The 127,790-nt window shown below is 46.8% G+C and overlaps 2 protein-coding genes and 1 pseudogene across 2 annotated transcripts; all 3 read right to left on the bottom strand.

Moving 5' to 3' along the window:
- Nucleotides 1-57,335: 57,335 nt before the first annotated feature.
- Nucleotides 57,336-111,877, bottom strand: LOC142575362 (phospholipid-transporting ATPase ABCA3-like). Its single transcript, XM_075684684.1, has 23 exons — nt 111,806-111,877; nt 110,366-110,515; nt 107,243-107,633; nt 105,321-105,521; nt 102,099-102,277; nt 98,993-99,121; nt 97,386-97,503; nt 96,573-96,721; nt 95,958-96,113; nt 93,119-93,329; nt 92,110-92,362; nt 90,596-90,648; nt 87,813-88,023; nt 85,360-85,596; nt 81,625-81,778; nt 80,943-81,237; nt 77,971-78,096; nt 76,377-76,619; nt 73,055-73,536; nt 71,224-71,411; nt 69,859-70,032; nt 67,466-67,679; nt 57,336-57,593 (listed from the first exon to the last, which is right to left on the bottom strand). The coding sequence occupies exons 1-23, from the start codon at nt 111,839-111,841 to the stop codon at nt 57,375-57,377; spliced, it is 4,569 nt and encodes a 1,522-aa protein (XP_075540799.1). The 5' UTR covers nt 111,842-111,877; the 3' UTR covers nt 57,336-57,374.
- LOC142576772 (U2 spliceosomal RNA) lies at nt 103,865-104,033 on the bottom strand (annotated as a pseudogene).
- Nucleotides 111,878-112,924: 1,047 nt separating the features above from the next.
- Nucleotides 112,925-117,337, bottom strand: LOC142573922 (uncharacterized). Its single transcript, XM_075683124.1, has 2 exons — nt 116,767-117,337; nt 112,925-113,359 (listed from the first exon to the last, which is right to left on the bottom strand). The coding sequence occupies exons 1-2, from the start codon at nt 117,074-117,076 to the stop codon at nt 112,965-112,967; spliced, it is 705 nt and encodes a 234-aa protein (XP_075539239.1). The 5' UTR covers nt 117,077-117,337; the 3' UTR covers nt 112,925-112,964.
- Between the last annotated feature and the right edge of the window lie 10,453 nt (nt 117,338-127,790).

Genomic DNA, 127,790 nt, shown 5'->3' on the forward strand with positions numbered 1-127,790 from the left:
GATTACATGAATGACTAATAGACCTGCTCTTTCTGACCGAAATTGGTCAGGGTGGGACGAGCGGGTATCACCACACTCCAGGAATCAAGCCTTGCGCGTAAAAAAGCTCGTCTGTTGTTATGTTCACTATTAATCAACCTGATGTTTTCCCTCAATATAGGTGGTTGAAAGTATGCCCTGCGAACACAAATTGATGGTTCTAGGGTTACACCGCGAAAGAGGCAGAACGCAGGGCAAGCTTGATTGTACGGCGACGAGGACAAGCACCGGCTGTCGAGTGGTGTCGTTTATTTGTGAGTGCTTACTTACAATCCACAAAAGAAAAGAAGTGGTAACAAAATATGAGTAAAAGTGACCCAATCGCGTGCACGCATGCCCGCACTTCACAAGACCTTCAATTCTTTGCGCAGCTGGTCCTCCAGGTATTTGCCCTTTTGACTACAAGGACTCGTACACTACAAGGGGTGATACTTTTTTAAGATTGCTGCTGAGATGGATCACACGGAATGATAACTGACAGGAAAGTCACGAAACGAACCCGCACCTTGTACTACTTTTCTAACTATGTTAGTCGGTTCGAGATAGGCAGCATTTATACGGGATTACTGCCGCTTTGCTCCGATCGCAAGCGTTCCTTACTCCTGCCGTCTTGGCCAGCTACGCTGCAGACTCTCCTTTTCCCGCCTGCGCAACCGAAACGATGTGCACGCAGCGGCCCGCATTCGCTCAGTGCGCGCCTCGGCTCTCACGTTCCGTATGATGGCCGTATGTTATAGCCGAGCGTTGACAATTAGAGTTGTTTAATCATAGCCCTTTTAGCTGAACTCTTTTTGCACTGTAATCTTAGTATAACGAAACACGAACAATTAGCTCCATCCAACACAATAGCAAGCTAAAGGAGAACGTGTTATTGGGCTAGTTGGTGCTTGCTTAGAGGCATATTTATAGCTCAACGACAAAATTATAAAGAGAGCGTAACGAAGGACCTGTGACGAGTGTCTACGCGTCTCTTTGTAATTGTGTCGTTGTGCTACATTGTCGTTAAGCTTACAAGCTGCTTCAGTGTTTCGCTTCAATGAGACTTCTGTCGGCGTTTTTTTTTTCTTCTTTTCTTTCTTGTTATGGTGAGCAGTGCGCGCGTATACTTACCTATGCGACGTGAGCACCATGGTGTTCTTTGTGGTACTTTTAATTCGGTCGAATCCCCGGTGGATATGCGACCGGGCTAGCACGTCGACGCCGGCGTACGGTTCGTCCAAGAACACCACTTCGGGGAAGCCTATCATCGCCACGGCTGTGGACAGCTTACGCTTGTTACCGCCGCTACGACCGACGTTAACCGAAAAAGAGAAAACGACGGACCATGTTACGCACGTTGAGGGCATGCAGTGTTCTTCACACCGTTATCGCGAAGGAAAACACTGCAAAGGTTGATCAGCGCGTCTGTGTGTACAGAGTTCTCATGATAAGCTCGACGTCACTGGTTCGATTCCCGAGCGTAACAGCAGCGTTCGGGCGGGAGGTTTAGAAAACGATAAAACGCTCGTGTTTCTAGGTGTTATCATCGTCACCATCGTATTTTACGCCTTTATGTCTGCTGCAGAACGAATACCCGTCACAGCGGCATTGTTCCCCATTCTATAAGCCCTCGAATTCCCCACTCTAATCCCTCCACCTAATCCTGCAAGCACTGAGGTTACCGATACCATAGTCCAATATAAAATAGTCTGATAGTCCATTATCCGATACCCATAGTCTGATAATGTATAACTTATGTCTAACTGTAATGGTTAACTTTGAGAGCAAAACCCAGTTCACGCAGCTTGCCTCATAGGCAGGTAAATAAGGCAATAATTTCAACCATTTATAGAAAAGAAACTTACTAGCAGTATCTAGGCCAGATGAATGAACGGAATGAATCTCGTTGACAGTGATAATCAGCAGCATGTTCACGCCACCCAGCGCTCTATTTGCCCTCGACTACTTTGGCACTCCAGTAGACGTACTACCGGTTTCGCTACCGTTTGCTTTCGATTTCCACTGTGCTTAACATGACCTGCCCAACTAAACTTCTTTCTCATCATCTCAGCTGTAGAACGTCACCCGCTGCAGTGACTCAGTGGTTACGAGACTCTGTGGGTTCGATTGCTGTCCGTGGCGGTCGCTTTCTGGTGGGGCCGAATGGCAAAAACGCACGTGTATTTCAATTGAAGTGCACATCAAAGAACTCCACTTGGTAAGCATCATTCCGGAGCTCTCCGTTACAGCATCGGGACGCCAGAAGCCACAAGATTTAAAGATACAAAAAAAAAAAACACCCTTGAGAATTGTTCGCGCTTGAATTGGTTTCGATTGGAGATGAAGTACCGCGAGGTTTTTTTCATCAACCGGCCGGTTCTTATAGAAAGCGGAGTGTGGTGCTGTGGAACGCTTGTACCACTTTTAATGCGTAAGCATTCTTTGGCGAGTACCCCTGCAGAATCTGTCTGTCACGCGGAAAGTGTAATGTCTTGTATCTGCACAAGAATGCACAATTTGCGAAATTCAAACATTTCATCGTTATAATAGAACAAATGTAGATGATTGGTAGCTTTATAAGGGATAAAGAACAATTGAAAAAAATAACAAAATTGTTTAATGCGTACGCATTCTTTGGCGAGTACCCCGGCAATATTGTTAGCAAAATCGTGTCCTTAACGCGAAAAGCGTGGCACCTTACCCATAGGGATACATAGGGCTCCATAGAAAACGCATGGGAAAGCCTAGGGGGGCGAATTGAAAGCCTCATGTATAGGGTGGGCCAACAGAAATTTGGGGGTGGGCCAACTTGAATCAACCTGAGATTTAGGGGTGGCCCAACTTTTGGGCGTGGGCCAACTTAATTTTAGGGTAGGCCAACTTGAAATTTGGTGGTTGGCCAACTTAAAATTTGGGGGTGGGCTAACTGAAATTTGGGAAGCATTGGCGAAAGCTAAGCAACAGCCGAGTCAAAGAATGTTAGTAGTAGACAATTCTCAAAATTTCTTTATAATTTTCTTTACCGGTAGCTAACCCGCGACAGTGTGTTTCGAACCCACCATCTCCTGCCGCCAACGCTGACGCTCAAGCACGAGCACACATACGGCTGTGGTCCAACTGCGTTTGGCGCTGAGGCATGGCCACCAAACTCCCCCAAAATTCCACGTTACGCAGCTGTGTGCCATGAGAGAATCTTTACACACAAACACGTTCAAGCGTTGTAAGCGTGCGTCTGAAGGCTACGTCATAAGAAGCTTTCGTACGTCGAGTGTAGCCAGCGCCCGCTTTCGTTCAGCACGCGCATCTAAAGCTAGATTTACATGATGGACAGAGTTCCGCGGCAGAGCTGTCGCCAATGGTGCCGGTAGCGGCTCATTCTTGAGTGCAGCGTGATTCACGACGTGGCTGAGATGCCACTAGTACTTTAGGGCTGCATGCGCGACTCGGTGGCACTGAACAACGTCACGCTCGTACACGGAATTCGGTAGGTCATTGGAATCCTGATTAGGTCGTCTATGTACGAAGATTACCGAATGTATGGATCGCGGAGGAGGCAAGTCGTACCTGTAGTAGCTGCATGTCCTAGCTGCTTGCTCGCGGAGGTCTACGATGCTGATCATGTTCTCTACAACCGCGGCCAACTTATCCTCGGGCACTCCGCGGAGTCGACCGAACAGGTAGAGCGTCTCGTAAGCGTTGAGCTTTTCTAGCAGCGCTCCGGCCTGGGGACAGTATCCCAGCATCGACTGCCACTGCGTGAAGCAAAAGAGGGGGAGAGAGAAAATTTTTCAAATAGAACTTATCGCGAGGAATACACGTTGTAAGCAGGCATGTGTCGCTGCTTCTGACGCGAAGCTTTCGGTGTCTTCAATGAGCCGTATTCGCTCCTTAGCTGGAAGGCTTTATACAGGGGGGCCATGTTTAAGTTTTATGGAATTTTTAAAGATCACCTGTCGCCGATAGCAAGATTGTTCTCTCTTAGCTGGATTATTCGAAGAGACGGACTTTACTAGCACGAAAAATCGAAACATATTCAAATAATTATTAAGAATAACTTAATCGTCTTAATTATTTACATTACGGCACACATATATCTATTTACGAATCGTAGCAGGTGAGTTTGCAAAGCGTATCCACTTGGATTGAATTTGCACAATGACGGCAGTTTAGAGATATGCGCCATCAAACTCGCTGCAAAAGTGCACTGTTGTTCCACTTACTTTTTGAACAAAACGTTCTTTTATGCATTGAAGCACGAAATTAACTGGCACGTCCTTGTATTTCGTCTCACACTTTGGGAAATAATATCACGAAGCTGGTGCCATCTGGAAATTCACTTGAAGTGGATACGTCTTGTAAGCTCACCGGCTGCAATTCGTAAATTGCAATGTGTGTCGTAAATTAATTAATTAAAAAGGTAATTAGTTGAATAAGTGCTACAATTTTTCGTGCTAGTAATATCTGCCTTATTGATTAACCCAGCTCGGTCTGCCGCAGGTGATTTTAAATATTCTATAAAGCTTAAAAATGATGAGCCTGTGTATAAGATTGGGAAATGCCCTGTGTCTTTTTCATGCTCCACGACAATCAATTTAATGGTGTTGCAGCACATTTAGACACTTGGCCGCGGCGATGCGTTCGCTGAGTTCACGGAGTCGAATTCCGCGACGATATTCACTATTCGACGAAAAAAAAAAAAGCCCTGGAGGGCTTCTTTCTTTTTCTGGAAGTACATAACTTGTACTTCTAGAAAATAAGTTGGCTAAAAGTCGAAAGGGCAAAGTCTGTGCTGCGAATGCTCTGTCTTGTAAATTTTACGGAATAAATATTTCGTCGAAAACTGATAAGAGAGCTTCCACAACGACGTCTGTTTTGCAATAACATGTTGCAAGCAAAATGATAACTTGTTCTTTCGATTTTCTAATAGTGCGATGAATGTGGTGCCAAATTGCCAAACAACCTGTTTACATGTGACCATCTTCAGTATGTAAACAATGCTATCTGATTTCCAGTGTCCTTATAAATTTTGCGTGCCTACGTATACGCAGTGCTAGTACAATATCTCAGTGTATGTTTGTGAAACATACATTGTTTCTTTTTTCGACTTTCTGTGCAACAAGTTATGTGCACAGTGAACCTTCCTGTTTACTGCCCTTGAGTTGAAACAATTAGTGCTCCGGCCTATTTACGTAGTTTTAACTATCAGACGAAAGAAAGAACATTCCTCTTTATGGGGAATTCCCTCACCCCCGAAAGGTCGTACGAAAGCTCGAGTCACCGTAACAAACGTGCCACACGATTGTATGCGAACTTCACGCAGCTGTTGGCAAAGATTTGCAGCCATTCACACAAGAGTGCGAAGTAGGACGAATTGGTTGAGCAACATCTTGAAAAAATAAAGAAAGAAAGTAACAGCGTTAGCTACAAGACCAAAAGGCACCGCTCGCCTTTCTGTGGTAGTGTAGCTGGAGCTGTTTTCTTTCTTTTTATTTTTTTGAATGATACACACTTGCGCAACAGCCGAGACATGCCACTCGGTACAGGCACTACAGGCGCGCCAACTTTACAGTTGCGCCCCCCGCACCCGCTCTCGGCCGCACGGCGCTCGCTGCAATTTGCTGTGCTCCTTCGTTCATTCAAATGAACTCGACGCAAGCGGGACGAGCCAGCAGTCGAGCTGATCCAGCCCGAACCGACCGCGTTTACGCGCATCTTGCCAAGCTGCACGGTTGGGGGGAGCCAACCGGCCCCTCGCAGGCACGTCGACCGAACTCGACCTCGACGCTCCTCTCACCTCGACCCGATAGCATTTACATGAACACAACGATCGGTTTCGTCCCGGAAAGCCGACTCGATACTACATTTATCGACTCGACCCTTCTTTTATCGGGTTTCGTGTAAACTTGACTCGGGCTTGCGTTCCGTTTAACTTCACGCCGCGGGCATGCGACAATGTCTCGAAGCTTCACCTAACATTCGCCGCTGTAGATCTCATCACCTTGCGAGTGTCTCGGGACAGAACTGCGTCCTTAATGTAGGCGTCGCCGTAGGTCAGTCGGAGCAGGGCGACCAGCATTCGGAACGTGGTCGTCTTGCCGGCGCCGTTGACCCCTAGCAGACCGAAGCACTCGGCGGGCTTCAGGGCGAACGACAGGCCCCGCACCGCGTACGCGTTGCCGAACGCCTTGTGCAGCTCCTGCGCCACGAGTGCGTTGTCGCCTCCGAAGCGCTGCTGTCTGCATATGTCCGCGACCACGGCCCTCTCCGCGGCTACGTCGGCGTCCTCGGGCGTGGTCGACCGCGGAGGCGGCGTCGACGCCTCGCGACCGAGTCGGGACCAACCCGAGGCGCGGTACAGGAGGTAGGCGAACAGCGCGGCGCCCATGGCGAGCATGATGACGACGTCCCAAAGGATCCCGCACGACGAGAACGAGAGCGCGGCCGGCTCGCTCCAGACCTCGCCGGTCCGCCCTCTCAGTACTGCGACGGAGAAGCAGCGCGATTGTTGGGATGGTGTGGGTTTGTTTAATGCGGCAAAAAGAAAGTGCTGATGCTCATTTTCCAAGTATTTTTGAAGTAACGACGTGTGTCACAATGTTATATTTAACCTGATAGTCTGATTTCTGATTTGTCGTACTTTTTAATTGTTTATGGGCCTACTGGTGCGATCAAGATTTTGTAACTTTTAGTTTGTGAAAGGCTGCATAGTTACGTATTTTCTTGTTTTTTATTATTACTTTCTTTATTTATAAGTAAAATTATATGTGCCTCTTTCATTACCTTGTTGACCAAAACTGTAGTTGCCCATGGTGCTGAGCGTTGCCCATTTTGGTAGTTAAGGCGGGTTGTGGTACAATGTCAGGCATTTAGTTGCCTTTTTGTCACTCCTTCCCGCACAACAACCACCGTGTAAAAATAATTTGTATGTCTGAATGAGTGAATGAAAAAAAAATTACCGACGATTACGTTACTTCCTAATGCGAAATTTGAGCGCAGCAAATAAGCTGTTTCACCTTTTGGATAGATTGAGGCAAAGAAATCGAGCAACACATGTATGCGCTATCACATAATTTTTTTTTTATTTTTCACACGTATTCCTTTAACAAAGACTCCACTAACAGTTCTTGACAGTCATGAAGGAAGCTTTGTGGTCGGAGAAATAGACTGATATATGTTCGACTTGGTACACCAATGCTTGATTCTCAAAGACGAGATCTATACAAGTGCCTCGCGAGGTTGTCACAGCCGTGGGGGAAGCAGAGGCTAAGCGCCGCCGCCGAGAAGACCCTGCCGTTCGCGCCGCCGAAGCGGAGGCTCATCGCCGCCGTCGAGAGCAACCAGCAGTAAGCGAGGCTGAAGCAGAAGCTCATCGCCGCCGCCGAGAAGACCCTGCAGTTCGCGCCGCCGAAGCGGAGGCTCATCGCCGCCGTCGAGAGCAACCAGCAGTAAGCGGAAGCGGAGGGGGGCGGCGTGTACACCCAGCGGCAAACGATGGGGGCAGAAGCGCGCGCAGCAAGCGGACAACATTATAAAGGGAGGAGGGAAGAGATAGCAGCGACTGACTGATGCCGCTGACGGCGATAGTGAGTCAACCCCAGCTATCCGCCACACAAGAACAGGGGGGGGGGGACCCTTTCCTCCTCTTTCTGCATGGCGGCGACGGTGTTCTATGCAGTCACGTTATCTTGACTCTCTAGCGGCGTCAGCGGCATCCAGCGGTATCAGTCGGTCGCTGCTAGCGCTGGGGGGATGAAAGGGGGGCGGAGCTGGTTACGAGGCCGACGCCGACGACGACGCCGACGACGACGCGAAACCCAGGAACGGACGCCAAAGAGCTGCGCTCTAAAAGGAAAACTTGATTCCCGCCCGTAATAGAACGACACTTGACAGGTATGAAGTTTGGGACACTTGTAAGATGTTTTAGACGTTGCATAATAGATCTGATACTAAAGTTAATCTCTGGATGCCGGCTTGGCGTCCTGGACGTTATCCTGCCATCATGACACGTACCAAAATATGCTGACGTCTCGTAGCAACAGGGCTGGATGCGGGCGCGTTTAATTAATTTTTGTTGGCTGAGTGAGTACGTCATGACGCTTGCAACTCCTGGGTAACGAAACCGAAATTGTTTCGTAGAAATAACTGTTATGGTAAATTATTCAGGGCGCTCTGACGCTTGAGAGTATGCCTTGAAGGGACCAGAAGGCTCGGACCTTTAAAACACACACACACGTCAAGCACGCCTAACGTAAGCACTCCAAAAGGTGAATCAACACAATAAAAAAATTTCGGCAGAACTCCTCCCACCACGAATGTAGGCGTTAACACGATTAGCTTTGAAGCAATGTATCGAATCACCGTACTGCCACCGCCGAAACGCGCAATTTATGAAGCGTTTATGCGGCCCGACTCCCCCATCTCTCGCTGCCCTCTGGACACGATGCGCCATCTGGCGGCGCCGCCGCGAAGTCCGTGTGTATACTCAGACAATGTGAGAATGGCACGTACCCAGTGACACACACCCAGGAAACCAAGTTGTTCCGACGGTTGGTTTCGAACACGGTTTCCTCACCGTAGCAGCCCGATGCTCTACCCATAGACCATGGACTACCCGATGACCCAAGTTGGCCGGAAGACAGTTAGAGATAGATAGATAGATATATAGATAGATAGATAGATAGATAGATAGATGGATGGATGGATGTGCGGGAAGTATCTTAAAAATGCTAATCGCATTAATAAATCAATTTAACCCGGACCAACCAGTGAGCCTATCGGCCGTTAACTGCCTCAAAAATTTCCGCACGTAAATGACGACTCTCTACACGTGCTGTCGGAAGGGTCTGCGGCAAGGCTTTAGCATAGGAAGGACGCACGAATGACCGCAGCGCACTCACTGTCGCAGCAAAGCTTTATCGTGGCGCCGTAATTGTGCGCATTCTTGCAGAAATCGACGTGTTTCCCTTTCGGCGTCGTCATGCTCCGAAGGTAGTCGCACATGGCGGCCTCGTACTTCATGTTGATGGCCCGCACCGTCGCCGCCGGAAGTGCGAACGGCGGGAAGAACATGAAGGGCAATCGCATCTCCTCCCCGGAGGCATACGCCAGCTGGAAATATCCGATGATGACGCCGGGACCTGCGAAGGAAGCGAGGAAAAACGCGGAATGTGTGAGCTGAGCGAGTTGGTGCGGACAGATTGGCACAAGAGCGCGCGCGCCCGAAAAAGAAAAAGAAAAAAAAAAGAACGAAAAAAAATTATGCAGGTCCGACCCACATCTTGGATGAAGGCTCGCTTTTGGAGCAGTTAAGCAAATGCGGCGATTATCTCGGAGCTATTTGGCCGTTAGTACGATCGAAGTAGACGTGCGCTTGTGACCTAATGGTTAAGATATCGGTCCTCTGGGCTGCGAGACCGAGCTTTGACCTCGACATCGGGCAAGTAATTCAATTTTCGTTTACGTGTGAGCAATTCGTGGAGAAAGCAACAGCCACGTTGTAAGTGCCGGATGCAAAAGCGTTCTGCGGCGCGCGCGGCGTGGCTGGAGACTATCGTTCCTGAAGATTGTGGAGAGAGTTTCACCATTCCAGCAATGCCGCATTCTCTCTCTCTCTCTCACACACACACACACACACACATATATATATATATATATATACTCTTTTTTACTTTGACACTCCTAACGCATTTATATGATCCTTTACTTGTATTATGTTCTCGATAAAGAACAACAGGTAAGTGAAAATTAACCCGAAGCCCTTCGGCACGGCGTTCCTCTTGGAGGCGTTACACCCAAATTAGAAAAATGAAACTGCGAGGCATTTTTCGTAATTTAATGCGAAATCATTTTATGCTGCATTACGCGAACATCCTTCGCTGTAGTCGGCGGCGTGACCGAATGATAGTACCTAAAATGTCCAGCCCACAAACCGTAACGACGCGTCAGAAAACGCTCGCAATGACGTCCAATATCCCAGGGATGTTCCTGTAAATGAAGCACACGAATGGGTTTGAAAACAAAACTTGGTAAATTTCGGTCTGGGTGGGAATCGAGCCCGGGCCTTTGCGGTGCGAGACGAGCAGCTCCCCCAACGCCACGGCTGCTCCACGGTTCTGGATGACGAAAATTGTGCGTAGTGTCTGCGTCATTGCACACGTCACGTCGCAGTAACCTGCCCTCGTTGCCTGGGCCGAAAGGGTCGCTCCTCGTGAGGGGGCAGTTCTAGGATCCAGGCCTGCCAGATCTTACCTGAGCGGAATTTCAATTTTAAGTTGCTGCCACCAGCTGGCTTTCTGAACGTGTGGCCTATGCGTGCGTCGTTAGGAACGGGGTGGCGCAGCCAATGGCGAGGAAGTGGCGCCACGTCATGAGTGTATTAAGTAAGTGCATAGAATAAAAAGCATTAATACCCAATTCAACGTCGCTGAGCGGCCCTTCGAGTTACGAATTCCTCGCGGGCAAGCGAGCGCGTTCATACGCCCAACGCGATTTGATTCGGCCCTATCGCGAGGTGCAGTTAGAGAGCAGGCGAGAGCTTGCGCGGACAAGGAAGGTGTGAAAAAAAAATTCACCAAAGGGACTATAATGATTTCGCATTCCTACACGTAAGCAGCCTTAAGGGTGACTGCCGAATTCTTTTCTTGGTTACTTGCCTGCCACTGCGAATAGCCCGAGCATGATGGCGTACGCCGTGCTCCCGTCAGAAGAGTGCTCCGTGGTAAGGTAGGCGAAAAATATGCCGAGAGGAGCAAATGCCAGTGCGATGACGAGAAGCGATGCTGAAGAAAGAAAGAAAGAAAGAAAGAAAGAAAGAAAGAAAGAAAGAAAGAAAGAAAGAAAGCTACGTCAGTGTACTCGTCAACAAAGGGTCGTCTGCCGGGCTTCGTGCAGATCTCGAGCGCAATATCGTGAGCCAGAACAAACACCATGAACTGCACACAGGCTGTTGCAAGGGAGTTCGCATTTGGTATGCGACGAATAAGTGTGCAACCAGTAACCGACATTGAAGCCGGAGAGCTCATTTCGTAGCTGAATTGGTAAACCACTGCATGCGTAATGCGGGAGAGGGGAGTTCGCTGCCCACCCGCGGCAAGATGTCTTTCCGTTCACATTCATTTATTTGGCTTACTACTCGAATACCTTTACCTGATTAGTAAATTTCAATATAAACGTAACAGTTAACTTACCCTGTGCTTTTTCTGGCTTTGTTATCTGATGATTTGTTATGATGGTTGTGACTATAACCAAATATTGAGCCACTCGAACATCTTTGTTCTTCCGACTATAAATATACGTGCATTCGGCAGCAGTAGTGCATCAATTTGGACTTCATCGCCACGGACAGGGAAACTGCGGCTTCGTTGTGAGCATCAACTACCGCCTGGTTGTAAGTGAATGTGTATTAACACAACATGAGGAATAGAAATGAAGAAAATTGCTGTCGGCCGCACTGGGACTCTTCGATTTCTCGTCCCCGACTGCCCATGGAGGGCTGCCCTAGGTAGCGTCTTCAGCCAATGGAGCGTTGCGCACGCAGCGTCTCCGGCAGTCCTGAACAGTCCTGGACGACAAATAGAAGAGGCCCACAGTCTCTGACACTGACTATCAGCTCGAACGGCTGGCGTCTGAACGGTGGCCGACAGACAGGAAGGGGTTGTCGGATAAACCGGGAGAGGACAGCGGAAAGAATAGAGGAGGAGATAAAATGCTATTTACATTGTGTGTACAAGGTTCACAAGTGCGTGCAGCGGTGAATTTTGTATGCATAATGTATATATAGAAAGCTTTCACGGCAAAGTTTTTAAGGGCTAGTTCCCGCAGGATCGTATATGTGTGTCGACACAAAACTCGAGCCTTCTCCTCCGGCGTTCACGTCAGACGCCACCTAGCTGCGTTCGCGCCGTCGAGTACAAGCCGTGATTGATGCAGCCCTACTAGAATGAAACGTCATTACGTGCGGGCCGATCCCGAAGATAATCAATTCCGGGCCGACTCGCGGCAGAGGTGAAGCAGGCGTTAAGCATTCCCCATACCTGGGTCGATCCCGAAGATAGTGCGATTCCGGGCCGAACCGCAGCGAAGTTGAAGCAGGGTTAGGCATTCCCCATATGTGGCCGATACCGAAGATAGTGCAATGCCGGGCCGACCCGCGGCGAAGGTGAATACAAGTGTTATGCACTCCCCATACGTGGGTCGATACCGAAAATAGTGCAATGCCGGGCTGATCCGCGGCGCAGGTACAGTTCACCATTAAAGGGCCTCTCACCAGGTCTGGCCATTTTGAGCTGATAAGCGCAGAGCATACATTGCGCCATAACGATCGTGTCTGAAAAGTATTACGTCGCTACGCGCCGCAGAAAGATCTGAAATTTCAGACCGAACAGAATTTTCAAACCGAATGAAAAGAATTTCGCTTGCGTAGGCTAGATGGAGCGAATGGAGAGAGCGTCTTGCTTAGCAGTGGAGCCCGCCTACTGAAATCCTGGGTTCACGGCACTGAAATATTTCTATCTCGACTATTAATGAGCCGATTTGAAAAAAGTTCGTGGCAAAGCGCTCCCTAGAGGACACGTAACAACTTCCAGCGTATTACCGAAATTTGCTATGGGGCCTTAAGGGGCCCACATACACAGCTTCGGTGGTGATGCTTTTTCATAGAGTGGAAGGGCACTGGATTTTTTATTAGAGCCTTGGAGGTAGCTGTTTATATATGCACGGTCTAAACAAAACACCCTGTAGGATAGTGGGCCGTAAATGTGCAAAGTACCACGAAGAGCATTGCGGGCGCCTCCATGCGCTGATTTTTCCATTTATAATTGCTGAGTTTGAGCGGAATGTCTAGCTAGCGTAACAAGAGGGCGGTGCACAGGCCGCCCGCTTCGATCTGGATTCGGCCTTGTTACTTTGGTGCTCGTATGTTAATGAATACATAAACATGCTGCTCACGGTGTTAATTGGGCATAACTTACCCCGTGTATCCGATGGCAGGTCCAAAATGGCGGAGTATCCTAGGAAAATAGCCGCCATCGGGACTGCGTAAAAAGCCAAGTCGAAGACGAAATGGGCGAACAGGTAGAGGTAGCCCGAGACGCCCGTCATGAGCTGCAACTCGCGGGCTTCGCTGACCACCTCGAGCGAAGGCAGCACCACGAACGACGACACGATCAGCCCGAAGCTCACCGACCCTATGAAGGTCCAGTACGCCCACGTGTAGATCGTAAGCTCCGAGAGGCCGAACGAGGGATCCTGGTGGTAGTCATCATCCTGTACGGCGATGTGAAATTCTTGTAGAAGCCGCCGATATAACGACTGCCAAATACGACGCGACCTACTTTGAAATCCCCTGTAAATCTGCTGAGTTGCTGCCTGGGCACGGGAATTCAAGAAACTGAATGCGCACCGGTATTCACACACGGGTCTTGAGAGATACATGGATGCGTATAGGTAGAGCCCCATGCGCTGTCTCTTTGAATCGTAGTGACGAATGGCCCTTACTTTGCCATAAAGGCCGAACATATAGGAAGTAAAGGTCGTCAGAACTACTTTACTTCCCTTCGTGAACTAATAACTAAATTCTACTATACTTCGCCCTAATCCTCCCTTTTAATTTCGTTTATTATCTTCCTTGCTTATTAGGATTTCCTGCTTACTTTTAAAGTTCTAGAGTTTCTTTGATTTTCTTTACTTGGCGTTGGTGGTGGTAATGAATAATCAGCCTACTTAAGCCGAACAACGCCAGCGATCTCTTGTTAGAGAATATACCGACGATCTGTGGTTACCCCTGCTCTGTTGAACAGATTGAACATGGTTCTTTGAGAACTGACCCGGCTCATCGCATGAGTAGAAGTTTCCTAGTATCATCGCACCCATTAGTGGTGTGTCGCAGTCGAGAGCGTTCCCCTCCACTTGGCACCCAGTCTCTTAGTTTGAGTGATCATTGGGCACGTTGTACGCCTTGCAAGTTTAAACGCATTTCGTTAACCCAATTCGGAACCATGTGCTGCTCCACACCGAGGAAAAGTGAAACAACTTGTTTACCATTATTTCTGGCCAGGGAACGGTGACCTATGAGGAAGAAAGAAAACAATTATGGAACGTCGAGTAAACACATATTTTGTCAAGTGATTTATTAATTTAGTAACTGCTCTGCTGAATCATCTACAACTGAGAACTTGCTGCAGCGCATCAAAAAACGCAGCTGTAACCTACGAAAGCTACGACTTAAGTTTCCCGCGTTTATATAAGAAATTTCCACTATCGGACTCGGCGTCATAAAACTGACACTTTGGGTATTAGAGGGTTAGTAGTGAATAGTGCATCGCCTACAGGTATCATGTATAAACTATGTAATCCCTCATACCGCATTCCTATATATTTAGCCGGTTTCTTATGAATTATGTTGCTGAATTGAACTGAACTCTGGTGTTTTAAGTGCAAAACCACGATTTGATTACGAGGCACCCAGTGGGATTAATTTTGACCACCTGGGGTTCCTTAACGTGCCCCCAATGCACTGGACGCGGGAGTTCTTGCATCTCGTCCCCAGCAAAATGCGACCGCCGCGGCCGAGATTTGATCCCGCGACCTCGTGCTTAGCAGCGCAAAACTACATCCGCTAAGCTACAGCGGCTGGCTTATGTTGTCGCCGATGTCCTTGTAGCATCAGCTAAGTTGCACATAGCCTATAGCTGAAATAATACAATAATGTCCTCAGGCAGCCATTGTCGTCAGTTAGCTAGCGTGAGGTCTCAAATACCAAGGCCCTTTGTGTTATCGTACAGATTTTATTTTCTGGTTTCTCGTTTGGTGCCCTTCTAAATAACCGTGTCCTCTTTGTTTCGATCCCTTGCATCCAATTTACCGTCTGTTTCTTTTTGATGATTGATAATTACCTTGTACTTGGTTGCCAACTTTGTTGGCGTCTTCCTCCATTCCGTGTCCATGCGTTTGAAGTTCAGTTATTTGTGCACTTTAGCCAGCCATTTCTTTCCATCCGTGTTCCCGAGTCTGTGCTTCCCTGACTTCAGGAGAAGCCCGACCCATGTCACCCCGTACTGCCTCATTTGAGGTTTTGTCGTCGGCCCCCAATGCTAATCAGCCCACTGACATTTTTTTAAATTTTTTATTGCGACAGCGTGCCTTCTGACATAAAGAAATATTTAAACGTGTAGATACACGCCGGATTCCCGGAGGAAGTCCAGCAATGTCCGGTGGTGGGGCCCCAAGATCCAACTGTCTGCATCTGGCGGCCGACCTGGGGGTGGTCCACATCGAAGCAGGTGTTTCTGGCGGAGGGCATTTAGAGAGGGGCAAGTCCAGAGGAGGTGCCCAATGTCCACCTCGCAGACAGGAGCGGGACAGAAGGGGCAGAAATCGCTGATGGAGGCACGGTACTGTGCCAACCGCGATTAGGTTACCGCAGGGGTGAGGGTGACACGGAGGCATAACCTTCGTAGCAAGACCTCTTCCCAGCGCGCTAGGCCGCCAGGGAGGTCGGTGACACACGGTGGTAAAAGTGCTCGGGTGGCGCGCCGAAGGTGTTCTTTTTCTGTGAGGAGTCTTGTCTCCGGAGAGGTGGGGGCCAATTGAAGTGGACGAGAAGTTTTGTTATGACTTGCTGCATCCACTAAGGCTTGTGTGGGATGTGCATTGCGACGTATCCATTGTGCATGTACTGTAATGGGTAATTTCTCAACAGTGTCCTGAATCTCCTGTGCCAAAACGTCGAAATTCAGAACACGCCGCAGACAACGGATGGCAACTGAAGAATAAGTGAAGTTTTTGCTTAACTTCCAACACCGACAAGATCTGTTATTTTAAACACGGGATTGCATTTGCAAACGTTAACGCTATAGGACCATTACTCCTTTCCTAATTCCGCGCGCACCTCATCATTACTGTATCCCGAAAGTACTTTCACTATAGCCGAGTTTCGCATACCTTTCGTCGTTGATTCGTCAATTAGCTACGTGTGTTTAATCCTTTCTGTTGTCCACGTCTCTTCTGCGCATTTACACGTTCGAAATGCTCAGTCAATTCACCCATCTAGCTGTGCTGATAATCGGGGTGCAATTTTTTTAAGCGAATAGCTTTCTTTGCCTCTTTTGTCCGTTTATTTATCTTTTTTTTTGGCTGGTCGATGGTCGGTGGTCTTACTCGGCAAGCAAAATGTTTAGCCGTTCGTTCGTTCGTTCGTTCGTTCGTTCGTTCGTTCGTTCGTTCGTTCGTTCAGGCTATTCACTTGCATTGACAATAATCGTCGATGGTTTCTACCAGCTGCCCGAGGCTGGCCTACGGTAAATAAAAACCTTATTTAATATTTCCCAATTGCTTTTCTATTCCATTAACGCAAAGTGTCGACAACAGCAGATATTGACAACATTCTTGTTTCACTGCCCGTCGGGACGTTTCCAATAGTTCTGAGCATTTTCAGCCTTCCAGAACGGCTTACTCTGTTATTGCTACGCATTTCCGTGATCAGCTTTACGAAGTGGCATCCATGCCTCTTGCTTGATGATATCACATAGCAATTTCGCATATAGTCTAGAAACGCTATCGAAAATGGTCTACTCCGAGTCACTGAAACCTCTAGGTGCTGAGTTAACTCAATTAGTCCTCCAATCGTCGGCGTTGCCTGGTTGCATTATATCGTTCCACCAATATTCAGTTTTTCACCGAACGCTTTGACTGGTTGATTTTCATTATTTGCATTGTCATTCTAATATTACCGACGTTACGGTGACTATTCTGTAAAAACTAATCTTATCCCTAACCCCTTTCTCTTAGGCTAGATTCATACTGTTTTCACACCAACCATGCGGCGCTGACGTCACCTACAGCACACGTTACTATATACAATTCCAGCAAACACGTTTCATCTAATTCAATGGTGCAATGGGAATTAGTAGAAATCATTAGAATACAGTCATTTTTTCCCCTTCTGCGATAGCTATGGCGCAACCCAGAAACGTTTTTCAGGCGCTATGTTTGAAGAAAGTGTAACAAGATGGCAATACCAGCGCAGATGTTGCCACCGTCGGTGTCTGGTGTTCTGTGAACGGTAATACGACGACGACCAGGCTTAAAACGGAGACACAACAATTAAAATATATATGAGGAAACGTAAATAGAAAACACGATCCCGCACATTGTTCACTTTGCGGTATATGACTTGCATGCGGGCGCTAAGCACGCGTGCAAACACTCACGTATAGATCTTCATCTGTCAGCCTGTACAGCGAGATACCGGTGCGAAAGCGGCTGCTGGCTTGGCCCGTGTGTTGACGCAGGAGCACCGTGTCGATCATGTTGCGCAAGACGTTTTGCGCGACCACGCCCAACGGGTTGCTCCACAATTCGATTCTGCACCGACGAGCAAGAAAGCGCGCTGAGAACCAACACACTACAGAAGGACTCCAGTCGTCGGTCCCTAAGTTTACGCAGTAAGGCCGAGAGCTCCTTCATCCATTTGCTCGTTCTTTCACTGTTTACGTTATATAAGTGGTTCTTAAACATCAAACCGTCACAGACCCGCACACTCGCTCGACATGGTCCCTCGTTCAGGGATCCCTTTCCGGTGTACATTTCTTTTGCAAGCAACAAGCACAAAAATTTAATATACACAGTAGTTGGGGCCCTAAAAGCTAAATGTTTCACGAGGAGCTAAATCTACGAGGAGCGCGTCATAGTGTAAACTGATTAAGTATACTAGGCAATCTGCAGCTATTTCGGACTATACAGCCAATGGCGAACGCGATGTACCCAAAGTAGGTAATGAGTCAGATTCACATCCGGACCTACTGAAATACAAGCGAGGTTCCGAGTCCTCTCTCTTGCCCGCATTTCCTTTCTTTAACGCTGCGAGCCCGGTACTTCCAAGTTACGAACGGCTTGCGCGTTATCACCGTGACACAGCATTCTCGACAGGAAACTAGCGAGCGCCGAGTTTTCAAGAAAAAAAAAAAAACGCAAGCAAGGCAAATGACGATTATTGTTGTGGGATAAACATATTTTGCACCCAGAGGGTGCAAAATTTGTAAGGGTGCAGTGATATCCGGCATTTTCGTCTCTTTCCAACTTCGCTTTATTATGATCACCACAGGGCCCGCTCGACGTAATCCAAACGGTGGAAGGCACGCAATTTTTTTTCGATAGAGCATACAGTTGGGCAACATAAACGCTCGAAGCATGATAACCTTATCTGAGGCAAAAAATGCAAGCAAGGGGTATTATTCGATGTGCCCCTTTTTGAATTTCCTTCTACAGTATTACCATGGTTACTGCTGCCGGCTTTTCAATGACGCAGCCTTTACCCTTGCGAGCGGCGACCATAACTGAGCCGTCTGTTCCTGACGTGACGTGTCGTCTGCGGAAAAAGCGCCGCAGACAGTGACGGCGGTGCGTGTGCTGTGCGGTATGTATGAGAGGCATGCTGTGGATAAGACAGTTTTGCCATCTTTTGTGGCAGCAGAGGCATTTAGTGAACGAAGTTATGTTTCGTCTGGAGGGCTAAATCGGAAATTTCGGGCTCGTCGTGCACCTCGGACGAACGTAACCATAAGTGCAGGTAGAAGCCATTCCGCTTGGCGGCTTCCAGTGATGCAAACGTCACGAAAGAAATTCTTCCAAACTTGAAAGGACTAAAGGTACGGTATCTTTCTCGTTTTATAGCCGTCACTTAATCTGCACGAGAAAATTATTAGCCCGTAGCGGAATTAGGCGAAGAATAGAGCTATTTCGTTCTAAAGTCTAACCTGTTATAGCTGCGCTTTCTACGCAGCTGGCTGGATGAATGTTGCAGCTTAATGGTATATATAAGGACCTACGTGTGAAGCGACGTTTTATGTTTTGTCTCGTTCTAATGCTTGTTTACACGTCAGCTTGACGAGTGAGAAGCTCTGTGGACCACAGAAGAAATTAAGGTTTCGTGTTTTATATTGATTGCTATGACCGGATGCACAAAACAACTTTGGGCTATAGTTATATGGCGCTGAAACGTAGCAAATCGTGTGACCTCAGCTTTACGGATTCCGTTCTGCTACTGCACCTTTCGATTTTTTGCTTAGAAGTCATTCAAGTGCCTTTGCTTCATCCCACCAGCTTTGTGCAGAGTGGTGAAATCTGCAGGATGAGCTCGCGACGTTCATAAGCAGCAGGAATGAAGTCCCTGATTTTCTACGGGCTGGAAACAACGCCGCCGCGCGAGGTGGACGCCAGTTATGTATTGATACAAAGCTGTGAAGGCATTCTAGAGTTTCATCTTGTTGAAGACAAAAGCTGAAAAACACAAACCAACATATTGTTGCACGACACGTGCTCTGCGCGTCTCTATAAATTAAGCTCTCTTTTGTTCTTTTGCAATAGGGAAATGTCACAAATTTATTACAAAGATTCTTTAAAATTATTGTGAAGGCGTACACACGTTCAGTAAACGTTTCCTGTCGCACTTAATAAAACAAACTAGAAACTATTTGCTGTTTTACTTACTCGTTTCTGTATCCGAATGCTAGTACTGAGCGAAATCCGAAAGCTGAAATGAGACGTTACCTGAATGGTGCCAACAAACGATATGAATTTGGAGGCTGCTTCCGCATCTTCCTCCTTCCAAGATAAAACGGCGACACCCTATTGATATCGTGCGCCGTCATTGTTGCTTTAGCGGCGCCTCGAAACACCAGGTCACTCATACACTCTCAAAATATTACGTTTCACTTCGTGAAAGCGGGTGACGCGCAAGCGTATGTATGGTAAAGCGCACACGAAGCTACCGTTCTTCGGTACGCCTTGACTCCTAGATTCCGTCCGCATACCAGATCGTTCTCAGGATGGGGCTCGCGAGGCCGCGCCATATGCAGCAGCTGCCGGAGAGGAAAGCTCCGCCCTCCCCTCGCCCCGGTGCCTTGCGTGCGACGTAAGACGGTGCGCTTCCTCCCCACTTTCTTCCCTCGCGCGCGCGAGATTGAGCCGCCATCATCGGCTCACCGTCGCACGCTTTCACTCGCACATACAGCATAGCGAGGGGACGATGTCATCACGAGACGAACCCGGTACGTCCATAGCGCACACAGAACTTGTACCAACTGCCAGAGGAGGTCAGCCCAGCGCGCCTCCGCCTGCACTTTTCCTGCGCGACGCTTCGCAACGGAACACCTATAAAGCTTCGCCTCCTTTCTCCTTTCCCACTTCGTTCAACGCCATCTAGATTTTCCTCCAGGTGGCTCTAGCGCGCTTCTCCGTACTATGGTCCCCAGAGGGACCATATCCGTACATTCCCCGCATATGATTCCCCGGCACACGATTCTCTTCTCCACCTCCAGGCGCCTTCCTCATTCGGCGCTCGCTTTCCTCCCGGCGATAAACGATTTCACCGATTTCACAAACGTGACATGTACGCTTAGGCGTAAAAATTTGAGGAAACCAAATAAAACGTACTTCGTCCCGTTGAAAACGGTGCCGAAAGCATAGGTCCTTGCATACTCGAGGAAGTTGTCGTCGAGCATCGTCATGAGGGTCTCCGTGGCGTTCCTCAAGTTGTCGAATGGCACTTTTTTGCTCTCAAGGAGCACTTTGTATCCCAGAGAGGTGTCGGTTGTCTGGCTTGTCTGCAGAAAGGTCCTCAGTGGTGGTTCACGATCAGCGTCGACGTATGCGGCAACATCGAAATCGATGTATCTGTGTAGTCGCGGGATGCGCAGTGAGCCATGTTCACTCGATACAAAAAGATAAACCTGCTAAAGTTAAACACACGCGCGCGCACACACGCACGCACACATGCACACACCGTATGAACATACAAGAATCCCATGTATATACTCGCGTGTTCATACATATACACTGGATGCGGGGCTATGCGGCGTGCTTCTTTTTCTCTCAATAGGGTGTCCCATATTATATATGGGAATAAACCGGCTTTTACATGGGATTTCGATATGTTCATACGGTATCATTGGATATGGGACGTGTGGGTTTTATTGATGGGTCGATCAATTTATTCAACAAGGAAGCCTAATGAATCAACCGATTAGTTAATCAATGCAATGCTGCATAACATGTCTCGTGTACTGAAACTTTTAGTCTGGACGGTATAGCAATGGCTGAGCAGCAGTGATCTGAACACGAAGTCGTAGGTTCGACTCCTTGCTATGGTGCTCACATTCCGAGAAAGGCGGTATCTGGAAGCGCCAGAAGTATTCAGTGTTGTGTTCAGTTAGAAATCCGAACGCGCTCAGGATTAAGTCCACCGGTTATGTTAAGCTGTTATTATAAACTTTTTTCTTCTCCACTGCAAGGCGAACAGCTCGCTTTACGACTTAACGTCCATCTACACCCGTTTGCTCGTCCTTCATGGGGAGAAATGTTGGTAGTTATGAAACCTAGGCTATGAGTCTACCTATACTCTATTTACGTGCAAGTACACCAGTGAGGCCAAGGGCATCAGCATTGTGTGAGAGGGTTGGGGATACAAGGGTAAATAAAAGCATCAGTTATTTAGGGGTCATTACGGGATACTCATATCACTGATATGTCATCGTTATACAATACGCAACAGAAAATTGAGTCATCAATCTACAAATCTGTAGCCTACGTTGGCATAAATAATTAAACGTGAGCGTAATAAGTTTCTGAATACTGGTATGCAGGCGGAATGTCTTGGGAACTATGCTTGACGACGCTCAGCCCGACGAATGCGATGAGCACGGGAAGGACCCAGCCGGTGATGAAGAGGAAAGGCGATCGCCATAGGATCAGCAACCGCTTCTGCACCAGGGCCCGGAAGCGCTGGAAGCAGTTCGGTTGCCTCGCAACTGCCACGACAGGATCGGCCACTGCGCAGTCCGCACTGATCAGTGAGTGATGCGCTACGTTTGTCATAGAGTTCTAGCTTGTCGGTAAACGTCATAACGTTCGCGGACTGCCAGGTTACCGGAGAGTTGTGCGACAACAACGACGCCGGTAGCAACATCCTGCGATGCATAGTTTAACCAGAGGGCACGAAACGCTGATACAGCAGTGACCTACCGTATTCTCCCTAACTGCTAGTGTAAAGCGGTGGTAGCGAAGTAATCGTTAACGTACACTCCTTGAAAAAGTAGTTGAGGTGAGTGATCAAGAATGAAGACGCATTGTGACGTTTCAGAACCTGTACGGGGTCCGAAACATCTGTGTTTCTTCACGTTGGCTTGGCCAGTGACCGCCGCTACTGATCACGTTACTTGACGAGGCGAATTTTCGTAGAACTCTGGACTACACCTGCATTTCTTGGAGAATGCTTCTTCCAGCGGCAGTGCTGCTAACCTCTGAAGCCAGTTTTAAAGCGATGTCTTTAAGGGCGTCGTTACGCAGTGAGCACGGCGCCAACGACGCTGAGCGTGAGCGAAAACTCGCTGGCGATCCCAGCGTGCTGTGTGCCGCGTTTCTACCAATCAAAGAGCGGCACGCGCTCCGTGCTTTCTACCAATCATAGCGCGGCACCGCGGCATCCGCGACAGCAGCGGTGCCAGCCGGGCGGGCGGGAAAACAGTTGTTTTGAAACAGAATACAGTTGTTCACTTCGCCAATATACTTTTCGCAGAGATAAACTTGTTTGTAATGCAGACAGACTGCGAAAGTATAGTTTAAGTTTATTGCCAAGCTCTTTTTTATAAATTTAACCAATGAAGTCGTTGCGCTCAACCTTAACTGATGTTGCAGTGTAAGTTTTTGCAGGGCAAAAGTTTTTATTTCATTCACAAATTTTCCCTAGATAAAAAAGTATTTCCTAAACAAGTCCTTAAATTCCTAGATGTAGGGAGGTACCCCTAGCGTTAAGAGCACTGCTATAGGGTTGGCAGCACTGTTCAACGAGAACCCTGTTGAAACGCAGATGCCTCAGACCCAGTGTAGTTGGGTAAAGTGTCACGAGATGTCAATACGAGATTTTCTAATGCCATCTATCGCTTCGTTATCCCAGTAATTGTAATGGGTTAGGTCGCTTACGGACAATTTGTCCACATACTGTGTGCGCGCGTGCGTGCGTGTGTGCGCGCTGGCTCGTGTGTGTGAGAGAGAGTATGTGTGTGTATGTGGGTCAGTGCCGGCAACTTAGCGAAAAATCGCTAAATGTAGCGAGCTTTTAGTCACCTTAACTACAAGTTCGTCTTTCTGACCTATTTTAATGACGTGTACTGCAATAAGTTGTCCTGGTAAAGTTTCTCAACGTATATGACCAAGTTCAATGACTTCAAGGAGGATATTTTATTCATGGCACACATAGGCTCCTTCATTTGTCGCCAAAAACATACCTAATAGCCTTACGAGCTATCTGGGCGAAGCAAAGCTACTTTTCTAGGCAAAGTAAGATCATTATATTTGATACCACTGTAGAATACCGTGGTTATGATCATGGTTTGTTGTGAAAGTTATGCGACCTGTCCGAATAATCCGCTGAGAGAGACAGCATTGCGCTTTCTTGCACAGGCGATTAAATATATATTAGAAAAAAAAGAGAATGTAGTTGTATACAGTTATGCAGTTCGAGTTTCAAATTAACTACCAGGGGAAATACTGGCGCTGCTACCGCTCAAGCGCAAGAAATGACGCATTTTGTTTCGTATGGTGCTACTCCATGAGAAGAGAAAAAGACTAAGAGGACGTCACGCGACAATATAAAGAAAAAATACAAAAGAAAGGCTCATAAAATTTAAGCGCTCACCGCGTGAAAGGATAGCGGTAGTTTCTAGTCGCCGAGCGAGGAGAGAGTGTGGGGAAGAGAAGTGGAGAGCGGTTGGCATCGCCAACCGCGATGAGAGTATTACTAAAAGGTACCGGGAAAGAAACCACGAAAGTTACGGCACCCACGAAGAGCCTATTTGTCAAGAGCCGACGCACAGATGAGCCCTGAAGGATAAGAAGGGCGTCAGAGCAGATGAGGTTGGCTTGCCGAGGCCATCTAATCTGTTTCCTTACTCCATGGATGTTACGTAGTTGGAAACGGGGCATACCCTTCTGTGTGAGTTTCCTGAACGGCGCTGTACGACACAACGGATATTCCGTGGGTGCTGTATAGTAGACAGCGAGATCCTGTACAGTTCAGCATAAGGCTTACAAAGTGCAAAAGGAAACTCACCATCTTTTTGAGGAGGCTGGTCTTTCTTGGCGTCTCCAACCCATTCTGTGTATATTCTGGTGGAGAAAAGCCGACGAATAAAAAAAATTAGGACACAAAGGTTAGAACACTTTTGTTTCTTGTTTTTGCGTGCAGCATAAGCTGTCGTGCGGTAGCAGTAGAGAACCTAATGCCATTTGTTGATTCTAACCTAAACTAATGACGGCAATAGGTGGTGTCCAGATCCATGCTACAGCAACGGCTCTTTCTGAGTAACAGATCGAGATCTCGAAGGTTATGCTTTTGCTAGCTGCATGTGCCGGAAGCGATCGCGGGAGCCAGAAAAGCGGCATAGACGCCCTTATTTAGACACATCTTATTGCTTGCGGTGAGATCTCGGATGTCAAGCTTATGCAGTGTAGACTGATTACTAAGAGCGCTAACAAAGGTAAATGGGACACAGTCTCACTTGATGTATGCATCCTTCATCGTAGCCACCGTCACTCCGATACTCTTAATGCCGAGCGCCGGGCCTTTAGCTTCGAGCTCGTCGAACATGGCCACAAGGCCATCTCGCTCCATCGTGTTCAAAGCGAACACCGCTTCGTTGTCCTTGTCATCGTCCAGAGCGGCCAGCGGTGCTGCCTTCAGTATCGCAGATAGAACTGCCTCGCTCTTGAAGACGTTCGGGACCTTGGAGACGCGCAGCTTGTAGCCGACACCTGGGGTGTGAAGCGCGGCGTGGGCTCCTTTAGTGGATGACGGGCCAGAAACGAAGACGCTTCTTCTCGTCGTGACGCATAAAAAAGCACTGTTCGTGGGGCTCCGGCTCCGTCGCTTGGATGTCAATCTTTTTGTGACTGTGCAGGTGTGTGTGACTCTGCACACGTATCAGTGGGCCAAGTAGTTCGTACTAAGCGTGACATCGCTTTCATTTGCGAGTTAACCTTATACAGCGACAGGACGACTACTAAGCATGGCAGTAAAGCTCTGGTGCCAAGTTTTACGCGTTCAAACATGGTTACGGTCCTTAATTGAGATAATTAGTATTATGTGTACATAGTACCGTTTACTGACTACTGTAGCACGGATGATGTAGCCTCATATTGCCGTTGCAAACTGATGTCGACATCTTGTGACTAAAGTGCGCATAATTGTTAATTATTGTAATAAGCAAAGGCCCCCAGGGTCCCGCTTCTGGATCCACCAGCGACATCAACAACTAGTCCGACAGTCTATTCCTATGTTTTGCGGTGCTATCTCGACTACGCAACTTTACAGCGAAGCTGTATACGTCTACCCCCCCCCCCCCCCCCAATGTATTTGTCGTGTCTGTGGGCAAAATTAATCTCCTTCGTGGGCCGATCCCGGAGGTAGTGCAGTACCGGACCGACCAACGGCGGAGCTGAAGCAGGCTACAAGCACTCCGCCCCTAATAATAATAGTAAATAATAATAATAATGCACGAAATAAATAAATCAAGATTTTCATGTGTTTTTCGTTTGTGCGTCCACAATAAAGAAAGTGAGTGTTAGTTCATTCAGGAGATAATGAAACACCGGGCCGACCTCCGCCGGAGCTGAAGCTGGCTACAAGCACTCTGCCTCTAATAATAATAATAAATAATAATACATTAATAAATCAATATCGATTGCTTCAAGTCTGCAGGTATACTGATATTGTTTGTGAGCAGCACGTGCACTCACGACGAGGAGGCCTTGCCACATACGCAAACGACAAAATGAATGTAAACTATGCGCCCTTGACTCGCAAGGGGACAATGGCACCGACTGTGGGGATCTCCGTGTCGTATCAACAAAAGACGGAATTGTGATATCCACTGTGTAAATATCTTCAGGCACAACTAAGCGTGATACCGAGAAGTTCATGACCACACACTTTGCATGGGTTAGCCGTAATGACACTACCCCTGTCATCATCCCTGAAGACTTCAACATGGACATTTCAAAACAGGACAAGAAATGGTTCACTCAGCTTATGCTACAAGAGTTTAGCGTGAAGTGCCACGCCAGTCCAAGTCCCTGAACTACTCAACAACGGTCGTGTACATATTTAACTTTGGCCAAGGTCCTGTCTAAGGTAGTAACCGAACCAATCAGTGTATATCACAATATTCACAAAGCTATCTTCACTACCATTAGCAAATCATAAACAAAAAATACACCTACGCATGTCTAAACCTGTGCGATGTGCTACAGCGTCGCTGTTCATCTACCTTCACAGAGTGGAACGGCTCTTCTGTTTTTGTTTATTCGCTAACACCTGGTCTTTCTGGTGATGCGCAGCACGATGCGAACCACGCTGCAACGACATGCATGACGTTGAGCGAGAACAAAGCTGGGGCACAAACGCAGCGCTACGTTTCAGCGGCCATTCGGTCACACTTAGCGGATGGCCCAAATAATAAAGCAATGTTCTTACGATAAGCAGTTGTCTCTTTGGTGACACGTGATTGGTGCCTAAGAGCATACACAATTGGTAACGAAGTGTCGAACATTTTTATGCGATGCATTCCATGTTTTCTTTTTTAAATTCGGACACTGGTAAAACGGAGACACGCATATCCACAAAGTGTCTCTATAGACACCGGATATCTACTGCGTAATATGGCGTTCCTTGACTCATTTCAGTTTCGCAAGTAATTCTGGTGTATTACACGCCAAAACCACGACATGATTATGAAACACGCAGCAGTGGAGGACTCCGCAATAATGTTGACCACCTTGGTTTCTTTAACGTGCACCAACAATGCACGACACACGGGCGCATCAAAATGCGGCCGCCGCGGCCGGGATTCGATCCCGCGCTGCCGGGCTTAGCAGCGCAGCGCAACAGCCACTACGCCACCACGGAGAGTAGTTTCGCAAGTGCCCGCACGTTTCCAGATCTAATAAACGCTAGCAAGTGAATTTGAGGAGTTAATCAGTGGTTGTCGGACAATTTTCCATTTCCACTTCCGCGTATAATGCCTCGCTTAAAAAAAAAAAATAAGATACTTTATCTCTACTGCGCTGCTTTTTAGAAACCAGTCTTCGCCTGAACACTCCGGTGTACACGAGAACTTCCACACTTCCGGCCAATTCGTTTATTAATTTATTAATAGGGCGGGTTAAAGTTCTTACCACAAGCATCTTTGAGGAAACTCGGCGTTCCCCAGCAGACGACGGTGCCGCTGTACATGACTATGATGCGGTCGCCTAGCGCGTCCGCCTCTTCCATATCGTGCGTGGAAAGTAGCACTGTGGTATTGACACGCAGTTCTTGCAAGGCCTTCCAAATGACGCGTCGTGTATCGGGGTCCAGTCCGACCGTCGGTTCGTCCATGATCAAAACCTTCGTCGTGGGGTCGAAATCGTCATCGCCATCGTAAGAAGAGAAGAAATTAAAAAAAAAAGTATACGGTGCATGCAGCCATGGCGATTTTCATTGCAGAACCGATTAAAATGCCACCGGGAACAGTGCGTGACGACTGTTAGTCGACTCGCATGTAAGAAACGCTCGTGTATTTAGATTTAAATCGTAATAAAGAACTCCTGGTGGCCGAAGTTAATCAGGAGTGCCGCATTACAGCGTCCCTCATAGCCCATGCGTTACTTAGGAACGTCAAATACCGTAATTTTCTTTTCTTTTGCGCGAAGTCCACGACATATTCGAATCAGTCATGAATCCTGGTGTCTAATAATTTGCTCTATATACATTTCATTCGGTTCTGATATGGCACCCATGAGCAAATAATAGCAGGAAATCCCGTATACGTGCTAAAGAAATAGTGGTTCCTGCGTGGCGTATCGATTCCAACGTAGCAGCAGCTTTACCGCGCTTAACACCTAGTCCCAAGGAATACTTACGTGCTCACGATGTTGACGGCGAGCAGCTATAGCACCCTTCATGAAAATCTGGCATCTCCGTTTCATATTGCTCATGGGGAAACGCTACAGTTAGAGTTGACCGCAATCGTGAGGGCGACATCCCGACCGCGAAATGGTTTTATGCTTCGAGTGCCCAATACACCCCCCTCCTTTTTCTTTGTGTTTTGCCCGTGTCCTCTTGCGCAAAAATCATTTCGCAATGCATAACCAACTCGCTCAAGTCACCGCTTTGATCTCCTGACGCTACATAGTCGGGCGAAGGGAGATCCAAAGAGCGAATGTCTGTGAGAGCCACGTCAATAAACGGCCTGAAAAGTGCATTATATAAGAAACTTGTCGAGCAGGAAGCCACTGCAGGCAGGCATATTGAAACATCGCGAAAGAAAGGACCAATACTATCATTGCTGTAAGCACGCACGCCGATGCAGTACTTGCGGTTTGGTGATGAGGGCAATCGCGATGCTCAGCTTCCGCTTCATCCCGCCGGAGAGCTCACGTGGCAAAGCATCCACCTTGTCAGAAAGCTGCATGGTCTTTAGCAGCGTCGTTATGTTCGCGTTAATCGTGGAGCTGCGCATTCCTTTGAGCTAAAAGAGGAAAGAGACATGGTGGATCAGGACGGTTGCTCACGACTGTGCGCCTTCCAAGATATGGACGTATTGCACAAACTTTTTTGAGCCCGAACGCCACTAACTAGAGAAGGAAGTCGCTCCGAGGAGCTCATTCTCTCGAAGTTACGCAAAGAAAACGAAGTCACTACTTATCCTCGCATGTGGGTCTACATACACACGGCACGCAGGCCACAAGTTCTCGTGCCTGTCCGTTGCCTTCCCGAGCCTTCGGCACCTGAGTCAGCCTTCTGAACCACCATTCATAGTTTTCTTGCGTTATGTATTTGACGGGAACGGAGTGAGTGAGTGAGTGAGTGAGTGAGTGAGTGAGTGAGTGAGTGAGTGAGTGAGTGAGTGAGTGAGTGAGTGAGTGAGTTAAACAACTTTAGTCGGTCCACAATAGATGCGAGTAAACTCAACGGGAACGGAAGAAATAAACTACCCGCCGGAATTGCTTTGTGGCTAGGTGTCGGGCTGCTAAGCACGAGGTCGCGGGATCGAATCCCGGCCACGGCGGCCGCATTTCGATGGGTGCGAAAACCTCTGTGTACTTAGGATGTACATTTAGGAGCAGATTAAGCAACCCCAGGTGGTCGAAATTTCCAGAGTTCCCTACGGCGTGCCTCATAATCAGAAAGTGGTTTTGGCACGTTGAACCTCATAATCAATTTTTTTTCATTTTAAGAAATAAACTGGAACAACACAAGCGATTGTGTGAAGACGCAAACTATACCAACTGATTTTCTTAAGGTGAAGCGAAACTCTATGTGAAAAGTGTATAGTATATGTATATAGAAAGTGCCCGGAACAAGATCTCTGAACCCTCTTCTGGGCACGTCACTTTCACAGCGCGGAACAGTGTTGTATTTAGAAAAAAAAAAAAAAACACGCGTGCAAGGTGTTTTGGTTTGAGAACGCCAACATATAAAGGGACATTTCAAACATAGACAACAAAATAAATAAATAAATAAATAAATAAATAAATAAATAAATAAATAAATAAATAAATAAATAAATGAGTTTAATGTCCCGAAGTTGAACAGTGAGTTGAGAAGGACGCTGTTTGGGAGGGCTCCGGATTAATTTTGTTTGCCCCTGCTTTTTTTTTAACGCGCACGCAAATCTAAGCGCATGAAATTCGGCCACTGCAGCCGGGAATCGCACCCGAGACTTTGTGCTCAGTAGCAGAACATCAGCCAGTCATCTACTGTGGTGCGTCAGCAGAAATAAACTTTGCAGATGTATACATTACACCGATAACAAATATAGTGATCTGAACTGACTGGTACTTATTCTACCAGCCTTTCTCATCGAGTCCCGTGTTTTTTGCTCACGTGACCGGATCAGCTGCTGGGTATTGAAGCTTTTGCGAACACCTTTGCGCGCAGAAACTGTGGCTGGTTAGATGGGTAATCCTTTCGTTTGCAGCTTTGGAGCTACAACTCGAAGGGGCGGTGGAAGAAAAGGAAGACAAGGTCGTTGTTCTCGGTCTAGCACCCGCCCCCCATCCAGTGCTTTAGCGCCGAGCCTTCTAAATACCTTCCATCTCGCCTTGTAAGATTTCGTGTCTCCGGTGCCAGCCTCCATTAGGCGTTCGAATCTTTGTTAACTTACCCAAAGAACTCTACATTTCCGTGCGGTTTGAGATATTCGCATAATAATTGCGGACTTACCAATCCGAAGTACGTGAGGTGATCAGATACCGTGAGATCATCGAAAAACGCGTCGAATTGCGGACAAAAGCTCATGTTTTTACGGACCTCAGAGGCACTCATGTGTCGTCCGCCAAGAGTGACAGCGCCGCTGTCGGGCCGTATTAAACCTGGAAGAAAACGATAGCAATCATGAAGCTCGAGCCAGGAGAGTTGTTCAACTTCCTATCATCACGCGGACGCCCAGGCCCGCACGATCGCCCTGCGTTTGTCTGACCGATGTTTGCCCTCGCTTACGCGGGGGTATGTTTACGCCTCAGAGAAAAAAAAGAAATCCTTCCCAACGTATGTTAATTCGAGCAACTCATACATTAAAGACAGCTAGTGAAGCTGTATGAGAGAGCTCTCACGCTTTTGGGATTTCCCATGGTCCTGTCTGGTTCGCCATTTCCTGAAATACACCCGGAACTTCGCAAATGATTCGTTATAGCCGATGCAGTCCCTTCGTTTATAATCGCATTTTTTAAAATGCTTCACTATATCCGAGCTTAGTACTTCTATACTCCTCGCTATATCCACACACATACGACGCGCGTTCCCTTGCGTTGCACCGGGTTTGGTATTCCGGACATCGACAAAAATTCACACATGTCAAATTCGCCATCTTGTCAACTCTTATTGGCTCACAGAGCTGCTGCGGAGTCTCTGACTGGCTCGAAAATACCGCCATTGCAGAATTTGCCAATTTAGCAGGATTTAATGATTCCCAGAATAGCAACCCGGTCCTACCGACGCCTGGCATTTGTACGCACGTTCAGACTTCCTTGTCGTTCGACTGCGTCACTGTTTCGGCGCAGGGCTGCATTACTGGCTGTGCTCTGGTTGATATTCGATAACCACCGCGCAGCCCCACGTTGCTGCCGCCGCGCGTAAACTCGTTGTTACAACTCCCCTAATACCACTGTTCACCTAAATTTGCTGTAAATAGCTTCGTTCGAGTGGTAGCATGTTGAGGCACGTACACTAAGTCTGCGAGTGACAAAAAAAAAAAGAATCGTCTTGTCCTATTGACGCTTTGCAACTCGACAATTTAATGTGCGGTTAGCGTTCGTAAATTTACCATTGGTTAAGACACCTGGCGCAAGCGGTCCGTGGCAGCCTACGTTTCGGGCCGAATCAACCTACGTTATTTATACAGGATCAGCGACGACATCCGCAGTGCTATGCTGAAGTGGACTCGGCAGTAAAACATACCTGTGAATATGCTCATCAGCGTCGTCTTCCCCGCGCCGTTGTGCCCGAGCAGGATTGTCACTTGGGCCTTGTGAATAGTCATGTTTACCTTGTTCAGGGCGACAACGCTGCCGAATGTCTGGCGTGGGTAAAATAAGACAGTCAAATGACAAACTAGTGACAAAAAATCCAGAGCGCTGTCAAGATGGAAGACCAGCGAAGCTATATAGCTATATGAAGTTCTATATGATGGTTATGCTATATTGGTTGAATAAAGGCACAAACACGTAGTTTCGTTGTTTCTACCGTCTTTCTTTATTTTTTCTTACTCTTATTTTTCGTTTTATTCATTTGTTTGTTTACTTTTATTGTTATTTTTTAAATATTTATGCATATACACTGACGTTTCGACAAGCACCGACATAGACTATAGCGTTTGGGCAACAGCATTCATCGCTCCGGCGCATTTTGTCAACAGCATAACTTCGTTGCTTGTTTCGTCTTTTCTTTTCTATTCTTGGTATTTTCTTCTTTTTCTTCTTCTTTAATCTTTTCTACTTTATCATTATTTTTTCATTTCGTATTTTTAGTCTTTTTCTTTTACTTCATACACTGATGTTTCGACACATGGGTTCCATGTGTGACAAGGGTAGTTCAAGGGCACGTTAGAGGTCCCCGAGCCCACAGGGGTATGTGCCATTGAGCTTGGACCCTTTCTGCACTATCACCAGTTTTTGTCAACATCGCGGACACTTCCCCCCCCCCCCCCCCCCAGATCCCAGCTGTAGACAGCTTCGCTGTAAGACGCGAAGACAAGTTTTAGATTTTCAGCCATGTAGCGTTCTTGCTACGGCTGATTTCAGAGAAATCTCACATTCGTGTCCTTGGGAAAGTTCAGGGAACGCATACGTCAATAAACTTTGTTGTCAGTCGTGCAGATTCCATACGGCTATCCATCTCATACATTTTAGTTAAGCAAAAAATACTTCCGTCATTCGAAGTGAGAATTGCTTTTTCGAACGTTAAGATTCAGATCGATAGGAAAATTTCGCTCTTAAAAAAGTTCTGTACATTAGTGCCATACACAAATAAGTGCATGGAACTGTACTCAAGGCATGTAGGCGACGTACCTTTACGACGTCCTTACAATTTATAAGGATCTCGAAACCTGGACGAGGCTGGAAACGTTCGCTGTTTGGGGCTCCTGGCAGCATTTCTGTGAACGTGACTTCCCTCGGAAACCAGTAGCTGGGCTGTGGGAACACAAGTTCAGCGCTAGCTTATGCTTGTTGTACTTCCTGCATTTGCCTAGTCCACACTTTTCCTTTTCAGCGCTTACTCGAAATGAGTCATCGAAGTGTTATCATGATGCTACGTTTGTGATCATAAAAATCATGAGGCTGTGGTTACAAACGTGCAGCAATGGCGTTACGAAACGTGGTGAAGTGTGGTGTAATAGCAATTCATTATTAGCGTTTGCGCTGGTTCGTTCGTGAAGAATCTTGTCCGAGGCCTCTTGTAAGTCATACTTGTAATCGTAATACACACAAAAAAGGCAGAAAAAGAAGAAAAACGTTCACCCAAAATTCCGGAGAAAACGGAAGTCATTAGCCAAATCACGTGTATCACTTATGATGAAGAAGAAGAAGTATTTTAATGATTGGAAAATGTAGAGAGGTCGGCCGGATAATGGAGCATCTGGCCTGCTACTCTACGTAAGGGAAGGGGAAGAGGGGAAGAAAAAGGGTCACAATGGGGGATGATAATGGGAGGAACGAGGTGAAGGACACATTACACAACTGGTATCACAGGCGTGAGTCCAGGCCCGTGTCACCTAGGAAACGCTAAAGTGCACGCATGATGACACTACACTGGTGACCATTAGGGTCATAAGCCCTTATGGTTACAAACGTGGTGTGAAGACGGCGGGAAAAAGGCGGTGAATCATGAATTAATAGCAAATCATAATCAGTGTTTGTGGTCGTTTGTTCATGAAGCTTGTTGTCGGAGACATCTTGTATGTCCTAAGTCTAATCATGCAAAAAAGAAAAGAAATTTAACCGATGATTACGATACACCCTAATGCGAAAGCTGAGCGCAGCTCTATAGGTTTTTTAATTTCGCGATGTATTGGCTGGCGCGGATAATATCTCGTTCGGCACATTGTAAACGGAGCGAAGTTTGGCGCGTCTGCCTCGCTAATCAGGAGATCGTGACAGGAAGCGCGTGGGTGACACGTGGGCACGATTCACAGCAGCCGCCACAGACAGACATCCGCTCATGCATCGCTTTGTTTCCATATATGGCATCGTTGGCGTCATCGGTGAACAGACGACGCGCGCTACTCTGGCGCCGTCTCGTAACCATCGTCGCTGCAGCGCCCGTCTTGCGCGGCACTACGCGTCTCACGGTTTCGCCGTACCCTCCTCCTCCACTTTCCTCCTCGCGCTATCTTCGCTATCGCAGTCTTTCTCTCTCTCTCTCTCTCTCTCGCCGCACTCCGCGTTCGCTCTTTTATTCTTCTCTGTGGTCCTTCGCTAGGTTACGCCGATGACGCCGACGCTCGCCGCATGAACTGGCGCCTAAGAGTTGTGCTCTAAATAGGGGGAAGGCGGCCCAAAGAGGCAAAGGTCTTTCACTGGAGTCCGGGAATCAACAGTTGTTATTCGACGGATGCATGTCGGAACATGAGCCTTTTGGTTTTCAAAAGTGTCGCCGAGTGTCACCGCTGCATTATTAGATGAAAACAATGACTTGGATACTTTAGCGACCGCCCTTCGCCTAAATACGCCTTCCTCTTTGCACATAGTGGCCCCATCAATGGTCATTGTGATGTGCAGAGTGTATACAGGGCGTCCCGCGTCACTTGAGCCAAACAAAAAATATGCGATTGCCGCGTGTAGCTGGACAGAACCAAGGTAATGCGATTTGCAATCGCTTCGAGATACTCAGATTACTCTTTCATTCCGCCTAATTAGATAATTAGTAATAATTATTAAACTTCTTGAATAGTATAATTAGATGAAAAGTGTTGATGAGAAAATTGTAAAGCAACATGAAAAACTTCTGATGCGGCTTTTTCTTGCTGGATACGTGCTACATAAAAGTGTTTTTCCGAGCGTGAAAGAAGCCAGCGAAAACATGCAAAGTACCTCGAGCGGCCAGTCGCGTGGCAATTTTGCGTGTATTTGCGACTTCTTTCAGGCTCGCCTCAAAAATGGGATTTGTGGATCCATTTTTTTCTGCTATCAACAAATCTATAGTCGCGCAATTAGCGAATATATAATTTTGAAAGACGATGCCGATATTCAGTCTATACAATTTCAATGTTTCTCTTTTGAGTTCCTTTAAAGGCAAAACCAGAAAATGGTCGTTTGTTAATTTTTGGCATTGCGAATAATTGGGTGGGGGGGTCGTCTTTGTTTTCGCCGTACGTACCGCTAGGAAAAAGAGCGGGCGCACAGGCGTCGATGTAGCCCAAGGGAGGACCTTCGACAGGTAGACGATCATGACGACGAATACGCAGCAGCTGGCGCCCATGATTGACAGCATTTCTAGGATAGTAACACGGTCCAAGTTCAGGGCAGGCGTGGTAATGATATCCCAGCCAGCCGACCCTTTATCATCCAACAGGCGTGGAGCATGTACGGAATGTAGAGATAATGATTAATTTTTCACATGTGATTTATTTTATTGCATGAGCATCAAGAATATTAACGTATACACGGTGTATGTATGCATATATATATATATATATATATATATATATATATATATATATATATATATATATATATATAATCAACGAGAAGAAAAGGAGTTAACCGAGGGGCCCGATATTTATTAATCGTATCATGAGAAGCCAACAAACAAGGACGCCAAGGACAACATAGGGGAAATTACTTGTACTTACTAATTGAAATAAAGAAATTATAAATTAATGGCAATGAAAGTGGATGAAGAAACAACTTGCCGCAGATGGGGAACGATACCACGTCTTCGCATCACGCGTGCGTAATGCGAAGACGTGGGATAATTCCCCACCTGCGGCCAAGTCGTTCTTTTCATCCACTTTCAGCGCCATTAATTTGAAGGAACGGCAGCGGGAGCGGACCGCGCGTCGTGAGTTCGGCCGAAGAGCAGGCGGCGTTTGATGAACGCCGCCAGCAACTCGCTCGAGAAAGGACTCGTTGTGGACGTGCCGACCTCGCCGTGAGGGAGCGCGAAGCCGAGGCGTTACGGCAACGAAGAGCCGTGGATCCCGAGCACCCCTCTTCACAGTAGCGGAAGGGGGGTAATTTTTTTCCGCAATACATCTGCGCTACTCTTTGCAAAATCAAGTAACTGTCTTATTTGATGTTGTAAATAACACGGAAAAAATTTTCCCTTTCCCCAGCTTCAACTAACGCTCATGAAAACGAGCAGCTTTTTTCAAGAGGGATCTTACTTGAGCGTACATGGTCTCAGTAAATTTCCTTACATTGCCATAAAAATTAGTTCACGAGTATATGTGCTCTGATTTTCCTTCGTTATTTCGCTATGAACAATGTGCATACCGACTACGAGGTTAGAAGCCAGTGTTTGTCACGGAATTCACCAACGCATGTGAAATTCTCGTCCTTAGGCGGGGGAAAGGGAAATTAAGAAAGAAAAAGCTCATGTTGCAATTACAAAAGATGCAGAAATTTTACGATCGATTAGTTTTCCACCGATGGTTAATGTCATTGCGAAAATGATCGCTTCCAACCCAGCCAAATTTTCAAAGTTGTGCGTCCAAGTGTTACAGAAAGAAGGTAAAAGCGTACTTTCGAAGTCGTCAAATATGCCGATGATCTTCATGATTGTACTGAAGGCCACGTTGGGATACAAGGCCGTGCGAAATTTCTCCAGTTTGCTTTCGCTCAGGTAAACGTACAGAGAGTGCCTGAAGAGAATGCTCAACTTGTCGCCGTCGCAGGTAGGAAACATGTAATAGACTGCAAATCCTATCACCATGGCCCATCGACCTGAAAGAGAGTAATATTAAGGCAATAGTTCACTGAAGGGGCAAAGAAAAAAATGACTGTTTGATTACTGAACTGAACAAAATGTTACTGCGGAAGCTGCGATCGCTGAGTATCATAGGAACAGCGAAATAAAAAGAGGGCCATGACACATCGACGGTTACTGTCCAAGTATTCGGATAGCCGAAACATATCATACATCAGGTGTGCGTGAGCCACTGCAAATTCAGCGCGAAGTTCTTTTCATGGCCTCCGAGATCACGTTGCCTCCGAGACTGCGCCGGCGGCGCGCTGGTGCGCACAAGCCTAATTCTAACCACGCGCTGCAACCGCGCTTCTTTCTCGTGCTTTCCCCCTGGACATGCTGCGCCAACTAGCGGCGCGCTCTCGAAGTCCGGGTGTAACCTCCGAGATGCGTGGTGCACCGGCGCGTGCGAAGATTAAATTTCTTTATTCCCGCAGACACTCGCGCCCGAAAGCGTTGGGCTGCTGGGCTTGAGGAACACGTGCGGAGTCCGTTCGATTCCACCCAGCACAAGATAAATTTAAAGGATTTTGAAACGGTCTATGTTGGGGATTGACATACCTTTTTAAACTGCACTATCTTCGGGATCGGCCCATTAAAACAGTCAGATAGGTTAGATAGGCGGAAATAAAACTTGTCTCACAATGCCAAGAATGCTCTTCGCATTAATAGTCACAAATATGTTTGCGAGTAACGGCATCGAAAAATGTGTTGTACCCATGAAACAAGAGTACATTTAGGGAGCAAGCACCAGAAGGCAAGGAAATATTTAACAGTGGAGAAACGTGACGCAATGCCTTCACCGACCACTGCACCTAAAATTTCAGAAGCCATGAAGCTCTCGCGTGGCAGCACATGCGTTTTAAAATTTGGCAGCGAACGCGCCCGGTCGAGTACAATAAGCACGTAGTTTCCTGCAATAACTCTGTGCGGAAAAAAGTTGACTTATACACGTGTATGTGTCAGCCCTTTGTATACCTAAACCCGGCGGAGATTTCACATCTCGATCGCAAAATACCATGTTTCGTACTTTTGATGGCGTTCTGACTTTTTTTTGTGAAAATGACATTTTTTACATTGTACTGTACGTGCGCGTACGATTCTGGTTTTATTTAGGCTCACGACTTTAACAAATAGTTAGTTGTAAGTGTAGCACTCAGGGGTGCCTCGTTCTCTTACTTGTGTCATATTTACTGCACAGTTAAGCATGGTCGACTTGGAAAGAGCACGAAGTCTTGCCATGCTTGTAAAAGCGAATTTCACCTATGACGCCTCCTGTAACTTCGTGAGTTTGCTGGACCAACCTAAACAAGCTGAAACGAACAGTTTCCGGCGACTTGCGTTCTGCCGAGGGGAGTACACGGTGGCAACCGTCTCTCACTTGCATAATCCAGCGTTTACGTGAACCGCACGAGAATGACTTAGTGCTAATGTACCAAGATATACCGCCTCGAAATACCGTCTCCTGCCGCATCAATGTGATTGGCCTTCGTAGCGCACTATACTGCCGTTTACATGAATGCGCTGTGAATGGGACGTGACGCGCCAGTTGTCGAATTCATGCACACAGTGCCAAGGCTAAGCCATAGATGGCTAATGGGTCGAAAATTTGACCGTCCAGAAAATTCAGAGGCACGAAAATGTATGGCGCCAAAATTGATGGTGCCACCACGATCGATGGTCGAGCCCGTGACCCTTGGTGGGAGTGAAACCCATGACCTTTGGTGTTAAGACAAAGTCAATCAAGGCATAATTAATTAAGATTGAGTTCATTAAGACACTCGAACTCACGACCTTTGGTGTTAATTAAGGCGAGGGTAATCAAGGCACAGTTGACTAAAATATAGTTAATTAAGGCACTCGAACCTTCCACCTCGACCTATGGTGGGAGTCGAGCCCACGACCTTCGATGTTAATTAGGGAGATGTTAATTATTGCACTGTTAATTAAGGCACTTGAACCCATGACCTTTATTAAGAGAAAACAAGTAACAAGAAGTAACAACGCATGCGATTGAGAATGTCAGGTAATTTAATGAGTTAAAGTACGTGACATCGATCGAAGGCCTGCGTGATCGCCTTCGTTCTCTTAAGGGTATGCTAAAGTGACTCAATTTTTTTTCCTTCCTCCATGAAAACAGCGGGCATTGCCTTGGACTCACCAAATGGAAAGACGCAGGCGATGAGAAGGGCCAGCAGAGAGTGGCAGACAGTGAAGAGCGCGAAGGAGGCGAATACGAGGGAGGCGTCCGCGTTTTCCAGATACGACGTACTCTCGGGAACCTTCCTGTGCACACGGATGTACTCGCGCGCGCGATTGGTAGCCGACAATTCTGAGTAGTCTTTGTTGTACGGGCTGTTCGGGTCCGTCGGACGGTATGGCTCTTGGTGAAGGAAAACCACGCAAGTTGAGATGACTGCTTCAACAAGAGTCAGGGGCAAGGCAGAGAGAAAGTGGCCCAGCCAGAACTGGTTGGACGACAGCCCCATGATCTCCTGCATGTCCTGGGGGCCAAAAAAATAATAATTATGGTACAAAACTACTAACCGGGGAAATGATTATGAGCAAGCCGAGAACAAGGTAAAAGCAGGAGCCAACGTTTGGACAAGCGGACTTGTCTTTTCGAAGGCGACGTGGGGGAAACGTATCATACAAGCATTGTACTTTACTTTAAAAAAAGAAAACTGCTGAAATCGTCGGTGATGGTTGCCGATGTAAGCGCACAGTCTAACGCTTCTATAGAAAGTTACTCGCTTAATTAAAAGAATGATGCGCTTGAAGGTGCACGTTTGTTGCCCTGAGACTGTTTACGTAGCGTTTGTTATTTCGTCGCGTAATTCCGTAGAGAGCAGAGCCGTTAACCAGAATACGAATAGTAAGAATTGAACATCGAATCGAATATCGCATAGTCAAACGTAGGCGCGTAGATGTACAGCAGGAACATTTGTATCGATACGATTAGGTACCACGCCTGTACTGATAATGATCGTGATACAATGTACTGATCAGGGAAAATGGATGACTAGAATCAATCAATCAATCAATCAATCAATCAATCAATCAATCAATCAATCAATCAATCAATCAATCAATCAATCAATCAATCAATCAATCAATCAATCAATAAATAAATAAATAAATAAATCAGATATATTCGATTTTCCAGTATACATGATGGATGGTCATGTTGGGCTAAATGCTACATAAGTAGCTTGACGTGTCCCAAAAGACCTTACAATACAAAAGCGATCAAACGAAATGCAACAAGGACCTTGAAATTTCGCTATGCCATACATTTTACACATAACATTCCTTTAGCACGCGGGTACAATGCAATGATGCCGAGGGATGCACACAAACGGTGTTCTGCTGACGAATAGACTCATTGTCGAAAACTTTAAGAGTGAAAAAAAAAGAAGAAATCTTGCTGAGGTGGGAGAGTATTAACTTTTTTTCCCAGCGAATATTAAAATCCCTAACTGGAATTAAAACAAAAAAGAAACTCAATGAATAACCTCTCAACAACTTCAGAGCTTGGATGCAAATAAGCTTTCCAAGAAATAATGGCTGCTATATGACTAGCTCTTCAAAAAAATGCTAACTAAATGGTTGCTGAGAAAAGATGACCAGTTGTGGAAAAATGAAGCTGCTGAAAGGCCTCTGTGCCGTGAACACATGTAAGAGGGCCAATTGCAAGGAAGACATCACAGGTGGTAGCGTAAAAGATAAAACTGCTACATGAATAGACTGCCCAAAACACGAAATGCAAGCAGACTACAAGCAGAATTTCCAGGTTGTAATGTAGGCTTCCGTCTCGAAAATGAAACAAAGCCTGCATTACCTATTTTGTTTCCACGTTGTTTCGAAAACTTCTGTCGTTGTTTCACGTCTGATGATATGCAATACTTTGTTTAGCAGAAGGAGAACTGTAAGCAGGCTTTAACAGTCGGTTGCTGCGAAATATTTGGTTAGCTTCAAATATTCGAAAATACCGAATAATTCAGTTTTCAATAAAATAGTTAATGTGTAGCATTCAATTCGTATACGAAACTTCGAATTCTCGCCCATCTCTAAAAAGATGTGAAGGTGCAGGAAGAGTGTTTCAATTTTATCGATGCGCGCCCACAAGAATGCAATGTTTTCTTCAACGAGTGCGACTAAAAGCAAGCACGTCACTGTGTATCCGAGTAGCAAGTTTATTCGCAGTGCAACTGTCAGCGCAATTCTAACTCACCCTGTTTAACACTTTAGAAGTCGTCCGTTAAAGAAGCCTGAACGCCATTGCGCCGTGACTGGGAGCGGGAATGCTTCGCAGTCACCATCCTGTGCTTGCTGTCCTATCGCTGGTACACGAACCGGTGACGGAAAGTACGCAAGAAAGTTCTCAGCCATGCAGCATTAGAAGAACTTCCACAATCGGTGCTATTTTTAAATGTTGTCAGAAGTTTTCTTTTTACTATACGGATATATAAAATGTTCCGCCTGATATTTAATGCACCAGCTGTTTTGAAATTATAGTGCTGTGTTCCTACTTCTTTTCATATTACGGTGCTCCCTGATGCATACTTCACCGACGCGACGTAGTCGCCGGATGTTGTAGCGCACTTTTGCTGTGCTGTACGTGTCGTGTGTGTGTTGTTGAGTACATGCGCACATCTTGTACTAAGTAAAAAAAAAAAGACGACTGTTAAGGGCCATTCGACGAGCGAGATTTTCGTACCTTGAGGCCCGATGCGATCTCCGTGTTGACGTCTCGTATGCGCCACACTAGAGGAAGGCAGAAGCCGACCGAGAGGGCAGCGAAAAATCCGTTCCGGTAACCTTGGATATTGGAGGCCGGTAGGTCACCGGGAAGCACTCCAACGTACAGCTGAAAGTGAATACGCGGTTCAGTTGAAATTGCTACGCCATATTTCCGCGCTTGCAGACGGGAACGAGGCATTGTCAGTGCGGTCGTGTGATGAGAATGTGAAATCACGAGATCCACTTGCAAAAATGAGAGAGCGCGAACTCTGGTTGTATACGTTGTGCAATGAGAAGGTCTTCATTTAAACATCGGCTAACTGGCACACTACGGATTGTGCAATTGCAAAATGGCCACTTTTATGGTCCGAGGGAAGGCTTGGCGAGAAAAGAGAAAACGTAAAAAAAATAATGGACTAGTGGCGACGCCACACTGAAGTTCCCGCACCAAGCAGCTCTCCATGACGTCATGGGTATTGACGGCGTCCGCCTGGTGCCGGTCGGCTTGTTTTGGGGGCGATAATGCACTGACGTCATTGGAGGGCACCGTTTTGTTGTACAGCTAGAACGTTGAAAAGGTGAGCTTTTTAGAGACGCGCGTACCTCCAGCAGCACAATTCAAGCTGTGAATATGGCAACCAAATGGCATAGGTGACTCCACGTGAATACTTCCCATAAGAAAGTTTTGATTGCGTCAAACGCTGAACCTAGCAAGTTTCGTGGAACGTTCCTGCACTTGAATAAAAAATGCGCAGATATGCCTTTAAATCCAGGACATCAGCCCTTACTGAAGTACAAAAATTATGTAGTCTTGCTATAAAGTTTCATTGCCTTCTACAGACTTTCTTTTAAGATTCAATTATGCGCCATGCACAACTTTTTGGCGCTGTGGGGTCGCCGAACAACTAAAGGTTAGTAAACTAGATTTTTTTGCCAAATTAATATAGATTGAAAAGACAACGCTCCGCGTGTGTAACCTGTTTTAGTGTTTTTGTATGCTGAATATTTTACTGCTGACGTGGTGAAGTTTGTGTAAGCTTAACTTACTTTGGGCGCACTTGGAACTGTAGCATGGAGGCTCATGTGAGCGCGGTCAATGAGCGCCTGCCAATGGTACGTTACATCTGCATGGAAGAAAAAAAAAAGAAATGGTTGTAACAGTGGTGGAGCGGAGATGTAGTATAAAGGAAGCTTCTCCTTAACCATGAAATAAATAAGCGATAAAAATAAGCACTGTGCAACGTGCCCAGTGGCTCTTCTGCCACAGCCAGTCAGTGCTGCAGCCAGAAGCACAGTCAAACCACAGCAGCGCTCGATCAAAATACACAAGTGCTAAAGCGATTTCCCAGATTGGTAGACTCGCACCAATCTTGGAGGTCATGGTTAAACACGGTGGCTGAACGTTCCCGGTGCTGGAAGGCATCCTTTACATACACTGGAGGCGAGCGCGCGAGAAAAGTAACAGAATCAGGGATGTTCGAATAGCAGATTTCTTTTATTCCTATACAAACAATCCCTTTCGAATACCTTTTGTGTTTGTAAACCAATTGAAATTTCAAGGTCACGTGGAATTTGTTTTTGGTAAAGAAGTCGTAGTTTCGCTCGAAAGGCGAAGCATTCATTGCGACAGCGAATTATTAAACAGGTATGCACAGTAAGGTTAGTAGTTTTATCAGCTGTGCAAACTGCGGTAAATGTTCGCTTACTAACTAAACTTACAAGCATGGTGTCAAGCGCACACTGGCAAACATGAACATGCATCACTCGGTGAACGCGGACGCTCGCTGTGAGAAACCTGGCGTGATGACGAACGGCAGCAGCGGCGAGCGAATTCCCCTTCGTGCTGCTTCTCACTTCAACGCTAACTAGGCGCACGAGAACACAGCACATACGAAGCCATCAGCTCAGGTCGGCAAGCCTTCGAAGCCACCGCAGATTGCCTTCAAGGTAGGATGTGCACGGCCGCGCTCATACGTGCCTTGCGCAGCCGACGTACAAGCGTATATGCGCGCTGCCATGCCACCCGCCTCCTAGCGCGCGAACATCATCCCCCCATAGCGCGCACATGTCGGCGTTCACTCTCCCCGCCTTCCTTCCTTGCGGGTGCGAGATCGTACACTTGTATACGCCTTGAACGGAATACGGAAATTCGCCTTAAGCATCCATATTGTTACCTGTGAAAAGACACATACAAAAGAGACTTATGGAGACTGAGGTTAGGTCCACTACAACAATGTGGGAGTCAGCGAGCGAAAGACCTGAGAACTGTTCGGACCGATGGCAGGAGCCGAAGAAACTTTTTTTATTCTTATTCTTCTAACCTTACAGCTCGCAGCACGATGCACGAGACAAACGCGCGGGAGCGCATCATACATGTAGAAAAGGCGGCCGAGTAAGATGACGATGGCTGCTAGAAGTCTATTTACACCGTATTTACACTGGAGCCAGACCACCAGACAGACACCCTCTCGCGCCAAAGCATCTGTCAATGATATCGTAATACCACCTACCGGCGGCAAAAGCGCCTTCCCGGTGCTGTTAAAAATATAAGGCGCGTGGAGAGTTGTAGGGCTTGCGCCTGGCGACGTGGACAATGTCAGTGGTTCTCACAGCGGAGGACGTCATGGGCGTGCCTAGAATGATTTCATAGATGACTTCGGTCACTTGACGGAGCACGCGGTATGGGCCTGTGTAACAGGAGGGTACTTTTTCACAAAGGCCTACTTGACGAGATGGTGACCAAAGCAACGCGACGGTGCCGAGCGCAAAATGAACATCACGGTGATGGAGGTCGTAGCGGTGCTTATGTTTGTCTTAGACACTTGCAATATAATTGCTATCAGAATAAAAACGATGCTTATTTACATTAGTTGATAGATGTAACGTCGTTTCCAAATTCACGTCCAAAAGCAGTGATGGTATATAGTGCACCATGGCCATGGAAGCAATGATACAATGTTCCCGGCGGTCGGAAAGAAAGACTATGTCGAATTGAATTCAATTACGCGCCAAAACCACGATTTGATTGAGGCACGTTGTAGTGGGGGACTCCGGATTAATTTTGAGCACCTGTGGTTCTTTAACATGCCTCCAAAACTAGGGAGACAGGTGTTTTTGCATTTCGCCCCCATCGAAATCCGGCCGATGCGGCCGGGATTCGATCCCGCGACCTCACGCTTAGCAGCGCAACACCACAGCTGCTAAGCCACTGCGGCGGTTTGAAGTGCTGTGTTCGTTGATGGAGCCAAGTGCAGTACATCACATCGCTGTATGGACAAGAACGGCACCGAGAGCGGCGCTGCTGCGCCGGCGTTGAGAGCGCCGCATGCGAAGCAAAATTCTAATAGCGGGTGTTACCCCTCTCCCATCTCTCGTTCGCACCGCCTTGATTGCCTCCTGCACTGCGCGTGTTTGGGCACGTTTCGTGCCGCGCGCGGTGTGTGCCTACGTGTGTGCGCGTGGGCATTTCATTTGAAGGGCGATTTACAGTCTGTTTCACATTTAGGGAAACTCGGAGCGCATTGCATTGCGATGCGGCGAGCGCTTGACTCAGGCGGCGGCAGCAGCTCGCGCAGCTGCTCGTGGGGCGGGATCTTGAACGGCGTCGTCTGCTACGGCGGCGCGCGCTGGCCGCATTGTCGGGAAGCGTTCTACTGTCAGTTGCAGGGCGCCGATCTCATGGTTACTGCGTGAAATGAGCCGGTATTCTTTACTAAGCGTTGTGCGCCGCCCACTGATACGCCTCGAAGGTAAGTTCATCGCTGAAAGGTGCAGGGCAGTCATAGACGACGTACTGATTCCATACATTCTTGACGGCCCGTTTCTGGAAGGCGACTGTATATTCTAACGCGATAGGTCGCCGATCCACACTGCTCCTGTTGTGCAAGAACTGCCGGAAGAGCGCGCAGTCACTCTCTTGGAGTGGCCGCCTCAATCCCCGCGCGCCAACATCATTTAAAATGTCTGGGGCTCGTTGAAAGTATCATTGGCGCAACATCCCCTCTATCAGTCGCCCCCGAGGATAGGCTTCGATCCACCATTGTCAGCGACTGAGACGTGCTGCGAATGAACACATCCCTGATCAAGTCATTCTACACTTCACTTCCTTCCAGGATGAGCGCTGTCATCGCTGCCGCTGGGGACATGACGAGATACTAACTGAAGTTCCGAGCATGACGTGTCCGATTCACCGCCGGCGGGCAGGGTCTGCCTGGTGTAGTGAATGATTGTCGAGAAAAATCACTTCCGGCTCATTGTCTTAACCTAAAACATTTCTTTAATCGTATCCGTTTGTTTCATCGTGTTCGACCCCCATAGTTATCATTGTTGAGTGCTTTGTTTTGCTTTCGAGTCAAACAAAGACTGAGCACGTTCCGCGCACATCTTGGTGCGTCTTGTCACTGCTTATTACGGTAGCACACACAGTGAAGAAATATACGTGCACGCGCTCAGTACCCCGGTATTTCGAAAGAACAAACGAAGCATGCTGTCAAAAGAAGTTTGTGGAACTCCATTATCGCCAATGCCTTCATTGCCTCGGAGTTTGGCTTCGCACAACGTTTAGTAAAGAATATAAGCTCAGCTCCCGCAGTACCGATGAAATCGGTGCACTGCCCCTGACAGTAGCGCGCTTCCCGACAATGCGGCCAGCGCGCGCCGCCGTAGCAGACGACGCAGATCACGACTCCGCCCCTCGAGCGTCTGCGCCTGCTCGAGCTGCTGCCACCGCACGACTCCATTGCTTGCCGCATCGCGATGCAATACGTTCCGAGTTTTCCCCTAAGTGTGAAACAGACTGTACACGCTTCTATTTGCTTTTAAGAAGATCGATACGATTGACGATTATTTTTATGGCTGCAAAAGGGCAGTGTCTGTTTAACCGTGTAAGTGACGCTGAGCAGGTAATTGTAAACGACATCGTATGTGCCGCTGCAAAAATCGTCAGCACATACGATGCGGCACATACGAGCTAAAGTCATTTTTGCAGTGTCTCACAATGTTTGTTACAAATCCGTGTTGTCTCTGATGGCGACCACGGACTTCCATCGACACTGTGCGGAAATAAAAAGATATATCGCTGCATAGCACAAGTACGACATGCGCACACAACTTTAACTAGTACGTCCCCTACAATATGGAATAGAGGCAGCAATGTAGACAGCTTGGCCATTTTTTAACAGTGCCCAAGAGACGGAAGTTGAAAGTATTAGTAATCATTCCTGCTTCAGCAATGCCGTCGCGACCAAGACGCGGGCGTGTATCGTCCAGTAAGTCGATCGAGCGATGCAGTGGTGAAGCGGGAATGAACTCAGGTCATGTTCAATGCATCGTGCATGTATTCAATTTCTCGGCACGCGTGAACTTCGGCCACTGCTAGCGCATATAACAGAAGTGGTTTCCATTTTTTGGCAGCGCACACACAAACGAAACACGAGAAAGAAGACAAGACAAGCGCTCGTCGAACAACTCAAAGTTTTTATATGAATAAAAGAATTATGTACCGAGTAATTTTTAAATTCATGTGGGTTACATATAAAAACCGTCATACACTCAGGAGTGATTAATGAACGCGCTTGCTTCGTTTGCCAGTTGTTTACTTCACTCGGCGCACTGCAGTAATTCATGTCTGTCGTCTGCTTTTTTCGTACCATTTTCTTGTGAATCGGCAGAATTGCACTGGTGGCATCAACCCTTTCGTGTTTACATTGCTGTCGTGACAGTAAACAACGCAATAATAATTTCCGGTCATCCGAAGAGGCGCCGTCGCAAACAAGAGACGTTTCGCGCGCAGCGCGAACTGAACGCGGGCACGACCGCTAAGGGAAGCGGCGGCGGAAACCTACACCCGTTGGAGATGAAATCGTTCCGCCAGGGGAGAAACGAGCGCTGGCGTCTAGGATGAAACTTGGCGTGCGGTCGTCCATAAGGGTGCAAGAACGGTGAGGTTGTTGAAGTAATAAATTTCTTTTGCCTAAAATCGAGAAACCCAATTTGCGCTTTGTTTGAACGGGGGACAAGCTTGCCTTTAATGACTTGAAATCACTTAGCAGTAATTAGCTGTTTCATGCATTCGCAAAGCAACTATAACGTCTCTGAAGCAACCGCGCTGATCGGGCGGCGTAGTAGTTTGGACCACTTGCAGCGGTCTTTATCTCTGTATTCCACCAAGTGTTGCCGTTCGTTTATATTCGCACATGAACGAATATTTGACAACACCAAATAGCAAATTTTTCAATCGAATTAGAATCGAACGTGCCAAAGGCTATATATACCCATGCGTACTCGAAGTTTGAAATATTCAAATAATATGCACATGGCTCAGCGTGTTGTTCGGGCACGAGAATTCATAATTTTGCTTTTTGACCAGGCACGTACGTTATGTTCGTTGCGCAGTAATTCTCAAAAGCCCCGAAACATCTGCGAGTTGCTTGTTCGTGTAGGTTAGCCTGTATTTTCGTTCGCTACCAGGCGGTGCAACATTTCCCTGCGATACGAGTATATTTTGCGTGTGTGACGTCATAGGCAAGGAGGTGGCACGACGACGACTGCGTGCCGTCGTCCTATATATTGCCGCGTATATATTGGTGTGCCAGTTGGCCATTGCAGTCGTAAAGGCAGCACACTCATGGAGACAGGGACGACTACTGCTTCAGTGTTCGCCCGCGCGTCCACAAGTGCATTGCCTTTGCGACAACAATGAATCTTGCGTGCCATGACGGCCTTGGTTTAGTGTGACCAGAGTAACAAACACTATCTGTTTTGCTACAACCTTGGCCAACCCGGATATGTAATGTTTGAAAACCATTGCTGCCGCGAGAAAAGGAAGAAACAAGGTCGCTCAAATCGTCTCAAGCTTCTTAGGTGCCACTAGCAGGAAGGCGAGTGGTAAGCTTGTTATTCACCCGTACCATGCATTCGCTTGTAATCTAATTGGCCTCGCGCATTAGGTCGCAGACGGATGCGCGGGACCGGTGATTTACTCCCTTCACGTTATTCCGATACTATATCCAGCAGTACATTTTGCCGGGCCATTGGCTACACCAACCGCCCATAAAGGGGGGCGGTAACCGTGGTTCGAATTGCACCGACTGGCGCATGCTTATCATTGCGGAGGCCACGAACGATTCGACGCAGGAGCCTACAAATACTGAAGTTTGCCTGGTGAAAAACAGAAAAATGCGTCGCATAAAAAAAAAAAAAGAGAAGGCACGAAAGCTAGCGAGACACCAATCTCAATTGTGCTTGTGTAAACCCACCTTTGATCGTTTCTATCTCGGCGCTTGAGTGACCGAACAACGGGTTGGTGAGGACTTCGTGCAGGTCCAGCATGATCTCGGTAGGAAACGTTGCGTCAGACGGAAGTGGCACGACGAAGTTGTACGAGAGACTCTTGGCGGTATCGCCGGCGGCGTCAGACGTCGGGAACTCGACGCAGAGCGTGCGCTTCAGGGCGTCAGTGTACGTGTACTTGAACCGACCTCGCCGAGTGATGGCTTCGCGACACTTCGCGACAACGGAAGCAGCGTCGTCCACTCGAACCACAGTGTGGGAGACCTTTGGCCATTCCGGCGGGTGTGGTGTTTCTGGTTCTAGGGGGAAAGGAGTGGGACCGGGTCAGCGCTGGTATACAGTCATTTAGCACAGATTAGGGACTCTGTAGCGTAGGCGAACAACACTGAAAGCGTCATTTAATTGTCAATTTCATCTATTATGCGCTTACCGTTATCGGTAATACTACCACTCAGGCTACCTGCCGACCACTGAGCTGTTAATCTGACCTATGCACGTACGTATAGGCGGCCTGGGATAGCCATCTCACTACTAATATCTGGCCGGTGGCCGGATCGATAACGGCAGTGGTATCACACGCTAAAGCGCTATATAGAATGTCCTAGCACAATGTGCTTTGTAGTTACTGGCGCCGTCTCTACACATATAAGTTTTGCGACTGCTAGCTAAGTCGCAAAAAAGCAGGCGCATGCGGTGCTTAGCTGAGCTGTGCGAAAATGCAAAAGTGGCAGCTTGTCGAGGCGGTAGCAGTATGCTAAAGCTCTCCACTAAAAGTATCCGGCCGTGACATTTTGTGGAGGCGCGACGTCACATAACGAGCCAGAAATGTTCCTCTTGTGTGGTTCAAATAAATAAATATGAATGAATGAATGAATGAATGAATGAATAAATAAATAAATAAATGAATAAAAATAGTGTAGTCTTTATCAAGTAGACGTCAACGCCTTTACGCCGGCATATACCTCGTTATAACAAAACAGAATGTAAGAAAATAATCTATATAGCGAAATAGGGTAATTCCCCTTGAAATCGCCATAGAAATTTACAGTGCAGTGCATGCAGTGATGGTTACAAGCAAGTAATGGGTACAACGCAGTCATTCTGGCTGCTCCTTTAACTTCGCAACAACGACGTTTTACTGTAAGGGGAACACGGCCGACCTTTGCACTAACTGTTTCGCACACCTTGACTGCCAGCGTGGCGCCACACGGTGTCCCTGCTAAAGCGCTGTGGCTCGCATCTATGTCTCGTACGCTTCTCGTTTCTGAAAAATATCCCAATCTCGAATTTCTCAACGCTTGGTTCTTCTCTTGTTGCTGCCCACGCATTCGTTAAACGTTGTCTGCAATTTTCTTCGGTGAGTATAGGATCTATTCTGATACTGACAGTTTGCCTGGTTATGTCTCTTCTTCTATTTTTCGGGGTAGTTGCACTGCGTTCACTTCTTATGTCCTTTAATACTAGCTTCGTATCACAATTTGCACTGCATCATTGAATAAGTTTGTGTTTACATCTGTCATTATTCTGTATCCAATACCGTGACCCTGTCTGTGTAGAGGCGGCTGCAGATGCTACTAGGGCCTAATCAGATGTCTCTTGTGAACACCTTTCACCTAACTACCATAACAGTCATGTGCACTCGTGCATTATCAAACAATTGGAAATGAATAAATAATAGATATAAATAAACAGGTGTAAACGTGTCCGCGGCGACGTAACAGTGAAAAAAACTTGCTGCCTTTTCTCGTTTGAAGGGAACAATCGTGACATATACTGGTATAGCACGTTGCGTCCGATCCCATCGCCGCAAAGTTTTGCCACCTTCGCTGCTGCTCTCAATCAATCAATCAATCAATCAATCAATCAATCAATCAATCAATCAATCAATCAATCAATCAATCAATCAATCAATCAATCAATCAATCAATCAATCAATCAATCAATCAATCAATCAATCAGTTTCCACAGAGAGGAATCGCTTTTCGCCGCAGCTTCTGGGTGGTTGAATGCGTAGTCACCTTTTTCCTTTAGCACGGCGGCGATCAGCTTATCCCTGTGATTGTTTCCGGGTCCATACACAACCGTCAAGTTTGTCGGCTCGTCGTGAAAGTTCCCGCTCACATCTATGGCCTCGGAGCTGTGGAAGCTCACGAAGGAACGGTTGTGTTTCAGCACCTCCTTCAGGTCCACGTGGTCGCTGTGCAGAATGAACAGGAACACGGCCAACACGAAGGCAAACTCGAACGCCAGCGCCAAGTAGTGGCGCCGAACAGTCTGCACCAGAAGTCTTCGCCAGAGCAAGAGCCACACGTTGTAGAACGAGCACATGGCGACGGCCAAAGAGCACGCGTGGGGCGACGACGACGGTCTGAGTGCAAAAGAATACGAGCTGTCGTGAACCCGCTTTAACACAAGCTAATTATTGACGCGTGTACACTTGTTCATCTTTCTCCTGTGGCCACTTTGCACCGGCTAAAAAATTTTTTAAAAGTTATCGCTCGGCGCCGGCCGCGCCTTCATGTATATATCGGAAGTTTCTCGAATGATTTCGGCGGTTTTATCCGTTAACCGCTGTCACCGAACCTTGTGTAATATGATTGTATGCGCTACACCACTTGTGTATATATGCGTACATGCACCAGGACGCACTGCACACGGCAGCTGATCGAATTGCATTGTTATCAAGAGCACTATCTCGATTTTTTCATTTGGCAGTCGTGACTTTCTCTTTCCCTCCTTATTCATGGTGAGAGGAACGTCTTGTCGTAATGACGCCGTTGGTTTGTCAAAAATAATAAAAACATGACGGTTAATGGGAAGGCTGGTTTTTTTTCACGGTGCAGTGAGATCTCATCAGACTATGCCACTGTCTTGAAGTGGCATTGCAGCTTGCCGTAAAATGTTACGGCTGTTTGTAGAGGGATGGGTGCCCGTCACGCCATCATACTGAAGTGTCCGCTTAATCATCACCGCCCTCGGCTGTCTCTCATGGAGATCTTGCGTTGTGTAGTTTGTCGTCCCACATCAACACTGGGGGCTGTAGAGGAAGCTGTAGACGAGGGCTGATAATGCAGTCGGTTTAAATATGTCCTTTTTTTTAACGTGAATCAGCAATTAGAGTCTGGGGTCACCATACCCGTTTACCGTGCCGATATACTGCTCAGTGGGTTATAGGGACGCCGTAGTCGATGGCCGCGGCTTTATTTCGGCCGCTGGGATTTGTTTTTTCACGTTCACGTGCGCCGAAGATCGGTGGGTGAGCGTTCTCGCAATGCGCCGCTATCGTAACCGGTCGCCAAAACCGGAAGTCGAACCCTCGAGCTCGTGGAGAGGCTGCTGTAGATAGCCATGCACCAAGCCATCGCGACGTGTGGAAGTTCACTGACTTAGAGAGTTCTGTTTCTTAGCAGCAGCTTTGAAAATTTGGCGTTATCATCGAATCGCTATTAAAATGGCTACGCACGCTTCCAGTCACAGCACTTAGCAGATAATGCTACGGAGGCTAGCGAGATTTCTCCGACTGCTCTCATCCGTGACCGAAATATAGTGCTTCGCATATAAAAGGAAAAAAGGTTACGTAAGCACCGTGTAACCCGGTGGAAAAATAAATTCCGTACTTGAAAGCCGCAATATAGGACGTATTTTGTTAAACTGAGGCGCGTCACAGATCTGAACCTGTTTGCCACGAAAACGAGTGGAGTGACTCGTTTCCACGCCCCTCGACCACAGCGCATGAACTGCGATTCAGCGAGCACGTGATGCGCTTGCATCCTAAAGAGAATGAGAGAAACACACCCTGCAACTTACTTTTGCTGAATTGTGCCTCAGTGTCCTGGCGCAGCACACTCTGGGGGATCGGGTTCGTTGGTTCGTTTTCCTCACCTTTCGTTTGCTTTGCTTTCCTCAGAGAGTGGCTCACACCCACTGAGGGGGATTGGTCAAGAATCGGGTGATTTAAGAAAAGATTATCCGTCATAAGCTCCGTTTACATAAATGCGGCAGCGGCGCATTTCGAAGCGCATTCGGAAAAGGCGATGTCGACTATCAGTGAGGATTTTTCCTCACTTCCCCATTCGAAGTCTTTGAAATGCCAGGATAGGGTATCAAAGAAGTCCCTTTCGTCTGCAGCATCTTCTTCATCATAGCATTGTTAAAGGTGCTTCAGTGGAACTGCCGCTTACTATTATCAGATTCTGTAGATTTATTTACTCTTAGTAACCAACTTAATCAAGGTATAATAATAGTACAGGAAACTTCTTTGAGAACTGAGAAAGATTTTCATTGAATATGTTACAGATCTTTTGGACTAGACCGCCCTACAAGAGGGGCTGGACTAATTATATTTATTTCTGCTAAAGTGTGTCATAAAACTAAAATTTTATATGGATGGATGGATCCTGAGTGTGAAATTATGGTTATAGAACTGACTCTTGCTGGATGTTTCCCACTTCATATCATAAATACTTATTTTCACTGCGGTGTGCAGGACGTTCGCTCTCTTGACAGTGTTCTAGCTAGCTGTGGGCGGGATTTTTTACTTACTGGAGATTTCGGACTTCGATTCACATCATGTTTCGTGCGGCTTAAAGACGGATTCGTGCGGTAAGCGCTTGTGGAATTGATCATTAGACAATAACATTTCTTGCGTAAATTCTGGATCAACTATATCTGTGCATGGCCAAAATCAGTCTGCAGTCGATCTCACATTCTCTATATAGTCGTAGTCTCTCTGTGTCTTCATGGCCGACTGTTGACTGTGCCAAATAAATTGCCAAGAACATTAAAATACATTGTAATAATTTGTAATTTACATTGCCAAGAACATTATATAAATTTCCGTCTAGGTGTGAATCACACCCGGGCCTCCGGGGTTGCTAGACGAGCAAGCTTCCCCGATGCCAGGGCAGCTCCACAGCCCTGATTGGCTGAATGTGGGCTTAGTGCCTGCGTCATTGCGCACGTCACTTTGGAGCCATCTGACTGACTAAACGTGTGGCCTAGTGTGCGCGTCATTGGGCACGTGGCGGCGCAGCCAATCGGCAGGCGGGGGTGCAGCGTCATGAGTGCATAAAACGAGTGTATAAAATAAAAAAAAAGCATTAATGTCCAATGGAACGCCGCTGACCCGTCCTTCGAATTATAAGCTACTCGCGGGCAAGCAGGCGCGTCTCAAGACGCTTGGTGCCAGAAATCCTTGGTGCGTTTTCTTTCGGCCTTACCGAGGCGCAGTTAAAAAACGCAGGCGAGAGCTCGCACAGACAAGGAACGCGCAGAAAACTAAAATCAGCAAAAGTACTACAACACTTCCGCATTCCCACACGTAGGCAGTCTTAAATGTCTCTGCCGAAATTTTTGTTCAATATTACAGCGGCGTGAAACCAAGGGTTTGACAACAGCTCCTCTTCTTGGGAATTGGCCCAAGAAAGACATTGACCACAGTCTAAGTGAAAATTTTACTGTGGTCATTGCTTTTCTTGTGTTTTTGTAGCGAGACGTAAGATGAGTAGTCAACCTTCGATGATCGTAAACATTGTAAGTAAAGCGAACTACAGCCCCTGCGAATCTGAAGCAAGCCTGAACATTGAATGTCTACACCGCAAGTACAGCAACGCTTCCCAAGGTGGCTTAGAGCTGTAAGTAGACGGAGCATTAGCTGAGCTACCAGCTGGCTAGTGGAGGTCTAGGTCTAGAGTAGAGCTTACAAAAGACGGCGAATAGCTGTGGCCTTAGCTAGATCAAGCTGTAAAGTAGACGTCTACTAGCTAGCTGAGTTCTTCTTTGGAAATTATCGAAGCTCTATCAAAAGAAGAGGAAATGCACTATGTTAAAAAGAAAATTAGCACACGGGAATAAAACAAAAACCACGAAAGCAAATTATAAAGCTCTCAGCATCTAATAATTTTGGTGGGCGCTAGTTCCACTTAGTGACCATTCTGAGGAAGAAGTACTTAAAGATAGTCGCAGTTTCGCCCGAAAGGCGAAGCATCGATTGCGATAGCGAAGTAATAGACAGGTATACGAAGTAAGATAGTAATTTTATCAGCCGTGTAAACTTCAAACATTCGCTTACTAGCTCAATTAACAAGCACGTTGCACGGCCGCTGGATAAAAAAAAGTTTTTCTTTATCCAGTGGCCGTGAACGTTGTCAGTGCGCACAAGCAAACATGAACACATCACACTCGATGAGCGCGGACACTCGCTGTCAATACGCTAATACGCAAGCGCGGCAGCAGCAGCGAGCGAAGTCACCTGCCTGCCGTCTATCGCTTCAGCGCAAGAGTGGCGAGAACACAGCGCGCACAAAGGTATGAGCCATCTACAGATCCCTCTCAAGATACGGTGTGCGCGACTAAGTGCGACTGTGCAAAGTACAAAGGTATGAAGCATCTACAGATCGAACCTCAAGATATGGCGATCGATTGCGATAGCAAATCAGTAGACAGCTATGCGAGTAAGGATAGTAGTTTTTATCGGCCGTATAAGCTTGAAAACATTCGCTTACTAACTGAATTAGCAAGCACGGTGTCAGCGCGCACAAGCAAACACATCTCGTTCGATGAGCGCGGACACTTGCTGTCGATGCGCTAATACGCAAGCGCGGCAGCAGCAGCGAGCGAAGTGACCTTGCTGCCGTTTGTCGCTTCAGCGCAAGAGTGGCGAGAACACAGCACGCACAAAGGTATGAGCCATCTACAGATACCTCTCAAGATACGGTGTGCGCGGCTGCGTGCGGCCGTGTAAAGTGCGTACTTGCTGGCGGAGTCGTAGCTCCCTCCTCCCCTCCTCTTGCGCTGCTTCCGGCTTTGCTCGCTTCCACGCGTGCGCGAGATTGAACTACGATTGCCAGTTCGCCTTGTGCCCGGTCGTGAAACAGGCAGTTGCTACCGGAGCACAACGCCGGCCCCCCTCTCTCCCTCTCTATGTCCCAAGACGGCGCGCTTCCTTCCAGCTTCCGGCCCTTGTGTGCGCGGGATGGAGCCGCGAACGTCGGCTTAGCCTCGCACGCTTTCACTCGCACATACAGCGTACTGCGCGCGGCGACGATTTTATCGCTCTTGAACTCTATACGGAACCTCACGGCGACGGCGACGTTGGAAATGCGCCTGGAATGTCCATAATTGCTATCGCAATAAAATGTTAGTTCTGGAACGGAACGGGGTTTATGAATGTGTGTGACAATGCTTTGTTAGGCGCACGTTAGTGGTTTAAGGTATAGATTCGGACTCATTGACAACTTTTCGGCGTAGAATGATGCTATAGCTGTAGAAAATTTTGCCAAGCTTTCAGTGTTCATATGCCGTTGTCATTCATTAGGAAAAAAAGAGTAATTAATAAAAGAAAGGGAGCCAGCAGTACGGAATTTGGAGAAGATAATCGAACAGCTTTCGTTTAATCATTTCCAAGGCCACATTGTTAGTCTTCGTGTATGGATCACAGTGTGCCCATGCGTACTCTAGCGTTGTTCTAATAATCATCTGTAATGTAGAAGTTTCACTCTAGAAAGTGCCGATCTTAATGTAAATCCGACTGCGTGGTGACGAGAACGGATAAGTGATTTGTGCGTGCGGGGTTCATAAAACCAGCATACATGGCCAGCGAGAAAAAATAAATTCCGAGGTCTGGGAATCGGACAGTTCTCTTCTCCAAGGCATATTAAACTGGTCTTGCTACCAAATAGTGGGCACCAGCTTCCAAGCCCGGGTATCGCGCCTGAAGGCCCCAGGGCTTCAGTGCTTGGCAATGTTTGGCGTGTCGCAGTTAGCAAAGGTGATCCGCAGGCAAAAGAAGAACGGCAACGCTGAAGTGGCTGCAGAAGGGAACGCCGATTCGTGCCAAAGGGTGGCTGCGATTCCGCTTAAACATCAAATGGCCCAGCGGCTAAAGAAGATAGGACAACGTGAAGGTGTTCTGGCGGTGTTTTGTGCTCCTCACAAGCTTTGCAAGCTTTCAAGGAGGAAGCATCCGGTTCGGGAAGCAATAAAGCCCGTGTATCGTGAATCATCGTCACCGGTGCTTCAAATGTGCGTGGCGGGTCGCTTATATAATCACCTTGAGCTGTGGCCATCGCTATGTGGGTCATACGGGCACGCCCATAAAAGATGTTTTTTTTTTTAGCCCTGCGTTGCCACGTATGTGGTTGGCAACCGTGGTCGGGCACGCAGGGGTCATCTTTAGGCACATAGATGATCGAACTCGCACAGTTGTCGAAGCAGCTAGAATATATTGCACGCGAAAGTGGGACTTTCTTAAACAAGCCAACCAGTCACCCGGTCGCAAAGAAAGTTGGCGTTTCTTAGGAATGCCAGCACGCGCTGCAGGCAATGCGATGTTCTGTTCACTCATTTAAATGGTCAGTTTGTTGTCACTTGATCTCATGTGATTTATTTTTTTCTGATCTAGCAATTTTGTGTCATTTCGACAGTGCATAAACATACCTGTAAAGCTATAAATTGCAGTTGGCAGTATATATCCTGTTGTCCTCGCTGTTGCTCGTCCTCCTGTCCTGACTCGCACTATGGCCCTGCTTACTATGGTACCTCTTAACGGTAAGGACGTTATTACACTTAGCAGGTAAACACAATTTATTAGGCAAATAGACAATGCATGACAAGAAAAAAAAGAAGGATTTGTGACAATAGCAGTAGTAAGGTTAATAGAAAACATGAGGTATTCAAAAAGCAGACTTTCTTGCAGGTACGTCAACACGAATTCTCAGATATGTGAAAAAAAAAAAAAAACGCGGGGCGTCAATTAAATCGCGCACATGAATAAGACAGTACGAATGTGGAGCCCCATCAATTTTTCTAATGGTCCCTGGGAGACTGGTTACACGTCGGTTGCGTTCGTACTAGCGGTGGAAGTAGCAGTAGTAGTTTGTCTGGGTTTGTCCTCGTGCGCTTTCCGAGCGAACTGGATGAAGATCTGCTCCAGGGTGTTGTCAGACACGAGGACGTGCTCGAAGGGAAATTCCTTCTCCAGGATGGCCAGCTTGTGGAACAACGTGCTCCAGGGAAGCTTGCCCTCCATGCGGAACTCGAGCACTCTCTGCGATGAGAATGGAACAAGAAAGACATTTTCTTCGTTGTGTTAAAGCCTCTGCCCTTGTAGCTCTTCTTCCTACGGTATTACGCAATTATTAAGCGCTCATAACTTACAATATCTTCTTCCTGTTGTTATGTGCATACAGGGTATTCAAAATATCATGCATCAAGATTGAAAAATATGCAAATGCGGCGTATTATTGGACAGAACCAAGGTAATGTGTGCCGTCGCTTGGAGATACTCAGATTACTTGTTTTTTCATACATGAACGAGAACAAAGGGAGCCGAGGGGCCCGATTGGTACTCATATCATGAGAAGCCAACAAACTAAAGCAGCAAAGACAACATAGGGGAAATTAGTTGTACTTAGTACAAGTACAACGTAATTTCTCTTATGTTGTTCTTGGTGATTGTTTGTTTGCTTGTTATCATATATATAATATATTGCATAATGCTATCATATTTACGCATCTTTTTTGTGTTATCGTACACTTCGCTCGTTTTTGACATTCTTTTTTCTGTAGAAAACATTTTCTTCCTGACGTAAGCCTATTATTGTGCTGGTATTCTGCTGCAGTTGTCTAGGCGCAACAATGCTTCTCTGCTCCGCATTGTTATAAAGCACGAGACTGTGTTCTGCTAGATCACGCTACATCACGATCATCTAAGCACACAATGCGCAGGCGTGCACAGATACTACCCATTCCCCAGCGCACGCGCGCACACACACACACACACACACACACACACACACACACACACACGCACGCACGCACGCACGCACGCACGCACGCACGCACGCACGCACGCACGCACGCACGCACGCACGCACGCACGCACGCACGCACGCACGCACGCACGCACGCACGCACGCACGCACACACACACACACACACACACACACACACACACACACACACACACACACACACACACACACACACACACACACACACACACACACACACACACACACACACACACACACACACACACACACACACACACACACACACACACACACACACACACACACACACACACACACACACACACACACACACACACACACACACACACACACACACACACACACACACACACACACACACACACACACACACACACACACACACACACACACACCCATGATGTGCACACACACACACACACACCCATGATGTGCACACACACACACACACACCCATGATGTGCACACAGTTTCCCATATGGAGAGCACTGAAGGCTGCTCAATTACATTGTGTTCAGAAGGCGTATACCTATATAGAAGAAAATACATATAGTTGTATTGTTAAACTGTGTTATATTCTAACCTTCATAGATGGCTGTTTACTGTACGTTATTTGTGAAGCAAGAGCGAATTTTCAACTGCAGTGCTGAAGGACAGGCTCGCGACTTGCTGAACATAGACCCTTGTGTACGTAGGAGGGAAACATAGAGCAAGTGTAGCGGACACCTGATGAAAAGAATCAGTAAGGTCATTTTCTCGACGTGCGAGACTGATCTGCTGCCGTGAGACCGACGCACTTCGCAAATAATCAAATATCAGGCCGGAAATCGCGGCGGTCCTTGCGCGTCTGTCGATTTGCTCGTTCGCCTCCGACGGGTTCACAAGAAACCTTTTAGTCTTATTATTTCTTGTTTTTCGTTGCATGATATCGATATTTACGGCCACATAAGGTATACTGATAAATGTCATTTGTACACGCTATGAAAACAAATGAAACAGGCCAGAGGGTGATGCCTGGATCGGTCATGCAGCGATTTTTACCTGAAGACAATTCTACTGATTTTAAATCCCTACGTTGACTTCTATAAAAATCAAAACTCTACGCTTGAGTTGCATTGCTAAAGTACGGTTGTATGCAGCTGCGGCAAGACAGATGTTCTACTGAGGTAGCAATGTAGGACAGGGAAAAAAAAAATTGTCCCTTTGAGCTTGCAGAAGCAAGCAGTCAATAGATAATTATCTATGCCTGTCTGCGTTAAACCAAATTTCAAGCTGAAAGTCTCCTACTGGAAGCTAAACTTCAAGAAATACTGACGAAAAGATTGCGACTTTCCTTTTTTTGCCTTAAGTGAAGATCCTGGCCGGATCTCGAAACTCTAGAAAAACTACTGGCAAGCCTGACAGCGCCCTAAACGAAACGTTTTCATTTTCCAAGAGGTGTGCAATATGTTATGACGGCACGATGCAGAAATTGGTAAAGTGAGTGCAGAACATCGCGACGTTATGGCACTCGCTCCGGTTCGCTAGGTCGCCTGTTATGCTCATGGCATAACTTAGGTGATATTACAGCGCGTAAATATGACGCAGTCCACACGACCTATATATATATATATATATATATATATATATATATATATATATATATATATATATATATATATATATATATATATATATATATATATATATATATATATATATATATATATATATATATATATATATATCACGTCACTCTACATTTCACGTCTCCACTCACATCACGGCATTTGGCAAGGTTTCAGTCGCCGAAGACAGCCTTTTGAAGCTTACCGCCCGCAAATGTCTTGGAGTTCAAAATCACTCACTCTCTAAATATTCCAAGTTTTGTGCGCTATTTATTGTCGGAAAATTGTTCGCCTAGATAAAAATAAAGAAACAACAGAATTGAGTGACTCAGGTGTCTAAACTTTTGTATCAATTTGAATTTGGTGTCAGTATAACGACATTAGGCAAAGTGAATTTTGAATTATATACTTTTATTCTGTATGGTAATGCATTATTTGAAATATACCTCCGCGACTCAAGAAATGTTTTCACGACAGCGTATGCTGATCCCTTCTCCCAAACGTATCGCAGCTGCTGGATCGGCTTGTGGCGTCTCGAGCAACCTTACGTGGCCTCTTCGTCCTCTGAAATACCAGGGCGGCCACATTGAGTGGATCACTTCAAGGATTACCGCGAGTGGCATTCTTTAATTCTTTTCCCAATTTGCGTCCCAATATGGATTCAAACAATATTTTACAACGAAGCTATCAAGGTTCTCGCGCGGCGTCGACAGCGTCGGTGATCAGCTAAGTGTCAACAATGTTGTTGAAAGGTATTTATTAAAGCATATTGTCACGTGGTCGTGACGTCAAAGAACACAGTAGCAATACTGTGAAACACAAAACTAACTTTTATTGGGCGAACCTGTGCCCACAAAAGAGGCTACACTTATAGCACAACGATAGCGGCGAACACGGTCGGCGATCGTCGAAAATCTGATCAGCGGGTAAAGCGCGTCGGCTTTTATAGATCAGCCGTCGAATGTTCCAGATTAACCGATGAGACCCGCGTGTCTTCCACAAAGTTCTACACTATTCGCGTAACGCGATAAAATCAGATAACACAAAGTTCGGCGACAACAGACAGCGGATAGAAGCATCGAAAACTTTCCAGAAACTTCTTTTACATGCAGGCGCGTCCTGCGCTGCACGATAACATTTGTTAGGCGGCCAAACGTGGTCGCCCGATAAAGATAAGTACACGTGTCATTACCCCCCCCCCCCCCCCCCCTTAAAAAGCATCGACCCGATGCTGCAAACAAACGAAAGTAATAAATAAGCACTCGTAGCAAAGAAAACAACAAAATAAGGGAAGTTCGTTAGCGTCCGTAAAACGGTTTAAGACGCACCACGTGGAACACTTCAGGTCGTGCGCGGCGCCGCTGTGAATGCGAAATGCCGTCTGGCACGACCTCATAGTCCAATGCGCCAATACGTCGGATGACCTTGTAGGGTCCGAAATAGCGTCGCAGTAGTTTCTCACTCAGTCCTCGTCGGCGTATCGGGGTCCATACCCAAACACGGTCGCCGGGCTGGTACTCGACGAAGCGTCGTCGGAGGTTGTAGTGTCGGCTGTCGGTACGCTGCTGGTTTTTGATCCGTAGGCGGGCGAGTTGTCGGGCTTCTTCGGCGCGCTGGAGATAGGTAGCGACGTCAAGATTATCTTCGTCAGTGACGTGCGGCAACATGGCGTCGAGCGTCGTCGTCGGGTTCCTGCCGTAAACCAACTTGAACGGCGTGATCTGTGTTGTTTCTTGCACCGCCGTGTTGTAAGCGAATGTTACGTACGGCAGGACGGCATCCCACGTCTTCTGTTCGACGTCGACGTACATCGCTAGCATGTCGGCGAGGGTCTTATTCAGCCGCTCCGTAAGACCATTCGTCTGCGGGTGGTAGGCCGTTGTCCTCCTGTGCCTTGTCTGACTGTAGTTCAGAATGGCTTGAGTGAGCTCCGCTGTAAAGGCCGTTCCTCTGTCGGTGATGAGGACTTCTGGGGCGCCATGTCGCAGCAGGATGTTTTCGACAAAGAATTTTGCGACTTCGGCTGCGCTACCTTTAGGCAATGCTTTAGTTTCAGCGAAGCGGGTGAGGTAGTCCGTCGCCACGACGATCCACTTATTTCCGGTTGTTGACGTCGGAAAGGGTCCCAGCAAGTCCATCCCGATCTGCTGGAATGGTCGGCAAGGAGGCTCAATTGGCTGTAGTAATCCGGCTGGCTTTGTCGGCGGTGTCTTGCGTCGCTGACAGTCTCGGCATGTTCTGACATAACGGGCGACGTCGGCGGTCAGGTGCGGCCAATAATACTTTTCTTGTATCCTCGATAGTGTCCGGGAAAATCCTAGGTGTCCAGAGGTCGGATCGTCATGTAGGGCGTGCAATACTTCTGGACGAAGTCCTGACGGGACAACAAGAAGGTAGTTGGCGCGGACTGGTGAAAAGTTCTTCTTCACGAGTAGATTGTTTTGAAGCGTGAAGAAAGATAATCCGCGCTTAAACGCCCTGGGGACAACGTCGGTGTGCCCTTCCAAATATTCGACGAGGCCTTTTAGCTCCGCGTCTGCCCGTTGCTGTGCAGCGAAGTCTTCCGCGCTTATCATTCCAAGGAATGCGTCGTCATTCTCGTCGTCTTGCGGCGGCGGGTCAATGGGGGCGCGTGATAGGCAGTCGGCATCGGAGTGTTTTCGTCCGGACTTGTAGGTTACAGTGATGTCGTATACTTGTAGTCTGAGGCTCCACCGCGCCAGTCGTCCTGAAGGATCCTTTATATTCGCTAGCCAACATAACGCGTGATGGTCACTGACAACTTTGAATGGCCTGCCATAAAGATAAGGGCGAAATTTAGCTGTAGCCCAAATGATGGCGAGGCATTCCTTTTCGGTCGTAGAATAGTTGCCTTCCGCTTTTGACAGCGACCGGCTAGCGTAAGCTATCACCTGTTCGACTCCGTTTCTCCTCTGGACTAGAACGGCACCGAGGCCTAGGCTACTGGCGTCAGTATGGATTTCTGTATCGGCGTACTCGTCGAAGTGCGCAAGTACCGGCGGCGACTGCATGCGTCGTTTGAGTTCTTCAAATGCGTCGGCCTGCGGCGTTTCCCATTTGAACTCAACATCACATTTAGTTAGACGTGTCAAGGGCTCGGCGATGCGTGAAAAGTCCTTGACAAAGCGCCTGTAGTAGGCACACATGCCAAGGAATCTACGCACTGCTTTCTTGTCGATGGGTTGCGGGAACTGTGCGATTGCAGCTGTCTCTTGCGGGTCTGGACGGACACCAGATTTGCTGATTACGTGGCCTAGGAACAGAAGCTCATCGTAAGCGAAGCGGCATTTTTCCGGCTTCAGAGTAAGCCCTGACGACTTGATGGCTTCTAGTACTGTCGCAAGCCGCTTGAGGTGGTCGTCGAAATTTCCGGCGAAGACGACGACGTCATCCAAGTAAACGAGACAGGTCTGCCACTTCAATCCTGCTAATACCGTGTCCATGACGCGCTGGAACGTTGCAGGCGCCGAGCACAGTCCGAATGGCATAACCTTGAACTCGTAGAGGCCGTCTGGCGTGATGAAGGCGGTCTTTTCGCGATCTCTTTCGTCGACTTCTATTTGCCAGTAGCCAGACTTGAGGTCTATCGATGAGAAGTATTTAGCATTGCAGAGCCGATCCAATGCGTCGTCTATCCGTGGGAGGGGGTATACGTCTTTCTTCGTGATTTTGTTCAATCGACGATAATCGACGCAGAAACGTAGGGTTCCGTCCTTTTTCTTAACTAAAACTACTGGAGAAGCCCACGGGCTTTTCGACGGCTGGATGATGTCGTCGCGCAGCATTTCGTCGACTTGGTGTCTTATAGCTTCGCGTTCTCGCGTCGAAACTCTGTAAGGGCTTTGGCGGAGTGGTCGAGCGCACTCTTCGGTTATTATGCGATGCTTTGCGACTGGGGTTTGTCGAATCCTCGATGACGTCGAAAAGCAGTCTTTGTATCGTCGAAGCAGACTTCTGAGCTGTTGCTTCTTAATCACGGGGAGACTTGGATTTATGTCGAAGTCTGGCTCGGGAACTACGGTCGTCGGGGTAGATGCGACAGAATCGGAGAGGACAAACGCATCGCTGGTTTTCTGGATTTCCTCGATGTATGCGATCGTCGTGCCCTTGTTGATGTGCTTGAACTCCTGGCTGAAGTTTGTCAGCAACACCTTCGTGTTTCCTCCGTGCAGTCGAGCGATCCCTCTTGCGACGCAAATTTCACGGTCGAGCAGTAGACGTTGGTCGCCTTCGATGACGCCTTCTACGTCAGCGGGTGTTTCGGTGCCGACCGAAATGACAATGCTGGAGCGAGGCGGGATGCTCACTTGATCTTCGAGCACCCTCAAGGCGTGGTGACTACGAGGGCTCTCCGGCGGTATCGCTTGATCTTCCGACAGCGTTATTGACTTCGACTTCAGGTCGATGATTGCGCCGTGTTGGTTCAGGAAGTCCATGCCGAGAATGACGTCTCGTGAACACTGTTGGAGGATAACGAAGGTGGCAGGGTAAGTCCGGTCATGAACGGTAATTCTTGCCGTGCAGACTCCAGTCGGCGTAATGAGGTGTCCTTCAGCGGCTCGAATTTGAGGGCCTTCCCATGCAGTTTTAACTTTCTTCAAATGGGCGGCGATGTGTCCACTCATTACGGAGTAATCGGCCCCTGTGTCCACTAAGGCGGTAACTGCGTGGCCGTCGAGAAGCACGTCGAGGTCGGTGGTTCTTTGTCTGGCGTTGCAGTTACGTCTTGGCGTCGGATCACGGCTGCGTCCTGTTGAACTAAAGCTGGAACGGTGCGTCGTCAAGTCGTCTTTCGTCGGTGTAGTCTTGGCTTCCCGACTTCGTCGGGACGGCGGCGTGTCGTTATTATGTCGTCGAGATGGTCTCTTCGTCGTCTTCGTCGGCGGCGGAGGATCTTCGTCAGTTCGACGAACAGCAACCGCACCTCCATCGGTTGCTGCTTTTAGTTTTCCGGGTATGGGCTCGCAGAGCGGCCCCGGGCTGGGCCAGTGTATGGTCGGCGCCGCGGCGACAGGTAGCGGCCTGGTGATGGCGAACGCGACGGTCGTCGAGAGCTCCACTGAGTAGCGCCGAGGTAATCGGCGATATCGCGGGGGCGTTCACCTTGCTGCGGGCGCGGAGCGTTCACGGCGAAACCTCGCAGTCCCATCTCCCGGTATGGACATCGTCGGTAGACGTGACCCGCTTCTCCGCAGTGGTAGCAGAGCGGGCGGTGGTCAGGAGTGCGCCAAATGTCCGTCTTCCTCGCGTAGGTGCGCTGGGCGACGGGTGGTCGTGCTGGCGGTGGCGGCGGCGCACGACGGAACTGCGGCGTGATAGGGCCCTGGCGCGGTCGCGGAGGGGGACCTTGACGGCGTGCGACGGCGGCGTAGGTCATCGCTTGCGGCTCAGGCTGGGGTGATTCAGGGGCTACTCCAAGTTGTTGTTGGAGCTCCTCACGCACGGCGTTGGCAATCGAAGCCACTTGAGGCTGTGATGATGGGAACAGCTTTTGTAGCTCCTCCCGCACGACAGCGCGGATAGTCTCGCGTAGGTCGTCGGTGGCCAGTGACTGAACTCCGGCGTAGTTTGTAGAGTTCGTGCGGCGGTCGAATTGCCGATTTCGCATCTCGAGTGTCTTCTCTATGCTGGTGGCATCGCGAAGAAACTCCTCGACGGTCTTCGGTGGGTTTCGTACCATTCCGGCAAAAAGTTCCTCTTTCACACCACGCATCAGCAGGCGGACTTTCTTCTCCTCGGGCATTTCAGGGTCGGCGTGGCGGAAGAGACGGCTCATTTCTTCCGTGTAGATCGCGGTCGTCTCATTAGGTAGCTGCACCCGCGTTTCTAATAGCGCTTGCGCTCGTTCTCGGCGTACGACGCTTGCGAATGTCTGCAGGAAGCCGCTTCGGAAGAGTTCCCAGGTCGTTAAGGTGGCTTCTCGGTTCTCGAACCACGTCCTGGCCGCGTCTTCCAAAGCGAAGAAGACATATCGCAGTTTGTCGTCGCTGTTCCAGTTGTTAAACGTAGCGACTCTCTCGTACGTCTCAAGCCAGCTTTCCGGGTCCTCGAAAGTTGAACCGCGGAACGTCGGGGGCTCCCTGGGCTGCTGCAGCACGACGGGCGACGCTGGGGATGCCATTGGGGTGGCCTTGGTGGCAATCTTCCTGCTCGTCTCAGGTAGAAGTCCGTGCTCTGGGGGCAGTCCTTGCAGTCGGCGGCTAGCACGCTGGTCTTGGGCGATGTGGGTTTTATCCTCGGGCTTCGGGCTTGGGTCGCGGCTTTGCGGGGGCGTTCGGTACATGAACGCACAAGCACCTCCACCAGATGTCACGTGGTCGTGACGTCAAAGAACACAGTAGCAATACTGTGAAACACAAAACTAACTTTTATTGGGCGAACCTGTGCCCACAAAAGAGGCTACACTTATAGCACAACGATAGCGGCGAACACGGTCGGCGATCGTCGAAAATCTGATCAGCGGGTAAAGCGCGTCGGCTTTTATAGATCAGCCGTCGAATGTTCCAGATTAACCGATGAGACCCGCGTGTCTTCCACAAAGTTCTACACTATTCGCGTAACGCGATAAAATCAGATAACACAAAGTTCGGCGACAACAGACAGCGGATAGAAGCATCGAAAACTTTCCAGAAACTTCTTTTACATGGAGGCGCGTCCTGCGCTGCACGATAACATTTGTTAGGCGGCCAAACGTGGTCGCCCGATAAAGATAAGTACACGTGTCAATATTCTCATCCCATACGGTAGCATATTAAAAGCCTCGGGTGTAGCGAATGAATTGTTAGCGGCTGCGGTGTTCGGCTGCTATATATGCACGAGGTCGCGGGATCGAATCCCGGCCACGGCGGCCGCATTTTGATGGGGGCGAAATGCGGAAACACCCGTGTACTTAGGTTTAGGTGCAAGTTAAGGAACCCCAGGGGGTCCAAATTTATGGAGTCCCGCCACTGCCGCGTGCCTCATAATCAGCTAGTGGTTTTGGCTCGTAACACCCCATAATTTAAATATTTATCTAGCGAATGAATTGCCCCGGATACATTATGAACCGTTTGCAAAGCTTCGAAGTAGATTTCGGGCAGCGACAAAACCCCAATAGACTTCCGGAGGACGTGGGAACTCCTACAGCTTCGCTTTCATTGACGCACGAGTGGGTCGGATTGACGTCGTATCAGCGAAGGCTTTTGATTGGTGAACGAAATCTGAGTCACGGTCGGGATTTGTGCTCTCCCTGTACAAATTTCGTCGAAACTACGCGGCTGCCTTTGCTTAGCCTTTGCATTTTTTTTTTATATACCAAGAAAGGACGGGGGGGGGGGGCTGAATAATGTATATTTAGTAAAGCAATGAAGGGGGCTAGTTGGTGAACGTTCATGGTTATATTTCGCACAGTTTTACAAACACGTGAATAACCATGAACCATAACCATGACCATGAATAACCATAACCATGAATAATGTATATAATGATGGCAATTATGGCGACGACTATATACTCACACGGCGCACGTCGACTACCGTGATATCCGGCAGTGAATTGAGCACGCCTTTGGTGAGCTTCTCGACAGCGTCCCACGTGTCTTCTTCCAGCGTGAACAGCAGCTTGTATCCTTTGCCGAACCGGTCCTTGATGTGCTGCAGCGTTCCCAGGCAGACCATCTCTCCTTCGACCATGATGCATATCCGGTCACAGGAGAGCTCGCACTCCTCCATACTGCACAAAAGCATCGGACGTATGTTGCTTGTAGCTTCAGAAAGCTATCCGTGGGCAGTTTATGATAGAAAGTTACTGAAACGACCGCCGCCGCCGTAGTTCAATTGGTAAAGCATTGCATGCCCAGTGGGTTTCAATTCCATCGGCGGCAAATTATATTTTCGCCCACTTTCTTACCGGTTTCGTTAATGTTTCTATATGTTAAAATCAGGGTTAATTTTCGCTATACATTTGCTCGCTTTACTCTTAAAGTGACTGACAACTGGTCAGAATGTGTTGTGAGACGTGTACAAAAATGAAAGAACCATGATTTATAGTGATAGAATCCAGCACGCTGTCCGCGATGTAAGTAAGAATTATAATTTTAAATTGGCAAAGGAAGTATCAAAAACCAGTAAGTGGCGAGGCCTTGCGGGGAAATCTTGGTGCTTCGGATATATATTCTACGAGATTACCGTACGTAAGTCGATTGTTATTAAGTACAGTTAATTATTCTTTACTATTACAGTTTGTACATAATTAGACACTCGCGCTTTATTGTATGTTCCGGAAATCAAAAGCGCACGCATGGCTACGGCAACACGCTGAACTGCGTAACACATGTAAGAGCGTCGTTTCTTTTTCGATCCTATTGGTGTCGTTTTGACTGGTTAATACCAAAGCAGTTGGACAGGAAAGCACGAAAACATGTAGCTGTTATCGCAGAAATATGTTAACACTTCGGAAAACATGAATCGCAGGAACATCGACTTGATAAACAAAGTAATACTTTCTCACAGTTATGGCTGCCCCTCTCGTCTGCCTCTCATTAATGCAGGCGTATAATCGATATCACCCTCACCTATCACAGTTTTCAGCATGCTTCCAGTGAACGACTACATCCTCACTGCAGATCGAAGCATTCTGATAGAAAATGTTCCACGGCGTTTTCCGCATTACCACTTCATGATTTGACACGCTGACCGGTAAGCGTTCCATTGCACTGAAACAAAATGGGTACCATTGAAATTGGTTGTCACTTCCTTTAATTGGATTTGTATGCGTGTGACTAAAGAATAAATAAAAATTGAACGTCTAGGTCTTTCTTCTTTTCAGAAGTTCACTAGACCCTTTGTTTTTCTAACCGTAAGGCTAGCTTTCCCACAAGGCCCTATGCCAAGTTAATGGCGGTTTATACCGGGTTTTGCAATGAGCACTTATATGTGTGTCTAGCGTTTGCAGCTTCTTTGAGATGGCAATTGATGACGTGACTCGTTATGACGCGACACAGGTTAGACATGCTCAAACATGCACATTTCACACACATTTCGTCTTCATTTGAATGATGACCATGGGACAAAAACGCCCAATTATGGTGGTTCCCGCCGCCGGTAGTTCAGATATCCTTTCGTACGTCAAGTTCATCAAATCGCGCCGTAATGCGATCGTCCCGTTCATGTAAATGCCACTTGGTCAAAGTGGGCGAAAGTCGGGGCGGGCTGGGTCAGCCCATCTGCTACAAGCCTTTGATTGGCTAAGCCCGCATGGTAAAATGAATGTAAATCTCATCCGTTCAAGATGGCGGCCTCGAAGAGGCGCTATGTGTCCTCCGAGCACACGGCAGTGCGTCGAGATCTCTGAAGCTGTAGCTTCCTTAGCGAGTACGTGCGTAGAGCGCTGTTGTCCTTTTCGCCAATGGGGTGTTCGTGCAAATGCGGCAGCCGGCGAGTCCCAACTACACCGCTGAACCCGCCTGCTGGTTCTTCTCGCGTCTGTCGGCTACACGTGAATGAGGTTCACGTATGTAGTGGTAGCGACAACAGACGAATTCAAGAAGTTGTTTCGGCGCTCAGAGGCAGTATTGCGCAAATGTTGCCGTTGTGTAGAAAAAAAAAATGATTTGGCTTCGTGGCAACTGCACAGATTTAAGCGACATATCTAGGAGTCCCCAAAACGACCCGCTCCGTGCAAAATGCTTCAACGGAAAATAAATTCAATTCCCCACGCTCCATCGTGACGTGTGCCTACGTAAGCGAATGATTTTGGTGAAATCAGATATAGCGGCAGCGCTTGATTATTTTGGTCATTAAAATATATTCCTTAGCTTTTAAAAGGTAGCCCGAACATGACAGGTGACCTGCGCTTAATCTATCCGGAAGCGTGTGTACTAAAGTGCGAATGCCGGGACAGTGGCGAGTACCTGTGCGAGGTGAGCACGATGGTGGTCTTGGTCCTGTTCTTGAGCGGGTTGAGCGCCTCGTGTATACGCGTCCTGGCCAGCACGTCGACGCCGGCGTACGGTTCGTCCAGCAGCACCAGCCCGGGGAGGCCGATCAGGGCCACAGCCATGGACAGCTTGCGCCTGTTGCCGCCGCTGCCATGTTCGCGGTGCCGAGGGACAACAACACACCCTTCGTAAATCGTATACGCCCCCACCGCCACACCAACAGCTCTTCCGAAGCAAACAAACGAGGCCCGTCTTTTGGCTCATGTCACATGTACGGCGCGTGCACATAAGTGCGTTACGTTGGACACAGCAGCCCGCACGTTATGCACACTTTATTACATCGTTCAGTATCTTCATAATTGGGAAATTAGGAATTCTATTAATCGAGGAACAGCCTAAATTGATTCCAGGATCTGCTAAAAAATATTTCCTTCTTATAGTGACCATATTTGCCTAATGAGGAATCTGCTACCTGAAATTCCACCTGAAATCTGCTACCTGAAATAACAAGCAATAGCATAACTTAAGAGTTGATAGGCCATAATCAAATGCCTGCAGGAATAATCCAGCTGCGGTGTTTAAAAGGATCAGAAACGGCATAAGCGTCAAACATAACATATACACAGCAACCACGTGGGAAGAATTTGTGACGTATACAGTTTCAGTGTGGTGAAGGCCAGTGTCGGGGGTGTTCATATTACGCCTATCGGTGACCACGATCCGATCGGAAATGTGTATGGTCTTGTTACCGGCCAAATAGAAAACATCACGGTGCGTTTCTCGGCTCGGAAACAGCATAAATAGCGCCGTTGATGTTATGTGAAATGGGTGCCTCGATGCCGTCTCTACGACACACTGAAGATGCATGCAGGCGTCACATGCACGCTTCATGTGCACGGTTACCACTCTGAGGACGCTACGCGCAGTGAGGCTGTATTAAGAAGAGCAGCCATTGAACAGCGAGAGGTATAAGATTTATTATGTATTACTATATCGATTTATGCTACCACTGCGCCACTTCTCGCAGCTTCCATGGCCTCTTGTGACAAAGTCACAGTCGTATACCTGAATCAATCATCCGCGGTGTGCTTGCAATGAAGGGAGCCGGAAAGTTCCCTGTGCCAGTTAATTAAATATTAGAAACGCAACGCTATTGATACATAGAATACCAAGGATGTAGAAAGAGGTCTTAAGGTTAGAAACTGCTGGCCTGAACAAGTCTCGAAGAAGGGTGAGTGCTTCGCGGTAAGCGTTTAAACTATTTGGGTTTGACCACTTGTAATTTGTGGCCTACTGGCCTCGTACGTAAGGATGCATAAGAAGTCGGAGTGAGCTCACCTGTAGTGCTGGCACCTCTTTGCCGCCTGATCGCTGAGGTCAGTAACGTATATGATGTGATCCACCGCCCCGGGGAGGACGTCTTCGGGAACGCCACGGAGGCGACCAAAGAGGTACAGCATCTCGTAGGCATTCAGCTTGTCCAACAGCGCTCCGCCTTGAGGGCAGTAGCCCAGCTTCGATTGCCACTTTGGAAGGCGTTGGTGACACAAAAAAAATTAATTATTATGCAGGCCCACGTACTGTGGCAATAGCTGTAAGCGAAGCATTGTTCATTCTTAACAGTCCTCACACTCCAGCCTCTTGCCCTTTAATACCTATGGTTCATACCTAGAGATTATCGCTTCTAAAGGAAGAAACAAGTACGTTAAGCAAGCATTCACGCTAAAGGTGTTATTTATCGCTTTGCTAACACCGATGAGCTTTTCAATTGCCTCAAGATGTATAGCTGTCCCGAGTGAAGAGTGACATGGTGGGAATTATTAAATGATACGCTTTTATAGGCCGTCGCGCTTTTCTAAGCATCAATGAGCGTTTCGATTGTCGCAATTGTGCTGTTTTACTTGGGTATGCTGGCTCATATCCCACCATTGGAACTGTTCTGTTTTTTTTTTTGAGTGACAGCTTGTGTTAAGTCCCCACCAAGCCTATTTGGCAAGTTCAAGACCGACCTAACGTCACTTTAATTAAAACAGACGTTTGAGCGAGTTGGTAAGACATATTTGAAACGCATTAAATTAACGCGTTAGCGCTTGTTAATGCGTTAACGCGTTAGTGCTATAGAGAAAAAAGTCAGCAGCAACAACAGAAGCCGAAGCATACACACAGCCTTTAGATCGACCGACCCACGCCAAACTCCGCACAGGTTGGTGAACTAAGCTATGCCTAAAAAAAAAAAAATGTTTTGAATTTCGTGTAGACTAGGCAGCCTATCCTCCTGACAACCCTTATACATCAGATTGGCACATTCACTTAAACGCTTTTCAAAATTTATTAGAAGGATTACTTAAAATAGTCATCCCTAATATGAAGTCAGATGTATATAAAACTGCATGAAAGTAATTTATTAATATTCTTGCCATCAGTGTTCGAAAAAAAATTACAGTAATTTGATCTAGACCGGTATATGTTGCCGAGACGACGAAAAACAGCCGCGTAGGGCTTTTCGAATACCGCGAGGTGACATGAAAATCCAGGACGTGGCATGAGATTGTAACCGACAAAGGCCACCACACGATGTTCCATCTTCATCTTCGTGTTTCGGCAAAGAAAAGTGATATTTACCATAAAATGAAGAGACGTTACTTTGGCAATGTGCATGGAGAGGTTGCTTTCACCATCTAACCAGAATATTTATTTAAAGAAAACGGTTTTCCAGCGTGCAAATAAAGTCCGCCTAGTAAACCGATTTTACCACTGAGTTGTTTTCGTGCCTCACAGGGGTATAACCATAGGTCGGCGAACTCACTCACGTGTCGACTCATTCACATTCACTCAGGCTCCCACCGACCGGTTCGTCCGAGTCTGAGCGAGTCCAGATGAGAACGCTTTTAGTGAATTTGAGGGCGAGTGAGCCTTGCTAGGTCTGATGTTGGTGAGCGTGAATACAAGCGAGCCTTTTGAGTCAGATTTCTGGTGAGTGCGAGTTCGAGTGAGCCCAGTTGAATCCGGCGTCGTGTAGTCTTGAGTCCGACTGAACGCTAAGCTATTTATTTCGTGAGCGAGTCCGAGTCAGTCCTGCTCATTTTTTCGCCGAACCTACATGGCTATAAGAGCGTGGAAGTCCATTTTAGCAAAGGGAAGCTCAGTGACAGCTTCTCTAAGTCCTCACCTTCCGAGTCTCGTCGGACAGGACGGCGTCCTTCATGTAGGCGTCACCGTACGTCGCCCGGATTAGGCCGGCTAGCATTCGGAACGTGGTCGTCTTGCCAGCGCCGTTCACACCCAGGAGGCCGAAGCACTCACCGGGCTTCAGTGCGAACCACAGCCCTCGCACGGCGTGCAGCGGGCCGAACACCTTGTGCAGGCTTCGCACCACGAGCGTGTGCTGGCGGAAGCGCCTCTGCCTACAGATGGACTCGACGGCCGCTCTCTCGGTGGCAACGTCCTGATCCTCCTGGTCCGGAGTCTTCTGCGGCGGCGGTTCCAGCTTCTGTCTCGAGAACGGGTGCAGTGCCAGGGCACGGTAGAGCAGATAGAGGAACACGAGGAAGCCCAGCAGGAGCATGATGGAGATGTCCTGAAGAATTCCGTGCGGCGAAATGGACACGGCTGTAATTTCGTACCAGGGGCTCTGAGTTCTGTTCGTCAGTACTGAAAGAAAAGAATAGACAGATACAGTCGCTAAAGAAACAGGACGGTTTGTAACTTTCAATGCAATGTCTTCTTTAGCGGGTTTCCCCACTTTACTGTATTGGGTATCTGGGTTCCTAGCGTTATTTCGTGGGCCGATTCCGAATGTAGTGCAGTCTAAAAACGTGGGCCGACACCGAAGATGGTGCCGTAAAAAAAATCTACTAGCAGTGTGATGGTCCTCCTCCTCCCTCCACGTGAGGGCTGACGCGATTAAATGCCGTGCTAAATGACTCCGCGCCTCTCTCAACCTTAACTCGTCCAGGAAGGTATTGTCTTTGATGAACTTCAAATAGAGGTTGAATCGCCATCCAGTTATCTTGTACTCGGTGTACTCAGGCCGAATCATTATGTATTTTACAGCGAAGCAGCATATGGGGGGGGGGGGGGGGGTGTCAGCCGGTTCGTGCGTTCGTCCGTCGACTGTACGCCGCAAACTCCTCCGGCGCAACCTCATGTGCATGCGCGACAAAAAAATAAAAAGGGAGAGAGAGAGAGAACGAGACGCGTGATTGGTTGCACTAGTAGCGACGTCGCTGCTCTGTCGCAGCCGAGCGCTCGCGTAGCAGTTTTTCTCCTGCTCCGATATGGCTAGCCGACATCTCATCCGTACTCCTGAGGAGTAGGTAGCTTTCGATCAGCAACGCCGCGAGCAGAACCGGGAACGAGCTCGGCTACGCCGTGCCGATGCTGCAGCCCGGGCACGAGAGCAGGCTCACGAAGCCAAGCGCAGGCAGCAACTGCCTACTGTCGCTTCGCAACATGGCCAAGGGAATTAATTAGACGTTAGCCACGAGGCAAACCCACCCATCCATCAGCGCCTATCCAGAAGTCAACGCAGAGTTGACGCCGACTGCTGACGGGTCCACGAAAATCCCCCTACCTGACAGCCTGAACTAATGCTGAAAAGGGCCAGCATCAAATGCTACCGAAGAACGGCGCCGACCTTGGATTCCCAGATTGATATCCTGTCATATATTCCATACCATCGGAGGTGGGAATGCTATAGAACGATGCGATATCATGGGCAGGGTATTGTAACCGATTGGACGATTGTGATTGGCCGCGATACAGTAATCAAATTCCCTAGTCGAGTCGCCAAGGGAAGACGACGGTATTAAAAGTGGAGACCTTTCGCACAGTGAGGCCGACGTATCCTGATGTGAACTCGGATGTTTAACATGCTCCTGCATGGAGTGGGCTTCTGTAACTGGAGCCGCTTAACTAATGTCAGATAAACCCATTTTCCCGCATTCCTGCTACGAGACATATTCGTCAATGGGCTTGGTGGATTCCTTGCCTTAACGCCACCTCTCACTGCAACACTACCAAGAATCCGGCAGCCTACCAAGCCGTCGCTTGATGAACCGTCAGGATTACCCCATAATAAACACGGGGGCCGCACGTTTCAGCTTCGCTGGCTAACCATCTGCACGGAGTGCTTGGGCCGTGAACTTTTTCTTTTTATTTTGTGCTTCTGAACTCGTTTTTCTTTTTTTTCTTGATACAGAATCTCTGTGATATACCTGTAATCTACTCCTCTCTGATGCCTTAAAAGGCGTTGAGGGTATCGTGGGTGTGTGTATATATATTGGCAGAAAATTTTGTATGTAACATAGACAATGTGTGCAGTAGGATTACAGCCTTCAAATAGAATACGTTGACATATCATACACAGCAATCCTACGAGCGTACAGCTCCGTTCTTCTTGCTTTAAATCGAGATAACGGCGCACGTGTGCTGCTGTTTTGTAAGCAACCTCCGCCAGTGTTGCTTGTTGAATTAGTCGCGCCGAGAGTAGGCGAGAATGGCTGATAAACATTATTAATAGCACTTGTTGAGTGGATACTCGATTAACCTCTAGAAAGCGCTAATCAGCCCCACGCAACTAGTGCGTGCACAAAAAAAAAAGAAAAAGAAAAGAAGACAGGAAGGAGGAGCACTGCACTTCGATCAACTGTTTTTCGCGTGGCTATGTAGAGCCATGAAAGCGAAAGGCAGTAATTGTGAGTTTGACAACAAGCCTGTCGTATCGAGAATAGACCAACTGATCGCATCAGTGATACGCACGAAATATGTTGTTTTGGATGGCAAGGTTTGATGTGTTAAACAACCTCGCAATCCACAGACTACTACCGGTATTTGCACATATTTATAGTGCCTATAGGAGATATAGAAATAAAGGCTCTGCTAAGCTATGCTGCGTTGGGCAAGTCTCGCTCAATCCTGCTGGCCTTTTATGATTTTCTGGGCTTCTTGCTTATCTTGCTGAAACTTCCTCAATATCGTTTAAATGTTTCGACAAATGATTACACCTTTGCACAATTTTCTCGAAGCAACTACCTTCTGTAACCTATATACACCTCCTCTCAAATAATGCTTTACTACCTTTTATCTTACAGAAGCACCGCACTCGATCATATACTGTATTTTTTTGTTTGTCGGTGGAGAATTTTGTGCCGACCGCAATATAGCATGATCCAAATCGTAATTAACACGCACTCCGGTACGGTCTTTTAACCTTCGCATTTTACCCAATAGAAAGATGGGCTTGTAGCGCACACGTCATCACAAAGCTTGAGCGTGGAGGCACAACTTACACGGAACGTACATGGACAGTACGGCCTAGGGTGCCTCGATGCCAGCGCCGCCGTCGGCGCTGGCATCGAGGCACCCCAGTACGGCCCAAACTGCGTCTCTCCTGGCCTTTGGTCGTTTCGATCATTGTCGGGTTGTTCTATTCTTAACGAACACTTCCCGAAATATACCGCCGAGAATAGACGAAAACAGTTGGCACTCACCGTCGCAGCAAAACCTTATGGCCGAGCCGTACGCGTTCACCGAGTTGCAGAAATCGATGTGCTTGTCCAGCAGTTTCTTCCTGCTTCGCAGGTAATCGCATATCGCCACTTCGTACTTGAGGTTGACGGCGCGCACGGTTGACGCCGAGAGGGCGAATGGCGGGAAGAACATGAAAGGCAGCCTCACGTTCTGGCCCTCCAAGGCGTCGGACGCGTACAGAAAGCCGATTATAGTGCCGGGACCTGGAACAACGGGACAGAGGTTAGCTAACTCTGATGCACCCGCAATGGCACCTTTTGTGTTTCGTCTTCCAGCCAAGCGAAAGATATGAACTATTCACTAAGCTACCGAGGTTTTACGCTTCGAGCACTGCTTTAGGCGTTAGCTATGTAATGTGTTTAGTACGGCGTACAGACATGCTAACACGAGCATACTATATACGTGTGCTAGAATACCAGTACATGAAGATAGGAATAGTGGCGCAAAGGGCGAAATATGTCATGCTGTGTTGTTCGTGACAGGATAATTTTTTTTTTCGTTTCCTCCTTCTCCTCTTGAAAAGAGAGGAAGAGAAAAAAATGAAGAGAGCGAAAACACGTCTCGCAATCATATTTTTATTGGAAACACGATTCTCTCACCTATACGTGGAAAATAATGATTTACTGCAATTTGAACCCTGCGCACCCTCGTTGAGCACGGCATCTCAAGGTGTAGCCATTCGCGCTGTTTTTATCTACACATGCAAAGTGACGTCCTGTAGAAAACATCAACAAAAGACAGCTTCTTTGCTAACGTCGATGTCAGTGGTTACTGCTAGAATTGATTTAGTGTTGTGCATATAGCTAGCTCAGGCATGTGCCATACTTGAGTTTATACATACATATTTCGACGTAAATGTATACTTATGTACAAATCAACTTCCGTGAGTGCAGATGTGCTTTGATGCTTGTGCGTATACCGTTAGGTGATCTGTATTCACTCCCATACCATATGCTCGTGCATCTATATTAAGTGTTACAAATCTATTCAAGAAAGAAGCCCCCTTTTCATAGACATTTCATCGCTTGATGCGTGTGGTTTTTTGACACAATAGAACCTTTCCCGCTTAAAAAACGTATTCGGGTAGCTTCGAAGGCGAGGACCGCGTGTAATACTCGGGTTAGATTACATACAAAAATGTAGTGGGGCAAGAAAAGAGGAACACATCGGCGTTTTTCCAAGAAAAATAAAATTACAGTTAAATTTAGGTAAGAATGAGGACGCATAACAAGATAATTATACCAGTGCATTGTCTTTTTTTTCATAGCGAAATAATTCAGCTGAATAGACTAGCTGCCCTTAATGTAAACCTATGTTAATCACAGCCTCAATGTTCAACATATCTTTATGGTCAGTAAGCTATCCTATAAAAACACACCGTGTCACGTACGATCATGTGGAATTATCGGAAGCGGAAATTACGGAACGGTGTCATGTTTCTTTCTGCTTTCAGATGGAAGCTTATACACTGAGGGGATAAACGTTATCGCCACTACGGCTTTGATAAAATAATAGTGCAAGAGAACCAGACCAAAACACGCACCTTAAACTTACCTGCTATCGTGAAAAGTCCGAGGACAATGGCATATGCTGTGCTACTGTCGGAGGCGTGCTCCGATATCAGATACGGAAGAAGTATGCCCAGGGGAGCAAACGAGATCATGATTATAAGCAGCGATGCTGAAACAAAATAACAAATAGTTACGTAAGCGGTCGCCAAATAGATATACCTTTAGGAGTAATAACAAAGTGTTACAGTAATACCAGTATTAATTGACACCACCACGCAAGAAATTGTCCCGCCTGCGCACACCAATAGCTATTCCAATAGCTATTGCAATATTGCAATAGCAATAGCAATTCCAAACAATTAATAATATTTGGGGTTTTACGTGCCAAAACCACTTTCTGACTATGAGGCGCGCCGTAGTGGAGGACTCCGGAAATTTTGACCACCTGGGGTTCTTTAACGTGCACCTAAATCTAAGCACACGGGTGTTTTCGCATTTCGCCCCCATCGAAATGCGGCCGCCGTGGCCGGGATTCGATCCCGAATACCAAACACGTACACCATTGAAGGTGCAGCGAAGAGGAATACTAGAATAGTTAAATATTTCAAAACGCGATATTCGTTAATTTCGCGGTAAGAGGTCGTTTACTAGGTAAAAAAAAATCATTAAGCCGAAACTTTTTGTTCTTTTAATTTAGGGCGAACACTGCAGGTGCCACTATGCGTCATTATGACGTCGTGGATTGCTAAGTATTTTGTCATATTTAGGGCTGTTTGTAATGTAGCGAAAATTCTCAAATCATGATCAGCTTAGTCTGACCCTTTTAGAATAGTGAGCAGTACATCTTTACCGACAAAAAATAGGACCGAGCAGACACCATCTAAAGCCACGCACGTCGCGTCTGGCTGGTGGAAACTTCAAGGCAGAGTCGCCAGCTAGTGTTTGGTTTCTTGTCTTTTCTAGGTTATCGAGCCTCTTCTCACAGGAAGAGTGACGTTTCCTTTGTTCTAGAAAGTTAATTTACTAATACAGGTCAATATTTTTTTATTGATTTAGTGTTCCCATAACCAGCAACGAAACCGGACGGTATATCTACCGATATACATACCCTCTCAATGAAAGTCGTGTGTTTGAAAAGATGGAAACCACAGTGTTTCTGCGACGTCATGAAATTTAAAAAAGAATGACTGCCCGACGGGCGCCTGCACGTCGCGTGAGAGTGGACCACTCGGAGTGCCCCAGGTGGTATATCACCTTACACCAAAGCTGATAGTGGCTTCCTCCCGGCCTATGCGCGCCGTCATGCGCATTCCCGGATGCTTAGTTGACCGGTGCCCATCAGCGACCACCACCTTTTCCAGCCCGGAAATGAACCGTTGTTTTCTTACAAAGATGTACTAACTTGGCGACGAGGAATTGGTGGAATCTACAAGCTGGACCACAGAAAAATTGGGTCGCATTCCGCGGACTACTCTCAGGAAGGAAGTTTCAACGTGTTGTGCGAATTTTTCTTCGAGGCTGACGACATCACTTGCAGCAAGAAGAAGCGCGCTCTGGCGCGCTCACGTGCGGACGTGAGGTGAAGTCGTGAGCCTCGGCGAAAAGAAAAATCCTGGCGTTCGCACCGAGCGTTTCTGTGGTGAGTCCACGTGTGACAATATACAAGCGCTGCTTGCATCAGGGCGACCTTGAGATGTCTATTTTGGGACTATACCTTGACTAACAATTTGACCCAAAGCCCAACGAGGTGCTGAGCTGCGTCAGTTTCGATCAAAGCCTGGCACCGACACATTCGATTGCTGGATACGTTGTAGTGCTAGGCAACATAGCACGCGTCTGTAACTGGGAATCAAGCCCGACATGGACGCTGCAAGCATCGCCGCCACTAGTAGCAGTCGGCACGGCCACACCCCTCGACACAGCAGCGCCAGCGACAACACCTACGACTAGTGGGAGGTGTTCCACACTGCCTCTGGGCATCATGTACCGAGATCGTCTCGTATGCGGAATACGAGACAGTCACCTCCAAGAACGCCTGCTGGCTGAAAGTGACATCATATTTCGATCGTGCTTACACCCTCGTCTTGTCAGCGGAGTCTGCGGCACAGCAGCAGATACAGCTCCAAGCCGGCAAGCGAGAAGGCACAGTACAATGCGGCAGATTTTCTACCCGACGCAAGCAAAATGTGACCAACAAACCGTACTTCCGATACACCGGAATGCATTCACCGGACGCAGGACTGCGAAGAAAAGTCTACGAAGTGCGCATATTGCTAAAAAAAGTCCACATCGCAGTAGTTTGATTCTGCAGGAAGAAAGAATCGAAGTCCACAGCTCAGCAACAGCAAGCGCACGCATCCACAGTACCTCAGGGATACAGGAATCACCAACTCATGTCCCACATCGGCTCAGTGGGAGATCACCATGAACAGTGTAAATGTAGGTTTGTCAATACCGATCATAGTCGAATTAACTGTGAACGGGCAGCAACAGCTGACGAGGATAGACTCTGGAACGTGTAATTCGGTGATCAGCGATGAGTCTGTTCAACGTCGCTGGCCTTCTTGTTCAGCACAGCTACTGCCTACAGATCTTACTTTGCACGTATGGTCAGGACAAAAATGAATCTGCTAGCAAGTTGACCCATCCCAGAGCCGCACAACTGTACCTACACCTCATGCAGAGCACAAAAATAAACCGTTGTTTTCTTACAAGATGTTTTACTGGACAACGAGAAAGGGGGAGGGGGGAGGATGGAGAGGAAAATAGTATTCACGCGTGAGGTACTTTGGACCTTCCGTAACTTTGGCAGTTGCTTTTCTTTTCTCGGGGCCTAGACTATCGGCGTCAACCGCAGAAGTGTTCGCCTTGCCACGTGCGACGTACTTTGTAAAACAAAGTGATTGCTGCGCAAATTTGACATTAGCCTTTTTTTGTTACTCTTAAACACAATTTGCTAATGCCGCATAGGCTTGTATAGTGTCTCTTAAGCAGGTGTACAGGAACGCGCCTTACCTAACGTGTCGCCGTGCAGGTTGAAAATGGCAGCGAAGCCACCGTAAATAATCGTCATGGGCACCAGGTAAAAGATCAGATCGAAGAGGAAGTGGGCGACGAGGTAGAGAAGCCCGGAGACGCCCGTCATAAGCTGCAGCTGACGGGCTTCGCTGCACACCTCGAGGGAGGGCAGCACCACGAACGACGACATGATCAGGCCGAAGCTCACAGAGCCCATGACGCCCCAGTAGGCCCACGTGTGCTGGAGAAGCTCGGCCAAGTCGTTCAGCGGATCACGCTCCATGACATTGGCCTGTACACGAGTATGAAGCAATACTGAGCGGGCAGTCGTGCAACGGCTGCAGCTATTTTTATTGTTTTCTTTAAAGCGAAGCTGCTATAGCGGCTGGAACCACACAATAACGTCAACGTTCTATCTTTTGGTCATTATCATTCCTACTGCGCACTATCTATTAACGAAAGATAATTCTGCTACATGTGCAAATTGCACGCTGCTGGTGCTGTGAGCGCTTCAATGAGCCTATGAGTAAACGGCCTTGTGCTTTACTGCCTAAGTTGTTTTGGGCCGGCTGTGCTGTTCAGCGTCATCGATTGGGATGGCATCGTGATTAAAGGATTGGAAACTGCTTGTGTGAACGCGGGTAGAAAGACCGCAGGCAACCCGTGTGTGGGAACTTACGCGTATCTCCTCCTCAGTCAGCGTGTACAAAGAGACCCCGGTGTGGATGCGGCTTTGAGGCTGACCCGTCTGCTGTCGGAGGAGCACGGTGTCGATTAGGTTCTGTTGGATGCTGGCCGCGATCACGCTCAGAGGGTTGCTCCACATTTCGACCCTGCGTCCGCGGCAAAAAGGACACAGAGACGTGACACTCGTGCTTCGACCGACACTGACTTTGTATCGCGTGGCACGTGGTTCCAGATGTATCTTCTGTTGCGGCCATTGTACGTGCAACAACAAACATGCGCGCATTCGAAAAGATGCCCCGCTGCATACAAACTTATAAAGAAAGGGATCTTAGTACTTGCCGAAGGAAAAATCCCAATCAACCATTTAATTCCCAAATTCGTAAAAAAATTGAGTGATTGCAAAGAATTTCTACAGTCAAATCCGCGTTGTTCAAAGCAATTCGTGACACTCATCTTTTATTTTAATTCTAAACATCCCAAAAGTACATAGCCTGAAAGGTATACCTTGAAATGATATACGGGAAATGTATGTAGAAGTATGCATACTTCTTTCATGTGCGTTTCGTCTGCGCTGTTGCGTACTCCAGGGTAGCATATCGTACTGCTGCCGAGTTGTAGCAACGCCTGCCTATCGAAGCTCGACCGACGTTACTATTGGGTAGCGTGACGTTGTCGGCGGGCTGAGGCATCCGGTAGAGGTACGTGTACTCCATTGACCCACAAAATATTTTACTACTCTGAGAAAGTAGAGGTTGTTGACACGGTAAAAGTACTTGGCGTTTATTTTACCGACACATTGCAATGGGACGCTCACGTGGATTTTATACTCCAGAAACTGAGCCGCGTAATAGGTATACTACATCGAAATCGCTACATTTTACCAACGTAAGCTAAATTGATCATTTATAATGCACTATTCGCCTCGCACGTAAATTATTGCCATCTTGTATGGGGCACAGCATCAGCTTCCAATGACTCTAAAATACTACTGATGGAAAAACATAAAAAATACGCGTTATCGCAAATGTGCCGTACAACTCACACACTGAAGGTCTTCTCATCAAGTACAACATAACAAGAAGTCATCATCTCTACAAACAAACTCTCCTACGCACCTACTACTGTCAGGTAAAAGACAAAAGCAACTTAATAACAAATATAGCAAACTTAAAAGAGAATACACCCACATATGAGACGCGCAGCCATGAAAAATGGCTCATACCTTTTTCGAGCACAAATTACGGCCATCAAATGATTGCAAATACGTTGACACGGCTACTAAATGCTTATCTGGAAGCCGGCATTGACATCCATGCCTTGACACCACCGGAGCTCATCTGTCTGGCGAGAACTACGACTTAAATCATCATGGTTCAGTAAAACCACGCATATCCACAATGAAAGAAATGTAATTACTCTAATTGATGTAACCCGCTGTTATTTGTTTTTCATTTCTGAAAGTGTTCTTTGCCACCGGTCTGCCAATATGTAAAGGGGGCCAGGGACCACTGAAGCTGCCAATAAGCAGCTTTTACCTTGGCCCCCTCCATTTGGTTGTAAATGGGCCCAAGTAATATGAAATGAAATGAAATGAAAGTGATGAAAATCAACATACGCAGCTTGCAGACTCCGACTTGGAGGGTGCGATTTCATTTCATTTCATTTATTCTCACCTTAAAGGCCCGAATGCATTACATAAGGGAGGGCTTTAATCCTTGCAACAATGTTAGAACAAATGTACAGAACAGTAAAGAAATAAAAATAAACAAATACAAGCGAGGAACAATTGTGAAAAAAAAAAGGAACATCGCGTTAGAGTAAGGGTAGGTGGGATCGGTAATTAAGCAGTGTGGTTATTTAACATTTCGCGGAACGTTTTACGGTCAGTGCATGACACGATATCTTCTGGGAGATGGTTCCAATGGGTTATAGCGTCGGGGAAGAATGAAGTGTTCATGGCAGATGATCGGGTGTTAATGTTTGCTATGGGACGACTGTGGCTTAAGCGAGAGGATGTACGTAAGGGTGGATTTAACAGGGAATGCCTGGAGTGTGGATGGTAATAAAAGGTGTGAAGCAAGCAGAGACGAAAGATGATCCGGCGGGAAGCAAGTGATGGTAGTTCAAGTGTACGTTCTGGTGTGGTTATGTTGGTATCACGAGAGTAATTGGAAGTTATAAACCGAGCAGCGCGATCTTGTATTGCTTCTATGTCATAGGTTAGATATGATTGGGAAGGGTGCCAGATAGATAACGCATATTCTAACTGCGGACGTACGAATGTTAGATATGCTAGCTTTTTTATTTCTGGTGATGCGGCTTTCAGGTTGTGTTTTAAATATCCAAGGGTGCGTGAAGCATTAGAACAGATGGTGTCAATATGAGTTGCCCATGACAGTGTCGATATCATGTGAACGCCGAGATATTTGTAAGACGGGGCATGATTGATACGAGCTGAAATTATTGTGTAGGTGTGACTAGTTAAGCTATGGTTGCGGGTGAGTGACAGAGCTTTGCATTTAGTAAGGTTAAGCGGCATGAACCATTTCTCGCACCATACTGCGATGGAATCGAGATCCTGTTGTAGTGCAGTGATGTCATTCGAGCCTTTGATAGGGGAATATAGGACACAGTCATCCGCGAAACGACGTAATATATTCTTAATGTTAGCAGGTAAGTCATTGATGTAGATGAGGAAAAGTAGAGGCGATAAACCAGCGCCCTGTGGCACACCCCATGTTACGCTGCTAAGAGATGAATTATGGTTATTTGCAGAGCTAAACTGTGTGCGCCCTTTTAAGAAGTGTTCAAGCCAGGTAAGCAAGCTATTTGGGATTCCGATAGATGCGAGTTTTTGAAGTAGGTGATTGTGGGAAACGCGGTCGAGTGCTTTCGAGTAATCCAAGAAAATGGCATCAATCTGTAAATGAAGGTCCATAAAATGTAGAATGTCATGGGTGAACTCGGCGAGTTGGGTCTCGCATGAAAATAGTTTCCTGAAGCCATGCTGGTGAGGGTAAAAAAAGTTGATAGATTCCAGGTGAGACATCAGGTTGGATGAGATTATATGTTCTAGAAGTTTAGAAGGAATGCTGGTCAGAGAAATTGGGCGATAATTTATAGCATGAGAGTGGTCGCCAGTCTTGAAGATTGGTACGACATCGGCCTTTTACCAGTCGTCGGGCAAGCTTTCAGTCTTTAAGGATTGCGTAAATATTAGATGTAGTACCTGGCTAGAAATGTTACTGGTGTTAACTAGTATTTTGGCGTTAATTCCATCACACCCGGCTGAGGTGGTTAGTTTGAGGGAATTAATGAGGCTACATATGCCATCAGGGTTGATCTTTATGTCTGGCATTAATTTTACTGGGAGTGGTGGTATCGGTTCAATGAAAATGTCATTAGTGTTGAAGAAAACTGAGGTGAAGTAGTCCTTAAGCGCTGATGCGCATTTCTCAGAGTTAATGAGATCACCATCCGGATCTGTTAGTTGAATCTGTCTAGTATGTGTCTTTACTGAAAGTAAGCGCCAGAATTTATTGGGGTTTGATCGTAGAATTGCCAGAAGGTCATGATTAAAGAAGGTATCTTTGGTTATCGTCAGTTAGAAGTTATCGTCAGCTCCTGAATTGTTTCACAAGTTATTCTGGCCACCGAGTCTGAATTAATTTTTCTCTAATTTCTTTCTGGTCCTTCGTCTGTTTAGAAATTCGTGGGACTCACTTACACTTTAGTGCTGAAGATAGTACCGAAAGAGTAGTAGGACACGTATTTGAAGAACTTCCGGTCGTACATGATGACTAGCTTGCGCAAGGCGTCTTGCATTTCAGTGCGCGGGACGTTTGCGCTCTCGAGGAGCACCCTGTAGCCCAGAGATTCCTCGGTTCTATTATCTTCCTGGATGAATGTTCTCAGGCGTGGCTTTTTGGCTCCGACGAAAGCACTGGCATCCAAATCGATGTACCTGCGATCAAGCGACACGCGGCCAGTGATTTTGAAGCTATAACAAACTATTGCACATACATATCGTTCTGGGGTTTTACGTGCCAAAACCACGATTTCATTATGAGGCACGCCGTAGTGGGGGGCTCCGGATCAATTTTTACCACCGGGGGATCTTTAACGTGCCCCCTGTGCACGGGACACCAGAGAGAGAGAGAGCGTAAACTTTTATTTCAAATCAACAAGATTTGAGTCCGGCGTCTTTTTAGTGGGTCTGGGCACCCGCCGCGGACGCGGTTCCGAGACCTTGTCTCGAAGCGGCTTCCTCGGCTCGCTGGACGGCCCAGAGTTGTGCATTTTCGCATTTTGCGATGCCTGCATATGTGCAACTCTGCGACGAACCTCTTTGACGTCAACATGGGCCTCTCGGGATGCGGCAATGGATAGGTGGCACTGGGCATGCACCATTCTTCAATGAACCTCTTCGACACCGATTTGCTGCAATGGGCCTGGGCCACTCGGTCTGTGCTGCTCCTTAATGAACCTCTTTGATATCGACTTGAGTAACTAGACATGTACCACACGCGGACTTCGCGGCGGCGCCGGTAGATGGCACAGCGTGTGCAGTGGGAAGCGCGAGAGAGGATCCCTGCCGCATGCACGTTTCGGCATTGGCGATACGGTGTCACTATATATATATGTGTACATTGCTTGAATGTCAATTGTATTAACGTCGACGTTCATCCTGAGTGGGGTTGTGCTGGAATTTTTTTTATTTAAATAATTTATTTTAAAAATTCGCAGCTGCCATTTTCCAGCAGATTGTCCAATGGTTCCCCAAAAAGCACATAACTAAACCTGCTGGGAATTATAATCAATTTTGTTGCATGCAACGCAAAACGGATCTGTAGAATGCAAGCATCTAGGTTTTACAATAGCATTCGGCACTTTCGGCTATGTGTAGCTCCTGCCGCCCTCTGCTTTTTATGAGCACATCCAACGTTTGCAACCGCATGTTCGTAACCGTGTGCCTGCAGGAGCACGTGTGCGCCTTTTTGGTTTGCGTTGGAGGCATATAAGCAGCAGCCACCCGGGACCATGTGGAGATTGCCGGGATAGCCCAGGACACGGTGCTCGGTTAAAAGCGTGCCCTGTGCGCATGCGCCTGCCGGTGCAACTTTTGCAACTACCCACCGCGACATGGCACTGACTAGGCAGCCACGCACAGTAACTATACGTCGGACGACATTCCCGTGAGATTGGTAACCTTCTCCAGAGCTGCACCAGATACTTCGACTAGATGGCGTATGTCCCCTGAAGTAGCACCTGCTGTCCCAACAACGAGCAGCAAAAGAATCGCAAGCACCGCGGCGCCATGTTTGCGATTTCGCTTTCCGAGTCTTCGTTTTTCTCGACGCGTTCTCCGTTTGTTCTCGTGAATTGTGAATTTCCGAAGTCTCGACACTTGGATAGCAGCTAGCATAACACGCGCGAGGAAGGTAAGTCCTTCTCAGGCTGTCTTTGCTCACCGATGGTTGTCGCGTTTGCTTTGTTAGATGTCTTTGTTCCTTCCAACAATATTTGGCCTGTATATAGGTACTGTCATCGCGAGAGATCCGGCGTACAGCGCTCACTCATCCCCCAAATAAACAGCATTCAAACACATCCAGGGGCTTAAAGCTTATGGTTAGCTTTCTTCGCAAGCTAACCATAATTTTCTGTGAATGAGTGCCTCACCGTTTTCATGAGCCGATCTCGAAGATAGTGCAGTAACACAGCAGTAAAAGCCTCACGGTGGTTCGGTGCCACTGGCACACCGATACCGGTATTACCTCTGGTACCATGCAGCACCGCACGATGGTGAGGAGTAAAGAAAAGCACCTTCATCAGCTGACGCTTTGGTAGTATGGTGGGATTTTAGTGAGGTCATTGTTCTTACATTCCTCCCCCGTGACAGGCGTCGTTTTGAGACGATGCCGTTGAGACGCTGAGCGACCAGGCGCGCCCGCATACGCCGCACGGGGTTCCGAACTGGTCCTTGAGAAAGTGGCGCTCGAAGAACCAAGTTGGCTCCCGCGGTACGGTAAACGGAAGGTTTGGCGGTAAGAGGAGTGCCACCCAAACACATAGTGCAACACAGTGTCTCGAATAACCACCTCCAAAAGCATGCTATACGCACTCTTGGATGACATTGCGTCTTCATTATTCCTATTTAAAATACGAATTAGGCTCGCCCACCTATATTCGAAGGGCAGCTGGAAGGAATTGAGCTTGACGATGCTGATACCGATGTAGGCGATGACCAGGGGAAGGATCCAGCCGGTGAGGAACAGGAAGGGCGTGCGCCACAGGTACAGCAGCCTCTTTTGAATCAGGGCACGAAAGCGCTGCCACGTCCGGGATTCCCTCTGACTACCGTGCACGAACGCGGTGGTCGGGGCCGCTGCAGCTTTTCGGAGATAGCACAGAGCACGAAGCGTGCGCATACAATGTCACGCACCCGTAATCCAAGGTGGGAGTTTTACTTCACGCAATAGCCGCCGCGGTAGCTTTAGCGGTTAGGACGCTGGGCTGCTGAGCTCGAGGTCGCCGGTTCGACCCAGGCCACAGCGGTCGCATTCCGGTGGAGGCAAAGCGCAAAATAATTCGAGACCTCTTGCCTTCACCCTGACGGTAAAGCGAAACTAAATATAGAAAGAGTCGATGCTAAAGAAGACAAGGTCGACATATGTGGCGAAGTAAATGATTAGATGATTTAATGTTGACTATGTGTCCCTGTTCTGTCTCTTTTCCGAGTTCCTTATCCATTCAGTTCATATCTTATTCGTATCGTACTTCAAGTGGAATTATGTCGACTTTGTTTTATGTAGCGTCGGCACTTGCTTGAGCCTTTCTTTTCTTTTTTATTTTGACCAAAGGGTCAGGTGAATTGATTGCGGAGGTAGTGCAGTCTGTGATGCAATGTGGGTTATTTTCGAATATATTGGCGCTAATTACCCCCGGGCCACTAATTTTATCTACTTTGCAAGTAATTTTTCTGTCTTGTCTCGTTGAGACTTACACTTTAACACCTTTTGCGACTCGTTACAACGCTCTGGAGGCGCGAAAGAGCCGCTTCTTTTTTTCAAATTCTAGAAGTGGTTCCAAGATAGCCAGATTGCAGATGTGGCAAGCCATGTGAAGTCATCGAAGAAGACCTTGACTTCAAAACTGTCATGTACTTGGATTTAGGTGCACCTTAAACAACCTCAGGTAGTCTAAATTAATGTGAAGTTCCACACTACGTCACACTTTATAGCCCACTTGTTATTTTGGCACGCAAAATTCCAGAATTTAATTTAAAATTTTTTTAACATCACGTAAAAAATAATTGCCGTCTGCCTGACTGAGGCGGAATTTCACGAATGGGAGCCACTGCTCAATTTTTCTACGCTCACCTTTATTTCAGTGTCTGGGAAGAAACTGAAGGCAGCGAGAAGAAAGCAATGTTAGCCACCGCTAAATTACTGCCATCGTCACCCTGTACAGTCGATCAGTGTCGACACATAATACAAAGGGATGCGTAACATTCACTCCGAATTGTAGTTGCACAACAAACTACAAAACAAAATGCCAAAAGACAGCGTATTATTTTGTTTACAGTGGAGCACACTCACAGGGATGATTGCGAATAAAAATCGTAATAAACGAAAAAATATTACGAAGTCATAAATTATGAGATTTAGCGCACCAAGCCTGCACATGGCCTGCGAAGGATGCCGTATGGAAGAGACTGAATTAACTTCTGCCATGTGTGATTCTGCACCATGCACGTGAAACAAAGTGCATGACCAATCTTGTAGTTCGCTCTTATCTAAACGAGGCCGCTGTGGCTTGGATTCGAACCGGTGACTTCACGCATGGCAGTATAACGAACGCCATAACCTACAGCCCTCGCGGTAAGGTTACAGTATCCCTGAAAACAGACTTCCGCAGATGACACAGTCTTTTTTTCTTAGTCCTGGGATTGAACTTTGGGCCAACCGCCTTTAAGTTTATGCGGTCGCTCTGTAACTTATCAGCTAGCCAGAATTAGGCAAGAAGATGGCAACGTGAGGCTAAATTATTCGAAGACTCCTCGAAGCACTGGAAGTTTGAACAAATGCATTAGTTAAACGTTGGTGTGTTGTATTTATAAGAAAGGTGAAAGTGTACATCCTCTTGTAGCAGTGAAGGGTTTTTCATGGAATCTGTCATCTTTATACAAATGTTTAGAAATCATGTGGTATCAGAAACAATGACACATCGAATACACAACGCGGAAACGAGAGCCGATGTCGATATATTGTGAACAGCATCACTGAGTATTCCAGAGAACACAAAAAGGGTGTGTCACATATCATCTGAAGTATGCGGGCAGATGTTTCAACAGGGAGGTTTGCAAAACTAACGTAAACAACGCATAATGTTTTCATGTAAAGTGCAAGCTAGCATCGTCACATTTATTAACTAATAAGTAGTTTAGTTAGGTGTGATGCTTGTCTTGAGAGCCGAGGTACAGATCTGTGAACTTGATGATTGACTTCTTTATTTATTGTTTTTGGGCGTTTGTGTGAAAAAAAAATTTGAGATCGAGAACAATTATTTAAGGCCTTGTTTCCAAAACTACATATAGTTTTAACATTTCCCTTAAATGCAACAAGTTTCACTCGAACCACTTCCACTGCTGCCGAATGAAAGCGTTAACTGACTCGTTTAAATAAGTAGATCTTCGTAGGCTACGGTATAAAGCTTTCCCTCAAAAAGAATTACAAAGAGAAATGTAAGGTTCTTTAGGTTAGGTTAAATCAGCGGACGTGGGTTATGCACGAAAGAACAGGAAAATAATTGCGATATGTAAGTTGTTTACGGCTGGTGCAAAAAAAAAAAACCCAGCTCATAAACAGGTAAAAACAATGAAACAACTGTGGTTTCAAGTAGTTTTTATGGTCATACAACATAAAAAACTTCGAATGACTGCACAACATTGCAAAAGAGCTTACTCGCAGTCACGACACCTTTCTCCTTGGCACCTTCCGCCCAGATGTTGTATATCCTGGCCGAGAGCACGTACATGAAAAGAAAACGTGAAGCGCTATCGCTGAAGTGCTTTCTTTGCATGCAAATGTAATTCTATGCTGAAGAGAGCGCGAGCGAAAAAACATCGACACCGCGCTTAAGCTTACTGCTGACATAGGAATGTTTACACGACTGCTCTACTGTCACTGTTGCAATCCGTGTCTCCTGGCAGTGGTCCGCATGCTCGCTGATTCCTGCATCATGTGCACCTAACGCGGCGATTAACTAGCACGTGCAAAGCTGGAAGGAGGCCGAAGGGGTAATGGTAATTGTAAAGCGATAGCGCTGCGCGAACCGACTTTACTGTCTTAGCAATAATTTTTTACTGCAGCAGTCACTAAAAATAAAAAAAAAAGGTTTCCTTATGTTATTTTGTAAGCCTATAACTTAACTTCAGTATGACACATGAGACCAGAGACAGGTCATAGTGCTCTGATGGTAGCCAATAAATTTTTTATTTTCCCCTAAGAGAAGCTGGTTCACGGATTCTAGCTGACCTTGCTGAAGTGTAAACTAGTCACTGAAAACGCGTTCCGGTTTTGCACCTTCGAAGTTCCGAAGCAAACCAGATACTGTGCTATATGTGAAACGTTAACACAAGGTATTTGTAACCGATGCTGTTTTGTCTTAGTATTTAGAGTATCTATGGCGAACGCGAAACCTAATCGACGTCACGTCTCTGTCATGAACGTCTCTTATCGCTCACCGCATGTGCGGCCCCCCTGCTGTAGCTGTGGCCGTAGATTCACTGGCGATCAGCTCTATAAGTACTTCCTTTATCTTAATATATTCTATACGTATTTCTTTAACACCTTATGCAGGGGGAACTCATGCGCTACCGCCTGTGCGATCTTTCTAAAGGTGCGACGATTCAATGGTTTCACCAGGATATGAAAGGTTATGCTGGCCTTGAACGTGGCTTGGCTTAAAATACCGTCTTGTCTGTGCAAATAAAGCTTTCACGGAATTAAATCTTCAAAAGAAGTGATGGTTCTCTCGTCATGCAGATTGTATTAATGTTTTCTAATAGAACATTAGAAGGAAACTCAGCAAACCAAAGTTTGCCTTTGAAACCAGCTCACAATGTACCAAAACCAGCCAGTTGCCACTCCGTATTTAACAGCCTCAAAACCGCTGTCGACAGTTTATATAACTTCACGTCCTACCTAGATTAACTGCACTTTGAATAATAGCTGAATATACAACACGGCAATGACAAAAGAGCAGACTTGCACGCTTTTCTAGTAAAAAATAACTTATCACGCCAGATTCAACAAACTTATTTCTAACGTGTGGTAAAATTGGCCTGGGACGCCCTGTAACGTGAGAACCCGTAGCTCCTACTTGGCGGCATTCCTACCCGTGCAATAGCGTCACAGCGCGACTTTTCCCTGTGGGTGACCGCAGGAAGCTTTGTGGTGGCCGGTAATAGGTTCACCTGAGGTAGGCGTCCTTCATTGTTGCCACGGATACTCCTAGGCTCAGGATGCCGAGTGCTGCACCCTTTCTCTCCAGCTCGAGAAACATCGCCTGGAACCCGTCCCTCTTGAGCGTGTTCATCGCAATGACCGCCTCGTGGTCCTTGTCCTCCTCCATGTTAGCACGAGGGCACGCTCTCTGCGCCACGGCGAGCACTTCTTTCGCTCTGAAGGCATTGGGTCTCTTGGAGATGCGAAGCTTGTAGCCGACGCCTGCGGTACAAGGAACAGTGACTTCACTTCGTAAACTGTTGGGAGTGACACGTTTTGAACGCCGCTTGTCTACTTCATGTCTCAATAAGTGGTCATTGAAATTGGTATGTGGCTTGACTAATGTGTAAAGAAAGAGATGAAAAAAAAAAGAAACTGCGTGAATGATTTTGATTGCGAACTCTGACGGTCATAGTCGTTACAACTCACCCCCTTCAATTTTCTTTTATACGGCCAAAGCCAAGGAATGGTCGTATCCGAATTAAAAAAAAATATATGTGTTAAGCAGAAACGCGAAAAGGAGACATAAAGAAGTGCCCCAGGCTTGGAACCAATATTCGCCAAGTCTATCTTGACTGCTCCCATAACCCTTCTAATGCGAAGAAACAGTAGGTGCGATGGAAGCACCAGACAGAAGGAAGGAAAGATTCTCGTTGAACAACTAAGTGTCCATCACTGAAGTCCGGCTGCACTTGCCTGCAGATGAAATTGTCCTGCTATCTGCACGGGTGACTATTCTCTGCCAGCTTTCTGATCAGCCGCCACATCGAATTGGATACTTCTGTTTTCGTCAGATGCTAAGGAACTCTGGGTGCAGGCAACATGGGAACGCCAAGTAATGATGGATCCCCGACCGGCTTAAACGTGGATTATTACAGAGTCCGTGGCAGATAACGTTCACGACCCTCGGCTGTAACTACAATCACTAGGTCACGTTGTCAATTCGTTTTCCTTATATATGACGTCCTTGTTGCTTACCGCAAGCATTCTTGAGGAAGCTTGGTGATCCACTGCAGATCACGTGGCCTTTGTACATTACTACGATGCGATCGGCCAATCGTTCGGCCTCTTCCATGTCATGCGTGGATAGTAGCAACGTTGTTCTGCCACGCATGCCTTGTACAAGAGTCCAGACAACGCGTCTTGTCTCGGGGTCCATGCCCACAGTTGGTTCGTCAAGGATCAAAACCTGCGTTACGGCAGCCATCGATCATTTACAGTCTGCGCTGTTTATCACCTGCCGAGGCAAGCAGAGGAAGCAGAGGAACCGCGGCGGGTGGTCGAAGGCTTTCGATCGAGTCGTACATAACGAATTAATTAATAAACTGATGGAAATGAATATGCATTATGAAGTTATGTGCATCCACTCATACCTTACAGGTCGGACACAATACGTTGACATAAATTCTAGCCTGTCTAACCAATTCAATATAACCTAAGGCGTTCCACAGGGACCCGTTTTAGGACCACTTTTTTTTCTAGTTTACATAAATGATATTGGTCATCACATAAGTAACGACATAACCATCTGGTTATTTGCAGACGACTGTTTAACATACCATGACATCAATAACAAAAGCGATCAGGCGTCACTTAGCCAAATACTTAAAGCTGTAGAAGTATGGACAGCAAAATGGAAAATGAAAATTAATCAATCTAAATCAGTCATGCTCGCAGTTACGAACACATCAAAGCATGTTATTGAGTGTAATAATGGGATGAATTAAACGATTCTAACTGAAGCTGAAACGATAAGATATCCAGGTTTAACAGTTCCGAAAGACTTAAGTTGGAAACCCCACGTAGACAGAATTTGTGAAGCTGCAGAAAAAAAAATTATGATTCCTTCGCCGCAAACTAAAGCTAGCAACCACAACCGTTAAGCTACTTGCTCATTTAACTTACATTAGACCGACGTTAGAGCATACCAGTGTCATATGGGATCCGTTTCAATCAGCATTAATAAATCGCATCGAGAAGATACAGAGAAAATCCGCAAGGCTAATTTTTTCCCCCGGTATTAGCGTGCTGACTCTGTATCTGAAATGCTTCGGTTGCTTGATGTGCCTACACTGGCTCAACGCCTGAAATTGGCTTTCCTTAAGCTTCTTTTCATGTTATCAAGAGGCCACTTCAATATTGTAATCACATCCTATCTTGCTTCGAGGCAGCCTAGAAACGTCAGGTCAAGGAATAATTGCATGTTCTCAATTCCAAAAGCATATCTGGACATGTACGCTTATTCATTTTTTTTCGGCGAACGATTAAAGAACGGAACAGTCTGCCGGTGTCTGTTTCGCAATCGAGTAGCATTGGAAACTTTGAGGAACGCGTTAAAAACTTTTTTGGGAAAGTCTGCCGGTATATATTTCGCAATCGAGTAGCATTGAAAGACTTTAAGGAATGCGTTAAAGAAGCTTTTTGAAACAGAATCTTAGTGGTGTCGTGCAAACGGTGTCAGACTTTCCTAGAATACATTCTGCAGTGTATCTTTCATACTGCTTGCGATAGCAGTGTCACAGTGTTTCAAACACGTATTTCTTAGCCAAGGTATTCTATTTTGTATTTGGCTATTTATTTTGATAGTTACTGTATTGTATTTCCAACATTTATTTATTTTTTTATTTAACAATACTGTAGGCCTTTGCACAGGGCCAAACAGGAAGTGGATTGTAATATATACACATGAGCATGGGAAAAACAGGAAAAAAAAGAAAAAAAGCAAAAAACAAAATATATAAAGCAAAAAAAAAAAACTGCCATACAACAGCACTGGTACTAAACACAAGACACTTTTTTTGTTTCACATGAATCAGGGAAGAAAACAATTGCAATATTAGTCATATAATATTCTTGTAGTTATCGTGGATCTATAAAACACCACTATTCAGCACATTGCGATATTTACATTTGAAATCATAAGGCAGTATGCAAACGCACGTGCACTAGTGTCCAATCACTCAACCAATGCATTACCTTTGAACTACGCACTCAAATACTTTCATGAACAGCCAAAATATGGCTCAAATTTTGCGACAAAGCCATCCACAGAATCTGATTCTTTAATTTCCTGTGGCAACGAATTCCAGATTTCAATTGCCCATGGGAAATATGAATATCTAAACGTGTCGCACTGTGTCGGATACTGCCTGGTGTGTTTATTATGGCAGGTTCTATTAGAGTGTCGGTGTGGTGGTTGCACGTAATCTCGCTTATCTATATTAATGTTGTCATTACATAGCATAAAAAGAAATTTCATGACAGCCACACGACGCCGACAAACAAGGGTAGGCAGTGCTGCCTGGCTTCTAAGAGCACTTACGCTTTCGTGTCGAGAATACTTATGGTATATAAATTCATTCATTGATTAATGTCCTATTTACGTTTTGTAATGTGTCTATATTTCTTCCGTTATGTGCAAACTTGCTGCACCCACCCTGTTTGCGCCATGACGGCCAACAGTATATGAAGATTATAATAAAGAAATAAATTAACTCGAGTGGTAAAGTTTAGCATTACGTCATCACTGGTTGAATAGTTAAATTTCTTTAAAGAACATCTTCAGGAGAAGGCGAGACACCTGTCTCTTGAAAATCTAGGTCATTATCATTATAAGCAAGTGCACATTGAAACTAGGCATGGTTGTAGATTGAAACAAAGACAGTCTCTCTAGCGTCTGTGAACTGCGCTCAGTACGAACTGTGCACGACTGTAATTGGAGAAGTGTAGATGCTCATGCTGATTTCATTTTGGCACGCCGTTGCTTGAGGAAGAAAAAGTGGCGAAAATACGTCGCAAAAGGACAAGGCACAGTCACCCTTGGACGCGTGATGAGAGCGATAGCGATGCTCAGCTGCCGCCTCATTCCTCCAGACAGCTCGTCGGGGTAAGCGTATAGCTTGTCGCCGAGTTGCACAGTCTCGAGCAGAATTTTCACGTTTCGATTGATTTCGGAACTCCGCAATCCCTTGAGCTGCGTAGACACAAAAACGTACATCTCGTGAACTGCGACGTGGCTTTTCTCGACTAGAAGGTCAAACTTGACACCCATTCGCTCGTACCTGTCGACATGTATATGGGAAATGAAAGGAGTCGCCATAAAACATTACGTTGTCTATTTGGCGTTTGTACGCGCCGTCAGCTAAATGCCTCGTTCTAAGGCGCCTTTTCTATCATTCACATGATAGGGCACCCACCGAGCCATGTTCACACTCTGCAGACCAAGATACACACATGCACTATTTGAAATGGTCTTTGGACGTTTCGAGTTAATCGGCAACACCCCATGACATTGCGCGCCGTTGTGAACCTTGTCAGTCAGGCGAAGATTACTGACCCGCATGCCGGATCATCCTTTGCCAAGATGCTTTCTAACTAAACTTTTAAAGTCAGTGACGCCATTAAGGAAGCAAACTCTCGTATAACGCCTTACTATGCCGAAATACTGCAGATGATCCAACACGGTGAGGTCCGGGAAAAATATATCTGCCTGGGGACAGAAGCCCAGAACTCCTCGCACCGTGTAGCTGGTGACCTCTCGTCCACGAACGAATATCGCGCCGCTGTCGGCCTCCAGGAGACCTGCACAGAAGCGGGGACGAAATTGAAAAGCCAGTGCAGAATGGCTTTTCACTGCTTTTCACTGCATTCACTGCAGTATGCTTCTGTGACTTCTACTGACGGCCAACACTCTAGTTCGTAGCAGAGGCATCACATCAGGCACGAAATGTGGCGAAACATATCTGAAACATTTTGTTCGCTCTCACCGCTACGAGTAGTCATTGCCCGAGCAGCGACCGAACGCCGCTCTGTGAGCCATTCAGAGAGAGAGAGAGAGAGAGAGAGAGAGAGAAAGAGAGAGAGAGAGAGAGAACAAGGATAGGAAAGGCAGGGAGGTCAACTAGAAGAGCATCCGGTTTGCTCCCCTACACTGGGGGTGGGGAAAGGGGAATAGAAAGAGGAGAGCCATTCAGAAATTTTAACGTAGCACGCGTGCTTAGTTAAAAACTAATTATACTGTTTGCTGTTTTCACGCTGTGGCACACGTGTGATGGCGCGGAGCCTGTGTGCTTGTGCACATTCGAGTTGTGAAAATGCCTGGCTCGTAAGCATACTGCATTGTGGATGATACGTCGCGACGCAACGAGACTTGTAATTTCCCCTTTGCTCTTTGCCCCTTTGTTGTTAAAGGGAAGCAAGAAGGCGCGGCAAGCATCGGCATGCTTGGTTCAAAGAAACTAGTTACCCGTGAATATACTCATCAGCGTCGTCTTGCCAGCTCCGTTGTGGCCAAGCAGAACTGTCACCTGACTCCTGTAGATCACCATGTCCACCTTGTTTAGAGCGATGGTGTCGTCAAACGCCTGCAAAAGAATGAGAGAGAGAGAGAGAGAGAGAGAGAGAGAGAGAGAGAGAGAGAGAGAGAGAGAGAGAGAGAGAGAGAGAGAGAGAGAGAGAGAGAGAGAGAGAGAGAGAGAAACACAATTGTTTTCTTTTCAGAATATTCTCAAATTCTCTATGGTGTGTATGTACCTATCGTTTGTAAATTATGTACGGTGTACCATTGCGAAATGTGTGAGATATTTGAGAGCGAACAAACGAGCACTTTAACCACGAGGCCCATTTATAGTAAGAGAGACAACTCGGCGAGTCGGTTTCGAGGGAAAAGTGTGGAGAAATGCACGTGGGTAAATTACGGCCGATGTTCGAATGGAGAATGGGCGCCTGAAAGAACAGGTTTCATCTTTGAATATAGTCGAAAATTCAGACTTAAGTGCACTTGTCTTCCTCTGCTGATAAAACAAAAACAAACAAACAAACAAACAAACAAAAAACCCTGAGGCATTGCTGAAGCATGGGGACCAGTTCATGACAAAATTAATTGCTGACATACTCGCCAATTTGATTTATTTTTAGATTCTTTGAGTTTGTAAACTGTCACTTTTTGTTGTGTTATTCGTTATATTGCCTGGTTTCTCTTCTGACGTTTTTCATGAACGTCTGAACGCAACAAAATTATGCGCTTTCATTAAAGTTTTAGTTGGCAGTGCGGACTTGCGTGCAGTCGTTTCATTGTCTTACGCTTTCTTTTCTTATTGCACCATTTACAAAACCATTTACGCGGGGTGATTTTCTTTTTTTTTTTAGACAATACTGAATTTTTGAAAATCACCTCTGGCGGATAGCGTAAGTGTAGTTCCTGGGATGGATTACTCGAAGCGGCAAACATTAGTCGCACGAAAAATCGAAATGCATAATGGACTGATTAACAAACAATTAATAATTACTTTTTGTTTCATTACTTTACGGCATGTATTGTAATTTGCGAATTTTATCCGGTGCGTTTGCAAGGTATATCCACTTGAATATAATCCTAAAAAGCACACGGGTTTCGAGATATGCGTCATGCGTCTCTGCGGTGAAAATGTACTGTCGCTTCACTTACTTTTTTTTTTAACAAACCGCCGTTTTGTGCATTGACTGGAGCACCCATGCATTTCGTCGCACACTTTGAGAATGATTATCTCGAAACTGGTGGCACCGTGAGAATTCGTTCCAAGTGAGCATGCCTCGCGAACCGACCGGCTGGTGTTCGTAAACTGCAACATGTGTCTTAATGTAACAAATTAAAAGGAAAGTTAAAAGCTGAATTCTTGTCAGTTAGTCGATTACGCACTTAAATATTTCGTGCAAGTATAATGTCCGCCTATTTTAGCAATCCAACTCAATGACGAGAGTTTTGCTATCTGCCACTGGCAATTAAAAAAAAAAACAATCTGTATGGTCCAAAAACAAACAAACAATACCCGTTATACCTGGCTCCTTGCGCAATATTCTGCTGCGGGAACTTACCTTAGTGATATTCTTGCACTCGATGGCGGGTTTCTGGTTTGGCGGTGACTCAAAACGTGTTTCGTCGACGGGGATATCTTGTTCTTCGTCAGTGTCACCTGTCCCTTTGGGTGGGTTCCAATAAGACGGCTGCAAGAATGTAGAGTACGTTAGTTCATTCTAAACAAAAACAAAAGCACCGCAGAAGTTTACATGTCGCTAGAAACGTTTATCTACTTACCGCTGAACCTCGCATAAATAGCAGCTCTCCATTCTCTACAGCCTACGCCATGAACGTTACAAACATGTCTTCATCAACTGTTTCTATACAGGGGCTCAAATATCGCGGTATCGTGGAGTAGTCCGTCCCGTTGTCGTGTCGTGTCGATATGTTGCGTACACTGCTTTGTTTAGTGTATGTATTGAATTGTGCTTCCTTCTAAGGGGATACATAAGGTTATATTACTGGTATTCTCCGCGCAGTAAACTATGGCTTCAACGAAACTGAGTGCTGTGTCCGCGTCGTTCTTCCTGTGTTCTGCTTTGTGTGCTAACAAAAGTTGTTACTATGAATTGCGAACATGCCCAAGCACATGCTCCTTCAAAAAAAAAAGAAAAGAAAATCAATACAAAGAAGTGCTTTCGTTCTCAACGTAGCAGCTAAAATTTGTGTCAGTATACGCGTAAGATTTAAATGGCAGCTTTTCGTTTGTGAAAGTATAGTATATAGGCAACTGGGGGGCCAATTAAGAAGACAGCTTTAGCCACTAAGAAAGCGCCCGAATAGAAAACTTGCGTCTGTCTGCTGTCTGGCCCAGGAACAACTTTGGTCACTGGGTATATGCCATTGGGTACGGTGTGCCCGAGCAGACAACTTCGGAACACAATATGCAGAACTGGGTACGTTCAATTCTTGGCCAATCGCCTAGAACAGAAGTGCCGCTATGACTCAACCATTAAGTACATTTATTGGATCTTTCGTACTTTCTCTGTGCCATACACCTCCCATCAACGTTGTTTCTTCGGCAAACATCCTACATCGCCTTTGCCCTCATGGCGAAAACGACAAACCGCCACAGGCGAGGAGGACCTGTTCGTGCCTTATGTTACTGCTGCTGCCTCGCTAACTCAAACAAGCTTCGCGTCATTTAGATTTTAGCATTGAATTAGATGTGCATGTTCTCCCCCCCCCCCCCCCCATTTTTTTTATTACTCGGGACCGCTGCTTTACTTGCCAACGATCAGGCGCCCCCAAAACAGATAGTGCTTGTCATGAATGATGCAATCGCAACAGCTGTACATATAAGAAGTATGCACTGAGGTCAAAGATATCGATGTATTGTTCTAAAGCCAACGCAGTGAAAAGCTGCACTTCATCTCGATACGCTTATCTCCAGCAATGCAGTGGAAGCTGTGAATAGGGCAACAAAATGGCGCTCACGACGCCACATGCATGCTCCCGATATATGACCAATTGTGAACGGCCCTCGAGAAGCTTTGTGGATACGACCCTGCGTAGGAAAACCAAGAGAGCTAATTTCGGCCAAAGATTTCAGAGCTAGCCGATCGCCGTTGTCCTTGGTCTTCGTTGGCAAATCGTTATTATATTGCATTCCAGTTTAAGGCTTGGTTTAAGCGTTGTACTGTGACACGACGTAGTCATACGATGAAGCCAAGCGAAGAGAAAGAGTTGAAAAATCTAACCTCACTTCCAATAGACAGATCGACGTGTTTCTTTTTCTCTACGGAATGGCCCCAAAAGTTCACGTGAAGTAGTTTCTTTGGCTCTGCCCAAAATATTTGTATCGTGAAACTGTGCTTCACACTTGAAGGCCAAACAATGAGCGTGGGCATGCGCACTCTATTTATTCTTATTTGAAAGTTCATACTCTCGCTCAATCTCGCCAGCGCAACGTCCAGTTTGACCTATATGGGCCTTCCCACACGACGCCGGTATGAGGTAAACCGCGCCAGTTTCGCATTTTATACGCGGCCTGGCGTGCTTTTCCTTTTGTTTCCGCCATTCCTGCTCTGCACGGGCACAAGTCATCGTGTTTCCAAAAAAGAAAAAGAAAACAACATCATACCCCAGGTAGTGCCCTACGTCCGTAAGTACTCCAATAACGTCAAGAAGGTGGCCGGTTGGTATGGCGTACTAGTTGATTTTTCGGCTCCGCGTAAGCTCGCTGGCTCGTGCCGGCGCATTTTACGTGAAAACGGAAAGCGCGAATGCGTGAAGAAGCATGCCAGGCCGCATGTAAAATGCGCAACTGGCGTGGTTTACCTGATACCGCTATCGTGTGGGAAGGCGCGCATAGGTCAAACTGGACCTTGCGTTAACGACCGAGAATGAGTGCACGGTGCATGAACTTTCAATTCACCCGCAGTGGTTGCTTAGTGGTTAGGGCATTGTGCCGCTAAGCACGAGGTCGCCATATCATAATCCGGCGGCCGCATTTTGATGGGAGCGAAATGCAAACAAACGCCCGTGTACCGTGCATTGGGTGCACGTTAATTTATGCGGAGTCTCCCACTACGGCGTCCCTCATAATCAAATCGTGGTTTTGGCACGCAAAACCCCACAATGTTCTTTAACTTTCGATTAAGAATAAGGGAAATGCGCACGTACCCGCACATTGCTTGGCGAGATTGCATGGCGAGGTTTCACGAGAAAATGATTTCGGGCAGAGCCAAGGAAACTACTGCACACGAACTTTTGGAGGCTTTCCACATAAACAAAAGCCACACGTATACCTGTCCATTGGAAGCTAGGTTCGATTTTTCGATACTTTCTCTTTGCCGTGATGAACTTGCACGCATGCGCATTATTGGGTATGCTATCCTGCTTGTTCTAGGGTGGCTGAGCTAACAAATCAAACCAATTGTGAGTGTAGCGCACCTGGTGACTGGTTATCTGCTCTTTGTGATTATCCTATCTCAGCTACGATGGCTTCGACAAATGTTGACCAAATCGCCCACGAACCAGCAATGCTGTACATACGAGCATAGCTAGCCTCGCATGCTTGTTTCGAGCTTGCTCGACGCGACGAAGAAGCGTCAACGTTGGGCGCAGATACAAAAATCGTTGCTTATGGCCCCTTAAAGTCCTCTCTGCTACTGAACTCACCAATACTGGAAACAGAATGTGTTGCGGCCTCAACGTTGTCCACGGAAGCACGTGAGATAGGTAGGCGATCATGAGGGTGAATATGAAACAAGTGGCAAGCATGACAGCCAACATGTCTCTGATGGACACGTTGTCCAGGTTTAGAGCCGGCTTCTTGAGGATCCTCCAGTGAGCTGCTCCTGCGTTGGCCAAGAATACGGAAATTTATCTACTTTAGAAAAAAAAAAGAAACGTCGTTCGCGTATTCGGACATGCATGCGCCACCAAACCTTGCGGCAGTAAAGCTGCGATTATGACTTTTTTTCGGCAAGAAATGTTGATGAATGGTAGTAAGTTGTTTCTGCCAGCAGCAGGCGACCCTGTATATGACAGAAACCATGACGCCAAATGCAAAAGCAATGAGTCCGTTCAGAGTCGTGCTTCTGAAAAATATGTATTTATTTATTTATTTGTTTATTTATTTATTTGTTTATTCGTTCATTTATTTATTTCAATGTTTCAAAGACCCATAGTAAGCAGGTTTTGCATGAGGGGTTGGCGTTATTAATTGTAGAAGACGCTTTGAAGGGGTGCACAGTGTCGATATCACGACCGTTCTAATCCTTTCAAGTACGCTTGAGGGATCATGACTGGTGCGCCGAACTACGCGCTGAAGGTGGATATGCTGGTTTAAGCTTGTTAACGCGAATTGAATGATGACGGCTGGTATTATGGCAGGGCTAAACAGGGATAAGAAGCACGGGGTGCGAGCATACAAGCTAGCAATGTGTACTGCCGTTGGCAGTGCAGGATGTTGGAAAGCAAGAGGAAGTCGCTCGCGGGCAGGCGCGGAATTGGAATAGCTTGGGGAGATTAAAGGGACCACTAAAGAGTAACATTAAATCTCCAAATTTATGCTGGTACAGTATTATTTCGGCTGACTATCTTCATCAATTTGGCGGCAATAAGTAATTTATTACGAGAGAAAACGAAGGTCAAGATTTCATTCTTTATTTTTGCGTCGGTACCTAGTGTGACGTCGGTACCTCAGTGTCACGTTACGGTCTTTAACGTAGTCTTCTTTCTTCTTTTGTTTTATTTTGGAGGGGGGTTGTTGTAGCTCAGTAAAAGCTTTTGAAACTTACTTAGTTCAACTCATGTACATAAGCACTCACCACTTCTCTTATCATGATCATCCATTCCAATACTTTCACTCCCCTTCCCTCTTCCCCAGTGCAGAGTAGCAGACTAGAGCGCACTAGCTCAGGTCGACCTCTCTGTCTTTCCTATCAATAAATTCTATTCATTCAATACTTAGTTCAATCTTTGGGGCCTTCAGAATGCAGTGTAGTCCATCTTTACCGCTAAAAATGAATTAACCCCAAGCAGACTGAATCGAACTTCATGGCTTCACAGTGAAGTGCGAATCTGAAGGTAACGTCGCCACCCGCCTCACGCCCTTGCTTCTTTTCGGGCTTCTCAAGCTTCCTCTCACGGTAAGAGTGGCCTTCTTTATCACATTGGGGAAGGATGATTTACAATTTATTCTTCTCTTTAGTGTTCCCTTTTTGGCCAACTGCAACGAATTTTCAGCTTAGCTATATTGGTTATAAATGCGTACATACCACTGAGTAATCTTGTAGTAATATATACCACACTGAACGAATCTGGGCAGAGAAGCAGAGCTGGTAATTGCCTAGTTTTTTTTACAGCGAAGCAGGATATGGCTATGTTCTGATGAAAGATGGGTCCATGGGCAAAAGCGATGTAGATCGAGAATTTCTTTCCATACAGGGGCCGATCGCGAAGAAATACCGGGCCGACCCGCGGCGGATGTGAAACATGCTTTAAGCACTCTGCCAACTTGTAAAACTAAGTTTAATATCTTGGGGTCCAAATACAACCCGTATCAGATATTAAGCTGATAACAACAGATACTACACTTTGACACGCTACGTTCACACCACCCTCTCTTTGTCGGCGTTCGAAGCGCTTGCGTTTCTCCTTTCCTTTCTTTCCGCTCTCCCGTGGTGGCGGTACCGTAAGCGTGCTGCCCGCCAGGACCGCGAGGTGGAAAGAAAAGCGAACCGTCTATGTGGCCTCGATACCGCAAACTTGGAACGTTCAACCGGAGCAATGGCCAGGTTTCAGAGGGAGTTTGTGGGGAACTAATATCGTGTGGTCTGTGGTTTGTGTGACCGCTTGCGCTTTTCGAGTGACTTCAGAACCATCACTGCACTACGGGACATCGAGCAACCCACGATCGCCTTGGCTACGGTGAAGCAGTGTCTGCTATCCGAGTGCGGTGAGGGGCGTGTCTGTTCTACGTGCTGGCATTCGTTAGTAAAAGATGTCCTGCCGCGTTTCGCAACAGTGCATGAGTACGTATTTCTCACCGGTGCCTCATCACCTTCCTAGACTCAACATCGTAGAGGAGCGACTAGTCGCGCCTGGCCTTCCATGTATGTGCGTACGGCTTTTGACGCACGGCAATGGACAGTTCGCCATTAAGGAGCCCACATACACAGCTTGGCGGGTCATCCACCTTCACAGAATGGAATGGCACTGATTCTTTTTTTAGGAAGCTTTAAACCGCACCTAAACCGATCATGCGTGCCCCTGCTGTTGTCGCTGTGACGCAAATGCCGGCGCGCCGCGTCCGAGATTGCTCAGGGCACCGCGGTCGCCGGTCACTAGGGCTCGCTCGTGACGTCGCACCTCGAGAGTCACAGGGACCAATCAGAGCACGCGGTAGTTCTATCGTGTATTATGGCAGGGGGCTTGCCGCGAGAAGCCACGCATTAGGTCATGCATCCCTTCCAACGAGCGGTTATGGTAGTATTTTTGTCCTTTTCAGTTTCAGTATAAAAAACGACTATTTTTGTGATCTTTTCGTGGCGCTTCTGCTCGTATTTCAAACTAACGTCGAATTTTGCTCGGAGACTACTTTATATGTATACATTATCTTAAGTTGGGCTTTTGACATGTGGTCCAAAACTTCGTTGCAGTTGGTCTTCAAACAAGCTTTCCCACAGCGTTGCATGCCTTCGGGAGTACTTTATTTGCCTGTATTTGGTGTCGCAGCAACTGAATTCACGGAGGAAAGAAACGTTGCAGTAAGGAGTCTTCATAATTGCATGCAGGATTATGCAATGCTAGGCTTAGGCTTCATGACGGACGGTGACTATACTGAAGCAGCTCTGGTTTCACTGCATAAAACTTGTGTTCCGGTAATTAACTTACTTTCAAAGTCGTCGAAGATGCCAATGATCTTCATGATCGTGCTGAGCGCCACGTTGGGATAGAAAGCGGTGCGCAGTTTCTCCGTTCTTGGCGTGCTCAGGTACGTGAAGAGACTCGTGCCGAAAATAAAGCCCAGTTTGTCACCATCCAGACTCGGGAACATGAAAAAAACTGCAAAGGCTATCACCATCGCCCATCGACCTGAAAGGGAAGGATTTCGGAGCATGAACTTATGTGTTATACTATTACAGTATGTCAGTAAGATTCTCTTCTGGCACTCACTCATTTGCCATGCATAGACACAAGGAAACCGTAAAGTTATTTGCGGAAATGCAGAAAGAGATGACTGTCCTAAATTTTCCCTGATATTTAAAGAAATATTTCAGAAATAGCTGTGTTTTCGTCTTATTGGTAATACCAACCATTTTGCTCTAGCTTCCTGGTGAAAATTATCAGGAAGGGACACCGACAAATGAATCGAAGCCTCGAAAAACAAGAGTCAAGCTGCTAAGGGGGTGTGATCAGATTCTGGTTTTGGTGGATTGTTCAGGAAGGTAAACTAACAAGTGACCATTCAAGGTGCCATCCACCTGAGAAATCTTATTAGTGGCTATTTCCCGAAGGACAGGATTTTGTACATTCAATTTATTATAGTAACTATTGATTACGTAAGTACATTAACGCACATGCCTAATAACGCGAAACTGTCTTTCCAAGGTGTATTTCAGCTTTTAGCTTTGTCGATTCTTGATTTTTTAAACGTTTTGCTGAGAAGTGTTACTGTGCTGCTGTTTCGCATTCGTAATTCACATTCAGGTACAGTACTTTCAGACAGGTGTTTTGCATTTTCTATATTCAATGCTATGTTTCGTATACTATCGTGCCTGATGCGGATTCTAGAGAACAGCCGCCACGTGTATGTTTCTTTCCTCGTACGCCAATGCTTGTGACGCTGGCGTGATTCCTTCCCCAGAGCCTAGCTTTCCGGATAGAGTTAATTTACGACCAGGTTAAGGCCACGATCACACATAGCAGGGTAAAGAAACCAAGAGAGTGTCGCGTTATACTTCGTTCCTTCCCCTCCGCGCTTCATTGCGGCGTGACAAAACTGCGCCACATCCGCATGGAATATGAATTGGCCTGCTAAGTACTTCTGTTTGAGCTAGTGCATGTCGCATACTTGAAGCTTAACAGTGTTTAAAAGGAGAAGACAGTAGGGGCGCTGGTTCTGCTCGTATGTGTAATTCCTTTGTATTTGCGCGCTGTTTAACTTAGTTCACGTGCACTATTTGTGAATACTGTTGCTGAACTACTCAATCCAGAGCAAGAACACGGAAGTAAGTCAGGGATCGAAAGAGAACGCAAAAAAATGAAAAAGAAGCATGAGGACGCACTCGTGCTTGTCTTCGTTCTTTCCGTTTTACTGAGTGTCGTGTATAAAGTAGCGCCAGGTATACGTTACTTTCCCAGCTAATCCGCTGACTGAACTTCTAAAATATCACTCATAGATATCATTCTTGCGCGAAGTCCTGCTTTATATACTTACACGCGTTACTTACCATTCAGTCCGCTATCAACCTGAAGGGAGTGTCGTCTGCGGCGATACCACTCAAAAATTTTCAACAACACGGTGGTACCGTCTGTCACAGATTTTGCGAACCATAGCCGTGACAGATGGCGCCACCACTTCGTTGCAATGAAATGATATGTTTTGAGTGGCATCGCCGCAGACGACACCCGCTTCGTATTGATTGAGGACTAAACCGGCAAACAATGCCCGCAAACGTGGTACTAAGATAAACTTCATGCGGGAATGGTGTCTCCGTGCTAAGTTCAGGCGCTCCAGTATTCGAGATAGCTAAACCTAAAAAATTGGATAAGTTTTCCTTTTTTTGCATTTGTGAACGGCGAAATTTTCTCACCGTGAGGAAAGACGCAGGCGACCAGCAGAGCCAGCAACGTGTGACAGGCGCAGAAGAAAAGGAAGCACACCACCACGAGGGAGCCGTCTGCGTTTTCGAAATAGCGCGTCGCCCGGGGGTTGTTCGGGTAGACACGCACGAACTTGGATGACAGAGGCACGCTGACGTTGGGGGTCGGCGATGGATCGTCGGCGTTAGGGAAAGGGTTGACAGTGACGTCGTGGCCTTCGCTCTTGTACACGGTGACGTTCCTCGACGGCCTGTACTCCTTCTCGTGGAGGATAATCACGGCTGTCGCGAGCGCCCCTTCGACGATTGAGACTGGCAAGGCCGAGAAGAAGTGGCCGAGCCAGAACTCGCTCGACGTCAGGCCCATGACCTCCTGGACTTCCTGAGCATGCAGTCGACACCGGAACTGTGTAAATGTAACTCCCGCATAACATGCACCTAAAGTACGCCCTTCGGACGCTGCGTGTGCGACTGAGCGAGACAAGGGAGCCCATCAAAAACAAATGGACTGATAAATATGAAGAACTTGGCACCACTAAAAATCTAAGTATGCGACAGCATGTATAAATTGTGACCATTGTGACGTCTACACCGCTGCGCGCGCGTGTCATGGGACAACGCCTTCTAGAAGCACAAGGCCGGTGCACTTTGATCTGTGACGTCATGCTACTTTGCCCTACGGTCGTCCAGTCTAATGGGGATGCTCGCAAGTAAGCTGGGGTTATTTTGACGACCCCGTTTTCGTCACGCCGGGCTTGGCAATGAAAATTTCGGTCCAAGTAGCAGAACGTCCTAAAGCAGAGTGCATAGGCCTACCAACACTGTAAAAAATAGCTGTTAATTTAAAGAAAATTTACAGACATTTTCTGCATCGCAGAAGAAATTTTATGTGAATGCTCAATCACAGAAAACTGAAATGAAAAAAAAAATTCTGTTCTTGATCTCCAGCCAACAAATCGAGTCAAAACTGAAATATTACCATTTGAAGTTATTGTGACTGCGTAAAAACACCAAAATAACATTTTAGAGTTTCTTTCTTGAAATGCAGGGCGTTTCTTGCATACATCGTGCGCAACGTGCTGTCTGCGGTACTGCTTTGATGCCGGTGCCAGCGCGCTGACTTCCGTCGCGCGCAATGTCACGGGGGTGGGGGGGGTTGAGGGAAGGGAAGGGGGGCGGTGTTCTACCAGGTTGTACTCCACCAGCAACTGCGCATTCCGCGGCCGCACGCGCATTTTCTTAAAAGCGATCTGCAAAGTGTAGCTGTGCCGACGGAGCCGACGGTTCATAGCTGCATGGGCACTGCGTTCTCACCGCTGAGAGAGTTGAAGCTACAGACTGCACGAAAGTCACTTCGCTCGCTGCTGCTGCCGCGCTTACTCACGGCAGCGTTTTCACAACGAGTTTCCGTGGCGGTCATCGAGTTTGATGTGTTCGTGTTTGCCTGTGCGCGCTGACACCGTGCTTGTTAGTTTAGTAAGCGAATGCTTGGAAGTGTTTACGGTCGACCAAGTTACTTTCCTTACTCGATTTTTAATCTGCTGTAACAACCGGAGGAAAACTGATGCTTGTTTTCCGAACCTAGTGCGCATAAGTAGTTCTATTCTTAAGTAGTTCATAAGTAGTTCTGTTTTCATATATCTGTCATAGGTTCTTTTGATGTAAAATAAAACAAAAATTCGTTTTCTTCTATAATGTCCTAACTTACAATTTTTTTTCTTATAACCACTCAGAGACAGCAGTCGATATTAAAATTAGCTAGAAACTTAATAACTAGAAAATGTAAAATCTCTGACGGTTGCTTTTATAGATATTTTATGCTCGTGGGCAATATGCTGACGAACAAAAAAAAAAACAAGAAAGAACACATACAGCTATACGTAACCCTTATGTGTGTACACTAAAAGGCGCGTTGGGCACGCCTTTACGCGGGTTTGCCTCGTATTTAACGGCGCAAAGCCTCATGTATCACTTTTTGATGCGCAGATTCGATACCGCAGGAGTTCTGAGCGCGGGAAACTTAACGCGGAAACGCACAATAGTGTTTTTGTTACACTGCGACAATAATTTAGGTGCGGATAGTTCAGCAATTACTGAATAATAGTTAAGCTAATTAATTTTAACTTATATGTAATTTAATTGTTTATTTTCTACGAACGGGCTCTCCAAGATCGGAGATAGAAGTGAGCAGGTTGCTCCAATCTTTCTCGACGTCGTTTGTCGTTTGACACACTGGAGCTAGATTGGAATACGCGCACTCTCGAACGGTGCGAATGCACTCCATTAGGCCTGGGTAGGGGAACTGTTCAAGATATGGTAAAACTTGGGTCCACTACCTTCTCCTCTACCGCTCCCCGATGAAATGCCTTTACACCGCTTGTTCGTGCTCATATCGCACATACTCCACAAAAGGGGTGCGAAGTCTCTGGAAGCTGAGGTCGAGTATGGGGAAAGAAGCTACTCCCTTCTAATTCCAAATAGTTACGCGTACGATGAAGGTACTTTGTGCGGTGACGACAGTCGAGGGTGCTTGAAGCAAGCTTTATTAAGGCGAACTAGTGCCCGGAAAGAAAAAAAAATCTGGTCTGGCCGTTACGCGGCCACACCAAAAAGGTAAGAAACGCGCCGGTACAACACGGAGACAAAACGCGACAGCAGATTTTTTATGAGGGCCCCCACCAATTGGACAAACACTACACGGCAATACGGAGTACGTTTAAGCTTCTTTTGTACGGTGGGAATGAACGAACACCCTTGATTTCGTTTAGCAGCACAACGTTCATCGCTCTAGATAGAGGAATAACATTTAAGGGCAAATTAAAAGTTGAGAGCACAAGAACGTAAGGAAAGCCACGCGAACGTGCAAACAACGTATTCTTGAGAGCAGTATTCTGAATCTAGGGACTGCTGGGAAGTTACGTTTTGTTTTATTTATATAGTAGGGCTGCAGCGCTATGGTCAAGGGTGACGGAGGAGGTACGCTACGTCAAGCGGCTCGAGAGAAATAGAAAATGAATTTATAAATAAAAGCTTGCTGTTGCTTCCTCACGATAGGTTTGGCAGAGCTCCGTTTATCCTTTGAGCGCGTGACAGCATTGCGGAAACTTGTCTCACCTTCAGACCGGATTCTATCTCTGTGGTGACGTCCCGTACACGCCACACAAGTGGCAGGCAGAATGAGATTGACAGGGCGGCGAAAAATCCGTTCCGGTAATTGTGGATGTCTTCGAATGGGGCTTCGAGAGGGAAATGTCGAGCGTGGACCTGAAAGCGAAGCGGAATTACCATATACCGACGCCAAAACACTACATTCGCGTCACAGAGTGGCGTGCATTGGACAAAAAGAAATGAATATTCAAGGCCAACACAATTATAGGGCATGCAGTCTTGTGCGCTCAAGAAGGTCGATCCGGTGTATTTCTACCAGCCACACACGCCAGTCAACTTCTCTTGGGATGGCACTAGTGTAAGCGATACTTTCTGCTTGAAGGAAGAACCAAAATTCTTTCGAGGCAATGCACTGGAGATAACAAGCGTGGTCATTCTTTTTTTTTTGCTGTGACTGCATCATTAGCGGTGGCGGACACGATTAAATGTGGTGTAATTGGATCGAGTCATCAACCACCTGCTCTTCGTCAATTATCTTTAATCAACTGCTTTAAAGAACACCTTAAAGTTGCGGGATGGAACGTCGTCTTCCTTTAAGGCATGCTCATTAATTTGGCGAGAATCCTTCCTAGGTGAGACTATCGATTTTGAGATATCGTTCAACCTATTTTGTCAAAAGGCCTTTTTTTTTGCACACTTCGGGACACGCACGTATATGGGGAATAACGGCATTTTTTAAGACGGATTTCGGGTATCTCTAAACTGCCGCTAATCTTAAACTTTAAACAAACTGATCATACCTTGAACAACTGGCTTCAATTCCTCATTCGCAAAGCCCCGTAACACAATTAATGAGATATAACATGAATTCAAGTAATTAATTAGTCTGAGTAATTATTCAACAGGTTATGTGGCGACCTCTACAGATTTGTCGTCGAAGAAAAGGAGGATTACCATTGGCCATTGCCTTCACGAAATGTGACGCATGTGATTGTATGTCCGAAACGTTACTATTTCATAACGAAAGTAATATTTTGTCGTCTTTCAGCAAAGTTCGATAACAAAGACAGAATTATACCCTGCTAAAGTGCAGTAAGGAGGAAATGAAGTGGCTCACATGTGTATTGTTGCACGGACCAAACCGAAGAATGCGACGTACTCAGTTGATGATTACGGATGCATCATAACAAGATGACATTTGGCGAATACAGTATAACCGTATTGTTACTGGTGTCGTTATGCGAAGAAGCCGAGCACAATTTCATCGCGCGTTGCCGTCTACCTTCGCCACGATCTATGTTGTCATATTACACAGCGTCATTATTCTCTGAGGCATTACCTTTGCCCTTTGACAACTGCTAAAATGATTTATTTTACCGTCTGCAGAATACGTTCCTCTCGGTACAAAGCAAAGGCCATCATTTAACAGCCGTCGGGCGAACTCACCTCAATGGCGTTGGTTGATCCTCCTTGAAGCACCATGTGAGCTTGGTCAATCAGTGCTTGTTGAACATGTAGTGTGTCTGCAGTGAAACGAGCGAAATCACCTGAAGTTCTTTTTTTCAGCTTGACTTCCCCAAGCAGTTACTTATATGTTGTGATGGAACAATGAATAGTTGTCGAACAAGGGTTGTCGCTTGGGCCAATGTTTCTACAAATCTTGCGGTAACGAATAAGAGTCCTCTTGTCGAATCGTTGGCTCAATAGCTCGGCAACTCATGTTCGAGCATCGTTTATCGCACCGAGACTGCTTCTTTTTGTAAGCCTCTGCCCCATTTGAGCGTGAAGGGATAAGCATTTTGACAGGCAGAGTGATGATTGTGTTTATATACATGGCGATTGGAATGAAAGAAAATGTGGCAGAATCATGACAGGTGAAGATGCCTTAAGCCAATCAACCAAATTACCGACAGTCGTTCAACACTGCTGACTTTATCTCTGCTTCCGCATGCGTGATAGAGAGAGTGCTTACGCACTTGTCTTTTTCTTTTGTGATGGCCAGGACTTCCAGGATTTCTTTTTTCGTTTTTGTTTTTGCTTTTCCGATCACTTGTGTCCTGTCTAGCAGGGGCAACATTTGCACGATTTACAGGGTGCCGCCAGGTTGCTGTGCGCTGTGATTAGCTGGCACGTGTATTTGTGCTCCCTAACCTGTTGTTTAGGCAGCGTCCGCTTCGCCCACTGTACAGTTTGCTGTTGATGTTTGGCATCTTGTGCTTGGCCTATGCTGTCTTCAGTTGCCCTAATTTTGGCGCCTAATATATTTTTCATTCCCATTGCCATATATACCATGTGTCCCTGCTAACGTCAACCAAGCTCTTTAAGTAAAATGAAGGATTAAAAAAATAAAGGAGCAAGATGTGATTGTACGACCTACAGTATCCCGTCGTCACAGGTCTGACGACCGATCACCGCAGGTCTTGTAATCGTATCTTGCACCGTGGTTTTTAAATATTTTTAACAGCTTGTGTAACGCTAGCTGGGACATCCTATAGTATAAACGTGTTCACTCACAGGATGAAAGAGTTGGTCCATGTCGTAGTCGTTTATTATATCGTGGTTCAGTTTAAAAAGTCATCGTAACACAATCATGAATTCGCACTAACTAGCTCCGTTCGTCGCTATACCGGACTCGCGAACACTCACCGGAGACCATTGCGACGACGTCACTTCCGGCAGTTATCGAAGGGTCGGCGAACAGGTCGTGTGCGCTGTACAGTATTCCCTCCGGGATCACGATCTCCGGAGGGACGAGCATGACGATGCTGTAGCGAAGGCCCTTGGGCGTGGAGGCAGTTTCGAACTGGACGCACATCGTGCGCCCCACCGTGTGCACGAAGGCGCTGCGGCGAAGCAGTCTGCTGGAGGCGTTGCGGCAGCTGCCGGGCACCGAGGCGACGCTGTCGAGTCGCTGGACGTAGTCGCTCGGCGTAACTTCCTCCTCCTCGTCTTCTGGCTTCGCGTCAGGCGGTGGTTCTTCGTAGTTGGTTGGCACCCGTCCTGCGGGGAAGGTCATTATGTGAAGTTACTGAGGTCATAACTTCGCAGTAATGATAAGGAAACAGCGCAAGAGATTGGTTAAGATTTATTGGTTCAGTATAGTTCTCGGGTAAACAGAATTCGAAGGCAGAACATTAGGAGGAAAGTCGCACGCCTGTTTGATGTTGTGGGTTATTGCTATGTGTATCTTGCCTGTATTTTATTTGTGCCAGTCTGTATCTGTACGTACCAAATGACGTAACTTGATATAGAGTAGAAAACTGACTATGCGAGGAGTTACGAAATTTAGCGGGCGACGAGGAGGAATCCCACCTGGCAGTGTATAGTTTTCAGCAAAGCGTAGAGCGATTTCTTTGCCCATAACTGTAGCAGCCCACAAAGGCCAGCTGGTCCGAATCCGCTGAGAAGTCCACTGACATGCCTCCAAAAATACACACCGCAGTATAGACATTGAACGCGCATCGTTCAGCTTAAATGAAACTTATCCTTTTTGTTATATGCACTCGTCCATTTCGCGAGTGAAAGCCTTTTACAGGCGACTCTCTCTTATGCCCTCCTCCCTCCCCTTTACCTTCTTTTTTTCTTATTACGTGGCACCGCCTAAGAAGGCTTTGCTTGCCGTAAACGTTGCAGTCCGATGTCGTTGGCGGGATAGATGCAGAGCATTTCAATGTCGATGTTAGCAGTGAAGCCCAGATCGACGCATTGAAGCAACTACGCTGAGCCGTTCAGGCATCTTATCCACTCTTCCCTACAGCTGAGAAAGATGTACTGCTCCATCGTGCTACCGTGCGGCCACTACTGGCGGCCGTTATAAAACACGTTGACTAGTACAGGCAACTGTATTCACCACCTCTACGGGGGAGCGCATTGAACTAACGTGCTCTGATACAGCTGGTGGCTGCGTCGCCGCCACAGGGAAGCGGCGATAAGCACAACGCGCCGCGAATCTAGGCGTAGATTTTGTAAACCGCTACGGGGGACCTTGCTGGAATCTTGAGAGCGACTAAGGGTCTTTTAAAAATGAAGTTTCTGCCTCCTTCATACTATAGCGAGGACACAAGAAAGTATGAATGGCCATCCGGCTAAGCACTCTTTCGTCAATTGTAAATATTGCAACATTTTTGCACTAGATGGGCTAGGCAACTCAAGACACTTTATTGTGCATACATATCGAGAGCCCTCTCCGCGAAGTTTCTTGCTCATAAGGACTGGCACTGGCTTGCCATTTTCTCTAAATGTACCTTTGCTATCATGGATGGTCGGTTCACATTAATATAGAGAAAATGTTCACCAGCTGCTTCGCAAATACGCGCGCAAAGATCTCTGTTTAGAGGTTTTCAGTTCACCTTCGACAACTAACTTCAATGACTGTTACCAAAGCGTCGACCCCCAATCTGACATTGAAGAAGAAGCAAAACAGAACACATGCTGCAAATGCTAGAAAAGGGCATAGGGAATGCGGGTGTCGTTCCAGTCACTCCATCAATCTAGTTGTTATCTTTACAGCCTTTAAATGTTTCCTGCCACAATAAAATAAATAATAGAAAAAATTAAGAAGCTGCCAGTCGTTACCGGGAGGTCATCTGGCCTTTATTTTCTTAGGATGTATGCAAACATTTGCGGCGTTCCAGGAGCGCCTATGAAACTTGTGACCTAAACAACACCGTAGATATTTCCCTTAATATTTTTATAAAAAGATATGTCGTCGCGATCACTTAAGAACAACATTAAAGAGCGGGACATTACCAGCAACACGAGCATCTTTTTTTACTTCGCGCAGTTCCCAAGCAAGCAAATATACAGGGATCTTCATGTAACTTGAACCAATGATTTAAAAGAATTCGTTAACCGCAGCTGAATGAAACCAACAACATATGGTTTGCTGTTATATGGCGCTCCTTAGAGTATTGATGATATTCCATTTAATTAGTTAATTAACTAAGATCAAGTATGCAAAATTTTTAACATTCACTTTGGGGCCAAGTGCGTTTCGTAACGTTGTAGGCAGACTCAGAAACGACCTATCCAATTTTTTGTGGCAACGTACGTTCTGCGTGGTGTTTTTCGGCGTTTAAAGAAAGCCCGCGAAATATGAGGTATAAGCCACTCCACTGCGCTCATGCGCTATCGTATTGCAGCGCTCTCAACCAAGCTTCGAGCCTCTCGCTTATCAGGGACGACGGCGCTCCCTCTTCGCGTGTCACCGTCAAAGATGCTGACGCACTGTGAAGCGGATGCCTATAGCTGCGACCGTACACTTCGCCACGGTCGGCGTGCGCAGTTCTTTCGTCGAAGCACGGTTGAGAGCTGCAATACGTGTGCGCATGAGCAGAGTCACGTGGTCTTATCTCATATTTCGCGGGCTTTTCTTGAACGCCGAAAAGAATCCCAGCATGTAAGCTGCCCCAAAAATTGCATCGGTCGTTTCTGAGCCCCCTCTACAACCTAACAAAATGCATTTTACCCTAAAGTTAATATTAGAAAAGTTAAATAATTGCTCTCAGTTCATTATATCATTAAGCGCAATATAAAAAAATATATATATCGAGGAGCGCCACATAACGGTAAACCACAGGTCATTGGTTTCACCGAGCTGTGGTTAACCACATTTTTTAAGTACTTGGTTCAAGTTAGGTGGAACACCGTGTATAACGACGAGATGCGAACTTGCGAAATACATGACCGGATGCCAGCGTCTCCTCTAACACGTTTTCATGGATCGTTGTTTGAGTCAGTACGGTCAACCAGAATAGGCATCCAACTGTCAGTAAAGGACCTCTTTGTTATCTACGCAACACGGGACTATGCTGCACCCACCGGTTACCATCTTTCCTCGATGGCATCACCCTCCGTCTTCAATTCTTTCCTTCTTATTTAGCCACTATCCCAGTGCCGAACAATAGGCTTGCGACTTGGCTCAGGCCGACGGCTTCACCATCATACAAATAAATTCTCTCTCCCTCTACCAATGTTCGACAGCTATGTATGTTGTGGCAGGTTTCGCCAACAAATTTCTCAGAACTATATACGCATATGCAGTGCTATAGTCTCGGCGCACCTATATATATTAGTCGGACAGACCTTCACTGCTCATTATATGCAGTTCCGCAATTGAAACACGTGCCCAAGAGGACGCTGTTGAAAATTCAGTAAATTTACGTCAACGAATAGTTAACCACTAACTATAGCAATATTGCTAATTTGCGCCACAGATAAAAGTGATTAAGCCAATAAGCTCTATAATACAGAGTCCTTAAGGATTAAATATACACCATTTAAAGAAAGGCTTCAAGCGCCCGGTAACTGTCATGTAAACTCATAAAGTCAAAATTTAGACCCGGAGCATGAGAATCGCATGTGCATGTGTCTCCAACGCTATGTTAATATCACCGCAGGCCACTCACCGATGAGGCTGAAGATCGTGGCGACCACCTGGTCTGTGTACTCGTCTCCGGGGCCATAGATGACAGTGAGCCCAGGCGGAAACCTCGGGCGAAGGTGCTCCGCGTTCATGCGCCGCAGCTCGGCGACGGCCAAGTAGGACCGGTTGAGCTTCTTCACCTGCGCCTGATCCACGCGGTCGCTGTAGAGCATGTACATGAGCGTGCCCACCACGAACGCCAGCTCGACGGCTAGAGAAGCATAGTGGCGCCACAAGGTCTGCAGTAGGAACCTTCTCCAGACGAACAGGCACACCCTGGAGCACGACACCATGGTGACGCCGACTGGGCCTTTCCCGGGGCTGCGAAAATTCCCGAAAATAAAACACCGGGACGCATACGGGCTCCTAGAGTTAACTATGAGTAACTTTTAGGATAAGGCTATCGTAGCTACGCAAGTGCTGCTTGCGCAGGTGGTTTATGCGCTTTGCGGAACACAATTTTCATGGACAAGTTGGCTCACTGAATACACAACAAATAATTAGAAGTTCACTTTTTTGTTAATTGCACCATTATGGTACACATTATCATTATGTATTTGAAGAAAAACGTATATTAGGACAACTGCGTTCCGAGATATTCCTTACAAAGCTTGGCACTCGGTACGCTAATTTCGCATTCAGAGGCGGCAGTTTTGACACAAGGAAGTCGCCGTCCTCCCCACCCCCCCCCCACCCCCCACGCGCACGCACTTCATATGGCGTAGCTGATTAGATTAGAAAGACTAGCTTTTTCCCTTCGTTACGAGACCAGCTGTGCTACATAGAGGGGTTTGTCTTTGCGTCGAGACTCGCCGCCTGTGAATGCAAAATTTGCTTTACGAGTATAAAATTTGATTAAATAATATATTGAAACACAAAAGCCCTAGACGTATAAAAGAAACTGAAGTCTTTAAATACCATTGTCTTCAATTTTCTTTAAACATATATGGAATAATCGTAAAATAAAAAATATAAATTTTCAACTTTTAAATATTAATATTAATATTTGGTAATTATTCAATAACTGACCCTACTCCTTCGCAATAAATTGTGTTCGCCAAAGCCCATAAATTACCCATGCAAACAGTACTTCTGCAGCTAGCATAACCTATTTATTATTACGTGAGAGCTTGTGACCTCTTTATAATACAAGACCACACTCGGGATAGCGTGATACATTTATATCGTACTGTACAAGTAAGGTTATGCACTGATTCAAGACTCCCGTAAACTAAAGCCATACCTGTGATACTGGGCCCGAACATGTGAACACTCACTTAAGATGGAACTGTTCGTAACAGCAAATTCGAGCCGATCCTGATGCTCGACATGTTAGCTAAGGTCGCGGGTGACAAATAACACTTACGACTGAAAACCTTGGTGAATTCAGCTATTAATAAGGCTATGTAGAGATGAAGCTTCTATACTCCTAGCTTTAAATAGTACAACGAAAAACCTGCTAAATAACCTATACATATCAAAAACTAGTTCGCTGAACAGAGCGCTAAACAACCGGGCTAGGCCTAACCAATGTTATTCGCTCATTATTGCGCTAGTAACGTCGTTGCACTATGCGGCTCACCGATAAGTGGTCGGCTACCGTTAGCCTTAAGGACGCAGTACAATATTAGTTTTGCTCAATTCATTTACTGGTCTCGTAAAAATAAACCGCGGCAGTATGCAATCCCACTTACCTTGCAAGGCAGACGGTGGTTCGTTCGCGAACGTTCTTATTCTCGCGCCGAAGCAATAGCCCTTACCCACTACTGGGGACTGGCCGAGATGCAGACGGCGTTTATTGTTATTTCTTTTTGTTATCGTAACAAACTAAAACCTAGAATAATAAGACGCCGACAGTAGCTGCTAGTACTGATGCCATAAGAATAGTAGAAGTAAGGTGGTTAACCTAATGATTTCGGCAATAATAATTCGTATTGCAACGACGGGAAGCCCACTCGAGGTCGGAGCTAGTGGAAGCCTGTCCTAGTCGAACTTTCATCCATTCGATAGAGTCGCAAGGAGAAGTTCCTCAGCGATCGTTCTCACACACGTGTGGCAGGTTCTTTTCTTTGGTGTATATCTATTTCCTACATGTTTGTTCTGTTGTAATCAAAGGTGGCGTAAGCAGAAAGTCTAACTTGCCTAACATGCCTAACTTCCACCAAGAAAGCAGGAGTATATAGAAGCCGCGCGAACAGTAGCATTTGCAGTAGTCACGTGACCGGAACTCTTTTTTTGGATTTCTGTCGCGCTCCCAGCGTCACGTTAAGAGAGCTTCAGAGCACTCTGATATATAGCCACGGCGCTTTGAATAAACCAGGTGAATGTTGGCCAACACAGACAGAGAGAGAAACTTATGCACAGACAGAGAGGCCAGCCTGGCTTGTAGCTTGTACTCCGCACTGTGTAGATGTAGATGTAGATCCTTGGGAAATATTGGCACGTACTCATTACGGCAGATTGGCTGGGAATAGGACAGGTCAAAATAAAGAAGGGGAAAGGAAAGGAAAGCGAGTGATCAATGTTCACGACAATGATGGTGATAAAGAGAACGATGCGCGTATACACGAGTCCACCAATTGGCAGCATCTGTTAAGTCATGTCACTATGGTCTGCCTGTATTTAAACCCTCCCTGTAAGAACCCTCAGCAGAGGGTTGACAGTATGAAGAAATAAATAAATAAAAATAAATAAATGTGTCTTGCTCAATAGCTTGTAAAACGGCAAGATAACAGTGGCTGTGCTGTTTGCCTCAGTCCAAAGGCCCAGAACATAATAATCAGATAGTCGTCATCGAGGGGTCAACACAGCTAGGTAGATAAGTTAGCTGAGCCCAACCAACGCAAGGTGCACCTAACAGATGCGAACAGTTCAGTAGAAGTATACGAGACGCCCTCTGCGTGTACTTTCAGCCGATTTATTTGGAAACTCTATCATCAAATATAAGACACAAATAAATAAGACACTTGATTGTCCACGCTGAACTGAAATGGCATTCAGAAAGTGGCAGACAGACAGACAGACAAAGAACTTTAACAACAAGGTTCTGAGAAGCTTTGCCCTAGGGCAGAGCTGCGGGCCGCTCCCACGTGGGGACGGGTAGGCCGAGCCTGACCGCCGCATCGTGGGCTCTCTGGACCGCCCAAGTTTGACGTGCATACTCTGAGCTCCGGATGGCAGAGCTCCATTCTTGTTCTGTGATGCGATTGGGTCCCTGTAACGAGGGACATCGCCAGAGCATGTGTGCCAAATTGCTAACAGCCACACAGTCGGGGCAAGTAGAGCTGAAAGCCTCTGGAGTGATTGTGTGGAAAAGGGCCAGGTTTGGATAGCACTGCGTCTGAAGCATGCGTAAAGTGGACGCCAGAGGTCTAGCCAGTTTGCAGTGAGGGGGAGGATAAGTCCTCCTACCCAGGTGATAGTGCGTAGTAATTTCGCTGAAAGTAGTGAGAGTGTCCCGAAACTCGAGAACACCGGAGTCTGAGCTCAATCTTGCTCCCGCGCGGTGGGTTAGTGCGCGCGCTTGGGAGTGGGCAATGTCATTAAGATTGGGAAACGAGTCAAGCTGGGGGTCGAGGTGAGCCGGAAACCACGTGATGGTGTGCGGAGAGATTATCTTGTTCTTGAGAATCTTGTGAGCCTCCTCGGCGATGGATCCTGAAGCGAAAGCCCTGACCGCCGACCTCGAATCAGTGAAGATTTGTGATCTGCTGTTGTCTAGGAGTGCTATAGCAACTGCGACCTGCTCTGCTCTGGTTGGTGTTGAGCACTTCAGGGAAGCCGCATTCACTATCTGTCCGTTGTGATCAACGAGGGCAATGGCGAAGTTAGACGACTGTCCATATTGGGCTGCGTCGACAAAACATGCCGAGTAGGGATCGTCTTTGGTACGCTTGAGGAGGGCGAGGGCTCTTGCCCTGCGTCTGCCTACGTTGTGTTGAGGATGAACATTACGGGGAAACGGTGCAACTCGTATGTTGTTCCTTTGATTTTCTGAAATTTCATATTTCCGCTCTTTCATGAGGATAGGGTTGATCCCAAGAACTGCCAGGAAATACTGCCAGGATAGGGTTGATCCCAAGAACTGCCAGGAAATACTGCCAGGAAAGTGGCAGTATTTTTTTTTGCCAGCCTCATGGAAGCCACACAGACACGCATTTCTCTTTCTTCAGGTATCTTCGCCTTGATAATAATCTCTGCCCATTGATTGGGACTGTATTTCTACCGCTCGATTTTGGTCTGCCGACTGTAAATCGCGTCACCCATGCTCACGCTCGACTGTACTTTAACATTGTAGGCGAGGCTGGCCATCTATATAAAATTAGTTGTTTATTAAGAAAATAAAAAGTAAGGAAGTAAATGACTGCTCACCGCACTGTAGAGAGAGGGAGAACTTATTGAAGAAAAAATTAGGGAGGTCTGCATGAACTAGTGTGCTAGTGTTCAGAATAACATTTCTGGACAGATGATCTATCTTGAAACAGAATGGCAGCAGTTAGCATTCTACGTTACCAAATGTACGGTCTCACTACCATGAACTGAGCAAGCACACTGCTATTAAGCTTTGGTGATTTATTAAGGAAACCGGCGGCAAACCAAGTATTCTAGTCGACAGCCGCCAAACAAATCGAATCGATTTGATTTAAGGGGTTTCGAAGCAACTAGCAACGCAGGGTACTCGAAATAATGTTAAAGTCTTTCCGAAGGCAGTTCGAGGATGCAGGCAATAACATCTAAAAAAATGAGGCAGAACTCATCTACGATGACTTTCATCTACGATGATGCGTGCCGTGCTCCTCTCTCGCACTTCAGATGGATAGATGGATGGATGGATGGATGGATGGATGGATGGATGGATGGATGGATGGAAGGTAGGAACGTACCCTTTGAAACCGGGTGATGGAAATTGCCACCATGCTCAGCTTTTTATTTTTGTTTAACTGTGTTGTAAGCTATTAATTAAAATTCGCCATTTTCTTTAAGTACGTCTTCCTACACTTTTAACCTCATGTTGCCTCTCTGCTTTTGAGCCACCAATCCTGCAATCGCTTTTTGATAATTTGCACCGCATATTTATTTACATGACTATTGTTGACTTCCCTCTGGCTTAGCTGCGCCTTCTGCCGGCGCTGCGGTGAAACCCCCTCATAGCCAATGGCGCATCCCCAAGTCGACGTCAGAGTGGTTAACTGAATAGCGGAACATACGCAGTGGCACATGTTCAAGCGAACGGCCCACGTTTTCAGAACCCGCCGTGCTTGCTCAGTGGCTATGGTGTTGGGCTGCTGAGCACGAGGTCGCGGGATCGAATCCCGGCCACGGCGGCCGCATTTCGATGGGGGCGAAATGCGAAAACACCCGTGTGCTTAGATTTAGGTGCACGTTAAAGAACCCCAGGTGGTCAAAATTTCCGGAGTCCTCCACTACGGCGTGCCTCATAATCAGAAAGTGGTTTTGGCACGTAAAACCCCAGATATTATTATTATTATACGTTTTCAGACTGCGTAGCCTTCGGGATCGGCGCACATTTTCTTGTGGAATAGCGATATACTTGTATAGTCAGAAAGGAAACTGGTATGAGCATGCCGAGAATGCTATTTTCACTAAAGATGTGCAGAAATAACTGGAGGTGATTGTCAGTGTAAGCGAATAGGGAACGCCAGCGCAAACGTTTGCATTCACGCGGCCACGTGTGGCAGCATACTGGAGGTGCTCTTTATCCGGCACGACCCCTTCGTGACTTTTTTAACTCTACTTGAGTGCACGCGCGTTTCAGCGACATTTTATATACCTTGCAATGTTTATTTTTTAAGATATATAAACAGTAAAGAGTTGGCGCAGCGAATGGTGACGCTAACGGCAGAGCGAACAGTGAAGGTTCTAGAACTGAACAATCACTGAACTGTATTGTTTATGCACGCCGTAATGACGACAGCCTAGAAGGGACGCTAAAGGTAAAAAAAAGTTTCAACTGATAAAGTAATATTTCAAAACACTATTATACCCAATTTAGAAGTAATAAATGGAATATAACAAGATAAAGGCAAGACAAAAGTTCTACTTTTTGAATTTTGCATCAAGACCGCATCTTTGGTACGTCAGTTCGACTTCACAAGTTGAAAAGTATTTTCTCCTACTATGGCCCTTGCCCTTATAGCCCAGTCAAAGTGCACCAAACTTGCTAAGCTCAGTCTGTCGCCCAATCACAGGGCATTTCATTTTCTGACAAAAATTAAACCATAGGCACGAGGAATTGACGTCACAGTACATTACGTCACGGCATGCCGGTACCGGAGCATCAAGGCGCCGTCAGCGCCTCTCCTCTGGTTTTGCGCCTTTTTCTGGCTTACCAGGACTTTTCTCGCGGTAACAGTAACTTTTTGGTATTGCAGAAGTGTTTTCTACTAAGACAGCTCGTATTAATTTTTCTCTTTAGTTCCCTTTTAAGCATGACGAGATATCTTGTATTGTGTTTTTAATAAGGTTGCATCACAGCTTTATTTTAGCAGTACAAATCCATGAAACTTGCGAAGGAAACACACAAAGCCATCAAAAATGTTCACTGGTGGCCATTTGAGTAATATCTGCCATATTGTTTATGAGCGATGATGTGACTGACCCCGCTAGAGTGGCGCCACTCATTGAAAGCGGTGATACCGCCTCACCTGTCACGCGAGACACGTTGTCGCCATTTTCTTGCCTACTCAAGCCCCCCCCCCCCCCCTGTGACGCCAGCGTTGGGCGCGGAGATGTGTTTTGTTCGCGCGTTCCCTTTGCAGTATATATGTGTGGAGTATGGATTTCCCGTAGCAGAAATCATTCTAGAAATGGTTGGCTGATGTTTTCCTATAGAGACACCAAAATAGATATTGTATGTATTGTGAAAATTATTTGAGGCTACATCGCTGTACTGCCGAACTCTTCGCTGTCGCGTTTATGTCTATCCGTCTGTGCTTTTGAATGCATAAGAATTTATATTCCTACCCAACGAGAAATTTTTCCATCGCGTCAGACAATGAATGCCTCATATCTCCTTAAGCAATGGCTCATACTACTGTAAGCAAGTAAAAAATGCAATGACTCATACCAACGTAAGGCAGAGGCTACAAGCGCTCAGAAAAGTGACGCGAATAGAGCATATATTCATTGAACTCACCCATACAACACGCAGAACAGCATACGTTTCAATAAAGAACAAGCATAAAACAAGCATCCGAACCATGAATAAAGCATTGCATACGCCCCTCAGCAAATGTAGTGATGGTTTTAAGGACCCCTCACCAAGGCCACATGACAAATTTTGATTACACGCTGGAATTTCTTACGTGCCCTCTTGGGAACGTTCTACCGCAAGAATTTTTCAAATTCGTTCATTAATAGCCGAGATAGAAATACTTCAGTGCCGCGGACTCATGATTTCAGCAGGCCAGCGTCACCGCCAACAAAGACGCTATCTCCACTTGCCCCGTCTAGCCTCCGCAAGCGAAATTCCTTCCCTGTGTCGAACGCTGGAGGATTGAGTGAGGATCGCATGACGGGCACACATGGCGGGTCTCACCTTCATTTTTTTTTCCTCTCTCGCTTTTTTTGTTGCGCGGCGCACTTCCGCTGACGGTCGCGCACGCGAGCTGTTGCGCTTGTCTCGTTTCGCGCAGCGCACGATTTTGCGCGCTGTGCACGAGATAACCTGACTAGCGGTATAAGTCGGTGGTACACGAACACTAAAGCAGACGCAAGCCGATCACAGAGCGTGATCGTGCACTGGACCACGGTAGAAAATGAAATCGTTTCGCTTTCATCGCGCGGCTGCATGACGGGGGAACAAGCAGACGAAACGGAAGTACATCTCTCTTGCTGCGGTGCTAAGTAAAACAAAAACACGCAGACAGTCGGCTTCTATCTTTTACTATTTCTCCAGTCTTTAGCCTATAGAAGCAACAGATTATTTGTTTTGAATTAGTCACGGCATGTATTCATGAACAAATCTGCGACACACAATAGCATCGAGATGCTTGTGTGCAGTGGGTATGAGGTATCATGGCAGACGTGCATTATGTCACATTGTACAGATATTGTGAAGTGCACATTGAAGATGCGTGGGTATTTTCAAAAATGCAGATACAATCGAATGCTTGTTTGATTTAAAAGGGAACTGTTGTATAAAGTCAGATATTGGTTTAACCATCGTAGCTAACTGACAAAATAGCCAAACTGTTCTCACCTGAAACTTGTTTAATCTCATTTAACTATAACGCTTGTATTTTTTCTCTGAATGAATTCTGGGGTGCTAGTGCCAAAACCACGATTTTATTATGAGGCACGCCGTAGTGGGGGACTTCGGAATAATTTTGATCACCAGGGGATCTTTGACGTGCCCCTAATGCACGGGACAGAGGCATCGTTTTTTTTTGCATTTCGCCCCCATCAAAATGGGACCGCCGCAGCCGGGATTCGATCCCGCGACCCCCTGCTTAGCAGTGCAACACCATAGCCGCTTAGCTACCGCGGCGGGTGTGCTTTTTTTTTTTTGCTGTAAACCAAGGCACCAGGTATTTCATGGAGCCATGCGTGACAAAGAGCAGGTGGCAACGTTAACACTGTGGTAAATGAAGCTACAAATAAGAGCCAGGCTACAGTTTGCTTCGTACAAAAATAGAAAAGTGTTTTATATTTTGAAGCAAGAAAGACTGATGGCTAAATAAGCTCATGAAAACAAAGCAGAAACAGCGAACTTCTTACTACAGTGCAAGAGAACCAGCTTCTATATATATCAAACCATAATGGTGCTGAAAATAAGAAGTTCGAAGTAGCCACGGCATTACGTTGTCGAAGACTTTTGCTTTAAAACTCAATCGTGAAGACACCTGATTATGGAGACAACTTTTGGTGCAAGGCCGTGCTGCTTGCTTGGGTGCTGGACCTTGGTTCCTTTGTCAGGGTGTCATGCTGTGACTGATCTGAAAACAACAATGGTGCTTTATATAAATATGGCAGTAGCATGATTGTACAGAACTCAGTGAAGCGCTTTAGCACAAAACCTTTTTTGTGAAGAGTGGTCAGCGAAGCCCTGCAGTGTGCGTGTCTGAGTACAATGTGGGAGGCCAATTCCAAATAATGTTTATACCAGCCAGACGACTATTTCGTGTCAGGTAACTGCAGAATATTAGCACGTGGCCAGTCAGTGGTACCGTATACACTTTGAAACAAACAGCACTCACCATGGGACAAAATGTCCCCCCTCCCTCCTCCCCCCCACACACATAACACACGTACACATCCCGTACAAAACACATACGCACACACACGTACGCAGCAGCCACATGTTCACGCACACAACGCACAACGCACGCACACACACACAACACAGACACAACTTCATGTTGGTGGTCGCTGTTCGGTTCAGAAAATGTAAAAGACTATGCAGAACCTTGCACTGACAAGCTTCATTTTATTATTGCCAATATGCACTAAGCTAGAGAATGTGTGAACCTCAGATTAATTGAGGCGTCAGCGGTTTTCTTTTTAAGTACAGTTAAGCATGCAAAAGGAGACGCATTGAGGATGACTATTGCTTCATTTTAAAGGAACAACAGCGAATGAAGTCAACGAAAGAAAAAAGCAGCTTTCTGATTTTGAATACGTGCTACATAAAGGTGTTTTTCCGTGCGTGAAAGAAGCCCGCTGACATACACACACACACACCAACACGCACGCACGCAATGTCTTTCGAACTGTCACTCAGCTTGTCAGATGGGCTCATGAGCCCTATTTCATGCGATTTTTATCCCACTGTTCTTCAATTTTTGTCACTGTCCCAGGTCGCGCTGTTACCTTTTTAGATCGGTGTTGCATATATTAGGAAATGGCTCCCGGGTTGTCTTTTCCATAGTGCTATCAGTTGTGACAATTCACAAACCCGTTCCCTGCTATTCGCTGCCGTTGCAGAAAATGCCCTCGAACACTTGCGGCACTTTCGATATCAATCACGCTTAATCTCAGCACAATCCCCACGGCGATCGCAGCCCTCGGTCGGTAGTTTTTGGTGGCAACGTGGCTTGTAAAGGTAACATGAAAAAATTACCGACGATTACGTTACTTCCTAATGCGAAATTTGAGCGCAGCAAATAAGCTGTTTCACCTTTTGGATAGATTGAGGCAAAGAAATCGAGCAACACATGTATGCGCTATCACATAATTTTTTTTTTATTTTTCACACGTATTCCTTTAACAAAGACTCCACTAACAGTTCTTGACAGTCATGAAGGAAGCTTTGTGGTCGGAGAAATAGACTGATATATGTTCGACTTGGTACACCAATGCTTGATTCTCAAAGACGAGATCTATACAAGTGCCTCGCGAGGTTGTCACAGCCGTGGGGGAAGCAGAGGCTAAGCGCCGCCGCCGAGAAGACCCTGCCGTTCGCGCCGCCGAAGCGGAGGCTCATCGCCGCCGTCGAGAGCAACCAGCAGTAAGCGAGGCTGAAGCAGAAGCTCATCGCCGCCGCCGAGAAGACCCTGCAGTTCGCGCCGCCGAAGCGGAGGCTCATCGCCGCCGTCGAGAGCAACCAGCAGTAAGCGGAAGCGGAGGGGGGCGGCGTGTACACCCAGCGGCAAACGATGGGGGCAGAAGCGCGCGCAGCAAGCGGACAACACGATAAAGGGAGGAGGGAAGAGATAGCAGCGACTGACTGATGCCGCTGACGGCGATAGTGAGTCAACCCCAGCTATCCGCCACACAAGAACAGGGGGGGGGGGACCCTTTCCTCCTCTTTCTGCATGGCGGCGACGGTGTTCTATGCAGTCACGTTATCTTGACTCTCTAGCGGCGTCAGCGGCATCCAGCGGTATCAGTCGGTCGCTGCTAGCGCTGGGGGGATGAAAGGGGGGCGGAGCTGGTTACGAGGCCGACGACGACGCCGACGACGACGACGACGCGAAACCCAGGAACGGACGCCAAAGAGCTGCGCTCTAAAAGATCCTAGGTTGGGCTCCACTGGTCCAACTAGAA

This window comes from Dermacentor variabilis, chromosome 3, assembly GCF_050947875.1.
Source record: "Dermacentor variabilis isolate Ectoservices chromosome 3, ASM5094787v1, whole genome shotgun sequence".
In the NCBI taxonomy this organism is placed as follows: Eukaryota; Metazoa; Arthropoda; class Arachnida; order Ixodida; family Ixodidae; genus Dermacentor; species Dermacentor variabilis.

What these genes read in the sequence shown, in the direction of transcription:
- LOC142575362 (XM_075684684.1), bottom strand. Translation starts at nt 111,841, where the DNA reads ATGGTGCTTCAAGGAGGATCAACCAACGCCATTGAG. An exon ending in GATCAACCAACGCCATTGAG is followed by an intron (nt 110,516 to 111,805) that starts GTGAGTTCGCCC and finishes CTTCGCTTTCAG; the next exon opens with GTCCACGCTCGACATTTCCC. An exon ending in CATAAGGTTTTGCTGCGACG is followed by an intron (nt 73,537 to 76,376) that starts GTGAGTGCCAAC and finishes CTTTTCTTTCAG; the next exon opens with TACTGACGAACAGAACTCAG.
- LOC142573922 (XM_075683124.1), bottom strand. Translation starts at nt 117,076, where the DNA reads ATGGTGTCGTGCTCCAGGGTGTGCCTGTTCGTCTGGAGAAGGTTCCTA. An exon ending in CACGATCTTCAGCCTCATCG is followed by an intron (nt 113,360 to 116,766) that starts GTGAGTGGCCTG and finishes CCTTCCCCGCAG; the next exon opens with GACGGGTGCCAACCAACTAC.